We start from the raw sequence: 144,179 nt of genomic DNA, 5'->3' as shown, positions 1-144,179 counted from the left end.
ACTAGAGAAATAAGACAACTAAATGAGATAAAAGGAATAAAAGTTGAAAAGGAAGAAGTCAAAGTATTGCAGTTCACAGATGTTATCATAGTATAAATAAATGACCCCCAAAATTCTACTAGAGAACTCCTACAGCTGTTGAAGACCTTAAGCAAAGTGGCTGGATACAAAATGAACTTAAAATACCAAGCAGTCTTTCTTTTTCATTTTTTTACACTATATTCATTATATATCCTTATTGAAGCTTCCTCCCTCAACTCCTCCTAGTCCCACCATCCCTCTCTCTTTTCTACTATCCCCTTCCCCTAGTCCAATGAAATTGGGAGTTCTCTGCCATCTGTCCACAGCTTATCAAATCTCATCAGGACTGCCTGAAATTGCCAGGGGCAAGTGATCAAAGCAAAGGCAAAACTAAGATCATGCCAGAGACTACCCCTGCTCCTCTTACTTGGGAACACATATAGAGACTGAGCTGCCAACTGGCTATATCCAAGCAGGGGTTCTAGGTTCTCTCCATGCATAGTCCTCGTAGGTGAAAACTGTGGCACATATACACAATGGAATACTACTCAACTATTAAAAACTTGGAGATCAAGAAATTTGCATGCAAATGGATGGAACTAGAAAAGATCATCCTGAGTGAGGTAACCCAGAAACAAAAAGACATACATGGTATACACTCACTTACAAAGGGACATTAGTCATATAATATAGAATAGCCATACTAAAATATACAGACCTAAAGAAGCTAAAGAACAAGGAGGACCCTTGGGAGGATGCTTAAATCTCATCAGAATGGCAAACAGGATAGACACCAGAAGAGGTGGAAGAGAGGGAACAGGATGGAAGCCTACTTCACAGGATTCTTTGAAAGGCTCCACCCAACAGGAGATAGAAACAGATGCTGAGATTCACAGCCACACTTTGAGCAGAGCAGGGAGTCTTTTGGAAGGGGGGAGGGGAGAGAAAGACATGGAGAAGACAGGAAACCAACAAAGCTAAAAAATCTGTTCCCAGGGATCCTGCAGACTCTTGAAGTAGAAAGAAATTAGGAAAGGGAAGCTCTAAGATAATGGCTCCCAGTGTGAACCTTTTCTGAGGGATAGAGGATTTGAAACTCCAAAACTGGTGAGCTGATGGGTGGCTGGAGCCAAAGCATCAACTTTGAGGCTTCCTAGGCTAGAGGGGACAACTTGTAAGGTGGGGCAGATTGGATCCAGGCCCCCTGTGGACATCTCCAGGGTCTGGGAATGGTGAACTGTGGATCCCCTGCACTTTCTAGCGCCCTAGTGGTGAGTGCTTAGTCTCAGGTCCAGGGAACTTCTAGTCTAGCGCTCAAATAGCCTGATCCTACTGGTTACCCTGTGGGCAGTGTCAGATTCCCGGGACACCTAGGGTCAATTAGATCCAGAGTCCTGTCATTTCTGAGAGTCGAAAACTGTGAACTCCCTGCGCTTTCCACATATGTCTGAGAGTTCACATAAAGCTCTCAACCCTAGGAGAGCAGCACTAGCAGCCTCACAAAGGATCCCACCTGCTACCCCCCCCCCCCGTTGTGGAGAGCAAATGGCTATCTGCGACAGCATTCCCAAAATCCAAGCATCAAGAGAAAAAGTAGCAACAAATACTGATGATGATACAGCAAAATAAGAATCATTATATACTGTAGGTAGGAGTATAAAGGATGAAACCATGATCAAAGGCATTCTAAGGATTTCTCAAAAGGTTAACAATGACCTAACAACCACTCTTAGCCATATTTTTAAATGGCTCCAGACCCCTTGTCTTATTCAGTGTCCTATTGCTGCACAGAGATCCCATGATCATAATTACCCTTATAAAAGAAAGAATTTAACTGGGGCTAGCTTACAGTTCCAGAGGTTTAGTCCATTACTTTCCTAATGGACAGCATGGCAGCTCTCAGGCAGACATAGTATTGGAGAAGGCCCTCAGAGTTCTACATCTGGTACCACAAGCAGCAGGAAGAGTAAGCCACTGGGCCTGATGTAGGCTTTTGAAACCTCAAAGCCCACCCCCAATGACATACTTCCTCCAACAAGGCCACACCCACTCCAACAATTTCATACCACCTATTTCTTCTCAAGTAGTGTCACTTCCTAATGGTGAGGCATTCAAATATATGAGCCAATGGTGGCCATTCTTATGAAAACCACATCCATCCACAGAGAAACTTATACAGTCATGTTCATTGCTGTTCTATTCACAACAGCTAGGAAATGCAATCATCCTACATTTCCACCAGCTGATGAGTGGACAATAAAAATGTGGAACATAAACATATGTAATCAAATTTAATTCAGTTTCAGAAGAAAACAAAATCATGAAATGTACAAGTAATAACTAACTTACAATATGAAAGGTGTTTTAGTCACTGTTGTATTGCTGTGAAAAAATAACACCATGACCAAGGAAAAAGAATTTATTTGGGAGCTTGCTTAGAGTTTTAGAGGCTTAGTCCATTATCACCACAGCAGGAAGCACAGAAGCAGGGCAGCATGCAGGCAGGCAAGCAGTAGCTGAGAAATATACCCTGCTACGTGTATGCAGAGAGAAAAGTGGCTAGGCTGAGCATGGGCTTTTGAAACTTCAAAGCCCATCTCTAGTGACATACTTCCTTCAATAAGCCCACACCTCCTAATCCTTCTAACCCTTTTGGAGTTCCTTCTACTGTCTGGTGACTAACTATTCAAATATATGAGCTTATAGGGGCCATTCTTATTCAAACTACAACATTCCACTCCCTGGCTTCCATATACTTAAAACCATATTATAGTTCAAAAATGCATTTAGTCCAATATCAAAAATCCTTGTAGTCTATGATAGTCTCAAGACTTTTTAAAAAGTCCAAAGTTCAAAGTCACTGAGACTCATGGCAATCTCTTAAAATGCAGCCCCCTATAAAATCAAAATGAAAAAGCAGATCACTTATTTCCAAAATACAACAGCACAGAATGTATATTACTATTCCAAAGGGTTGGAAAGCAAACCCAGTGAGGAAATACCAGGCCAAAGCAAGACAAGAATTTAATAGGACAAACTCCAAATTTTACATTTCCCTGTGTGATTTCAAAGTACTGTTCACATCTCCAACTCCTTTCAGCTTTGTTGACTGCAGCACATTTCTCTCTCTTGGGGAGGTTACCCAGTTTTGCAGCTTTCCTTGGCAGGTATCACAGGACTCTGATTCTGGCATCTTGAACATCTTGGAGTTTCCCAAACAATCTAGGCTTCACCTTTACAGATTCACTAAGTACCCTCTCTGGGCCTCCGTGCAGGCACACCCCTGACACAACCCTGGATTTGGTGGCTTTCATTAGCTACAGACAGAGATTACACAACCCTTTCCTTGCTTCCTTGACTCTAAAGCCAGAACCATGTGACCAAGTGACCAAAACTTTTCAAGTTCTGCTGCTTGATGGGGCTGGAACTTGGCCCCTTCTTCAATTGCATTTGCATCAGCTTTCTGTTGTTGATTTCTTTCACTGCTTATGCTTTTCTTTAATTCTTTTTCACAAGTTGGAAGCTTATCTGGGTAGGGTCTTGCCCTGAGATCACTATTCCCTTTATTCCATTTAGCATCTGTGGGCAGCCATGCAAGGGGAACATCAAAACAGCTCTAGAACTCACAGAATGCAGTTCTAGTGGTTAGCACACCCAAGACTGGTTTACCTCAAGAGGAATAACCTCATGAACATTGTGTCCTGAGGATTTTATGCTGTTAGAGCATATCTCTGCTTGTTGCCTTTGTGGTCACCACATCCCTCATAACACATGAGTTGTATGAAAACTCTAAGGGGGCTTTCAGACCCTCACTGGACAGTATCACTGGCACTTACAATTACAATGCTTGATCTCTTTCAGGCATTGCTGCTAGAGCAGATTAAAGATTCAGCCACCACCCTTGAAAAGAACTGGCAGATGTAGATTGTTAACAATGACCACTACCCTTAGAAAGAATTTGGAAAAATAGATTGTTTATCAGTTAGGTAAAGATGTTTTGCTATTGGCTCTGATGCAGAAAATCTTAGGGAACAATTTGAAGTTAAGAAAAAGTATACTCTTAATAATAAAGCTAGGGACTGTTTGAGGTTGTTGAACAAAGACAATAGCCCAGAGTAGCACTGGCTGACATGACGCTCTTAAGTTTGGCAGGTGACTGAGACAACAATTGCTTTCCTTATACTTGTTTTTTCCCTCAAATTCCTGATATGATTTAATAAAGATCGTTAATGATCAGATGTGCACATTGAAGATTTAAAGTAGAAATGGCTCATTATTTTTTATGTAAACGTTTAGGTTTGTGATTCTTTTAAGTTTTTATAAGGTCACCTTTTATTAATTTAATTTAATTTTTTTATTATTAGTTACATTTTATTATTTTATTATTAGTTACATTTTATTATTAATTACATTAACTCTGTATCCCAGCTGTATCCCGCTCACTCATTCCCTCCCAATCCCACCCTCCCTCCCTCATCTCCTCCCTGCTCCTTTCCAAGTCCACTGATTTGGGAGGACCTCCTCCCTTTTCCTCTGACTCTGTTTTATCAGCTATCTTCAGGACTGGCTACAGTGAGGTATCTCAGAAGGAGAAAGACAAACATGGTATATACTTGCTTATACAGACCTATAAGATATGATAAACATAATGAAATCTATACACCTAAAGAAGATAAACAAGAAAGCAGACACGGAGTACGTTGATCAATCCTCACTTAGAAAAACAAATGGGATGTGCATTGGACGTAGGACAGGAGCCTACCGCAGAGGGCCCCTGAAAGACTCTACCTACCAGTGTATCAAAGCAGATACTAAGACTCATAACCAAACCTTTGGCAGAATGCAGGGAATCATATGAAAGAAGGGGAGTTAGTATGATGTGGAAAAGTTAGGAGCTCCAAAGACCAAATATATCCGGCACAGGGGTCTTTTCTGAGACTGACACTCCACCAAGGACCATGTATGGATATAACCTAGAACCTCTGCTCGGATGTAACCCGTGGTAGCTCAGTAACCAATTGGTTTCCCATAGTAAGGGAAACAGGGACTATTTTTGACAGGAACTCAATGGCAGGCTCTTTGACCTCCCCCCCCCCCCAAGGGAGGAGCAGTCCTGCTAGGCCACAGATCACCTTTTAAGATAATTGATTCTTTCTTTGTAAAGATAAATTGCAGCCTGCTGGTAAAGAAAGGCTTTTCCACACTCTGTTAAGTTGCTTAGCTACGAATGTGTATGAGTCTTTGGGAACAACTTGTTTTTCATGTTTATTTCTCTCCCATAATATGTAAAACATTTGATCATGTAAGGGTATTGGGGAATATGTTTTTCTTACATATACTCACTGTAATCATTCACTTAAGGAAAAATAGAATGTAACCATATTGTTATTTTTGTACAGTTTGAAAGATTTTGCTGGGATATATATGCTGTGCAAAAAGAATAACAACACAGGTTGGAGTATACACTTCAGAGTTTGTTCCATCCATCAATTGTATATATGTTTGTGTATATGTGTATGTACATGTGTATGTATGTGTGAATAAATGTATGTGTATGTGTAAAGTAAGAGAAACTTGTAGCCCTAGCCCCTGCTTACCATAATCAGTGTGAGCCCAAGTCAGGAAGCTACCATCACAGGCCCAGCAATTTAATTTTGTCCCCTAAGTTTGCCACTGTCTGTGGAAGCCACAGTCAGTAACTGTCAGTTCTGGCCTGGAAAGTTGACCTCAGAAAAGGTCTGCTAGGTGACCAGCCAGCCATTGGTCTGCACCCTGACTCAGTTTATCCTATGATGTAGAAGCTGGTCTTAGATAAGTATCAAGCCCCCTCCCCATTTTTAAACAACATTCATCTCTTTGAGCATTAGACTTAGCTCTATTATACTCCCTGGTGATCCTTTCCTCCAACAAACTTTTCATTTTTAATTTCTTTATTTTTATTTACCCTGATCTGATTATATTCACAGCATGTGTGTGTTGAATTACCAATATATGCTTCATGAAGATATATTTACATACATGAATGGAAATAAATTTTATAAGAAAATAAAACTGTACTTTTAGAGAGGAAGACAACTATTTGCTAACCAGGAAAGCAAAAGGATGAATTTATGCCATTCAGGAAACCTCCAATCTTAATGTACATGAATAGCTTTAAGAGAAAGTATTCGGAAAAGGGAAAAAATAAAAGTCTCTCATAATATATCCTAAACGTATAAGTTCACAAGGAGCTTGTGATGGCTAATTTTGGTTATTGACCTGACTACATCTAAAATCAACTAAAACCCATGCCACTGGGTATTCCTGTGAGGGATTTTTAAAAATTTTTGAATGCTATTTGAAGTCACACCTTAATCTGGGTAGCAGTTCAAATAAAATTATATGTATGAAGGAAACCTTGCCTTTTGCCTGCTTGGCATTATTCTTGATGGCAACTTTATCTATCTGCTGAATCATTTCTTCATTGATATTAGAACCAGCTTCTTTGGAATAAAAACATAGCCTGAAGCTCACTAGCTTTCCTGGAATTCTCCAGGACTACAGTGCCACATTGAGAATGCTGAGCCATCCATTCTTGTACATAGAACTGGTAATGGATTCCTGGGATTTCCCTCATTAGATGGCCGTTGTTGGACTACCTAGATCACAGCCTGTATGCCAGTCTAGAGAGAAAAAGAAAGAGAGAGAAGTGGTTCGAAGGAGAGAGGGATATTTATTCTTTCTATTAGTTCTGCTTCTTTAGAGAATGCTAATACAGACTCTCTTTTTTTTTTGTTTTGTTTTCTTCCCACAAACCAGATAACTATTTGTAATTATTTCCACACTCAGTTTTCACCTAAAAGGACTCTCCCTATTTTGTTATCTTTGGCTGAGCAGCTAAGTGAATCTGTACCAGTGATCTTTAGTATCATTATAATCTCTTTTCAACTTCAAGTATCTTCTTCAGTTTCTCAGTGTTTAAAAGTTTTCATTATAACAATCATTCACTTTCCTTGACTAGGTTTCCTCCACAGTGCTTTATTATTTTAAAGAAATTTTTGAGTGGGATTGTGTGGTGGTTTGAATGAGAATGGCCTCCATAGGCTCATAGATTTGAATGCTTGATCACCAAGGGACTGGCACTATTTGAAAGGCTTAGGAGATGGGGCCTTCTTGGAAGAAATATGTCACTGGAGATAAGCTTTAAGGTTTCAAAAGCCCATGCCAAGCCCAGGGTCTCTTTTTGCTGCCTCTGTAGGTAGAACTCTCAGAAACTTCAGTATTATGTCCACCTGTGTGCAGCTGTGTTCCCCACCATGATGATAAAGGACTAAACATTTGAAACTGTAAGCAAGCTCCAATTATATGTTTTCTTTTAAAAGAGTTACCCTGGTCAAGGAACCTCTTTACAGCAATTTCTGTGACATGCCTGACTATGCAGCCTGTTGGCTTTTGGATTAGGAAAGCAGTTAAATGCTTTAAGCTGTAATTAATGGGCCATGCCAGTAAAATTATGGAAGACATTGGTGCTGGAGAAATGCAGATTATAATATCCCAGCTCAAGAGGTTTCAGAGGAGTAGAATATAGCCTGGAAACCATTCTAGTGATGCTTTGGTGAAGAATGTGGCTGTTTTCTGCTCTTATCATAAAAATATGCTTGAGGCTAAATTGAAGAGTTTGGGATTAATGATATACACAGGAGATTTCAATACAGTCTAGTACTGAGTATGTCATGTGGTAAAATGGCCCTCATATACTCATGTGGAGTGGCACATTTAGGAGGTGCAGCCTTGTTGTAGTAGGTGTGGCCTTGTTGGTGGAAGCATGTCATTGGAGATAGGCTTTGAGGTTTTATAAATTCAAGCCAAGCTCAGTTGTTCATTCACTGTTCCTGATGCCTGCCAATCAATGTACAACTCTCAACTACCTCTTCAGCACTATGTTTTCCTGCATGCTGCTATTTGTCCTACAATGATGACAGTGGACTAATATCTGAACTGTAAGCGAGCCCCAGTGGAATGTTTTCCTTAAGAGTTGCTGTGGTCCTGGTGTCCCTTCACAGCATTAAAACCCTAAGACAGAATTAGTTATCAGGAATGGGGTATTGCTATGAAAGGCCTGAACGTGTTTTTTTTTTTTTAACTTTTTTATTTATTTGTGAATATGCACTTTAGGACTTTGGATTAGTAAAGTATTTCAATGATTTAAGAGGGGCTTAACATGCCATACTAGTAGGAGCATGTAAGGCACTGGTACTGGTGATTTGCATTATGGGGGTCAAGCTCAAGAGATTTAGGAGAAAAAAGGAATATTAGTTTGTGGCCTAGAGATTATTCTTGTGATCTTTTGACAAATAATGTGCCTAGTTTCCTCTCTTTGCTAAAAAAAAAATCTGTCTGAGGCTAAATTGAAGAGTTACAGATTAATATCTTTGACAGAGGAGTATTGACTGTGATGCTTGGTGTTAGTATTTTGGAACACAAGCTGCTCCTGTGTTACCCAGCAAACTATGATGTCATCATATGACACCAGCCAGGTGGCCACACCTGGAAGGCATGGTTACCTTGCCCCTTAAAGGGCGAATCCCGACACGTGGTCTCTCTCTTACTTCTCTCTCTTACCTTCTTACCCTCTTACTCTTTCTCTCTCTCTATCTCTGTCTCTCTTTCTCTCTCTTGGGGCACCCCTTCCCTTTTCTCTCTCTCTCTCTCCATGTCCTGCTCCCCCTTCCCTCCTAATACTCTCACACAGAATATCAGTTGACTCATGCTTCTTCTTAAATTTTAACATTGGTGCGTTAGTTAACCAGCCTCATATTTTTTTTTCAATGCAGTTTATTCAGGAACCTTGAACAATCATCTGACCCTGGGGAAAGCCTGCCCACAGCTTAAATAGCCTCTGGGTAGCCAACCCCAGCGTGCCACGTGGGCAATGCAGATAGGTCCACATACATGGAAGCAAGCCAGATCCTCAGCCTTAGCCAAATATGGAGTTGTTTGTGACAGAGAGCACTCACTATCGGGAAGGTGGAAGGTGGAAACCAGCTCCATCTTTAAGGCACGGCATTACACAGCTCTTTACAGTTCCCCCTTTTTGTTTTAGACGCATCAGGCAAGAGTAAAGGTCTGATCTCTGATATTATAAATAAATTGGGACTTTGAACTGATGTTCATTTAGGTGTCATCCACCCAAAGAGCATCAGACCTGTCCTATACCTTTTACTCAGAGGCGGGACCTGGGGCATCAACCCGCATGCAATCAGACATGCTCCTCTCTGGGTCGAAAGCGGCTGACCCTGAGTGCAGTGCTTAGCCTTGCATCCTGAGCATAACATTTTAGCTCCTATGCTTGGGGAGACTGTCCTGCTTCAATGGCTGTAAAGGCCTGAATGGTCATGGCTGCATTACACTGTTGTGAGACTCTAATCTTGCATATACACCACAGGCAAACCAAGGAGACCAACACCAGAAGGCCTGCTAGCGCTCCCATGCCCGCCCATTCCTTCAGATGATTCATGGCTGCAGCAATCCATGATGATAATCCTGTGGCTAGTCCTGCTTCCATTCTGGTAGAATTTACTGTGACAATGGCCACTCTCAGCTGCTCCATCGTAGTATCGAATTCTCCAGTCCAATTACCTAAAATATAGCTAGACAATTGTTTAGACAGAATTGCAGCACAGGAAAAATTCTCATATTGTATGCTAGTGACACAAAGTCCAGCATACTTCCATTGACAGCCAAGTTGAGCGATTTGCCATAGGGTATCAATTTGCTCCTGCACGAGATCAATCCTCTGATTGAACACCATCAAGCTTCCTTTTAGTTGAGCATTATTTCCTTTTTGTACATCTAAAGCATGAGCTACATTGGCTAAAAGATTATTCAGGGTCTGAGCAGTCTGCACAGTATGACTCATGGCTAATGCCGCGGTGGTCCTCCAACAGCTGCCAATGAGATGGCAGTAACAATGGCGGCTGTAATTCCAAGATCCCTTTTCTGTCTGAAGAGAGTCATAGCATGAGGGGCATCAACGGGCACATAATAACAATGGTGCATTGGCAGTGGGCAGTCTTATGCAGATATATAATGAAAAGGAGCAACCTGAGCAAGCAAAAATTAAAAAATAAAAAAAAATCAGTTTCAGTAGAAAGGGGTCACCAGGACTAGAATGTGGAAATAGATGAAAAACAAAAGCTTAATGCTAAGTGGAATAAAGGGTGTGGTGACCTCAGAGCAAGACCCCACCCAGCAATACTTCCAATAGGAAGAGGAACTTTTAAAAAGTGAAAAGGATTTAAAGAATATCTTAAGGATGGGCATGGGGAGGTGCATATTATTTAATCCCAGAACTCAAATGGAAGAGCTGATGATCTCTGAGTTCAAGGCCAACCTGGTCTACAGAGAGAGTTCAGAAAAGCCAAGCTTGGGTAATGAAGGAAACCATGGAAAATAAAAAACTGGTGAAATTATATTTCAAGGAGAGGGGTAATTTTCCAGCCCCTGCATACAGCAGAACTTGGTAGCTTCAGCCTCATGGATCTGGATTTAGAAGAGTGAAGGATACAGAATAGAATCAACTAAGGAAAGCTGCTAAGGTCAGGCATATGGCAGGCACGTCCCTGCATGGAGGCCTAAGGAGGTTATTGTGAGAAGCTGTAAAACAGTAGCCTGGAGCACTGGAGACATCAAAATGTTGAACTTGCCAGAGTTGTGGGATTACCTGACAAGGAAAGCTGCTAACAGGAAGTGGAACCAGCCCATGAAAGAGAAGTATAATGGCTGTCAACAAAGATAATGGGAGTTGGAGATCTGAAAAGTGCTTTGACCTGAGATGGAGAGATGCAGAATTTAAAATTTTCCCTGATGAAGTTCAGTTTTGCTTTGGTCCAGTATTGCCTTACTATGTTCCCTTTCTTCTCAATTGGAATTCGGATGTATGTGATCTACTTATCATTTTGATTTTACAGTGGGTTACAGTTACAATGTTGCCATGAATCTCAGAAAAGACTTTGAACTTTAGAGTGTGGAGACTGTAACAGACCACAGAGGGGGACCTTTAAAGTTAAACTGAGGGGAGAGGATACAAGATGGCGGCATCTACCCCGTAGCCAATCTGAATATCAGTTCAGGAGTCAGAGTACAATGATTGGAAGACTGTACTGTGAACCCCAAAACTCCGACATCTGTATTTCTCAGGTAAGAGGAGAACCCACAGCGAAACGTGAGGATCCATCTTCTGGCCACCCAACTAGTACCTAATACTGGGAAAAACTTCCAGGTTCCTGCCTTTCATGGCCAAAGCCTTAGGCCACCCACCCAAGCCCCCCACCTGTGAATACTTTCCTGGTACTGGCAGCTCCAGGGGCTAACCTTGAGTGCCCATTCTTACTGTCCATGCAGTAGGTACCTTCTGGTACTTGGGGGCACAAGGCTCCAAACTAGGGGCCTGCTCTCAACATCCCTCAGACATCTTCTGGTACCTGTAGCTCCAGATTCCAAACTCAGGCACCCACTCTCACCTGCGATTGGAGAAGATACCTTCTAATACCTGGAGCATGAAGCTCCAAAGTTGGGGCCCACTCTCAACATTCCAGAATCACAACTCCAACTGAAGGCCTCCTCATGCTCTGGATCCATGGAAGCAACCACAGCCACTGCCGAAAGGCTCAACTCTCTCCCTAAGGAGACCAACAGGATCTCTGAACTCACAGGTTCTCTAAAAAGGTTGTACCCAGCAAGCACAGTGATCACAGAGCCTGGGCTCACTAACCTCAGAGCAAGAAAACCAGTGGTGGGGCAACTGACTCTAGTACTTGCCTCTGAGAAAGGAGAATCCTTAAGCAAATGAGGAATCCACGTGGTCCCCAGGATCAAACATCTAAGAAGACCCACAGGCAATTCCCTGAGAACCACCTGCCAGTCCAAGATCATTTCTACCAATCCAAGAAGGGCTCCTGCAGGGACATCTAGCTTCCTGCCCAGGAATCTTTCCACACATCTGAGAACTCCTGTAGGCAACAGGATCCAACATGCAACAACAGAAACAACCACATGGATAAAGGTCAGCATAAAAATACAATCAACAAAAGCAAAAGCAACATGGCATACCCAGAACCCAGTTATTTAAAGGCAAGCAACCCAGAAAACCCTCACACAATTGAAAAACAAGAAAATGACCTTAAATCAATGCTTACAAAAATGATAGAGGAAGATACAGTCAAACAGGTTGAGGCCTTTAGAGAGGAAATAATTAAATCACTCAAAGAAAGAAAGGGAAGTTCAAACAAACAGGTGAAGGAATGAGACAAATCATATAATGAAAGGCAGGAAAATACAAACAAAAAGGGGAAGGAAATCAACAACTGGTTCAAGGTCTAAAGATGGAAATAGAAATATTAAAGAAAGCACAAACTGAAGAAATCCTGGAGAGGGGGAACTTAGGGAAGAAAACAGGAACTATACAGATAAGCCTTCCTAACAAAATATGAGATAAAGAAAAGAATGTCAAGCTAGGGTCCGATAAAAGGGGAGGAGGTCTTCTCCTATCAGGGGACTAGGGAAAGAGCGTACAGGGAGAAGGAGGGGGGGTGAGTGGGATTAGGATGAGATGAGAGAGGAGGCTGCAGAGAGGATACAAAGTGAATAAATTTTAATAAATAAATAAAATTATTTTTTAAAATTTTTAAAATAAGAAAGGAAAAGAAAAAGAAGAATCTCAGATGTAGAAGACCCAATGGAAGAAATCAATGCATCCATCAAAGAAAATATTAAATCCAAAAAAATTCCTGACACAAAACATTCAAGGAATCAAGGATATCATGAGAAGAAGAAGCCTAAGAATAACAGGAATAGAAGAAAGAGAAGATTTCTGCCTCCAAGAAACAGAAAATATATTCAACAAAATCATCGAAGAAAATTTCCCCAATTTTCAGAAAGAGATGCCAATAAGCATACAGAACACCAAACATTAGACAAAAAGAGAAAATCTTCTTGCCATACAATAATCAAAACACAAAATATACAAAACAAAAGATATTAAAAACTGCAAGGGAAAACGTCCAAGTAACACATAATGGCAAACCTGTCAGAATCACACCTGACTTCTCAGCAGAGACCACAAAACTAGAAGGGCCTGGGCAGACATCTTGCAAACCCTAAGAGACCACAGATGCCAATACTTTCAATAACCACAGATGGAGAAAACAAATATATTTCAGGACAGAACCAAGTTTAAACAATAGTTATTAGCAAACCCAAACCTATAAAAGATACTAGAAGGAAAACTTCCACTGAAGGAAGTTAACCCCCCCCCCAAAAAAAGGCACAGGATATAAATAAGTTTACTACAGCAAAACCAAAAGTAGACTAGCACATAAACACACTACCCCAACAAAAATAAAAATAAAAGGAACTGACAGTCATTGGTCATTAATACCTCTCAATATCAATGGACTCAGCTCTGTAATAAAAACACAAACTAACAGAGTGGATATGTAAACAGGATCCATCATACTGCTACACAAAGATAGACGTTATTTGAGAGTAAAGGGCTTGAAAAAGATTTTCCAGGGAAATGGACCCAAGAATCAAGCTGGAGTGGCCATTCTATATCTAATAAAATAACTCTCAACCAAAATTGATCAAAAGAGACGAGGAAGGACACCTCATACTCATCAAAGGAATAAAGATGTCTCAATTCTTAATATCACTTTCCAAATACAAGGGCACTCACATTTGTAAAAGAAACAATAAAGCTTAAACCACTGACGAGGTGGCTCAGCAGTTAAGAGCACTGGCTGTTCTTCTAGAGGATCTGGGTTTGAAGTAGAAATTTCTGATTCTTTGAAGAATGAATTTTGTCATTTGATGTTTTGCCCAGGTTGGTTTGTGAGAGGGCACATGATGTTTTACTGTGACCCCTCATGCACAAGAAGCTTGACTTTGGCCAGCTGAGAATATCCTTGTGTGGACTTTGAGGAGAGGCAAAGTGAGACATCACTGTTTGGATTGACATAGCTGTGCTGATCTTTGTGCTTCAACACTTGACTTCACAGAGAGAAACATTCCAGAGAGCTTCTTCAGGCAATACAACTAGGTCTTGTGGCTTTGGGTGACTTTGTGTTGCTGCTTGGTGTTGGTCTTTGGACTGGACTGCTGGTATCTTCAAGACTGAGTCTGATAATCTCCTAATTATCCATAAACCCTAGTCAGCAGGAAGTAGATAAAGAGGACTAAGCCCGTTTTCCTACTAATCTCCTACCAAAGGTTTTGGGGTGAGGGGAAGGAGGTAAAGGTGCTTAAGGACCCTAAATAAAGTAGGTTTGGTGGAGGAGACTCTAAGCCTACATGGTTTCAGCTCCCAGCACCCACATGGCAGCTTACAACAGTCTGTAACTCCAGTTCCAGGGGACCTGATCCCTTACACAGACATACATAGAGGCAAAACACCAAGACACATTAAATAAATTAATTAATCTTAAAAAAAGAAAGCTTAAACCATACATAGATTCTAACACATTAATACTGGGAGGCTTTACCACCCCACTTTCACCAAAGAACAGATTAATGAAACAGAAACTAAACAGAAAAAATAATGACACTAACAGATGTCATGAAGCAAAGGGACCTAACAGACATCTACAGAACTTTTCACCAAAACACAAAAGAATACACCTTCTTTTCAGTACCTCATGGAACCTTCTCCAAAATTGACCATATAGTCAGGTACAAATCAAGACTCAATAGATACAAGACTGAAATAATTCCTTGTATCATATCAGATCATCATGGACTGAAGCTGAACCAAAACTACAACAGAAATAGCAAAAAGCAAGCCAGTATACACATAGAAACTGAACAACACTCTACTCAAAGACAACTAGGTTAGGGAAGAAATAAAGAAAGAAACTGAAGACTTCCTAGAATTCAATGAAAATGAATGCACATAGAAACTGAACAACACTCTACTCAAAGACAACTAGGTTAGGGAAGAAATAAAGAAACTGAAGACTTCCTAGAATTCAATGAAAATGAATGCACAATATACCCAGATTTATGGAACACAATGAAAACACTGCTAAAAAGAAAGTTCATAGCACTAATTGTCATCAGAAAGAAATTTTGAGAAATCTCATACAAGCAACTTAACAGCATAACTGAAAGCTCAAGAAAAAAAGAGAAGCAGACATACCCAAGAGGAGTAGATTGCTAGAAATAATCAAACTCAGGGCTGAATCAATAAATTAGAAACAAAGAAACAATTAAAAGAATAAAGAAACCAAGAGCTGGTTCTTTGAAAACAATCAAAAAGATTGACAAACCATGAAATTAACTAAAAAGCATAGAGACACCATCTGAATCAATAAAATCAGAAATGAAAAGGAGGACATAACAACAAACATCGAGGACATCCAAGGAGTTAAATCTTACATCATTAAGTCTTACATCAAAAGCTACAAAATTTGCAAATCTAAATGAAATGGTCTATTTTCTTGATAGATTTCACTTAACAAAGTTGAATCAAGATCAGAGAAATAAATCAAATGTCACTACATACATCAAAAAATCACCCCTGCAAAAAAGCCCAGAACTAGATGGTTTCGGTGCATAATTCTACCAGTCTTTCAAAGAAGAGCTAACTCCAATACTCTTCAAACTATTTCACAAAATAGAAATAGAAAGAACATTACCAAACACACTCTATGAGTCCACAGTCACCTTGATACCTAAACCACACCAATACCCAACAAAGAAAGAGAATTTAGGACCCAATTTCTCTTATGAACTAAAGTAGAAAATTCTAGTTTCCTTGAATACTCAGTTTTGTCATGTGATATTTTGCTGCAACCTGAGAATATGATGTTTTACTGGAGGTTGGCTGGAGAGAGGGCACATGATGTTCTGCTGTGAGCTTTCTCTTTCCACAGGCGTGAATTTGGCCAGCTGAGAACATCTGTGGGTAGAGTCTGAGGAGTTGAGATATGCAAAGGCCCACAGAGAGTGAGACATCACTTTTTGGAGTGATATCTCTGTGCTGATCTTCTTGCTTCGAAACTTGACTTCGCAGACAGAAATGTTCTAGAAAACTTCTTGGGCAATCCAACTGAGTCATACTGCTTTCACTGATGTTGTGTTGCTGCACGGTATTGGCATTTGGACTGGACTGCTTGTAGCCTGAAGACTGAGTATGGTAATCCCCTAAATAACCATGGACCCTAATCAGCAGTAAGTAAATAAAAGTCTACAGCCCTTTTCCCTACTAATCTCCTACCTAAGTTCAGGGGGTTGGAAGGGAGGTACATGTGTTAAGAACCCTAAATAAAGTAGGTTTGATGAAAAATCTAAGCCTACAATGAGGATTGACCCAAAACCACACAATGAAATACTCACAAATTGAATCCAACAACACATCAAAGATATCATCCACCATGACAAAGTAGGCTTCATCCCAGGCATGCAGGGGTGGTTCAATAGATGGAAATCCATCAGTGTAATCCACCATATAAACAAACTGAAAGAAAAAAAACCAAATACATGAACATCTTAGATGCCAAAAATATTTGACAAAATCCAGCACCCATTCATGTTTAAAGTCTTGGAGAGATCAGGGATACAGGGCACATGCCTAAACATAGTAAATGCAATATCCAGCAAGTTGATAGTCAACATCAAATTAAACAGAGAGAAACTTAAATCAATTCAACTGAACTCAAAGACAAAGCAAGACTCTCCACTCTCTCTGTATCTCAACATAGTACTTGAAGTCCTAGCTAGAGCAGTAAGACAACTAAAAGAAATCAAGAAGATACAAATTAGAAAGGAAATAGACAGTGTCACTATTCACAGATGATGTGTTAGTATACATGAGTGACCCCAAAAATACTACCTGGGAACTCCTATATCTGATAAACACCTTTAGCAAACTGGCTGGATACACAATTAACTTAACAAATCAGTAGCCCTCCTGTATACAACAGACAAATGGGCTGAGAAAGAAATTACCTTCACAGTAGCTACAAATAACATAAAGTAACTTAGTGTAACTCTAACCAAGCAAGTAAAAGAGCTATATAAAAAACAAAACAAAACAATACAAAACCAAAAAACTTCAAGTCTCTGAAGAAAGAAATTGAAGACTGTATCAGAAAATGGAAAAATCTCCCAAGTTCATTGGTTAGTAAGATTAACATAGTAAAAATGGCCATCCTACCAAAAGCAATCTACAGATGCAATGCAGTCCCCATCATGATACCAACACAATTTTTTACAGACCTGGAAAGAACAATTCTCAAGTTCATACAGAAAAACAAACAAACAAACAAAAAAACCAGAATAACTAAAACACTCCTGTACGATAAAAGATCTTCTGGAGGTATATTCACCTCTGATCTCAAGCTATAACATAAAGCAACAGTAATAATAACTGCATGGTACTAGCATAAAAAACAGACTGGTAGGTCAATGAAATCAAACTGATGACTCAGAAGTAAACCCAAACACCTAAGGACATCTGATTTTTAACAAAGAAGCCAAAACCATAAAATGGAAAAAAAGATATCTTCAAAAAATTGTGCTGGTCTAACTGGATGTCTACATGTAGAAAATGTAGATCCATATTTATCACCTTGCCCAAAATTAAAGTCCAAGTGGATTAAAGACCTCAACATAAAACCAGACACACTAAATCTAGTAGAAAAAAAAAAGGGGGGGGGGAAGAACCTTGTACTAAATTGGCACAGGAGACAACTTTCTGAAGAGAACACCAACAGCTCAGGCTCTAAGATCAACAATCAATAAATGAGGCCTCATGAAACTGAAAACTTCTATAAAACAAAGGATGCTGTCAACAGAACAAAATGACAGCCCACAGACTGGGAAAAGATCTTTACCAACCCTACATCTGACAGAGGGCTAATATCCACATTATAAAAGAAATTAAACACCAACAAACCAAATAATCCAATTTAAAAAATGGGGTAGAGCACTAAACAGAGAATTCTCAACAGAGGAATATTGAATGGTAGAGAATCAGTTAATGAAATGCTCAACATCTTGAGTCATCAGGGAAATGCAACTCAAATCAACTCTGAGATTTCATCTTATACTCAGCAGAATGGCAAAGACCAAAACCCAAGTGACAAAACATGCTTGTGAGGCTGTGGAAAAGGGGGAACCCTTCTCCATTGCTGGTGAGAGTGAAAACTTGTACAACCACGTTGGAAATCAATCTGATACTTTCTTAGAAAAATGCTCCAATATACAACAAGGACATTTGCTCAACTATGTTCATAGCAGCTTAATTTGTAATAGTCAGAATCTGAAAACAACGTAGATGTCCCTCAACTGATGAATGGACACAGAAATTGTTGTACATTTACGCATGGAATACTACTCAAAAACTAAAAACAAAGCAGTCATGAAATTTGCAGACAAATGGATGAAACTAGAAAATATCATCCTGAATGAGGTATCCTAGAAGCGAAACAAGAAGCATGGCATATATCCACTTATAAATGGATGTTAGCCATATAATATAGGATGATTATACCAAAATCCACAGACCCAAAGAAGCTAGATAACAAGGAGGACCCTAGGGAGGATGCTTAATTCTCATCATAATGCCAAACAGGATAGACACCAGAAGTGTTGTAAGAGAAGGAACAGGATGGGAGCCTATCATAGATATCCTCTAAAAGACTGTACCTAGCAGGGAATTGAAGCTGATGTGGATACTCACAGCTAACCTTTGGGCAGAGCACAGGGATTATTACAAAAGAAGGGGGGATAGAAGAACACAGAGGGTACAGGAGCTCACCAAGGAGACCAACAAATTCAAAATATCTGGGCCTGCAAAGGCTGATGTACCCACCAAGGTTCATGAATGGAGATGTATCCATAGGCAGCTCAGTCTCTATGTGGGTTTCCTAGTAAGGAGAGCTGGGGCTGTCTCTGGCATGAACTGGGTTGCTTGCTCTTTGATCATTTTCCCCTGGTGAATCGGCCTTGCCAGGCTACAGGGGAAGGGAATCCAGTCAGTCATGAGGAGACTTGATAGGCTAGGGTAGGGAGGAGGAACTTCCCTTTTCAGTGGACTAGGAGAGAGAGATGGAGGCAGAGTGGGATTGGGAGGAGATGATGGAGGGGGCTACAATTGGAATATAAAGTGAATAAATTATAAAAAATAAAGTTAGACTGAATGCAGTCTTGTCTTATGATATAGCTACAGGCTATATCATAAGGGAGTCAGAAAGTTGAATGCGCTGGTTTGAATGAAAATGACCTCCACTGGTTCAAGGGGGAGTAGCACTATTAGAAGATGTGTCCTTGTTGGAGAAAGTGTGTCACTGGAGGCAGGTTTCAGAAGCTCAAGCCAAGGTGCAGCGTTCACTTGCTCTTCCTGCTTCCTGCCAATATAAATGAAGAATTCTCAGCTACCTCTTCAGTACCGTATCTGCCTGTATGCTTTCATGCAACCCACAAAGAAGATGATAGACTAATTTTGAAACTGCAAGCAAGCCCCAGTGAAATGTTTTTCTTATAGGAGATACTGTGGTTATGGTGTCTATTCACAGCAAATAGAAACTCTAACTAAAAACAACAACAACAACAAAAATACATTTGGATATATTAGAGAGGCTTGAACTCTGAAAAGATACTTTGGATGTTTAAAAAGCCTGAACTTTTATAGTGTTGTAAGTTTCTTAAGACTGTGGGACTTAAAAATAAAGTCAACTATGTAATTAAATAGTAATTAAAAATAAATTACTATTTACTTATTTATTTATTTATTTATTTAATCACTTTAAGCCTAATTGCAGCCCCTTCCATCCTTTCCTTCCAGTCCCACTTTATGTCTCCCTCCTCCCACTTCCAACCTCCCCTTATTCTCATCAAAGTGGAGGACCCCACAGTACCATCCCACACTGGCACAACAAGACACAGGTGGACTAAAAATATCCTTTTCCACTAAAGCAAAGCAAGGCAGCCCAGATAGGGGAAAGAGATTCAAAGGCAGACAACAGACCCCTCTCTAATATTGAGGGGGCCCACATGAAGAATAAGCTGTACATTTGCTACATATGTGTAGGGGGCCTAAGACCAACCCATTCATATTCTTTGGTTAGTTGTTCAGACTCTGTAAGCCCTCATGGCCCAGATTAGTTGACTCTGTAGGTTTTCTTGTGGTGCCCTTGACCCCTCTGCCTCCCTCAGTCCTTGGTTCCACTGTTCCACAAAACTCCCAAAGCTCGGCCTATTATTTGGCTGTGAGTCTCTGCATCTGTTTCCCTCAGCTGCTAGATGAAGCCTCTCAGATAACAGTTACACTAGGCTCCTATCCTGGCACACCAAGTCGCAGCAAGGCTAAGCACATCCTCTCCCACTGAGGCCAGACAAGGCAGCCCAGATAGAGGAAAGAGGTCCAAAGGCAGTACTCCCATTGTTAGGGTACCCACACAACGACCAAGCTGCATGTCTGCTACACCCCTGTAGGGGGCCTAGGTCTAATTCATACATTCTCTTGGTTGTGGGTCAGTCTCTGTGAGCCCCCTGGGGCCCAGGCCAGCTCACTCTGTAGGTCTTTCTGTAGTATCCCTAATTCTTCTGGCTTTCTCAGTCTTTCTTCCCATTCTTCTACAAAACTCCCCAAGCTCAGTCTATTGTTTGTTGGTCTCTGCATTTGGTTTTGTTTGTTTTCAGCAGCTAGATGAAGCCTCTCATCTATGCTAGGCTCCTGTCTGCAATCAAAGCAGAGTATCATTAATAGTGTCAGGGCTTGGTTCTCTCCCATGGGGTGGGTCTCAAGTTGGGCCAGTCATTGGTTTGTCATTACCTCAATCTCTACTCTCTTTATCAGTGCACTTCTTGTAGGCAAGACAACTCCTGAGGCTTTATGTGTGTACTGCTTTCCCCCTCCCTCCACTAAGAGTCCTCTTTGGCTACAGAAGGTAACAAATTCAGGCTCCATATCCCTCACTGCTATGAAATCTCAGCTACTGTCGCTCCCGTAGACTTCCCAGAGCCTCCTCTGTCCCAGAGAGGTCTCCCACCAATTCCTGATGTTTTTCCCTGTCAACCCTCTGCTTTCCCAACACCTGATCTCCACCCCTCAGTCCCTCCCCTCCTTCCCCTTTCTCCCATCCAATTCCTCCCTTCATCTACTTCAGATCTGTACTTTTTTTTTCCTTCTCAGATTCAAGTACCCTCCTATAGGCCCTCTATATTATTTAGTTTCTTTGGGTCTTGGGGTTGTAGCATGGTTATACCGTATATTATAGCAAATGTCAACTTATAAGTGAGTACATGCCATGCTTTTCTTTCTGGATCTGGGTTACCTCACTCAGGATAATCTTTTCAAGTTCAATCCATTTGCCTGCAAATTGCATGATGTCTTCGTTTTTAATAGCTGAGTAGTATTCCATTGTTTAAATGTACTGTATTTTCTTTATCCATTCTTAAACTGAGAGCCACTAAGTTCTTTCCAATTTCTGGCTATTATGAATAAAACTGAAAGGGACATAGTTGAGCAAGTCTCTTTGTGGTGTGCTGGAGCATCCTTTGGGTATATGCCCAGAAGTTATTAGTTGGGTCTTGAAGCAAAACTATTTCCATTTTTTTTCTCTGAAAAACCATCAGATAGATTTCCACGGTGACTGTGTAAGTTTGAACTCCCACATACAATGGAGGAGTGCTCTCTGTAAAAGGAACTTTTATTTCCTTGTTTCAATTTTTGTCTCTGAGATTACTGCCTCTGTCTAACGTAGCAGAATACCAACAGAGGTCAATTTATTGTTGCTTTTTAAATTTATTTATGTATGTATTAAAATTTATTCACTTTGTATCCCCTCTGCAGCCCCCTCCCTCATCTCCTCCCAATCCCTCCCACCCTTCCTCTTCTCCCCCTATGTCCTTTCCCTAGTCCCCTGATAGGGAACGACCTCCTCCCCATCTATCTGACCCTAGCTCATCATGTCTCATCAAGGCTAGATGCATTATCTTCCTCTGTGGCCTGGTAAGGCAGCACCCCCTAAAGGGAGGTGATCATAGAGCCAGCCACTGAGTTCAAGTCAGAGACAGTCCCTGTACCCCTTACTAGGGTATCCACTTGGAAAATGAGCAGCTAATGAGCTTCCTTTGAATAGGGTGTCCAGGTCCTCTACATTCATCGTCTTTGGTTGTCCTATCAGTCCCTGCAGGCTCCCCTGGGCCCAGGTATTTTGGATCTGTAGTTTTCCTTGTGGAGATTCTGATTCCTCATGGTCTTTCTCTCTTTTCTTCTATAAGGATTCTGGAACTCTGCCCAAAGTTTGGTTAGGAGTCTCAGTATCTTCTTGGAAACGCTGGTGGGTAGAGTCTTTCAGAGGTCCTCTGGAAGGCTCCTATCCTGTTCCTTGTTTTCTCCTACTTCTGATGTCTATCCTGTTTGCCCTTCTGAATGAGGATTAAGCATCTTCACTAGAGTCATCCTTGTTGTTGAGCTTCTTAGGCTTATAGATTTTAGTATTTTTATCCTATATTATGTGGCTAATATCCACTTATGAATGAGTATATATCATATGTGTCTTTCTGCTTCTGGGTTACCTCACTCAGGATGATCTTTTCTACTTCCCACCATTTGCCTGCAAATTTCATGATTTCCTGTTTTTAATTACTGAGTAGTAATCCATTGTATAAATGTACCAATATTTCTCTATCCATTCCTCAGTTGAGGGACATCTAGGTTGTTGCCAGATTCTGGCTATTACAAATAAAGCTGCTATGAACATAGTTGAGCAAATGTCCGCATTGAATGGTGGGGCATCTTTTGGGTATATGCCTAGGATTGGTATGGCTGGATCTTGACATAGCACTATTCCTAATTTTCTGAGAAAGCATCATGTTGATTTCCAAAGTGGCTGTACATCAATGGAGGAGGGTTCCCCTTTCTCCACATCCTCTCCAGCATACATCATCTCTTGACGTTTTGATCTTAGGCATTCTGATGTGTGTGAGGTGAAATCTCAGGGTTGTTTTGATTTGCATTTCCCTGATGACTAAGGATGTTGAGCATTCCTTTAAGTGTTTCTCTGCCATTAAATATTCCTCTGTTGAGAGTTATCTGTTTAATTCTGTACTCCATTTTTTAATTGGATTACTTGTTTTGTTGGTGTTTAGCTTCTTGAGTTCTGTATAGCTTCTGTACACTAGCCCTCTGTTAAATATAGGGTTGGTGAAGATCTTTTCTCAGTCTGTAGGCTGTTGTTTTTATCTTTTTAAATTAGTTACACTTTATTCACTTTGTATCCCCCCAAAAGCCCCTTCCTCCTCCCCTCCCGATCCCACCCTCCCACCCCCTTCTTCACGCATGCCCCTCCCCAAGTCCACTGATAGGGGAGGTTCTCCTCTCCTTCCTTCTGATCTTAGTCTATCAGATCTCATCAGGAGTGGCAGTATTGCCATCTTCTGTGGCCTGGTAAGGCTGCTACCTGGAGGTGATCAAAGAGCAGGCCAATCAGATTATGTCAGAGGCAGTCCCTCTTCCCATTACTATGTAGCCAACTTGGACACTAAACTGCTATGTGCTACATCTGTGCAGGGGTTCTAGGTTATCTCCAAGCCTGGTACTTGGTTGGAGTATGAGTCTCTGGGAAGATCCCTGTATTCAAATTTCTGGTTCTGTTGCTCTCCTTGTGGAGTTCCTGTCCTCTCCAAATCTTACTATTTCTCACTTCTTGCATAAGATTCCATGCACACTGCCCAACAGTTGGCCCTAAGTCTCAGCATCTGCTTTGATAGTCTGCAGGGCAGAGCCTTTCAGAGGCCCTCCATGGTAGGTTTCTAGGTTGTTTCCTGTTTGGCTCTAAGAGCAACAATCAATAAATGGGAACTTATGAAACTGAAAAGCTTCTGTAAAGCAAAGGACAACGTCATCAAAACAAAACAACTGCCTACAGATTGGGAAAGAATCTTCACCAACCCTTTTTCTGACAGAGGGCTAATATCCAGTATATATAAAAAAAACCAAAGAAGCTGAAAAGCAGCAAACCAAGTAATCTAATTAAAAAATGGGAAACAGAGCTAAACAGAGAGTTCTCTGTAGAGGAATATAGAATGGCAGAAAAACACTTAGAAACGCTCAAAGTCATTAGCCATCAGGGAAATGCATATCAAAACGACCCTGAGATTTCACCTTACACCCATCAGAATAGCCAAGATAAAAAAACTCGAGTGACAACACATGCTGGAGAGGCTGTGGAGAAAGGGGAACCCTCCTCCACTGCTGGTGGGAATGTAAACTTGTACAACCACTCTGGAAATCAATCTGGTGCTTTCTCAGACAACTAGGAATAGCGCTTCCTCAAGATCCAGCCATACCACTCCTAGGCATATATCCAAAAGAGGCTCAAGTACACAATAAGGACGTTTTTATTTTTTTTAAACAGTAGTATTTGGTTTTACCATAGGTCTTTGACACCCAAGCAGTGCCATGTGTGTGTTTTATACATGAAGCTGGCGTTAAGTCAAATTACACTTTGATTGGTTACTCTAGCAAGCTTTGTGTCACCATTACCGTAGCCATTTTCAGGCATGAAAGATTGTAGAGCAAACGTTTGGGGGCTAGTTTGGTATTCATATTTCTCTTTTAATAGTGATGCCTTTAAGCTGGCAATTCTGAGATATATAATAAAAAAGGCTGAGCAAGTCATAGAAAGAAAGCCTGCAAGGAGCACTCTTCCATGGACTCTGTGTCAGATATTGTCTTCAGGTCCTTGCTTTGAGGTCTTGCTCTGACTTCCATGGATGATGGGCTACAAGATGTAAGATGAAATAAATCCTTTCTTCCCCAGGTCATGGTGTTTTATCACAGTAACAGAAAAACATAAATGAGACAAAAATATTTTTAAAATTTTTGACTGTGTGTGTGTGAGCATGCATGCAACCATGTGCACAAGCCTGTGCATGTTTTTGTGGAAGTCATAAGATGATGTTGGATACCCTGGAGCTGAAGAGATAGATAGTTGTGTGCCACCAACCATGGGAACTTGGATCTGAAATTAAATACTCTAGAAGAGTAACATGACATCTTAATCACTGAGCCTCTTTCTAGCCAGTATGTTCCTTCTACTCTGAGTGTCTTTAGGATTTATTGTAAAGGCATATACAGTTTTGTCAAAAGCCTTTTCTGCATCTATAGAAACAATAGTGTGACTTTTGTCCCTAAGTCCATCTGTGTGATGTATACATTCACATGTGTGATCCCCTCTTACATTCCTGGAATAAAGCCTACCTGGTGGTAAGGGAGTAATCCTCTTAGTGTATTCTTAAGTTCAACTAAGAAGTTCTTTGTTGAGAATTTTGCATTTATATTCATCAGAACATGAAAAACATCATGGTATTGGCAGAAAACAGTCATACAAATCAATGGAATTGAAGACTCAGACATAGATCCACACATTCACCTCTTTTTCTTTTTGATCAGATGCAAAAAACAAAAAAACAAAACAAAAAAAAACCCCAGTAGGCAAAAGGCAATATTTTAAACAAATAATGAAGAGCAAACTAAATATCTATGTATAAAGAATTAAATCCTTATCTTTCATCCTGTACAAAACAACTCCAAATGAATCTAAGACATTAACATAACACCTACAAATCTAAAGCTACTGAAAGAAAAATATAGGGGAAATATTTAACAACATAGACATAGGTAAGTATTTTCTGAATAGGACTCCAATTGAGTGGTGAATTAGAATAATTTTCAACTAATAGAATCTCATGAAATTAAAACGCTTTCTGTATACTAAAAGAAACAGTTAACCAAGTCAGGAGACTGACTACAGAATGAGAGGAATTCCTTGATAGATACATATCTGAAGGAGAATTATGATTTAGAATATGCAAAAAAACTCAATCAAAATCTGGATTAGGAAGCTAATAAGAAAGTTTTCAAAAAATATCAAGTATTTGTGTTTGTAATACACACATGCATATATATCTATACATACATACAAACATACATACACACATGTATGCTGACAAACTGCAATGGAATCATTATGTTTCATGCCCAGCTTCAGAAACACAGAACTAGTATAGACAGGAAAATATTTTGATTACACAGTTCTAATGGAAAATCTTGGTACCTTCCTGAAGGCAAAACATGCAGTTTCATGAATCCTGATGTTCTTCTACCCTTTACAGAATTGTAATAAATATAGGAATCATAGTGAAACAAGAGTTCATTACAAAGACTCAGAGAGAAAAAAAATTGGCTCAGTGAACTGCCTGACTTCCTGAACAGACTTGTCAAATCAGGACTTTTCTGACACTGTAGTAAACAAAGAACAGACTGTCTTTTCTTAAGCAAAAAGCTGGACAGTATTTTAAGAATCAAAGGAAAGGATAGTGGTATTATATCAAATATAAAAGAAAAACTGAAGGAGGAAAGGAAGAATTAAACAAGGTACTGAGAGGCTGGGCTTCTGTTGAAAGATAAGCTTTATAGGACAGGAAGTAGGAAATAACTTCTGCGCCAGCTCTGTTCCAGACTTGAACAGGATCAAACTCAAAATGAGCCATCCTGTCTAGCATTCTTGTAACTGCAAGGCTGTAGGACATGGATCAAGGAAAAAGACACTGAGTTAAAAGAAAACTGGTTTTATCATAATGTTACTCTTCAGTTCTCATGAAATTTGCTGCTTGCTCACTTTGTTTCTTTTATTTCATTATACTCAAGAAAGATTTATAGAAAAAAAAGTATCCTAAAAATCAATGATTAAAGTCTCTGAGGAAATGATTTTGTGTATTTTGTGCCTGTAAAGACAGGTTATCAGAGTGGGTCAAGCCATAGTAAGATGTGCTTCCTGTGTGCGCCCTCTAGTAAAACTTAACCAAATGATGTCTTGTCTTTGATTTTTTCCCCCTGCTGCTCTTGCATCCACAGGCTTTAAGCCCAGTCCTCGCCCTGGGCTAGACCCTGACAGGGAGCCAAAGACAAAAGTCAGACAAGAAAGACCCAGGAGGGTGGCTGCCTCTGCTCAGGTGAGAAACAGCACGAGATTTAGCAATCACAGGCATATAGCGTTTCTTGGGTGGGGTTGAGGGCTTTCCAAAGTGGAGATTTCCAGCATGAGGGACTGATGGGATTTCAAGTCCTGAGCTTCAAGCTCAGGATTGGTGTGTGTTCCTGTTCAGGGATTGGTGGGCTTCTGTGGCAAGCTCGGGGATTGGTGGGTTTTCCTGTTTATAGAGATTGATAATTTTTTTTTTTTTTCTTGTAGAGCAGGGTCTTGCCACTCTTCCACTTCAGGTCTGGGAATGATTTTCTAATGTTACAGCCACTAGAAAACTTTAGGGAAGTCTGGGGGGAGGGGCCTGGCGCTGGAGCTCCTGGGGGTGGGGGTGGAGGTAGGGGTAGAGGTTGGGAGGGGGTTGGGAGGGGGCTGGGAGAGGGAGGGGGAGTGGGGGTGGGGACTGGCCACTTTCCTGCCTTGAGGGTTTACAAAGTTTCCAAAGCTTACAAAGAGAGTTCCCTGCAGGCTTGAATAGGGGTGAATAGCCAACAAAGCCTCCTTCATATCTGAGGAAATTAGACACGTTATAAAAGTGAAAGTATTGTTCTTTAATTGGTATCATGCTGGCCTAACCTGAAGGAAGCCCACTACTCCATCCCTGACTAAAACAGAATAGTGGCACGCAAGCCTTTAATGCCAGCATTCCAAAAGTAGATGCGGGAGAACCAGAAGTTCAAAGTCTCTTAGCCAGTTCCTGCCCAACCTGGACTTCATGAGACCCTGTCTCAAAGCAAACTATAGATCTTCAATCATGTTTTGTTCTTCTGTTTTTTAAAGATCTTTAAGGTACATGTGTGGAGAAATAAAAGCTAACGATCACAAAGTACATATATAAGTTAATAATTTACGATCTACTAACAAGATAAATTGTTAGTAATGTCTGTTAGTAAAATATGATCAGCAGATGAGTCTGAAAAAAAGCTACTTTGTATTTGCTCACCTTTTACAACTTAAGTTAAAAAAATATATTACTCTGTTTTACAAAGTTAGATTGTTCTATGATTACATCTCAAAACGGCCCCACTTGGCTGGCTTACAGCAGCCTGAAGCATCACCTCAGATCCAGCTCCAGCACTTGGGCGGGAAGCTTTGGCAGCGGAGACTTCAAGGATAGCTCCGCCTCCAACCTCAACCAGACTTCTACTTATGCGTGTTTCCAGGACAACCGACTTCGGAGGCCGTATCGCGAGAACCGCAGTTTCCGGGCGTGACGTCACGGCCGAGGCTACCGCTGCTGGCTCAGGTGCTAGCTAAGAAACTGTCACTTAGGGACGCAAGCGGTTCTTATATCCGGAGCTCACTCTCCAGAGACCTTTGCATAGCTTGGCTGTCATGGCTGGTGGGACCCGCGCGAGGCGCCGGGCAAACAAGGCGAGGCCGGTGAGTAATGCTTGCACTAAAGGACCAACTCTCTAAAGCAAAAGCAAGCAGCTAAAGCAAGCAGGCGAGGCTCTAGATCTTCATTGGTTAAGAGAACCTTCAGTGGAAAAGCTTGTGTTCTAATCTATTGCCAAGGCTTAAAAAAAAAAAAAAGAAAGAAAGAAAGAAAAGAAAGAAAAAGAAAGAAAGAGAGAAAGAAAGAAAAAGAAAAAAAAGAACAGGACCGATTTGGGAGGTTTATTATAAAGAAACGATAAAAGTCTGAAGTAAAGTTATGCCAATTATTCTGATCAGTGCGCATTGCATAATACATTGAATAATCACACTGCCCCATAAACATATAATTGCTGTGTCAATTGAGATATATTTGCTGTAAAATAGAACGTGGATAACTACATAAAATTTAAATGCCAATTCATAAGTTGACAAAGATGTTAACATTTTTCTTCAGGAATTACATAAATAATAAACATGAAAAATAAACACATCCTTAGTCACAGGAAAATGCAAATACCACTCAGCGAATCTAGTTTATTCACAGATGACTATAATTTAAAATATCACATAGCAGCAACTATCAGTAAGGGAAATTTTTGAACAGTTAACACATTTTAGCTGAGTCATAAATGATATAGGTAGTATTGGAAACAGGTTAGCAGGTTTTCAACAAGTAAATGATAAATTTACTATATGACCCAGCAGTTACAGGGACATGGAAACAAGGTTTTTTTTTTTTTTTTTCTTCTTTTTGTTTTTCTTTTCTTTAGAGCCTATAATACAATTACAACATTTTTACCTTCTCTTTCTTCCCTCCAAACCCTCCCATAAACCCCTCCCTAATCTCCCTCAAGTTCATGGTCCCCCTTTCAACTAATTGTTTTGGCATGCATATATGCTAACTTCTATGTATGTTTTTGAGACAAACTTTTATGGTGCCCAGGCTGGTCTTGAACTTTCTATGTACCTAAAGATGACCTCAAACTGCTGATCTCCCTGTCTCTATGTCCCTGTTCTGCGACTTTAGGCATACATGCCTGGCTGGTTCTCAAACAAAACTTTTCACAAGTCTGTTCATAGAAGCAGCATTTTCAGGGCTCAAAGTGAAACAATCCAAATGTCCATCAACAGATGAAATGCATTGAGAAAGGGTAATATGGAAGAATAAATGATATATTGGTACATGCTACAGCAGGTCCTGAATTCAGAAGAGTAATGCTAAGAAGATTAGGCAGACACAAGACATAAGACATTGGTTTCAGTATATATGCGCTATCTGATATAGCTTTTCCCACTGAAGTAGAATGGAGAAAGTTATCACTAAGAGGTTAGAAGAGGGGTGAAAGGGGATTGCCCATTGGTGAATGTGGTGGATAAATAAAAACGTACGGTCATTAAAAATCTTTCATTGATTTGGTTGCTCTGGGGAACTCTCTTTAATGTAAGCAAGCCAAGGTCATCGATTGAAACCACATTTGTCATTGTAGATATTTACTCTTCTACATTTTCCTTTATGTACTTCTTGAGAGGTATTCTATCACTTTTTAAAGTGCTTGTTTTAGCGACACAGGAAAAATTAAATGGAAAGTGGGAACTTTTCATGTAACCCCTCACATCCAGCACTTTCACTTTATTGTTAGCATCACTCCTGTGCTCTACTTGATACAATTGATAAGCCAATGATGATACATTATTATTCAAAAAGTTTTTTCTTACTGATATATGTTCTGTTTTTCACCAATCAAAAAAAAACATGTGCATTTATAAATATAATGTGTATTTACTATTACAAAATCATACAGAACAGTTCTTTCGTTGCCCTAAGAATCTTCTGTGCTCTACTTACTCATTCTCCCCTTTCCCTTGAGAATGGCAACCACAGTTCTTTAAGGCCTCCGTAATGTTGTCTCTATCGGCATACCATATAGTCGGAATTATGCAGTACAGAGGCTTTCAGATAGCCTCCAGCTAACAGCTTCTATTTGATTCTTTCATGGCTTTTCATAATTGAATGTCTTATTTTAAAACTTCCTTCATGTGGTTATATCATATAACTTTAGTCATTTGCCTATTGGAAAACATTCCTGTTTGCTTGTGAGTTTTTGACATTACAAGTAAAGTTGTTATAAAGGTATATTCAAGTTTTTGTGTGGTATTGTGTAACATTATTCCTGGGAAGACCTGAACAAATATCTACTCACCTCCGATAGGGAACTGATAACAGATCAAAGAATAGATATCACAAAAGTCCCACTTGGTGAAGCAATGAATTTCATTTGACTTACTTAGAGGAGTATGGGTGATAGATTGCTTACAAGAGGAAACTGATTTAAATACAGAAGCATCCACAAAAGCCTACCCCAACATAAGTGACAGCTTATGAGAGTAGTAAAGCTGGAGCACACTGTACAGCATGCAGGTCTCTCAACAGTTTCTAGTTCAGTTGGTCTGAACCTCTTCCAGGCAGCTGGACTGCTCTTTGCAACTTTCAGGCAACTAGGCTGGTCTCTGATACTTCCAGGTAGCTTTGCTGATCTGAATCTTTTCTAAGCAGCTTCATTTGTCTGAGAGTCACTTTTAGCAGTCTTTACTCCCTGTATCTACTTAGGGAAGGAGGCACCTAGTAATTCTGATCAGCTTCAGGGGCTTCCTGAAACTATTTTTGAGTTGTCTACTTTCCAAGCTTAAGAGAGTCCCTGAAGGATAACGGTTTACCTTCCCATAGAATATCTTGTTGTTTAACCTCCTTGTAAACATTCTGTTTTAAAATATCCTATTATTTGTCATGTTGGAGGCTAAGTGCCTCCTTTTGCTAACCATGGCCTAGTACTGGAAGCCCCTAGCCTCCTTACGATCTAATTTAAGCTTAGAATGTTTTCAGCCTTTGAGATTTACTGCTGAGTAGCCATCCCTTCTGGTTCTTTACAAGATTTGGATTGACTGGTTCAATTCAGCTGTTCCAGCTCAGACTCCTCTCACAGCTGACATATTCAATCTGGCTTTTCTCTCCGCTTCTGAATTGTGCTACTTGGCCTCAAACTAACCCCAGCAATCTTTTCTAACCATCTGTCTCCTCTTTCTCTGGCTTGTTCTGCCTTCACCTTTGTCTACCTTGATCCCTCTCTCTCTGCAACCTTTCTATTACTGTTCTTGTAAAACTGCCTCCTGTCTCTCTCATTACCCCTTAAGTAGCCTCCCTTTCCTCTCTTTCCTCCTCAGAGTTGGGTGTATCCTATTATTCCATGTCTTTCTCTGATTTGTCACCTTTTCTGCCACTCAATTAGACATCTCTTTCAAACATGGGTGCTTACTTCTAAAAACTGACGTTACCTTCATTGTTTGAGATTAAAAGTGTGTACCACCACTGGATCTAAGTTTTTCTTTACCTGAAACTTGCTCTGTATCAGGCTAGCCTTGAGTTCACATCTGCTTGCCCTCTGTCTCCTGGACTAAAGAATTGTTTGTATTCCAGCTGCATCACACAGACCTAAAAGGTCTTTGGATGTGATTTCTTGCCATAACAGTCATGTTCTGAATTAACATTCCTCTACAGCTCCCTACTAGAATTTATCCACATTTGCACTATCATTTATATTAGGCTTTTGATTTTGCCATTGTAAAAGGTTTGAAATGGTTTATAATTTTTGCCTTAATTAAGTAATTATCCAGATGCAATGATCTGAATTTTGTATTCCCTCACAATTTATATCTGGAAAACTAAGACCCATTGTGATGCTATTAAGAAATAGAGGCTGAAGAATGTGATGAGATTGTGAGCTCTCTGCCCTCAGAAAAGACTTGCTCTTCCACCACCTCCATGTTTGAGTACAACAACAAAATTCCACTTTAGAGTTAGTTGGCAGCCCTTATCAGGTAGGTAATTTATTTTTAGCCACATTGAAATTCATAGTTTCAGAAATTACAGGAAATTTTAGTCTTCATAAATTATCCAGTCTCAATTCTGACTGATTCAGAAATAGATAAAAGCATAGTCTATATATCTTCTTTAATGATACTTCTGCTCATTATCATTCCATTTTTTACATTAATTTATATTTATGGTCATTCTGGTATCCCTATCCATGTAACTCTTCCTTTGATGTTTTGTCATAAATTTTCCAATTCCATTTCTTCCAAGTATATGACAGTGAAGTTGAATAATTGGATATAATCCACGAATCCTTATATAATTACATATCTTTCCATTTCTACATCTAAACAAAGTGCACAGCCAGGTAGATTGTTCGAAGTTCAACCCATTTACTCCTGTCTTTCAGGAATATCCTATGAAGAGATTATAAAGTTATATCTTATATCTTTATATCTTAAGTGTTGCCTGCAGATCCATTCTCTCTTCTTCTCTCCCTGAGGTTTTAGGTAGCATTTCTGATTGCCACTGAAACTTCAAGCACTATTGTGTGTTAGTTTTTCTGTTTATATACCATAGTTCTACCAGTAGAAAGAAGTTTGCACAGCAACTTGCATCTGCTGAAAATTGCCATGGTACAGATGTTTGTGACCCATCCCTCAATATATTTAAATCCATTGTTAACATTGTTTGAAATGTAATTTGAGGAAGGTGACTAGATAATGAGGGTAGAACATTCATAATTGAGATCTGTGCTTTTCTAGGAGAGATTTCAGAGCCATAGATAATCATCATTTGCTAATTGAGGTTATCATGAAAAAACAAAACAGTAATTATAACAAAGTTTTAACGTCTATTTACGAGGAAGTGCATTTAACTAGACATTAAGACTTTTTCTTAGATTTCCAAGTTTCTAGCACTGTAAGAAATAAATTTCTGTTGTTATATCAACCTGAGTGTACTAAGTCAAAGAACAGTTCTACACACTGCTCAAAGCTAGCAGCTATTTTAGTCTCTTTATAACTGACAGGCCAGAGTAATGTACTAAATGAGAATATGTTGTCTCTCCAATCTAAAAAGGTATATTAAGAGTTATAGTAGCTCTTTCTTGGTTGTGTGGCGGACTATATTAAATGATTTATTTACCAGAGCTCCAGAAATATAGAAATGTTATGGTGTTACCAAGCTTCAGGAATTAAAATGTGGAATTAAAATGTCTCACCAATACATTTAGAGTGGCCATTACTTCTTACCCACTAGATCCAGTCAGGATAATACTATCAATATAACAGACCATTGTGATATCTTGTAGAAGGTAAAGGTTGTTTTTTTTTTTTATCATCTGTCCACCTTTGCCTGGTGAGATGGTTCACATGACTAAGCAGATAAAAGTAGCTGTCACCAAGCAGTAGAACTCTGACGAACAAAAGTTGGCCTCACACCTCCACATATGCACTACTGAAGACATGGAAATATCCCCACTTCTCATGATAGATAGATAGATAGATAGATAGATAGATAGATAGATAGATAGACAGAGAAATAGATAGATAGATCCAAACTAAATTATAACATGGGGCTGAAGGACAGGGAAAGTGTATTGTTGTCCTTGTATCTGAAAGCAAATTTCTTCTGGAAAGTATTATGTATAGAAATTACTTTGAACATCTGTTTTATGCTCTTGGCCAAGAATTATTCTCGTTCATCTATAATAATATTTAAAGATTTATTCTATGATTGTATCTTACAGTTCCTGCATTTGTATTTGTAATATGTAATATTCTTGTTTGTGTGACCCAAATTCTTTAATTCAAATCATGATATTCTGAAATGGAAGATTTGGCTTCTTTGTAAACTCAGTAATGTTATATAAACATGATTTTGTTTTAAACCCAAGTGTGGGCATTTTTCAGAAATATCTTTTCATTTATAGAAAGAGGCTTCTGTAAATGTTTTGAAGTGCAAGGTTAAATACATAGGTGTCTTAACTCTGTTTTGCATCATTGTCACAAAATACTTGAGGTGTATTAACATTGCAAAAAACCCCAAAATTTACTTATTGATCCCAAGTTTCGGAGACTCAAGGTCATTGTGCCAGAATTGCCTTAACATAGTGGTAGAACATGGTTAGAGGGGTGGATAATGTAATCAGACAAAAATCCAGAGAGCAAATGAGTAGTTCTATCATTTTTTTTTTCATCTGAAAAACACTTTATCTCTATCTTTCTCTAACATTCACTAAAGCAGTTGTGGATGTTTAAGAATTCCTACTATATGCTATTTACCAACTGAAGAATCAGAAAAGTCAGTAGTCTGATTCACTGAATCCAAAAGAATGACAAGGCATACTTGTTTGAGGACAAGAAAATTCAGCTGAACTGTGGAAGACAAATTGTCTTTCTTGTACCTTTTTGTCTTATTTGAACCCTAAATGGATTGGGTGATGCTATTCTCTTACGTAAGAATGCTATTCTTTATTGAGTCTTCAAATTTGAATGCTCATCTCTTCCTGAAATAACCTTCCAGACACTCCCAGAAATGTTTTGCCATCTATCTGGAAATCCCTTTACCCAATCAAGCTAGCACCTAAAAGTGGGCAAAAGGGTTATGTCAATATTTCTAACATAATAATTGATTTGCCTCATTATCTTTATAGTTGTGAATGTCTGTTTATAATCAAAATATATTATTAATTTCACATATAAAATTTTAAATTTTTTATATGATTTAGATGTAGTTTGTTGTCCAAAGCCTTATATACAAGAAACCTGACCACTCCAATGTAGTGGTGAGAGGTGATTAATCCTCCAGTGGTGGAGAATTGAGTAGGAAATGAAGAATTATTAACACCTTTCTAAAATTTATAGATTAAAAATACCCAGAAATTTTATGAATCTGCCTGAGTCAGAAACTAAGCATCAGGTACAAGATGCTTAGTTACAAGATTAAAGCAGGTACAAGATTAAAGAGAAAGATGGTGACCTTAAAAAGTACAGGAGCATAAATGTTAAACAGTAAATATTGCAGACCAGAAATATTCATCTGTACATTTACAAGAGAAATAATGAACAATAATATTCAGAGGAAAGCAAAATGATAAATAATGCAAATCTCTCAGAGGAAATTAAAGTTTTGCCACATTGCACAGATACATAATCTGACACTGAAAATGTAATTTAATGTAGAAAATTTGCAATTCGAGCATCAAGAAAACATCAGAGAAAGCACACTATACTGTACCCTTTATATTTCAAAGCTTATTTATGATTTTTCTTAAATGCATTAAGAGAAGTATTATTGTTAATCCTTTCTGCTGAGGGTAGCACAAGCTTTTGCTTTTTTGTATTTCTAACCACTAACGATCCCTCTATTGCTGGAGTGGCTATGCTGAGTATCAGTGTAAGAGTCCATCATATGGACACACACTCAGGGACACAGATCCACCTGGTGGGAGGTACTGGGTTCCCTACATAGTAAAACAGGTGGCACAGGCATTTGGTGTTTGCAGCTTAGCCAAAGTTTCACCCATGTGAGACCAGCTGTGCATGAGTGCAAGTATATGACTAACACAGACTGGAATGGCCAGGGCACATTGGATAATTAACAACCTGTATCTCACCTCAGATTTTCTTGTTTGTTTGCTTTCCACGCTCCTAGAAATGTACAGACCTTTGGTGGAAACAGTTCTTACTTGGACATTCCTTTATATCCATGTACACACTGACAAAGTGCCTCTGACATTAGAGGACAGTTAACTGATGGGGTTTGGGTTTAGCTGTTGGGAGTAGCATGAGGGCATCTTTCAGACTTCCTATACTTATGTCTCTATGTATGAAGAATATTAGGAGTCAGCCCACCAGAAATTATAATAGTTTGTGTGATTCCGCGAGAAAGCCAGGACAGAAAGCAGCCCACACATAGCTCTTTTTACACTAATGTCTTTAACATGTTTCAACTTCACAGAAAAGAGAAAATGACTTACCATTGGACCCACACATAGCTGGAAATAAAAGCCATCTCCATTTTTTTTTTCATCAAAAAAGAAATGCCACTGGTCCTTTTTATAGACAATGGTTCTGCCTTGCTTTGAAATTATTATACTGTTTTTTCCTCTTTAATATTATTTCTCATATTTTCATCTCACTGAGCTTGCCTCTATCTCTTTTCTAAATCTCTTTATACTACTTATTAACATCTTATATTACCTAATTAAAAAATAATTAATGTTATATGTTCCCAAATTCTTTGTTTTAGGTTTTTATTAGATTAATAACTGTTGATCCCTTTTTCTTTATTATATTTAAAATTATATTATATTGTTTATTAAACTTATATTATATTTGTTATATTTAAAACATTTTAATGTTGCCATTTTATGCTTTTTTGCCACTGAGAATTAATAGAGACTGAGACTTCAAGAGAAAACCCCCTATAAAGTGAAGGAGTTATCCATCTCAACACACAAATAAATAATATTGAAACACCAAAAAAAGAAAAGCATTTTGATTCTTCTAAACTTTTCATGGTTCCTCTATAACTGGTTGAAAAGGTATTAATATGTTTGAAATTTTGGACAAAGAATTCAAGAGATCAATTTGAAAATAATCAATGTTCTCAATGGGATTCAAACAGGAAAAATGTCAATATAAAGTTTGCATGAGATATTCATCAGAGATACAGATTGTAAAGCAGAAAAAGACTACTCAAATAGACATCTTGGAAAGGAAGAAGGTGAAGAAATTATTCATTATTAATATGCTAAAGCAGGAAAAAAAGCATCAATTAGAGAAAAAGGCAGTGAATTATTTAATTCTGATAACAACAAAGACAGTAAAATCATGACCACAGAATTTTATACAACTCCAGAAAACATAAAGAGACCAGATACAAGAATCCTTGGTATGGCTAGGTGAGGTGGTGCATGCCTGTTATACCAGTACTCAGAGAGGCAGAGGTAGATGGATCTCTGTGAGTTCAAGGCTAGCCTGGTCTGCAAAGTGAGTCCAGGACAGCCAAGGATACACACACAGAGAGAGAGAGAGAGAGAGAGAGAGAGAGAGAGAGAGAGAGAGACCCTCTCCTGAAAATATTCAAAACGAAAGAAGAAAGAAAAGAAAGAAAGAGAGAAAGAGAAACAGAGAAAGGAAAGAAATGAAACAAAGAAAGAAAAAGAATCCTTCCTGTGGAACAAAGAGCTAAAATAGAAACTGAAGATATAGAGAAATTGTTCTATGAACCTGCAGAAGAAAATGCCTCAAGTCTAGAGAAACAATATGGACACCTTAGTATATAAAGCAATTATAACACCAAGTAGGTATGACTTGAAAAATAACCTGTCCACATCAGACTATAGTTAAAATATATAAGTACAGAGATAAGAAAAAAATATTGAAAGCTCTAAGACAAAGATGTCTAGTTACCAACAAAGGCAAACTCATCAGACGTCTCAGCAGAACCCTCTAAAAATCATGGAAGAAAGTATTTCAGTGCGTTAAGGTAATCAACTGTCATCCAAGATCGCTATTCCCAGAAAAATCATCTTTTAAAACTAAAGGAGGTATAAACACTTTCCAAGCTATAAGCACTAAGACATGACCAATAAACCAACATGGAACAAGATACTTAAAGAAATTCTACAAAGAGATTGGGGCATGGATCTACGCTTAAAAGAGCCCAGTAAAAAAGTAATTTTATGAAATTAATATAAATAATAAGAACTAGGAAATAATCAAACATTTTGAACTCAGCAAACTAGCTGAGCTCTTAAGTGAATAGGGTAAGAAGACTAGAAAGAGTACTTGAATCAACAAGCAGAAAAGACAAAAAAAAAGCAAAATTAAAAAAAGAAACATGAATTAACACATGATTCTTAATAATACTGCTAAGTGTAAATCATCTTTGTCCTCCAGCCAAAATACACAGACTAGCTAGCTAGATTAAAATACAAGGTCCAACTGTTTGCTATCTACAAGAAACCACATGTCACTGGCAAAGACACAGAGCCTAAAAAATCCTGAGGAAAAAATTCTAAATAAATATTTTGACAAATTTTGGAGTAGATACACCTCTGTAGTGGTTAATATTCCTTGTCAGCTTGCCTGGATCCAGAATTATGAAGGATACATTTGTAGACTTGTCTGTGAGAACATTGATAGAATACATTTACTGAGGAGGGAAGACCCAACCTGAATATGAATGCCACCATCCCATGTTCTGGATGCCCAGACTGAAGAAAACAGAAAGAAGAAATCAAGATGAGCACCAGCATTCTTCTATGTCTGCTTTCTTATCTACCAAAATATGAAGAAATAGCCTCAAGCTCAACTTCTACAAACAAGACTTAATCACTGCTACTATGTCTTCTGCACCATAAGAGACTGTAGCCTCAAATAAACTCCTCCACCTCAAAGCTACTGCTTATGAGTCTTTTTGCCTCAAAAATGAGAAAACTAGCATAATTTAATATAAACCAGCAATTAATAAAATGCCCTCACAAGCATGTTTACAAGACAACATGATGGATGCAGTTCTCCAGTTGAGTTCAGTTTGCTCTTCCCATGGTTATTCATGTTTTGGTCACGTTGACAAAACGTAACCAGCATAGTGTAGAGTACAATTTTTTTTCTTTTTTTACCAGCATAAAAAACTTTTACCAAAAAAGATAACATTTTAGCTGACAAAACATGTCTTAACGACTTAAAAAATAAGGTACCATTAACAGTGGGGCAATATCTACCTGTAATGCTATGAAAACAAGTAAGCTATATACTCCTGCAATACAATGTTGGGACATACATACATAGTATAGATGTTCCTATTCTAAAAAGGAGAAACCACGGATTCTCTCATTTCTCAGCTCTTAAAACATAGTATGCATCTTAGGTCACATGCATTAGAAGACTGGTGCACTGATTTCTTTCCCACACTTAAGAATGGATGGGTTTACATCAGCTATAAAAATAGAAATAAAGAAAAATTCTCAAATAATTTGATGCAACTAGGATGTTCAGTAGCTGATATTTAAGGGCAAGATTGTTAACAAGAAAAGGAAAGAATATAAGGAACTGAACATGGATCATTAGACAGAAAGAAAATCCAAATAACAATTTAAAGAAAATGAAAGGCCTCAGGGAATCCAAGATGTCGGTGCCAAGAGCACGATGTGTCTGTCAAGCAGGACAGCAGTGAATGCACAGCTACCAACAGACCAAACTGTGGGCCCTAAAACACCAAGATTGTGTTCCCCAGGTGAGAAGAAACCCCACGGTGTGAGAAGCAATTGGGTTCAATCTCAGGTCACCCTGCTAAATGCTCAAAGAGTTCCAGATCCAGCAGGTGCTTGGTTGCTAGGCCTGAGCCACATGCCTGAATGCTCTGATCACCATCCCAGACTGAACTATGGGGCCCACCACACCAGACTGGGTTTTCCAGTTGAGAGAAAATCTCAAAGTAAAGGAAGCAATAGTGTCTGACCAACCTCAGGTCACCCAGCCATCTCCCTGAAAAGGTCCCAGGCTTCAGTAGGTGCCCAGTCTCCATTCCATAGCCACACACCTGCACGCTACTCACTACTCACCATCCCAGACAGAACTGTGGGCCCCCAAACACCAGAGACTGCCTTTTCTTCTTTGAAGGAAACTCCACAGTAAGGAAACATCAGGTCCAACCTCAGGGCACCCAGCCAACCCTCCCAGAAAAGTTCCCATGTTCCTGCAGGTGCTCAGAGACCAGCATGCAGCCACTCACCTGTGTCTGTGTCCTCTACTCACCTTCCCAGACTGAACTGTGGACGCCAAAACAACACAGACTGGGTCTCCCTTTTGAGAGGAAACCCATGGTGAGGGAAACCTCACGATACCCAGCTAATCCCTGGAAAAGTTCCTGGGTTCACTCAGCTTCTAGGCTATAGCCTCCAGCCACAAAATGTGTGCTGCCCACATCTGTCACTGATTACCACTTAGATCCTGAGCCACAGAGCTCCATTGTCAGACCTATAGATGCCTGGGACCTCTGGGATCAGCCCAGACACTGCTTCAAAGTGCAACATGTCTCTCTAGCTAAACTGACCAAAACTTGGGGCACCCTGGTTCTTAAAGAGGGCTGTGCCCAGCAAACACAGTGTATGAGCAACAGCAGCAGCAGCTCATTAAATTCAGAGCAAGAAAGCCAGTGGCAGGGCAGCTGTCTCTAGGACTTCTCCTGGTGAGAGGAGAGCCCCTGGACTCTCAGCGAGCCCAGTTACCCCTCAGGACCATACACCTGAGGAGAGCTATGGCAATTCCCTGAGAAGCACTGGCCATTTGGTGACCATACCCAAAAAGTCAGGGAGTATTCCTTCAGGAACAACCATCTTCCTGCCAAAGGGATTCCCCCAACTCCAGGATCCCAGCAGTTCGCCAGAAACTAACTGCGAATACCTGACGCTGCCAGATGGGTAGAGGCCACTGTAAAAGAACAATCAATAAGAGCCAAAGCAACGTGGCATCTCCAGAACCTAGTTATCCAGGGTCAAGTAGCCCTGCATACCCTAACATAAGAGAAATTCAAGAAAATGACCTTAAATCTATGCTTATGAAGGGATTAATAGTGGAAATGAATAAAAGGCATAAAAAATAGAGGAAGATAAAGTCAAATGGATTATGGCTATCTGTAAAGAAATAGAGGAAGATACAGACAAACAATCTGTGGCCTTTAGAGAGGAAATAATTAAATCACTGAAAGAAATAAAAGAAAGAGGAAAGTTCAAACAAACAGGTGAAGGAAAAGCAGGAAAACACAATCAGACAGGTGAAAGAAATCAACAAAATGGTTCAAGATATGAAGATAAAAATGGCAAAATTAAACACAAATGGAGGAAATCATTGAGAGGAAGAACATAGGTAACCAAACAGGAACTGCAGAGGTAAGCATTTCCAACAGACTACAAGAGATGGAAGAAAGGATATCAGGCATGGAAGATACAATGGAAGAAATTGCTGTATCTGTCGAAAAAAATGTTGAATCTAATAAAATCCTAACACAAACCATCTAAGAAATCCAAAACAACATGAAAACAAAACCTAAAAATAATAGGAATAGAGGAAAAAGATTTCCTGTCTCTAAGGGCCCAGAAAGTATTTTCAACAAAATAATAGAAGAAAATTTCTCCAATTTAAAAAAGAGGCATATAAGCATACCAAAGGCTTACAGAACACCCAATAGATTAGACCAGAAAATAAAATCCTCCTGCCACATAATAATCAAAACAGAATACAGAACAAAGGAAAAATATAAAAAGCTACAAGTTAAAAAGGCCAAGTAATATATAATGGCAAACCCATCAGAATCACGCCTGAGTTCTCAAAAGAGACTATGAAAGCCAAAAGGGCCTGGGCAGATATCATTCAGACACTAAGAGAGCACAGATGTCAGCCCAGGCTACTATACCCAGCAAAACACTCTATCATCACAGATGGAGAAAACAAGATATCCAATGACAAAAACAAATTTTAACAATACCTACCCACAAATCCAACATTTCAGAAGATACTAGAAGGAAAAATACAACCCAGAAAAGCTAACTGCATCCAGAAAAACACAGTAAATAAATAACCTCACTACAGCAAAACTAAAAGTAACCAAACACACAAACACACTATCATAACCAACATCAAAATAAAGAATCTAACTAACAGCCAATGATCATTAATCTCTCTCAACATCAGTGGACTCAACTCTCCAATAAAAAGACACAGACTAACAGAATGTATGTGTAAACAAAACCCAACAATCTGTTGCATACAATCAACATGCCTAAGTCACAAAGGTAGAAATTACCTGAGAGTAAAGAGCTGGAAGCTTGATTTCCAAGCAAATGGACCCAAGAAGCAAGCAGGAGTAGACATTCTAATATCTAATAAAGTAGATTTTCAACCAAAATTAATCAGAAGAGATGGGGAGGTTCACTTCATTCTCATCAAAGAAAAAATCCACCAGGAGGAAATCTCAGTTCTGAACATCTGTGCCCCAAATACAAGGGCACCCATATTTGTAAAAGAAACATTAACAGAACCACACATAGATCCCCACACATTAATAGTGGGAGACTTCAACACCACACTCTCATCAAAGGACAGGTCAACAAAATAGAAACTAAAGTAAGACCTGGAGAGGACACAAGGACCAAATGTATCTGGGCACGGTTTTTTTTCTGAGACTGTTTCTCCAACCAAGGACCATGCATGGATATAACCTAGAACCCCTGCTCGGATGTAGCCCATGTTAGCTCAGTATCCAAGTGGCTTTCTTAGTAAGGGGAACAGGGACTGTCTCTGACATGAACTCAGTGGCAGGCTCTTTGACCTCCCCAATCCCGAGGGAGGAGCAGCCTTGCTAGGCCACAGAGGAGGACATTGCAGCCAGTCCTGAAGAGACCTGATAAGCTAGCGTCAGATGGAAGAGAAGGAGGACTTCCCCTAACAGTGGTCTTAGAGAGGGCCAGGGAGGAGAAGAAGGAGGGAGGATAGGATTGGGAGGGAATGAGGGAGGGGGCTACAGCTGTGATACAAAGCAAATAAACAGTAATTTACATAAAAATTAAAATTTTATTAAAAAAGAAACAATGGCAGTAACAGATGTCATGAAGCAAATGGGACTGATATCTACAGAACTTTTCATCCAAACACAAAAGAATTTACCTTCTTCTCAGCACCTCATGGAACCTTCTCCAAAATAAACCATATAGTTGGTCACAAAGCAAGCCTCAACAGATACAAAAAGATTGAAATAATCTCTTGTATCCTATCAGACCACCATGGACTAAAGCTGGACCTCAACAACAACACAAATAGCAAAAGCCTACACATACAGGGAAAATGAACAACTCTGTCCTAAATGGCAGATGAGTCAGGGAAGGAATAAAGAAAGCCATTAAACACTTCCTAGAATGCAATGAAGACAAAGACACAACATACCCAAACTTATGGGTTGAAAGCAGTGCTAAGAGTAAAGTTAATAGGACTAAGTACCTTCATAAAGATATTCGAAACATCTCATACAAGCAATCTAACAGCTCACCTGAAAGCCCCAGGCGGGGAAAAAAAAAGTAGACATACCCAAGAGGAGTAGATGCCTGGAAATTTACACTCAGGGCTGAAATCAATTAAATTAGAAGCAAAGAGAACAATTCAAAGATACAGTAAAACCAAGAGCAAGTTCTTTGAGAAAATCAGCAATATAGATAAATCCTTAGCCAAACTAACTAAAGGCAGAAATATCAACAAAATCATTAATTAAAATTGGGACATAACAACATACACTGATGAAATCCAAACAGTTATTAGGTGTTATTTCAAGAGCCTACATGACATAAAATTTGAAAATCTAAATGAGATGGACAATTTTCTTGATCAATTCCACTTACTAAAGTTGAATCAAGATCAGGTACATAAATTAAGTAGTCCTGTAGCACGTAAGAAAATAGAAGTAGTCATTAAAAGTCTCCCATCCAAAAAAAAAAAAAAAAGCCTGGTGGTTTCAGCACAGATTTTTACTAGACCTTCAAAGGAGAGCTAACACCAATACTCTTCAAACTACTCCACAAAACAGAAATAGAAGGAACATTACCAAACTCATTCTATGACGCCACAGCGACCTTCATACCTAAAGCACACAAAGACCCAACAAAAAAAGAGAAGTTCAGACCTATGAACATTGATGCAAAAGTATTCAATTAAATACAAACTCAATCTAAGAACACATAAAAGATATCATAACCAAATAGGCTTCATCCTAGGAATGCAAGGGTGGTTGAATATACAGAAACCCATCAGTGTAATCCACCATATAAAAAAATTGAAGAAGAAAAACAATATGATCATCTTCTTAGGTGCTGTAAAAGAATTTGACAAAATTCAACACCCATTCATGTTTAAAGTTTTTATTTTTATTTTTATTTATTTATTTATTTTGATACCAGGGATCCAGGGCACATACATGAAGCCTATAGCCAAAATCCAACTAAATGGAGAGAGATTTAAATCAATCCTAGTTAAATCAGGGACAAGACAAGACTGCCCACTCTCCTTATCTCTTCAACATGGTCCTTGAAGGCCTAGCAAGAGCAATAAGACAACTAAAGGAGATCAAGGGGATCCAAATCAGAAAAAGGAGGAAGTCAGAGTATCACTCTTCACAGATGATATGATAGTATACATAGGTGACCCTAAAAATTCAACCAGAAAACTACTTCTACAGAGAAATGCCTTCAGCAAAGTGGCTGAATACAAAATTAACTGAAAGAAATCATTAGACCTCCTATATGCAAAAGACAAAAGGGCTGAAAAAGAATTTAGGGAAACAGCGGCCTTCACAATAGTAACAAATAACATAAAGTACCTTGGTGTGACTCTAACCAATCAACTGCAAGAACACTTTGAAAAATATTCAAGTTTCTGAAGAAAGCAATTGAAGAGGATATCAGAAGATGGAAACTCACATGCTCATGGATTGGTGGGATTAACATAGTGTAAATGGCCATCCTGCCAAAAGCAATCTACAGATTCAATGCAATTCCTATCAGAATACCAACATACTCCTTTATAGGCCTTGAAAGAACAATGCTCAATTTCATATGGAAAAAAAAAAAAATTGCTAAAACAATCCTGTACAGTAAAAGGACTTCTGGAGCTATCTCCATCCATGATCTAAAGTTGTACTACAAAGCAATAGCAATTAAATCTGCAATGTGCTGGCATAGAAACAGAATGGTGGATGAGTGAAATAGAATAGAAGACCCAGAAATAAACCCACACACCTACAGGTAATTAATTTTTGACAAAGAAGCCAAAACCATACAATGGAAAAAAGACAACATCTTCAACAAATTGTGCTGGTCTAACTGGATGTCTACATGTAGAAAAATGCAAATAGATTCATATTTATCACCCTGCACAACAATTAAGTCAAAGTGGATCAAAGAACTCAACATAAAACCAGACACACTAAACCTGTTAGAAGAAAGAGTGGGGTGGGAAAGAGATTTGAACTCATTGGCACAGAAGACAACCTCCCGAACAAAATACCAACAGCACAGGCTCTAAGATCAACAATCAATAACTGAGACCTCAGGAAACTGAAAAGCTTCTGTAAAGCAAAAGACACTGTCATCAGAACAAATGACTGCCTACAAATTGGGAATGGATCTTCACCAACCCTATATCTGACAGAGGGCTAATATCCAGAATATATAAAGAACTTAAGAAGTTACACACCAACAAATCAAGTAACCCAATTAAAATACGGGGTACAGAACTAAACAGAGAATTCTCAATACAGAAATATCGAATGGCAGAGAAATGCTCAACATCCTTAGTCCTTAGGGAAATGCAAATCAAAACCACCCTGACATTTCACCTTACACCCATCAGAATGGCTAAGATCAAAAACTCAAGTGACAACACTTGCTGAATAGGATGTGGAGAAAAGGGAACCCTTCTCCATTGCTGATGGGAATGTAAACTTGTACAACCACTTTGGAAATCAATGTGGCACTTTCTCAGATAATTAGGAATAGTGCTTCCTCAAGATCCAGCTATCCCACTCCTAGGCATATATCCAAAATATGCTCACGTACACAACAAGGACATTTACTCAGCCATGTTCATAGCAGCTTTATTTGTAATAGCCATAATCTGGAAACAACCCAGCTGTCCCTCAACTGAAGAATGAATACAAAAATTGTGGTACATTTACAAAATGGAATACTACTAAGCAATCAAAAACAAGGGAATCATGACATTTGCGGGCAAATGGTGGGAACTAGGGAAGATCATCCTGTGTGAAGTATCCCAGAAATGGAACGACAAATATGGTATATATTCACTCATAAGTGAATATTAGTCTTATAATATAGGATAAACATACTAATATTCCTATATGTAAATAAGCTAAGCAAGAATGGAGACGCTAGGTAATATGAGCCATCCTCTCTCAAAAAGGTAAGCAGGATGGAAATCAGAAGAGGGAGAAAACATGCAACAGGACAGGAGCTTACCACAGAGTGCCTCTGAAAGACTCAGTGTATCAAAGCAGATGCTGAGACTTATACCAAATTTGGGCATAGTGCAGGGAATCTTATGAAAGAGGAGTTAGTAAGTCCTAGAGAGGAAAGGAGCTCCACAAGGAGAGCAACAGAACTGAAAAATCTGGGCCTGGAGTGTTTTCTGAGTCCGATACTTCAACCAAGGACCATGCATGCAGAAAACCTAAAACCCTGTTCAGATGAAGCCCATGGCAGCTTAGTGTGTTTCCTACTAAGGAGAACAGGGACTGTCTCTGACATGAACTCAGTCGCTGGCTCTTTGATCACCTCTCCCTGAAGGGGGATCAGCCTTCCCAGGCCACAAAGTAAGACAACGAAGCCAGTCCTGATGAGATCTGATAGGCTAGGGTCAGATGGAAGGAGAGGAGGACCTCCCCTATCAGTGGACTTGGAGAGGGGCATGGGAGGAGATGAGGGAGGGAGGGGGATTGGGAGGGCATGAGGGGGGAGCTACCACTGGGATACAAAGTGAATAAATTTTAATTTATAAAAAAATAAATTTTTAAAAATGACATCACTCACTATGACCAAGTAGGCTTCATCCCAGGTATATAGGGATGAATGTTCAATATAAGGAAATCTATCGGTGCAATCCACCATATAAACAAAGAGAATGAAGAGCCTCATAAATATGTGAAAAATCATTACTTGCACCAAGGTACATGGAGAAATTTTCAGAAGTTAAAGGGTGAAAGCTGCAGAATATAATCATTTTTGCGTGGATATTGTACCACACATGTATCTTTCGCGTTCATGAAGCTAATATAAGAGGACTGTAAGTTCATGGCTGGCCTATGATTCTTGGTTATCAGCGTTAATTCTGGCATTGTGTGTGTGTGTGTGTGTGTGTGTGTGTGTGTGTGTGTGTGTGTTCAAGTAAACTTACTTAGTCATGGCCTTAAAATGCAAGAATGGTGATGCTGGCATTTTCAATATGCCATAGAGAAGCTGCAATGTGCTGCTTAAAAAAAATTGATACTAAAATTAAATATGCTCTCACACATATGTACATATGAAAGCTAAGTTAGAAAAATCCACCCTATGTAATAGAAAGCAGGGATGGAGAGATGGAATATCAAAAATATCCGATGCACACAAAAAAACAAAATGAAAATGGGAGTTATAAAACCAGCTACATCGCTACTAAAATTAAATGTGACTGCTTAGCAAGCTATTTAAAGAAGAAATCCCATGCTAGCAAATGATCCTATATGTGTTTATATTCTAAGGCACAAAAAAGGTTGAAAGTTAAAGAACTGAAAATGACCCCATGCAACTGGCAATTAATAAATTTTTGGCCACAATATCATACAGCACAGACCTGAAACTGTGCCACTGGAGATAAAGAATATTTTCCACTTACAGTCTTTTTTACTGAAATCCAGCAAACTTTCTTTTCTTATTAAAAAAAAAATACTCCTCTTCCACTGTCAGCCTGCAACTGATCCCTCCTTTCTCCACCACAGCTGCACCCAGTCCACCCTTGAAATCTATTGTATTCGCCCTTCTCAGGTGATCCTTGAATCACCCCTCAAGCCCTACTTGTTATTTAGATTCTCTAGTGTGTGATTCTAACATAATTATCCTTTACTTTTCGATTAATACCCACTTATAAGTGAGTACATAGCTTGTCTTTCTATATCTCAGGATATTTTTTTTCCTAGTTCCATCTATTTGACTGTAAATTTCATGATGTCAATGTTTATTTATTTATTTCTATTAATTACCATTTGTTCACTTCGTTTCCCACCTGTAGCTCCTTCCCTCTTGCCCTCCCAATCACACCCTCCTCCCCCTTCTCTACCTTTGCCCCTCCCCCAGTCCACTGATCCTAATCTATGAGGTCTCATCAGGACTGGCTGCATTGTCCTCCACTGCAGCCAGGTAAGGCTGCACCCCCTAGAGGGGATATGATCAATGAGCAGGCCAATCAGTTCATGCTAGAGACAGTCCCTATTCCCATTACTAGGGTACCCACTTGGACACTGAACTGCCATGGGCTACATCTGTTCATGGGTTCTAGGTTATCTCCATGAATGGTCCTTGGTTGGAGTATTAGTCTCAGAAAATACCCTTCTGTCCATATTTTTTTGTTCTATTGCTCTCCTTGTGGAGCTCCTTTCCCCTCCAGGTATTTCTATCTTCCCCTTTCTTTCATAAGATTCCCTGCACTCTGCCCAAAGTTTGGCTATGAATCTCAGCATCTGCTTTGATACCCTGCAGGGTAGAGTCTTTCAGAGGCTCTCACTTGTAGGCTCCTGTCCTGTTCCCTGTTCTTTCCCTCTTCTGATTTCTATCGTCTTTGCCTTTCTGAATGAGGATTGAACATCTTACTCAGATTCCTCCTTCTTGATTAGCTTCTTTAGGTGTACAGATTTTAGTATGTTTGTCCTATATTATATGTCTAATATCCACTTATAAGTGATTATATGACCTATGTGTCTTTCTGCTTCTGGGATACTTCACTCAGGATGATCTTTTCTAGTTCCCACCATTTGCCCACAAATTTCTTGATTTCCTTGTTTTTGGTTGCTTAGTAGTATTCCATTTTGTAAATGTACCACAATTTTTGTATCCATTCTTCAGTTGAGGGACAGCTGGGTTGTTTCCAGATTATGGCTATTACAAATAAAGCTGCTATGAACATGGCTGAGTAAATGTCCTTGTTGTGTACGTGAGCATATTTTGGATATATGCCTAGGAGTGGGATAGCTGGATCTTGAGGAAGCACTATTCCTAATTATCTGAGAAAGTGCCACATTGATTTCCAAAGTGGTTGTACAAGTTTACACTCCCATCAGCAATGGAGAAGGGTTCCCTTTTCTCCACATCCTATTCAGCAAGTGTTGTCACTTGAGTTTTTGATCTTAGCTATTCTGATGGGTGTAAGGTGAAATGTCAGAGTGGTTTTGATTTGTATTTCCCTGAGGACTAAGGTTGGTGAGCATTTCTTTAAGTGTTTCTCTGCCATTCGATATTTCTGTATTGAGAATTCTCTGTTTAGCTCTGTACCCCGTATTTTAATTGGATTACCCAATTTGTTGATGTTTTACTTCTTTAGTTCTTTATATATTCTGGATATTAGCCCTCTGTTAGATATAGGTTTGGTGAAGATCCTTTCCCAGTCTGTAGGCAGTCGTTTTGTTCTGATTACAGTATCCTTTCTTTACAGAAGCTTCTCAGTTTCTTGAGGTCCCATTTATTGACTGTTGATCTTAGAGCCTGTGCTGTTGGTGTTCTATTCTGGAAGTTGTCTTCTGTGCCAATGAGTTCAAATCTCATCCTCAGTTTTTCTTCTATCATGTTTAGTGTGTCTGGATTTTTAACAACTGAATAATATTCAGTTGTGTAAGTGTGCCACATTTTAACCCATTCTCTGCTTGAGGGCCATCTAGGTTTTTTCCAGTTTCTGAGAATTATGAATAAAGCTTCTATGACTATAGTTGAGCAAAGCTAATTCGAGGTAGGATGGAGTGTCCTTTGGGTATATGCCCAGGAGTGGTATAGCTGGGCATTGAGGTAACTTGAGTCACAGGTTTTCTGAGAAACCATCATATTGATTTTCACAGTAGTTGTACAAGTTTTCATTCCCTCCAGCAATGCCATATTGTTCCCTGTATTCCACATCCTCTCTAGCATGTGTTGTCACTTGAATTTTTGATCTTAGCTCTTCTGATGGGTGTCAGGTGAAATTTCAGGATCGCTTTCATTACTATTTCCCTGATGACTAAGGATGTTAAGCATTTCTTTAAGTGCTTCGTGGACATTAGAGAGTACTCTGTTGAGAATTCTCTTATAAGATCTTTACCCCATTTTTAATTATATTATTTGCATTTTTTCATGTGTCGTTTTCTTGAGTTCTTTATATATTTTGGATATGTTGAGTTGGTGAAAATCTTTTCCCATTCTGTATGTTGTCATTTTATCCTTTTGCCTTACAGAATATTTTCAGGTTCATGAAGTCCCATTTATTGACTTTTGATCTTATTTCCCACACTATTCGTGTTCTGTTTAGGAAGGTGACTCCTATACCAATGCCTTCAAGGTTATTCCCCCCTTTCTCTTTATTAGATTTAGGTTATATATTTTTATGTTGAGGTCTTTCATCTACTTGGACTTGAGTCTTGTGCAGGGTGGTAGATATGGATCTACTTACATCCTTCCTTACATACTTACATGCTGACATCTAATTAGACCAGCACCATTTGTTATAGATACTGTGTTTTTTCCTTTTTATATTTCACAATTCCTTATCAAAAATCAGGCATCCGTAGGTGTATGAATTTATTTCTGTGTCTGCAGTTCCCTTCCATTGATCTCTTATGCCAATACCATATGGTTTTTATTACTCTTGCTCTGTAGTACAGTTTGAAATCAGGGATATTGATACCTCCACAAATTTTTATTGTACAGGATAGTTTTAGCTATTTTGGGTTTTTAATTTTTCCATATGAAGTTGAGGATTGCTCTTTCTATGTCTATAAAGAAGTGTGTTGGAATTTTGATGGGTATTGATTTGAATCTGTAGATTGCTTTTAGCAAAATGGCCATTTTTACTATGTTAATCCTACCAATCCATGAGCATGGGAGATCTTTCCATCTTCTGATATCTTTTCAATTTCCTTCCTCAAAGACTCAAATTTATTATTATGTAAGTCTTTCACTTGTTTAGTTAGACTTACCCCCAAGATATTTTATAATATTGTGGCTATTGAAACAGTGTTGCTTCCCTGACTTCTTTTTCAGTCCATTTGTCATTTTTACATTATAAGGCTGCTGAATGTTTTTTTGAGTGAACCTCGTATCCAGCCTCTTTGCTTAAAATCTTTATTAGCTCTAAGAGTTTCCTTATAGAATTTTGGGGATCACTTATGTATATACTATCATATCATCTGTGAATAGCAATATTTTGACATCACACTTTCCAATTTGTATCTCTTTGATCTCCTTTACTTCTCTTATTGCACTAGCTAGCACGTTCAGAACTGTATTGAATAGATATGGAGAGAGTGGATAGGCTTGTCTTGTTCAAGAGTTTAGAAGAATTGCTTTGAGTTTCTCTCAGTTTAATTTAATGTTGACTACCGGCCTCCTGTAAATTGCCTTTATTTTGTTTAGGTATGTCCGTTTTATCCCTGATCTTTCAAAGACTTTTATCATCAAGGGGTGTTTACTTTGCCAAAGGCTTTTTTCAGCAACTAATGGAATAATCATGTTTTTTTTTCTGTCAGTTTATGTATGTGGTGGATTACACTGAATGATTTTTATATGTTGAACTATCCCTGTATCTCTGGGATAAAGACTGCTTGATCACAATGAATGATCTTGATATCTTTGTGAGTCTGTTTTGCAAGTACCTTATCATGTATTTTTTGCATCAATGTTTATGGAAGAAACTGGTCTCTAATTTTCTTTCTTTTTGAATCTCTGTGTGATAATCAGAGTGATTGTAACCTCATAAAAAGAATTTGACAGTGTTCATTCTGTTTCTATTTTGTGGTATAATTTGAGAAGTATTGGCATTATCTCCTTTTGAAAGCTCTGGCAGAACTCTGCATTAAAAGATTCTGGTTCTCTGCTTTTCCTGGTTTGGAGACTTTTGATGACTGCTTCTATTTTTATAGGAGTATAGGTTTATTGAAACTGTTTATTTGGTCTTGATTTAATTTTGATAAGTGATATCTATTGAAAACATTGTCCTTTTTTGAGGTTTTCCAGTTTTGTGGAGTATAAGCTTTTGAAGTAAGACCTAACATTTTTTGGGGATTTCTTCAGTGTCTGTTGTTATGTCACCCTTTTGTTTTTTACTTTGTTAATTTGGATGTTTTCTCTCTGCTTTTTAGCTAGTTTGTTTAAAGGTTTGTCTATCTTGTTGATTTTGTCATAGGATCAACCTGTTTGATTTATTCTTTGTATTGTTCTCTTTGTTTTATAATTTATTGATTTCAGCTCTCAATTTGAGTATTTCCTGATGTCTATCTTCTTAGGTTTACTTCTTTTTGTTCCAGAGCTTTGAGGTTGCTGTCAAGTTTCTGGTATTGGATCTCTCTGGTTTCTTTTTGAAGGACTTAATATTATGAACTTTCCTTTTAGCACCATTTTTGTTGTGTTCTATAAATTTGAGTATGCTATGCAGTAATTTTTATTAATTCTAGGAATTCTTTAATTTCTTTCTTTATTTCTGCCTTGACCTAGTACTTATTTAGTAGAGAGTTGTTTGTTTTCCATGAGTTTGCAGGCTTTCTGTTGTTTTCCATTGTTGAAATGCAGCTTTAGTCCATGGTGGTCTGATAAGATATTGGAGGTTAGTTCAGTTTTATTCCATCTGCTGAGAATTGCATTGTGATTGATTATGTGGTTAGTTTTGGAGAAAGTTATATGAGGTGTTGATAAGACAGTATATTCTTTCATGTTCTATTTGGTTCATAATGTCTGCTAGTTCCATTACTTCTCTATTTAGTTTTTGTCTGGATGATTTGTCCATTGTTGAGAGTGGAGTATTGACATCTTCCACTATTATTGTGTGAGGCTTAATGTGTGATTTAAGCTTCCATAATATTTATTTTACAAATGTGGATGCCCTTGTGTTTTGGGCATGGATGTTAAGTATTAAAATATCATCTTGGTAGATCTTTCATTTTATAAGTATGTAGTGTCCTTTCCCATGTTTTCTGATTAATTTTGGCTTGAAGTCTATTTTGTTAAATATTAGAATAGCTACACCAACTTGCTTTTTTTGTTTGTTTGTTTGTTTTTTGGTCCTTTGGCTTAGAAAATTTTTCCAACCCTCTACTCTGAGGTAATGTCTATCTTTGATGTTTGGATATGTTTCTTCTATGTATCAGAAGAATGGACCCTGTTTTTTACGCCCATTCGATTAGCCTGTGTCTTTTTATTAGGAAATTAAACCCGTTGATATTGAGGGATATTAATGATCAATGGTTGTTGATTCCTCTTATTTTGTTGTTGGTTGTGGCAGTGTGTGTGTGTGTGTGTGAGAGAGATACCTTGGAACTGGAGATAAAGTGGGTAATAGCCACTTGATGTTGGTATTGGAAATTAAACTCGGATCACGTGGAAGATCAGATAACATCTAAGCTATCTTTTCAGCCCTACTTTTATGATTCAAAGTTGTTTTTTTTTTTTTCCTGAAAAAGTTGTTGAATATTGATATCAATGTGTTTGTTCTTAATTTTGCTTTTTGCTATTTGGAGTCATACAGGATGAGAGATACAGGATTGGTTTTAACTTTCTACATGTAGATATCCAGTGTTTGTAGCAGCATTCATTAGAGAGTCCGTCTTTCCTCCAAGGTGTAGGTTTTGCAACTTTGCTACAATTCGTTGATTGTAGTTGTTCATTTTTGCTGAGTCTTGTATTCTACTTCATTGTTTGCATGTCTGTTTTTATGCTGGTTCATGATATTCTTGTTACTATAGCTCCACAGTATATTTTAAAGTAAGTTTTGTGTTAATGCCAGCATTATTCATTTTATCCAGGATTACTTTAGTTGTTCAAAATCTTTTGTGCTTCCATATAATTTTTACATTGCTTTTCTATTGTGATGAAGAATGATATTACTGTTTTGATGAGGTTGAAATGAATTTCACTTCCAGTATCATGCCCTTTTACACAATAATAGTCTGCAGATCAGTGGTTGTTGGCTATTGGAGGGTTCCATAATTTAGTAATTTCAATATATTTTCCAGCCTTTTATAATTTTCATTGTAGGGTTTTTTTCAGCTCTGTAGTTAGGTTTATTCCTTCATATTTAATTTAATTTTCATACTATTACCATTGGAATGTTTTCTTTGATTTCTATTTCATTGGTACATAGAAAACCTAATTTTTTTATTTTAATTTCTTATCCTGTTAATTTTGTTTACCAGCAACAAGATTATTAGTAGACTTCAAAAGGTTTCCAATTATAGTATATCCATTTAAAGGGGGTGATTTAAATTTATTCTATTTATATTTGAATCCTTATTATTTATCTCTTTTGTCTTGTTGATCAAATTTCAAGCATCATGTTGAATAAGAGTGGTATAAGTAGATATATTTGTTTTAGTTGCAAATGTTTCACATTATATATTCTGATCACAGTTTTATGTCCTTCATCTCCTCCCCAAATCTCCCAGCTTCCCCACCCATTTAACTCTATGCCTTGCCTTCTTCTTTCTCTTTCTTCTTAAAAACAAGCAGAAACAAACAAATCAGAAAAAAAAACTGAAGAAAGCAAAGAAAACACACAAGAAACACACACAAACACAAAAATAGAAACCATATATCTAAGCAAAGGATCCGTAAGATTTAAAAAATTCCCTTACCAGTATGAGACCAAAAAAAAAATCTACAAAAATATCATTTTCATTTAGTGTTGCCATCTACTGTTGGGTGAGGGGCTTACTCTTAAGTGTAGTTTCTATACCCAGTGAGACTTCATAAGAGAAAACAATTTTTTTTTTCTTTGCAAGCTGTTGTCAGTTGGAGACAGTGTCCTGGTTAGAGATGGGAGTTCTTTCCTGTTAGCCCTCTCAGTGCTGGGACCTGAAGTTTACATTAATGGTTTCTTTGAAGACTCAGTTTTGACATGTGATGTTTTGACAGGCAGGTCACCTTTGCCTGTCCTGTGAGATGGTATATGATGTTTTGCTGTGAGCTGTCTCCAAGCAAGGGGCATGATTTTTGCCAGCTGAAAATATCCATGGGTGGGCTCTGGGGAGAGGAGATATATAGAAGCCCACAGGCAGTGAGAAAATTCTTTTTGCCTTACTACTCTTTGAAAGGCACACATCACTTTGCTGGTCTTCCTTTTTCTACACTTTACTTCTCAGAGCAATGCTCCAGAGCAGAGAACTTCTCAAGGAAATCTGACTGATATTTGTGGCTTTTGATGACTTGTTCTGATTCAGTGGAGTCTTACTGTTTCAGCTGAATCCTAATGATTCGTGTTTCTTTTTGGTGCTGACATTTGGGCTGGACTGTTGGTATCCGGACAATGAACAGTGGACTCGCCCCAAGGAACTATGTCTAAAAAGGTCCACACCATCCTTTTCTAATAACATTCTTTCTCCTGTACTTCTGATCAATGGATTGGAAGGGGATAGAAGCATTTAAGAACCTCAAATAAAGTAGGTTTGTTGAAAAATTGAAGCCTGCAGGGAACCCATCTCTTGTGCATGTAGGCACTGTAAGACTGTGCATGTTGCAACAGTCTCTGAATTCATATGTCCTGTTGTGTATAGAAGACTATATTCCTAGTGTCACCCGCCCCTTCTAGCTCTTACATTCTTTCTGACTTTTCCTCAGCATAATTCCCTGAGCCATGAAAGGAGGAGTTAGATGAAGACATCCAATTAAATCTGAGTCTCTTACTCTTTTCACATTGTCTTGTTGTGTGTCTTGAGTATAGGAGGAACCTTCTCTGATGATAGCTGATCAAGACACTGATATATGGGTATAAAAGAATATCATTTGGAGCCTGCTCTTTAGTAGAACAGTAGTTTTTTGTTTTTCTCTAGGTGCATAGCTAATCTAGTCTTAGATTCTTGGCTACACAGCTAGTGTCGGACATGAGTTCTAGCTCACAGAGTGGCTGTAAAATCCAATCAGATAATGGTTAATTACTTTCACTACTTTAATGCCACTATTGCACCAATACAGCTTTCAGGTAGGTCACCTTTGTAGATCACAGGGTTTGTAGCTGGGTTGGTAGTGACCTTTCTTTTCTGGTAGCATTCAGAAGACATTCCAGTACTATGAACATTAGTCAGTAGGAGCAAATGCTCTAGTAGACACTAGCTTAACTTGTCTATGTTCACTGTGTTATCTAAATGTTGTTCTTTTGTAATAAAGACTTTCCATCATTTGTCAGTAGCCTGCCTGAGTTGTTTGGGGGCTTGACTTTGAAGCTCCTTTGGCCATAGAACCCACTTTTGGCACTAGTAGTTTCATTTTGTGGTGAAAGCTATAGCTTGCCTCACTGTTGTTGGCCAAAGGAGCCACATGAAAACCCCCAAACAGCTCATGCTATTGCTTTGTGTCCCAGCTATAGCCCCCTTCACCCCCTCCCAATTCCACCCTCCTTCCCTCTTCTTCTTCCATGCCCCTCCCCAAGTTCTCCTCCCCTTCCATCTGACCCTAGCCTATCAGGTCTCATCAGGACTGGCTGCATTGTCTTCCTCTGTGGCCTGGTAAGGCTGCCCCACCTCAGGAAGGTGATTAAAGAGCCAGCCACTGAATTCATGTCAGAGACAGTACCTGTTCCCCTTATTAGGAAACACACTTGGAGAATGAGCTGCCATGGGCTACATCTGTGCAGGTTATCTCCATGCTTGGTCCTTGGTTGAAGTATTAATCTCAGAAAAGACCCCTGTGCCCAGATTTTTTGGTTCTGTGGCTCTCCTTGTGGAGCTCCTGTCCCCTCCAGGTCTTTCTATCTCCCCCTTCTTTCATAAGATTCCCTGCACACTGCCCAAAGCTTGGCTATGACTCTCAGCCACTGCTTTGATACACTACTGGGTAGAGTCTTTTAGAGTCCCTCTTTGGTAGGCTTCTGTCCGGATCCCTGTTTTTTCCCTTTTCGATGTCTATCTTATTTGCATTTCTGAATGAGGATTGAACATTTCTCCAAGGTCCACTTTATTGCTTAACTTCTTAGGTGTACAGTTTTTAGTATGTTTATCTTTTATTATATGTCTAATAAACAATTATGAGTGAGTATATACCATGTGTGTATTTCTGCTTCTGGGATACCTCACTCAGGAAAATCATTCTGAGTGAAGTATCCAGAAGGAGAAAGACAAACATGGAATATACTCGCTTATATAGACCTAAAAAATAGGATAAACATAATGAAATCTATACACCTAAAGAATATAATCAAGAAAGTGGACATGGGGTATGGTGCTCTATCCTCATTTAGAAATACAAATGGGATGTGCATTGAACGTATGACAGGAGTCTACCACAGAAAGCATCTGAAAGACTCTACCTAGCAGTGCTCCAAAGTAGATACTAAGACTCCTAACCAAACCTTCGGCAGAGTGCAGGGAATCATATGAAAGAAGGGGAGTTTGATGTGGAAAGGATAGGAGCTCCACAAGGACCAAACATATCTGGGCACAGGGTCTTTTCTGAGATGGATAAAAAACAAGGGAATCATGAAATTTGCAGGTAAATGGTGGGAACTGGAAAAGATCATCCTGACTGAGGTATCCCAGAAGCAGAGCATATTTTTGATATATAAGAGTGGTATAGCTGAATCTTGACATAGTGCTATTCCTAATTTTCTGAGTAAGTGCCAGATTGCTTTCCAAAGTGGTAATACAAGTTTACATTCTTACCAGCAATGGAGGAGGGTTTCCTTTTGTCCACATCCTCTCCAGCATGTGTTGTCACTTGAGTTTTTTTATCTTAACCAATTTGATTGGTATAAGGTAAAAATCTCAGGGCCGTTTTGATTAGCATTAAGGACATTGAGCATTTCTTTAAGTGTTTCTCTGCCATTCAATATTACTCTATTGAGAATTAATTCTATGTTTAGCTTTTTACCCCATTTTTTTAAGTTGGATTACTTGATTTGTTGATGTTTAGCTTCTTGGGTTCTTTATTTATTCCAGATATTTGCCCTCTGTCAGATGTAGGGTTGGTGAAGATGCTTTCCCAGTCCCTAGGCTTTCAATTTGTTCTGATGACAGTGTCCTTTGCTTTATAGAAGCTGAGTTTTAAGTTTCATGATGTCCTATTTATTGATCTTACAGCCTATGCTGTTAGTTTTTTGTTCAGGAAGTTTTCTCCTGTGCCAAAGAGTTCAAAACTCTTTCCTACATTTTCTTCTAAGAGGATTAGTGTGTCTGGTTTTATCCACTTGTTTTTCATCCATTTGTACTTTAGTTTTGTGCATTTTTTACATGTAGACATCCAGTTAGACCAGCACTATTTGTTGCTATCTTTTTTCCATTGAATGGTTTTGGTGTCTTTGTCAAAAATCAAGTATCCATAGGTGTGTGGGTTTATTTCTGGGTCTTCTATTTGATTCCACTCAAGGTACTTCATGTTATTTATTTTTGGCTATTGTAAAGGGTGTTGTTTCCCTAATTTCTTTCTCAGCCCTTTTGTCTTTTGTATACAGGAGGGCTAATGATTTTTTAAGTTAATTTTGTATCCAGCCACTTTGCTGAGGGTGTTTATCAGCTGAAGCAAGTTTCTGGTAGAAGTTTTAGGGTCACTCATGTATACTATCATATCATCTGTGAATAGTGATACTTTGACTTCTTCCTTTCTGATTTGTTTCCCTTTGATGTCCTTTAGTTGTTTTATTGCTCTAGCTAGGACTCCAAGTACTATGTTTAAGAGATAAGGAGAGGGTGTGCAGCCTTGTCTTGTCCTTAATTTTAGGTTTCTCTCTATATAGATTGATGTTGGCTATTGGCTTGATGTATATCTTTACTATGTTTAGGTATGTGCCTTGTATCCCTGATCTCTCTAAGACTTTAAATAGGATCAGGGGTTGAATTTTGTCAAATGCTTTTTTTGCATCTAAGGAGATGATCATGTAGTTTTTCTCCTTCATTTTTTTTTATATGGTGGATTACATTGATGGATTTTCGTATATTGAACCACTCTTGCATGCCTGGGATGAAGCCTGTTTAGTCATTGTGGATGATATCGTTTATATGTTCTTGGATTCAGTTTGTGAATATTTCATTGAGTATTTTCTCATCAATGTTCATAAGAGAGGTAGGTATGAAATTCTCTTTTTGGTTGTGTCTTTGTGAGATTTAGGTATCAATGTTACTGTGGCCTAATAGTATGAGTTTGGTAATGCTCCTTTTATTTTTATTTTGTGGAGGAGTTTGAAGAGTATTGGAGTTAGTTCTTCTTTGAAGGTCTGGTATAGTTCTGCACTAAAGCTATTTGGCCCTGGGGTTTTGTTCGGAAGGGAGACTTTTGATGATTGCTTTTATATCCTTGTGGGATATAGGACTATTTAATTTATTTATCTGATCTTGATTTAATACTGGTAAGTGGAATCTATCAAGAAAATTGTTGATTTCATTTAGATTTTCAAATTTTGTGGCATATAGGCTTTTATAGTTAGACATAATGATTGGTCAGATTTACTCAGTGTCTGTTGTTATGTCCTCTTTTCCTTTCTGATTGTGCTGATTTGGATAGTTTCTCTCTGCCTTTTAATTAGTTTGGTTTTGGGTTTGTCTTGTTGATTTTCTGAAAGAGACAGCTCTTACTTTTATTGATTCTTTGAATTGTTCTCTTTGTTTCTAATTCATAGATTTTAGCTCTGAATTTGGTTATTTCCAATAGTCTACTCCTCTTGGATGTATCTACTTCTTTTTTTCCTAGGGTTTTAGGTGTGCTGTTAAGTTGTTTGTATGAGATATCTCAAACTTCTTTCTGATGGCACTGAGTGCCATGAACTTTCCTCTTAGCACAGCTAAGCACAGTCCCATAAGTTTTGGTAAGTTGTGCCTTCATTCTCATTGAATTTTAGAAAGTCTTCAATTTCTTTTTTCTTTTTTTATTTCTTCCCTTACCAACCTGTCATTGAGTAGAGAGTTGTTTAGTTTCCGTGTGTATGAAGGATTATTTTTATTTCTGTTGTTTTTGAGGTCTATTTTTAGGCCATGGTGGTCTGATAGGATACAAGGGATTATGTCAATCTTCTTGTATTTGTTGAGTCTTGCTTTGCTTGTTCCACGTGGTGCTGAGAAAAGAAAAAAAAAAAATATATATATATATATATATTTGAGTTTGGGTGAAAAGCTCTGTAGACATCTGTTAGGTCCATTTGATTCAGGACCTCTGTAAGTGTCATTATTTCCTTATTTAGTTTCTGTCTGGATGATCTGTCCCTTGGCGAGAGTGTGGAGTGTTGAATTTTTCCATTATGAAGGTGTTGGAATCAATGTGTGATTTGAGCTTTAATAATGTTTCATTTACCAATGCACGTCCTCTTCTATTTGGGGCCATAGATATTCAGGATTGTGATGTCCTCATAGTGGATTTTTCTTTTAATGAGAAGGAAGTGTCCCTCTTCATCTTTTTGATTAATTTGGTCGAGGTCTATTTTATTAGATATTAAGATGGTTAATCCAGCATGTTTTCTGGATCTGTTTTTGCTTAAAAAGCCTTTTTACAGCCTTTTATTGTATGGTAGCATTTATCTTTGTTGCAGAGGTGTATTTCTTGGATGCAACAGAATTTTGGATCATGGTTCTGCAACCATTCTATTAGTCCGTGTCTTTTTATTGGAGAGCTGAGTCCATTAATGTTGATAGATAATAGTGACAAATGAATGTTAGTTACTTTTACTTTGGAGTTGATGGTGATATTGTGTTTCTGTGCTTGTTTTCTTTTAATTTTTTTGGTTGTGAACTTATCTATATCCAGTGTTTTCATGGGTATAGTTGGTTTAGTTAGATTGGAGTTTTTCTTCTAGTATCTTTTGTAAGGCTGGGTTGCTGTGTAGATATTGTTTAGTTTTGTCATGGAATATGTTGTTTTCTCCATCTATGTTGATTGAAAGCCTTGCTGGGTATAGTAGTCTGTGTTGATATCTGTGTCTCTTAGAATCTGCATGACATCTGCCCAAACCCTCTGGCTTTCATAGTTTCTGTTGAGAAGTCTGATGTAATTATGATAGGTCTACCTTTAGATGTTCCTTGGCCTTTTTCCCTTGCTGCTTTTAATATTTTTTTTTGTTCTGTAAATTTAGTGTTTTGAGTATGATGTGATGTGAGGAGTTTCTTTTCTGGTTTAGTCTTTTTGGTGTTCCGTAGACCTCTTGTATGTTTAGGGACATATCTTTCTTTATGTAGGGAAATTTTCTTCTATGATTTTCTTGAAAATGTTTTCTGGGCCTTGGAGCCTGGAATCTTCTTTTTTGTCTATTCCTGTTATTCTTAGTTTTTGTCTTTTCATGGTGTCCTTGATTTCTTGGATGTTTTGTGTTGGGACCTTTTCTGATTTTATGTCTTTTTTGAGAGACGAATTCATGTCTTCAATTGTGCCATCAGCACCAGAGATTCTCTCCTCCATATCTTGAATTCTGTTGGTGATGCTTACCTCTGTGGTTTCTGATCTCTTCACTAGGTTATCCATCTCCAGGACTTTTCTCTGTGTGTGTTTTCTTTATTGATTCTAATTCTGTTTTCATGTCTTGCACCATTTCCTTCATCCTTTTGTATTTGGATTTCTGTCTGTTCATGATGACCTCTGTTTTTTTTTTTTTGTTGTTGTTGTTGTTTCTTTGTTTTGTTTTGTTTTGTTTTTGGTGTTGTTCATTTCCTTTCTAGATGCCTCTATATGTGCCTCCACTTGTTTGGCTGTATTTGCCTGTATTTCTTTGAGAGGCTTTTCGTTCCCTCTTTATGTGCCTCTCATAACTGGATAAGCATATATTTGAGATCATTTTTTGAATTTCTAATGAATTAAAATATTCATTGACTTTTGGGTTTGCTGGTGGAGCTTGATGTCCTGACTTTTGTTGGGTGTGTTCTTATGCTGGGCTCTAGCCATCTGCCTGTCTGTAACCTTTGCTCTTCATTCCTGGAGCCTATACTCCAGACTGAGTCTGTCTGTCTTTGGAGTCTGGAGTATTCTTTAGGAAGATGAGAGCTGTAGTTAAGGGAGGAATGTCGCAGGTACATGTGTGCAAATGGGGGGTGTGCGTGGAAGTGTGCCTTGAAGGACTGAGTGCTAGAGCATGTAGATTCCTGTAAGGGTGGAGTATAAGTACAGGTGAGAGTGATTGTGCAGTTCACAGGTGCAGGCACAGGCACATTTGCAGGCTCAGATGAATGTACAGGTGCTCTGAATGCCTCAGTGGCCCACAGTCCTATCGTACTGTCCTCTAAGCATTCAGATCTGTCTGGGTTTCACCATCTTGGCTCCAGGGATTGTTTACCAGGACTCCACTAAGAGACTCACAGAACAGGGGCTTCAATGTTTGAAATGCTGTCCCAAGGATCCCTATATTACCCACAGTGAGGGTGTAGTTGGGAGGGATCCTATGTTTGACTGTGAGCATAGAGGTACCCTGGATCTGGGGCTTTGCAAGTACTCACTTGAAGGTGCACTCACTGCTTCCAGGCCTATACAGAAAGCACAGAGGTCCTTCTCCCACCTAGGTTCTCTACACTCAAATTTGGGCCTGCAGGGGCAAATGAAAGCGTAAGGGATATGTCACTGGTGTCCCCTGTTTGGCCACTGGACAGGTAGCCTGTATGTGGGGCCTCAGTCACTGAGCATGGATTGTGGCAACCACTGACACCTCCATCAAGCAGGGAGGCCCATGGTTGGTGCAAGGGAAAATGTAGGGAGCTGAATGTTCATCACTCAGTCCCCAGTGATGTCCACAGGTGAAGTGGATCCAAACTGTCTCAGCTCACAAGTTGTCCCCTCTTACCCAGGAATCCTCATTCTGGCTTCAGCTGCTCTTCCACTCACCAGTTACAGAGTTTCAGATCCTTGGCCCCTCAGAAAAGGTACATGCTGGTTGCCACCATCTTGGACCCCCCCCATGAAATCTTTTATTTTCACTTATAGTTTCATCTTTGTTTTTTTTGGGGGGGGTTGTTAGTTTGCATTAAAGATTTAAGATTTCTCACATTTAAAAAATCACCTCTATTTTCCTTGATCCTTTGTATCTTCATCTTATCTCTATGCTTATGTTTCTGCTTGGTTTTTGTATTCTTCAGACTTAGAATTGCTTTTATTTTCTATTTTACAAGACATTGATATTCATCATTGGGCTATTTGGTGTATCTAGATATATCCATTTTTTTTCTGGTAGCCACTCATTTTTCTAAATACTGCCGCTCCCTGATTACCAAATATTCAAATAGATGAGCCTGTGAGAGCCATTCTTATTTAAACCACCAAAGCCGTTATGACTGAGGTAAAATTAAATCTCAGAGTTGTTATAACTTATTTTTCTCTAATTTCTAAATGTGATATTTTTTGAGATTTTTTTATTTCTTTTTTATGTTTTAAAATTTATTTACATATTTTTATTTTTTCCTTATTAATTACACTTTATTCACTTTGTATCCCCTCTGTGGTTCTCGCCTTCCTCCCATCCCTCTGCATGCCCCTCCCCAAGTCCACTGATAGGGGAGGTCTTCTTTTCCTTCCTTCTGATCCTAGTCAATTAGGTCTCATCAGGAGTGGCTGCGTTATCTTCTTCTGTGGCCTGATAAAACTGCTTCCCCCTCAGGGGAGGTAATTAAAGAGCAGGCCAGTCAGTCAGAGACAGTCCCTGTTCCTATTAGATTTTTTATTTCTTTTTTATGTTTTAAAATTTATTTATATTTTTATAAATTACATTTTATTCACTTTGTATCCTCACTGTAGCCCCCTCCTTCATCTCCTCCAAACCCCACCCTTCCTCTCTCATCTCCTCCCATTCCCCTACCAGAGTCCACTGATAGGGGAGATCCTTCTCCCCTTCCCTCTGACCTTAGCCTATCAAGTTTCATAAGGACTGGCTGCATTGTTTTCCTCTGTGGCCTGGTAAGGCTGCTCCCCCAGCAGAGGGAGGTGTTCAAAGAGCCAACCACTGAGTTCATGTCAGAGTCAGTTCCTGTTCCCATTACTAGGGAACCCACTTGGACACTTGAGCTGCCATGAGCTACATATGTGCAGGGGTTCTAGGGGTTCTAGGGGTTCTAGGTTATCTCCATGCATGGTCCTTGATTGGAGTATCAGTCTCAGAAAAGACCCCTGTGCCCAGAATTTTTGAGCTGTTGCTCTCCTTGTGGAGCTCCTGTCCCATCCATGTCTTACTATCTCACCCTTCTTTCATAATATTTCCTGCACTACGTCCAAAGTTTGGCTATGAGTCTCAGCATCTCCTTCAATGAAGTCTTTCTTTTTTTTTTAATTTTACTTTTTTCTTATCAGTTACATTTTATTAACTCTGTATCCCAGCTATATCCCGCTCCCTCATTCCCTCCCAATCCCTCCCTCCCTCCCTCATCTCCACCCTGCCCCTTTCCAAGTCCACTGATGGGGGGGACCTCCTCCCCATTCATCTGATCCTATTTTATCAGGTATCTTCAGGACTGGCTGCAAAGCCCTCCTCTGTGGCCTAACAGGACTGCTCCTCCCTTGGGGCGGGGGTAGGTCAATGAGCCAGCCATTGAGTTCTTGTTAGAAATAGTCCTTGTTCCCCTTACTATGGGAAACCAGTTGGTTACTGAGCTACCACGGGCTACATCCGAGCAGAGGTTCTAGGTTATATCCATACATGGTCCTTGGTTGAATGTCAGTCTCAGAAAAGACCCTGTGCCCAGATATATTTGGTCCTTGTGGAGCTCCTATCCTTTCTGTATCAGACTAATCCCAATCTTTCTTATGATTTCCTGTACTCTGCCAAAGGTTCGGTCATGAGTCTTTGCTTTGAAAACACTGCGCTCAGATGCGCTCAGTAGACTCCTGTCATACGTTCAATGCACATCCCATCTGTCTTTCTAAATGAGGATTGATCATCTTACCCCATATCTGCTCTCTTGATTATCTTTTTGAGGTGTATAGATTTTATTATGTTTATATCTTATAGGTCTATATAAGCAAGTATATACCGTGTTTGTCTTTCTCCTTCTGGGATATTTCACTCAGAATGATCTTTTCCAGATCCCACCATTTGCCTGCAAATTTCATGATTTCCTCCTTTTTGATTGCTGAGTAATATTCCATTGTGTAGAAATACCACAATTTCTGTACCCATTCTTCTGTTGATGGACATCTGGGTTGTTTCCAGGTTCTGGCTATTACAAATAAAGCTGCTATAAACATGGTTGAGCAAGTATCCCTTTTGTGTACCTGAGCAAACTTTGGGTATATACCTAGCAGTGGTATAGCTGGGTCTTGAGGAAGCACTATTCCTTTTTTTTTTTATTTTTTTAAAGATTTATTTATTTATTATGTAGATGAGTGCTCTATGCAAATGTACACCTGCATGCCATAAGAGGGTATCAGATTCTAGTATAGATGGTTGTGAACCATCATGTGGTTGCTGGGAATTGAACTCAGGACCTCTGGGGGAGGAGACAGTGCTCTTAACCACTGAGCCATCTCTCCAGCCCGGAAGCACTATTCCTAATTGTCTTAGAAAGCACCAGATAACTTTCCAGAGTGGTTGTACCAGTTTACATTCCCACCAGCAGTGGAGGAGGGTTCCCCTTTCTCCACAACCTCTCCAGCATGTGTTGTCACTTGAGTTTTTCATCTTGGCCATTCTGATGGGTGTAAGGTGATATCTCAGGGTCGTTTTGATTTGCATTTCCCTGATGGCTAATGAGGATGAGCATTTCTTTAAGTGTTTCTCTGCCATCCAATATTCCTCTGTCGAGAATTCTCTGTTTAGCTCTGTTCCCCTTGTTTTAATTGCATTACTTGGTTTGCTGCTTTTGAGCTTCTTTAGTTCTTTGTATATACTGGATATGAGTCCTCTGTCAGATAAAGGGTTAGTGAAGATTCTTTCCCAATCTGTAGGCAGTGGTCTTGTTTTGATGACGGTGTCCTTTGCTTTACAGAAGCTTTTCAGTTTCATGAGGTCCCATTTATTGATTATTGCTCTTAGGGCCTGTGCTGTTGGTGTTCTGTTCAGGAAGTTGTCTCCTGTGCCAATGAGTTCTAGGCTGTTCCCCACTTTTTCTTCTAACAGCTTTATAGTATCTGGTTTTATGTTGAGGTCCTTGATCCACTTTGACTTTAGTTTTGTTCAGGGTGATAAATATGGATCTATTTTCATTTTTCTGCATGTAGACATCCAGTTGGTCCAGCACCATTTGTTGAAGATGCTGTCTTTTTTCCATTGAATGGATTTGGCTTCTTTGTCAAATATTGAGTATTCATAGGTGTGTGGGTTTATTTCTGGGTCTTCTGTGTGGTTCCATTGATCCTCCTTTCTGTTTCTATGCCAATAGCATGCAGTTTTTATTACTGTTGCCCTGTAGTACAGCTTGAGATCAGGGATGGAGATACCTCCAGATGATCTGTTGTTATACAGGATCATTTTGGAGATTCTGAGTTTTTTTGTTTCTCCATATGAAGCTGAGAATTTTTTTTTCAAGGTCTGTAAAGAATTGAGTTGGTATTTTGATGGGAATTGCATTGAATCTGTAGATTGCTTTTGGCAGTATGGCCATTTTCACAATGTTAATCCTACCAATCCATGAGCACATGAGGTCTTGCCATCTTCTGATATCTTCTTCGATTTCTTTCTTCAGAGACTTGAAGTTTTTCTCAAAAAGTTCTTTCACTTGCTTGGTTAGAGTCACACCAAGGTACTTTATGTTATTAGTGGCTATTGTGAAGGGTGTTGTTTCCCTAATTTCTTACTCAGCCTTTTTGTCTTTGGTATACAGAAGGGCTTCTGATTTTTTTGAGTTGATTTTGTATCCTGCCACTTTGCTGAAGGTGTTTATCAGCTGAAGGAGTTCTCTGGTTGAATTTTTGGGGTCGCTCATGTATACTATCATATCATCTGCAAATAGGGACACTTTGACCTCTTCCTTCCCGATTTGTATCCCCTTGATCTCCTTTAGTTGTCTTATTGCTCTGGCTAGGACTTCAAGTACTATGTTGAAGAGATATGGAGACAATGGGCAGCCTTGTCTTATCCCTGATTTCAGTGGGATTGATTTAAGTTTCTCTCCACTGAGTTTGATGTTAGCTATAGGCTTGCTGTATATTGCTTTTACTAACTTTAGGTATGTGCCTTGTATCCCTGATCTCTCCAAGACTTTAAACATGAATGGGTGTTGGACTTTGTCAAATGCTTTTTCAGCATCTAAGGAGATGATCATGTGGTTTTTCTCCTTCAGTTTGTTTATGTGGTGGATTACATTGATGGATTTCTGTATGTTGAACCACCCTTGCATGCCTGGGATGAAGCCTACTTGGTCATGGTGGATGATATCTTTGATACGTTCTTGGATTCGGTTTGCAAGTATTTTATTGAGTATTTTTGCGTCAATGTTCATAAGAGAGATAGGTCTGAAATTCTCTTTTTTTGTTGGATCTTTGTGTGGTTTAGGTATCAAGGTGACTGTGGCTTCATAGAATGAGTTTGGTAGTGTTCCTTCTGTTTCTATTTTGTGGAATAGTTTGAGGAGATTTGGAGTTAGCACTTCTTTGAAGGTCTTGTAGAATTCTGCGCTGAAGCCATCTGGCCCAGGGTTTTTTTGGAGGGGAGACTTAATGACTGCTTCAATTTCCTTAGGAGATATAGGGCTATTCAGTCTTTCTACCTGATCTTGACTTAGTTTTGGTAGATGGAATCTGTCAAGAAAATTATCCATTTCATTTAGATTTTCAAATTTTGTGGCATACAGGCTTTTGTAGTATGACCTTATAATTGTTTGGATTTCCTCAGTGTCTGTGGTTATGTCCCCATTTTCATTTCTGATTTTGCTGATTTGGATAGTTTCTCTCTGCTTTTTAGTTAGTTTGGCCAAGGGTTTGTCTATCTTGTTGATTTTCTCAAAGAACCAGCTTTTTGTTTCATTGATTCTTTGAATAGTTTAATTTTTTCTAATTGATTGATTTTAGCCCTTAGTTTGATTATTTCCAGCCGTCTGCTCCTCTTGGGTGTATCTGCTTCTTTTTTTTCTAGCTTTTTCAGTTGGGCCATTAAGTTGTTTGTATGTGATGTTACAAATTTCTTCTTGCAGGCACTTAGTGCTATAAATTTTCCTCTGAGCACTGCTTTCAATGTGTCCCATAAATTCGGGTATGTTGTGCCTTCCTTTTCATTGAATTCTAGGAAGGCTTTAATTTCTTTCTTTATTTCTTCCTTAACCCAGCTGTCATTGAGTAGTAAGTTGTTCAGTTTCCATGTGCGTGTCGGCTTTTTGTTGTTTCTGTTGTTGTTGATGTCTAGCTTTAGTCCATGGTGGTCAGATAGTATACAGGGATTATTTCAATCCTTTTGTATCTGTTGAGGCTTGCTTTGTGACCCACTACATGGTCTATTTTCGAGAAGCTTCCATGAGGTGCTGAAAAGAAAGTGTACTCTTTTGAGTTTGGGTGAAACGATCTGTAGACGTCTGTTAGGTCCATTTGATTTAGGGTCTCTGTGAGTGCTTTTATTTCCCTATTTGGTGTCTGTCTAGTTGATCTGTCCCTTGGTGAGAGTGGAGTGTTGAAGTCTCCCACTATTAAGGTATTAGGATCAATGTATGATTTAAGCTTTAATAATGTTTCATTTATGAATGTCATTGCTCTTGTATTTGGGGCATAGATATTCAAGATTGTGATGTCCTCTTGGTGGATTTTTCCTTTGATGAGAATATAGTGGCCCTCCTTATCTTTTTTGATTAACTTGGGTTGAAAGTCTATTTTATTAGATATTAGGATGGCTACTCCAGCTTTTTTTCTGGAACCATTTGCTTGAAAAACTGTTTTCCAGCCCTTTACTCTGAGGTAGTGTTTATCTTTGTTGCATAGGTGTGTTTCTTGGATGCAACAGAATGTTGGATCCTGTTTCCGTAACCATTCTGTTAGCCTGTGTCTTTTTATTGGTGAGTTGAGTCCATTGATATTAATAGATAATAGTAACCAATGCATGTTAGCTCCTTTTGTAATGGAGTCGGTGATCTAACCTTGTTTCATTGCTTGTTTTCTTTTCACTTTTGTTGGGATATTATCTGTATGCCCTGTTTTCTTGGGTGAATTTGTTTTCGTTGGATTGGAGTTTTCCTTCTAGTATCTTCTGTTGGGTTGGTTTGCTGTGTAGATATTGTGTAAATTTTGTTTTGTAATGGAAAATTTTTTTTCTCCATCTATGTTGATTGAAAGCTTTGCAGGGTATAGTAGTCTGGCTTGACATTTGTGATCTCTTAGAGTCTCTATGATACTTGCCCAGGCCCTTCTGCTTTCATAGTTTCTGATGAGAAGTCCGGTGTGATTTTGATAGGTCTACCTTCATATGTTACTTGGCCTTTTTCCCTTGCTGCTTTTAATATCCTTTCTTTGTTCTGTAGATTTAGTGTTTTGACTATGATGTGACGTGATGTGTTTCTTTTCTGGTCTAGTCTATTTGGAGTGATGTGTTTCTTTTCTGGTCTAATCTATTTGGAGTTATGTAATCATGGATTACAAAACTTTTAAGTCTTCCTTGGTTACATAAATATGTAGAAACAAAAGAAACAAAGCACACAAACAGCAAATTTTATGAGAACCAAAAATTAACATGATAAAATCAATTTTGTTTTTAAACTTTTTATTATTTATCACAATTTATTCACTTTGTATCCTCGCTGTAGCCCCTCCCTCATCTCCTCCCAATCTCAACTACCCTCCCTCTTCTCCTGCTATGTCCCTTCCCTAGTGCACTAATAGGTGAGGTCTTCCTCCCCTTCTATCTGACTCTAACCTATCAGGTCTCATCTGGACTGTTTCCATTGTCTTTCTCTGTGGCCTGGCAAAGCTACACCTCCCAGGGTAGGTGATTAGAGAGCCTGTCACTGAGTACATGCCAGAGAAATCCTCTGCTCTCCTTTTTAAGGAACCCACTTGGAGACTGAGTCTATGAGCTACAGCTGAGCCTGGGTTTTAGGTCCTCTCCATGCACTGTCCTTGGTTTGGGTATCACTCTCTGCAGGGCCCCCATGGCTCAGTTTTATTGGCTCTGTTGCTCCCTTTTGGATCTCCTGTCCCCTCCAGGTCTTTCTATCTCCCCTTTCTTTCATAAGATTACCTGCACTCAGCCTCTGCTTCAAAACTTTGATTAGTAGAGTCTTTCAAAAGCTGATTGTGGTAGGCTTCTATCCTGTTCCCTGTCTTCTCCTGCTTCCAATGTTCATTGCATTTGTCATGATCATGAGAATTGAGCATCTTCCATAGGCTCTTCTCTGTTGTTTAGCTTCTTTAGGAGTATAGATTTTAGTATGTTTATCCTATGTTATATGGCTAACATCCACTTATGAGTATATACCATGTGTGTCTTTCTGCTTCTGGGTTACCTCACTCAAGATGATCTTTTCTAGTTCCCACCATTTGCCTGCAAACTGCATGATTTCTGTATTTTTAAAAGCTGAGTAGTATTCCATTGTTTAAACGTACCACAATTTTTGTATCCATTCCTCCGTTGAGCGGCATCCTGGTTGTTTCCAGCTTCTGGCTATTAGGAAGAAAACTGCTGCAAAACATGGTTGAGCAAATGTCTTTGTTGTATACTTGAGCATATTTTGTATATATGCCTAGGAGTGGTATAGCTGGATCTTGAGGTAGCACTATTCCCAATTTTCTGAGAAAGCACCATTTTGATTTCCAAAGTGGTTGTATAGGTTACATTCCTACCAGCAATGGAGGAGAGTTACCTTTCTCCACATCCTCTCCAGCATGTGTTATCACTTGAGTTTTTCATCTTAGCCATTGTGATGGGTGTAAGGTGAAATCTCAGGGTTACTTTGATTTGCATTTCCTTGATGATTAAGGGTGTCGAACATTTCTTTGTTTCTCAGTATTCCTCTAATGAGAATTCTCTGTTTAGCTCTGTACCCCATTTTAATTGGATTACTTGTTTTGTTGGTGTTTAACTTCTTGAGTTCTTTATATATTCTGGATATTAGCCCTCTGTCAGATACAGGGTTGGTGAAGATCCTTTCACAATCTGTAGGCTGTTGTTTTGTTCTGTTGACAGTGTCCTTTGCTTTACAGATGCTTTATCAGTTTTATGAGGTCCCATTTATTGATTGTTGATCTTAGAGCCTCTGCTTTTGGTGTTCTGTTCAGGAAGTTTTCTCCTGTGCCAAAGCGTTCAATGCTCTTACCTACTTTTTCTTCTGACATATCTAGTGTGTCTGATTTTATATTGAGTTCTTTGATCCACTTGTATTTAGTTGTGTGCAGTATGAGAAATATGGACTGTTTGCATTTTCTACATGTAGACATCCAGTTAGACCAACACCATTTGTTGAAGATGCAATCTTTTTTTTTTCCATTGAATGATTTTGACTTCTTTGTCAAAAATCAATTATCTGTAGCTTTGTGGGTTTATTTCTGGGTCTTCAATTCTATTCCATTGATTCACCATTCTGTTTTTATGCCAGTACAATGCAGTTTTTATTACAGGTGTTCTGTAGTACAGCTTGACATCAGGGATGGAGATACCTCCAGATCTATTCTTGTAAAGGATTGTTTTAGCAATAGTGTTTTTCCATATGAAATTTAGAATTGTTCTTTCAAGGTCTGTAAATAATTGTGTTGGTATTTTGATGGGAATTGCGTTGGATCTGTAAATTGCTTTTGGCAGGAAGGCCATTTTAATTATGTTAATCCTTCTGATCCACATGAAAGACCTGAATGAAAAAAAAAAAAACTTCAAGTCTCTGAAGAACGAAATTGAAGAAGATATCAAAAGATGAAAAGATCTCCCATCCTCATGGTGGATCAGTGGAATCGAAATCGAAATAAACCCACACACCTACGGATACTTGATTTTTTACAAAGAAGCCAATGCAATACAATGTCAAATCAATTTTCTTTTAACTCCATTTTTTTTTCCTCAAGATTAGTGTCATAAAGCCTTGTGGTTACAGAACTGCTAGAAAGAGTGACTATTTAACTTTGAAGTTATCTTTACGTTAAACTTATCTTTCTACAGAAGCTTAATGTTTTTGACCCTAGTTTAACTCTTTTCTGTATCTGTTTTTGTCTTATATTTTCATAAGACCACAGTCCTTCTCTTGATTTTTAAAATATTGTACAGCTTTTTTGCTTAAGCAAAGGTGATTTGTCCTTTCTTCTTTCTATAATATCAGAAAAGTCCTGGTCTGACAAGTCTGTTCAAGAACGCAGACAGTTCACTGAGCCAAAATGTTTGTCTCATGAATCCTTGTTTCAATACAATTCCTGTCTTTATTACAGTCCTATAAAAGATAGGACATCAGGATTTCCAAACTTGCTTATCTTCAGGAAGATACCGTCTGTCAATAGTACCATTATAAAAAATCTCTTCCTGTCCATAATAGTTCCTTATTTCTGACACTGAACATGAAAACTTATTATCAGCTTCTTAATTTTCCCTAAGTTTTCCTTCTTTAATAATTTTATTCAAATCCTCTGTCTCCTATTTACCGGTATAATTTGTTCATAATCTAAATATATAGCTAAATAATAGATTCTATGGAAGATTCAATTTTCTGCATTGCTGTTCTTCCCAGAGAATTTCCATTAGCTTTATTTTTATTAACACCAGCTTTAGTTCTATTATCCCAACTCTAGCTTCCAGAGAGAGAGACCTTTAATAGCAAGAAATGTCAGTCTAGGATGTCCAGGCACTGGAACTTTGTCAGGTGACACATCCAGGGCACTTGCCTATTCATCAAGGCCAATGAAATCACTCACTGTCAGTACGCGAGTGTCAATATGTGATTTTAGCTATAGTGGTGTTTCTTTTAAGGACTCAGCTGCTCTTGTGTTTGGTGCATAATTAATTGTTTAGAATTGCAATATCCTCCTGGTGGACTTTTTTTTTTTTTTTTTTTTTTTTTTTTTTTTAGTATGTAGTATCCGTAGTATCCTTCCCCATCTCTTCTGACTAGGTTAGGTTTATCATCTGTTTTGTCAGGTACTAAAATGGTGACACCAGCTTGCTTTTTGGTTGCTTGGAATATTTTTTTTCCCATCCTTTTATCCTGTATTTAATGTTAAGGTCTATTTCTTGGGTGCAGAAGGATGTGTACTATTTTCAAGTATAATCTGTTATTCTGTTTTATTTCACTGTTTTTCAGTGATTTCTCCTATCTTGACATGACACCAAAACGGAAAATGTAGTAAAACGTGTCTGATTTTGAACATATTTCATTTGAAGGTGATTTGAAAACACTCAGTAAATCTCAACAATGCTGTGAAGATTCAGATACACACAAGTCTGATAAGTAAAATCTGAAGATAGATCTGTGAGTTACATAGAATCTTCAGATAAACAACCTAAATTTGGAACTTAGCTCCACCAATCACCAACTGTTTGACTTCAAGAGAGTTATTTGCCCTGTCTATGGCTAGTTTCTTCATTTCCTTATAAAAATTTATTAGCTTTCAAAACTAAATAGGTGTCTATAAAGCACTTAACCATGCCTGGAATGTGTTATTATGTATATTTAGTAGTGTAATAATAGGTTAGAGGTTAATAATTAAAATCTTGGGCAGGGATATAATCGATATAATCAGACAAAGAGAAACAGTTTAAGAAACTAAGAGAAACAGTGAATGAGAACAGGAGTGGACCTTTAGAGCACACTGTAGATCAAAAGATCAACATACTAAAGTATATTGCCAACGCATCAAGAGAAAAGTAATAGTGTTGATGACTAAAGATTTTAAGTGTGAGATAACAACATTAATTGTAATAAACAGGTGCATAAGTCTTTTAATTAGCACATAGGATTTTGTGATCCAGCCCCCAAAAATCTTTTTAGGTATGGTCATGGTATTATTCTTACACCAATGCCAGTAGACATGGCTCAGCTATCAGCCACTTTCCATTATTAATGTGACTCCAAAATTCTTACACATAGGTATGAAACTCCATTTTTCTTCTGGTTACAATATAGATGTAGTGATTGATTATTATCGAGCATGAAGTCTCATGCCTCCTTTCTTCGTGGGAAAGACTCTGAAGGCTATTGCAGATTTAACCTGTTAATCAGTATGCTCCCAGTTCTCAAATAGTCACTTAACTACAGGATTCTGGATATTTCTGAGAGCTGGTCTCTGAAAATTTAAACAAGCATTTCAGATTTTTTATACAGGAGATTACACGCACAGAGACTCAAGGAATCGAATCTAAGACAATAAGATTCGGCTTTATCTGAAGCATGAGTGTAGGAATGGAGGAGATAGTTAATCGATTAATGTAGAAGCAAAACTTAAAGAAACAAAAGACCCCAAAGACCATAAATTCTAGCCACGGAAAGGAATTATAAAGGTTCTTTTGCAACTGTCATGTCTACTGAAGTAAGAAGCCAATGAAGACATTCTACCATCGGCGTGCAAAAGCACATGCACCACAGTACACGACTGACACCGGAAATATTTTATTTCGCGTAGGCAGCTGGAGAACTTTCTCTTTTGATTCTTCCTTTGATCCGGAAAAAGAGAGCTCAAGCGGCGCTGGTGATTGGACCGCGTCACAAGGGCGGGGCCATGCCGACCCACTCGCCTTGCTAACCGGACGTGATGTGGCAGGACGCCCGGGCAGAGGTTTGCTCATTGGGCGGCTCGCTCTGGTGGGCGGGGTCGCCGGTGCCAGAGTCTTGCTGGGCTCTCCGGGTCTACAGAGTCGGGGGCGGGGCCATGCAGGGCCATGGCTGCCGTGCCTACGCTGATTGGCTACGGTCTGTCACGTGACTCAGACTCGGCCCCCCCCCAGCCCCCTGAGCTTCCGGAACCGGGAAGGCGCGGTCGCGTAACTGCGTCTTTTCGCCTCTACAGCCGCTTCCCTCCGAGGCCAGGGGAGCCGCCCTTGCGCGTGCTTTCTGTCACGGGCCCTCCTCCACCTCCCCCCAGTAGTTGCGGCTCCACACGCCCCTCTGACTCGCGCCAGGCCGGGGACGCCGTCCCCTCAGCACTCACTGCCCCGTCCCCTCCCACCCCTCTAAAATGTCCCGTAGTCTCCAGAACGCCCTTCCGAAAGCCGCAGAGGAAAATTCAGGCTCGCATTGGTAAGTACCAGTTCTCGGCCCTTCACGTCCCCGCCCGTAGCCCCGCGCCTTAGGATGTCAGACGGCCGCGTCAGCTGACGTTCGGCCCCGCCGCCGGGGCTCGCCCGCTGGGCCTCCCGACCGCAGCGCCGCCGTCGCCCTGGGCGCCCCGGGGCCCCCGGCGCGCGCTCCTCCCGAAACGCAAACCATCCCCAGACCGTGACGCATTTAGCCACTGCAGCAGTCGGGCGCGCCAGACACCGTCCGCTCGAATTTCATAGGCTGACCAAGTAGATGCCCACGGAAGAACATGGCGACGCTCCCGGCGTTCAGATGCTCCAGGAAGAGTCTCAAGCACAGCCTAAGCCACCCAAGCCTGGATTGTTAAGTGCAGCCCCGGGGCGCTGGACCTTCAAGTGAAAATAGTCACAGTTTAATACACTTAGGAAGCATGTTCTAGGACAAGGAGCTTGAGTATTTGCAAATTTCAACTGATAACGGAGGAAAGTCAAAACGTTAAATGTAAAAATCGGCTTTTCCAGGCAGAGCGTTTGAAACGGGCCTGAAGGCGGTGAATCTCATTGGTCGCCTCTACAGAGAACAGTTTTTGCTGATAATTTCGAACGCTGTGGTTCTGGCTGGGTAGGAAACTTGCTGTATATAGGTGAAGCCCAGCCCGGGCTGCCTGCGACAGCCTTCTTTGGTTTAAAAAGAATATGTCACCAGTAACTTTTAAAGAATTTTATGTCTGTAGAAATTTAATGAACAGCGTGAAATAGTGTAAGAAAGAAATAAAGGATTATTTATATATTTGCTACAAGTTTGAGAATACAACTTTGTGTTTCCTTTTTAGCCCGCGGTAGCTTTCGTTTAATTACAAGTACATACAAACCTTAATTGGAATGAAAAATAATGGTAATTTTTAAAAATTACTTTTCCCTGAAAAGCCTGGTCTGACAAAAACGAATGTCCTTGGTCAGCCTTCCTAGTAGAGTTGCCACCGTGCAAGTGAAAAAAAAAAAAGTCAACAATTGTAAATACCTGAAATGTTGATGTTGAAAGTGTTATTATATCAATTATTTGGTAGTATGTTTGTGTTTTGTAGAAATTTAAGAGGGAGATTTTGTCTTATAGAGAGAGGCTAATGTAGAAGAACTGCTTTTCAATATGTTTTATATATTACCTGTATGTTTATGGTATATTATGGACTATATAATTTATAGCAGATATTTAAGATAGCGTTCTTTTTCAATCCCAGAAATAAGATTAAGTAATACATAAAAGTTTTTGGTTATGCACTTGGCTCTCTTTTAAACAATTTCTATAATTTTGACAAATTTTGAACTCTGAAAAATATTTTAGATTCAGTTATGTTTTGGTTACTTTCGTAATTCATTACAAAGTCATTGATTCATTGTTTTATGTGTTGGTGCTTTGTTATACTTACATGCTTTTATTTCTTTAAATTATCTGATATTATTATAACATATTTGGTGCATTTACCACCAGATGGTTACCTGAGATGTTTGTCACTTTGATTACTGGTTACATACTTAGATATACTTTCTTTTGACAACATGCCTAATGTTGAAATGTAATGATGTAAATAATTTGAATAATGTCACTTCTGTTTTATTGAAAGTTTTTTTTTTCTTGGAATGGCATTGTCATTTGTTTTGTTTGTAAAATTAATAGGATTTTCTTTCTGTAGATACTTAAACTTTCCTGGAGTTCTTTTAAAGAAAATTCAGTATTGTCATAAAGGATGTTTTTATTTAATTTATCTTATTTAATCAGGCATAAAAATAGGAAACTCAGTTTTATAAGTGCAGTGCCAAATCTGGATGTTTGTACTGTGTTACTCATAACTTACTCAGGTTTGCATTGAGTTCTTATTTACTCATTGTGTATGTCAGATAGGATAATTGCTTCTAAAGACAGGGGTGATTTAGAATGAGGATTATATTTTAAATGACTTCTGAGAAATCCTCAGGAATTGGATTAGGTGATATAGAATACAGATTAGATTTAAAGAAATGGAATGGAAAATGGGCAGACCTGATTAGGAAATTACTGTTTCTTGGGAAGATGTTATGCCAGTTTTCTGGTCAATATTTGTGAATTAGACGGGATAAATTCAGTTGCCCAGTTAAAATCGCTGTTCTCAGCATGTGGTTTGGTTTGCTTGGAAAGAAAATGTTTCGTTGCTGGTTGAAGTCTTTAGCTGTGAAGTTTTATCTTTATAACTTAGTAGAGTGGAACTGGAAAGACATGTAACTGGACTCTGTCACTAATCTTGTTTATGCAATTGAATTGTGGGATCCTGCTATGAAGAGATTTTTTGTTACTCAAAAATCGTATAAAATATGGATAAATCTGTTTAAGGAAAGCATGCAATTCTGTCTTAAGTTATTGAAAAATATTTAAAACCCTGTTTTTTTTTCAGCTATAAATGTTAATGACAATGTAGGGCTATCTTGCTTGGCCTTTAGTATTAGAGCTAACCATAATATTATTACATAAATAATATACAGTATTTATTATTGTATATATTATAACATTAGGTTCTTACATATTTTTATAAATAGTAAGGGAAATGGTCTTCTAATAGCTGAAAATGCATTATTTTCAAGACTATAGGTTTTCATTATTCCATTTCTAATACATGAATGATGCATATCCATATTAGAGTATTAAAAAAAGTCAGAAATTATATAATTTTATTAGTACTTTTAGCAGGACTTTTAATTTTGACATGGGTTGTCACTATATTAATCAGACTGTGTTGAGCACCAAGACTCAAGTGATTTCCCCTACTCCTACTTCAGTCTTCTAAGTAGCTGTAACTACAGATATATGCCACTGTGGTTAAGTAGGTTCTCCAACATTAGTTAGCCAATAAATGTAAGAGACAGAATTAGAAACCTGTAATCTTTCTAATGTACTCCCCTTTTTTCTTTTCAAGTCTTCAGCTTTAGTTTTTTCAGTGTGGTTTCTCAGTTCAAATACCAGATGGTTTAGTGTAGTTAGTACACCAGTAATTCGAAGTGACCAAACTGGACTATGGGATGAAGAATATTGATTCTAGTGTCATCTGTTGATGATATTTAGCCACAAAATATGATTTCTAAGAAAATGGAATATATTTAAGAAAGTGGGATCTTACTAAATCTGAAAAGTTTGTAATTGGTTGAAAGAGCATGTATGAATTTTATTCTGATTTATCACTTTTCTCTTTAGAAGTTTGCATTTTAGTTTAAGGAACTCATTTAATTTTGTTTTGAGTAGATCAAATCATTTTAAATAGCTTGTAGTAATCAATTTAGCTAACATGTTAATTTGTTCTATTAAACACAGAGGAGATATGAATAGGATAAGCTATCAAAAGAATTTATGGTATGTGATAGATTATGTCAATACAGATTGATATTTAGATTTGGAAGAAGCTTCATTTCTATAAAATGTCTTTGGCGGGCAATTGATAGTTATAAAGATAGATAGATAGATAGATAGATAGATATAAATTATACTATATAGTACAAATTTTTATAAAGCTAAAATAAGGAAATCTTTTAACATATACCGTGAGGTATTAAAAAATCTGTAATTTATTCATTTATATGTCATTTGAAATATACTTGCTTTTACACAAATGTAAAAATAGATTACTTCTGTTGAAGCTTATGGTTTGTTAGACAGATTTTTCTAATAAAATAAAATATTTATATCAAAGGTGACTAAGCAAGAATATTGAACTTTTTTTTGAATTGGCAATTGGAAAGATCTGCATTGGTTTTTTATGTAATATTTTTGAGGGTTTACTATTCTTAATATTTGAAAAATAACTGTACAATTATTGAGTTTCTCATCTTAAAAAATTTCAGTGTTACTATGTAAAACTATTGACTTCTTTCTTAAAAAGTAGGTAGAGTAAAGGCATTGTTTTCCAGTATTAGCTGAAGTAACAGCAGTAATGCTTTAATTCCAAAGTTGGCAGGTGTACTATGGAGGAGATAGAATTAGAACTTCATTTTATGTTGGGTAGCAACCTAGGAACCCTTAGAGCACTTAGTTAAACAATGCACATGATATAAAGGAGTTTCTCTGGTAAGAGCAGAAATTTTAATGTAGAGAAGTAGGTTATGGTTGTAGAGCTATTGATTATGGATGGTTTTGTTGTTATGTTTGGGAGTTCAAGCTGGATTGGCAATGATGTATATTAATTTCAAAACTGAGTATGAAGTAACATTATGAAATCAGCATTAGTCTTTCATAGATTCATGCGAGTCAACAGAAATTACGGCCAGAAAAGCTAAACACCAGAGTAATATATGAGTAAGAGATAAAGAGTACCAGACACAAGGAGGTAGGAATAAATCTATATAATGGATAAAGAAAACAAGATAGGGAAGACCTAATTTAAAAATATAAAATAAAACTTGATAGTCTGAATTTTTTATTCATTCAGGATGTAATTATCAGCTGTTTACCTTTTATAAGCTTGTATTCATAGTGCTGTAGATAAATGTAAAAATACTAAGAAGGATGATGAGTCAAAGCTAATTGGATGATTAATCTATGTGAGCTAGAAATCAGTGCTGTTACATGGTTGCAAACTAGAATATAGTTCTAGTTTTAATAGAGATGAATTTTACTTTGTTGAATTTTAAATGAATGGTATTTAAATTAGAATGTTTGATAAAAGACCACAAATATGGAAGTGGGGATTAATAATGAAGAAAAGAGTAAAAAGATGTAACTATAGTGGTCTTTGTTGCAAAGGAGATAATTGAGGGAAAAGTTGAAAAAGCCACGAAAATGAGTTCAGTCTCTAAGGGGAAAATATCTTGATGGAGAAAAACGGTGTTAAAATGAACTGGGCAAGAACTGTATTTGGAAGAATAATCAAAGATGAATACTTACAATGTAGAAAAGTTAATGAGATATTAAGAAAGTCAAGAGAAACTCATTGTACACAATAGAAAGCATGAAAGATCTTTACAAAGAAGGAATAGTAAGAGTTGTTATTTGCAAAAGAACATGTGGAGAAGGGGTAAGAGAATAACAGACCTAAGTGTGAAGACATACTTGGAAATCTTTGAGAATGAAGTTTTAGTGGAATTATAGGAAAGAAATTAAACTACAAAAGAGAATGTCAAGACAACTTTCTAGAATATTCAATTGTAGTTTATTAATACTAGGTACCAATTTCCTCTCATTGGAATTGTATCTACCTCTTATATTTTTTTATATTTCTATGTGACTCCACCCTTTTTAAAAACTTTATTTCCCGAAATAGAAGAGGAAAAAAAAGGAAAAGAAAACCAAGAAAAAAGAAAATTAAGGCACTGATTTAATGGTTCATCTCAGTTTAAGAAAAAGGAAAAATTCCCTCTAACTCCATTTCTTCTCTAGCTACTTTCCACGGTTTTCCTCTTCCAATTAAAGTTCATAGGCGTTGTACATACTTACTGTGTTTATGTTCACAGTTCAGCAATTTTCTCCACAAAAATCACCCTTCCTAAAGTTATTAATAACATTTATTTCCAGTGTAGATATTTAGTCGTCATGTTACTTGATTCCCAGAAACCTTTAATATAACTTTGTTGAAGTGTTTTTTTGTTTTTTTTGTTTTTTGGGTTTTTTTTGGCTTCCATTGTATTAAAAGTAATTATTTTCTCTTTGTTGTTTGAAACAATTGAAATGGGTTAGGTATAGTTAAGAGAAGTGTGCCCATTGAATTGAAAGACAAAGAATATGTATGCCTAAAGTGGAAGATGAGATCAATTAAAGAGTTACTGTAGTCTAAAGCAGAGATAATGTTTCTTTGAACCAGAAAGGTGACAAGCAATTTGGAAAGAATTTTAACAAATAAGGGAAATTTAGGTAATAGCAACAGGATATTTTTAATGTGTTAAGATATCAAGGTGAGAAAGCAGAATTTATGTATTCTGACACAGGCACCTAAGATGAAATGCCAAGGAATTTTAAGAGTGTGGAAGGGAAGACATTCTGGCCATGTTGAGTTTCAGTAGCTCACATGATTCTGAGTAAAGTGTCAGAGGAGAGGTAACATATATATCTTGTACCCCAAAAAAAGCTGCAGAAATACCCTGTTGGTGAAAGAGAATCAGGTAGTGCTTAAACTGTCTGAGGGAAAGTTCAAAATGAAGATTGCTATTCATTTTGCTAGGATGAGTTGTCAAAGATGGCGGAAAGTCTTGGAATGAGAATATTTTAGGAAAGGTGCAGGTGCACGCATTTTCTAAAAATCTCTTTAAATACATCATTTATTTTCATAATAATTACCTATCTGTGTTAATGTCCCTAGTTTTAGTGGGGGATTTAGCAAATGTGTTGTTTATGGGTTCTGATAGCAAATATTTAGACTTTGAGAACCATTCAATCTCTCTTGTAACTATTCAGCTCTGTTGCTGCTGCAGCTACTGTGTAATGATAAAATTATTTTTGAAGTGTTTTTTTTTTATCAACTTAAAGTCTGAAAATTATATATAGCTGTAAGTTAACATAAAAACAGAATGGGTTAGGTTTAACCTACGGGCTATAATTTATTGACATTTTCCCCTAACAAAGCTGTAAAAAAAGTGTTTGAACCACAAAACTCAGTACTTGGCTGGTTTTGAGATTTGGTATTGTGATGTTACTCAGAATCATCTCCAATTGCTTCCACCTTCCAAGTGCTAAAATTACATGCAGATGGTACCATGCTTGATTCATACTAAGTACATTTTTATTTAATGCTGAATAAATTGATGTTGAGTTTTCAGTGTACTTTGTGCAGAGGTAGTCAGGTGGGTCTTCACACCTGAAAGCAAGAATTAAGATTTTTCTAAGAGACTTTTCTTCTCTTTAAATTTACTAAAAGTTAGTATACATTTTCATACATATATGAATAATTCAAAATTTCTGAAGATAATGTTATTCAGGATATGATGAGGATACATACAATTTTGGTGTGATTTTATTTTCATTATAATTAATTTTAAAATTACACCTGTAGGTTGTAAAACAAAACTCTACACTTGAGAATTAATGTTTGTCTTTTAAGTTTTTCTTTTCATTTATTCTTAAAAGTCATTAAAGAACATATTGAGTCAATAGAACATGGAGTCCACAGTTATTTTTAGACTTGAAGGACAGTCTGTAGACACATAAACATAGATATATAATAAGAATATGTGGCATGAAGGAAATTAACTGGTATAATTTTATTATGAAGGAAAGATAGCAATAGTTAAGTAGGCTAAAGAATGCATATTTTAGGAGGTATCATTTTTGTTGAGACTTAAGCTCCAAATAGTGTTATGTAGGAGAGAAACACCCAGATAGAAGGATATGATTGCCCTGTATTCCTTGACAGCACTATACTTTCTAGGTTCTGAAAGGTGGTTTTAGGTATAAATAATTTGATAAATCTGTATAGAGTAACCTATAAAAATAAATTGCACAGAGATTAATGTATTTTGACTTTTGTAAAGTTGTCAATTTTGTATTAAAAATAGCTCATTATAATGGAAATTGCAGTGGACTAGTTTAAAATTATTTACTAAAATTTATTCACTTTGTATCCTGGCTGAAGCCCCTTCCCTCATCTTCTCCCACTCCCACCCTTCCTTCCTATGTCCCTCCCCTAGTCCACTGATAGGGGAGGTCCTCCTCCCCTATTATCCGACCCTAGCCTTTCAGGTCTCATCAGGACTGCCTGGATCCTCTTCCTCTGTAGCCCAGTTAGGCCATCTCACCAGGGGAAGGTGGTCCCCCACCTCCCCTCACTAGGGCAGTCCAAGGGAGACTGAGCTGCCCATGGGCAACATCTAAGCAGGGGCTCTAGGTCCTCTCTGTGCATGGTCCTTGGTTGATGGATTAGTCTCTCTAGGGATGCCTGGACCAAGATTTATTGGCTCCGTTGGTCTCTTATAGAGCTCCTGTCCCCTTCATATCTTTATGCCCCTTCATAAGTTTGGTAGTAAGTTATTAGAAATAATTGCTTTATCAAGGACTTGTGGAACATGAAACCTCACGTACTTGGAAACAACAATCAGAGAAGGAAATTCTTGCTACATGAGCATGTCTTTGAAGTGTACAGTATAAAAACATGACAAATTGAAATATCACCACATGAGAGATCTCAAACGAGAAAAAAGGTGGCAGCAGAAATTGTCATGGGAAGAAGATAGAACAAATTGGAGACAGGGAGAAAAATAGAGTAGCCCAATTAGAGTTAGAATAAAAGAACTGCTCTATATAAATAAAGGAAGTTAATAGAAAGGAATTAAAGGAGAAGAGAATGGGAATAACAGCCAAAATGCCTGGACCCAAAGGGCCCCTGCAGAGATCAATACTCCAACCAATGACCATGCATGGAGAGGACCTAAACTCCCTGTTGAGAGGAAGCTCATAGGCTGCTCAATTTCCAAGTAGATTCCCTAGTAAAGAGTACAGAGGCTGTTTCTGACATGAACGCAGTGGTTGGCTCTTTGATCACCCTCTCCCTGGAGTACAGCCAGCCTTGATGAGACCTGATAGGCTAGGCTCAGATAGAGGAGGAGGAGGTCCTCCCCTATCACAGGACAAGGGAAAGGGAATAGGGGAGAAGAGGGAAGGTGGGTGGGATTGCAAGGAGACATGGGAAAAGGCTGCAGCAAACACATAAAGCGAGTAAATTGTAATAAATGAGTAATTTTTTTTTTTTAAAGAAGAGAATGATAACAATGTATAGAGTCTTTTCTAAAAGCATTATGTTTGAATACAAATTCTGGAATAAATGTTACTTAATTTCATTTTGGAATAAATGTTAAGATGTCATAACCTGGTTGTGAGAGATGAACCGAAGTTGATTATATCTTTATCTTCCCCTGAAAGTCTATTCCATGATGTCTTAACAAACTCAAAATTACATACTGTTAACAAATTTTAGTATCTAAAGTAATTGCAAATACTTGTTTTAAAATAAAATATATACCTTGTAGTATGTTGTATTTATTTACTCAAAATGTTCTTTTAAGTGTTTCAGGCTGCATGTACCAAGTAGTTCCTACGATTGGCGCAGATGGAAAAAATCTTCTGCATTTACTTCCAATTCCTAAATCTTCTGGAAATCTTAACCCGTTAGTCCAATCTCAAGTCATATCTCATGCTTTGAAAGGGAATGCAGGAAAACCAGTCCAAGTTACTTTTCAAACTCAGATTTCCAGCTCTTCCACAAGTGCATCATCAGTTCAATTGCCCGTTTTTCAGCCAGCCAATACTACAAAATATGTTCCTACAGTAGATACATCAGGAAAAGGTAGAGTTACTTCTTTGCCACCAGTTTCTAAAGTTCAGAGTCATGGTGCGAAAATTGATGGACTCACCGTGCATACATTTGCTATTCCTCCCTCAACACAAAATGATTCATCTTATTTTATGGTTAATACCCCAAGTCTCCGGGTGAATGTGAATTCTTCAATTTTGCCTTCTGGGCATCATTCACAAATTCCAGCCCATGCTCAAGTGAAATCTGTACCTGTATCATCCTTGCCTCCTTCAGTTCAACAAAAGATACTTGGGACTGCAACCACAAGTACCTCAGGAACCACAAGTACCTCAACCACAGTTCAAATACCAACAATTACCTATGTTTCTCCTGTAAATTCAGTGAAAAATAGAGTTACCAAGAACTATCAGAACATTTACCCCAAACCAGTGATATTAAATACCTCACAATTTCCACCAAATGTTGCTACAGAGACACAGTTAAAAGGCGGTCAGCAGTCTCAAGCTGCTCCAGTGAAATGGATTTTTCAAAAGAATCTACATCTTCCATCCCTTGTTCCTGTTAAGTCTTCAAATAATGTGTCATCAAAGATTCTAAATACTTTTGTGGGTAGAAAAGATTTGGGATATAATACCATAGATACACCTATGTTGAATACTATCAGTTCTAGCAGGACACCCTCCATTAGTGTGCCTATTAAAGAGAATGCTTTGATAATGTTGAAAAAGAAAGTCTATCTGTTGACTAAAAAGGGGACACGTGGTCTGCCATCACAAAATGACCAAAAGAATTCTGTTTCTTCTGATACTCCACTAAGAAAAGATTCATCACAGGTAGTAGGTTCAAGTCTAGACCCAGAAATAATCAAAGAGGTTGTAAATAGTGTTTCGGGTAAAACTAAATCTTTCCAGTTGGAGACAAAATCACTTTCAAATTCCCAGGCTTCTTCCGTTGCTAATCTAAGAGCAGAGAAGAATGAAAAAGTGGAGAAACCATCTTTTTCTGTGACAAACCTACATACTATGAACCAGTTCACTAACTGCCTTAAACAGATTAATACTGGATTTACAAACCCAGTTTTTCCAGCTGGATTTAGGACAGGACATAATGCCCCCAGAAAAGGAAATGTCTTCCAGAGCATAGAGAAAATGTGTTCCTCTCTTGATGCAGCAACTGTCACTTCTCAACAGTGTGTTTTCAGAGACCAAGAATCACAGGTAATTTTCCCATGTTAGGGTGCTCATTTATAAATCTATTTGGAAAAATATTTTAATTCTCAAAATTTATACCTATCTCCTACACACATATCCCATCACACATGCTTACTTAAAGCTTTCACCTGAATAAATATATGAAGAGTTCAATTGGTAGAGCCTAAGCATGGTCTTTGATTATTTAGCTTGCCAAATCTGTAAGACAAAAATCACAGAACAATGTTCAGAAGAGTTGGAGATGATTGGTTTCAAATATTAGTAATATTGTGTGAATATGCATGAATGTATATATTGCATATACATTTAATTATTTGTATATGAAAAGATAATTTTTTATATATAAGAGACAGTTAAAGACTTAAAACTTTAGGGTGGGGCTTTAAATTTTTTTTTTCATGCTTTGTCTTAGGTGATGGTCTTGAGGGAAAATAATCCTTTTTTTAAATACCATGAAAAGGGTGAACTAGAAGTCTTTAGAACCTTTCGGTCAAATAGGATTTTTATTCATGTTGTTGCCTGTTCAGGCTTTAACCTTACTCGAAAGGTTAATAGGAGTTTTTGGTTTTTTTAAGACAGGTGAGTTTCTTTTCAGCCTTTCTGGCTTCTCTAATTGCATAACATACCTATCAGCCTCAATTCTCTTCTCAAAATACAGGCGTAGCCACTTTTTTCCTTGCTTGCTTAGATGTCTGCTTAATAATGTTAGTCGCTGTCCCCTTCAGCACAGAAAGCATTGAATTTTAAAGACAAGGAGGTAAATTCTAATAAAAGCAAGATGGATTGAAGATACTAGACTTTTCTAGAAGACTAGTCTTTAGATACTGCTTTGTAAATTTCTGTTGTTTTGCTTTGTTTTTTAGTGTCTTAATGTGTAATTTATCTGTCCTTGAATTCACCATCCTCCTGCCTCTGCCCACTGAGTGCCTGGTTTGCAGGGTATCATGCCCAGCCTAGATCATTTTAAAGTTGTCATATATAGTCTCACCTCATTTACTTGGGAATAGACCCTTTGTTCCTTTTCTGTACAATAAATTAAAGAGTAATTGTGTGGCTGTTTTAAGTTTGTATTGATATAAGTTCGATTTTGAATGCATGGTAAAAATAATGTAATACAAATCGTTTAAAGCATGATTTCTTTTGTGGAAGATTAGATAATTGTTTAATTGCTAGTCTGACATCGTAACCCAAGAAATTAGCAATATCGTTTGTGTTTTCTTCTCTTGATTTCAGACCCAGTATGAGATGGCATCAATATTAAAAAAAGGTACTCAAGAAAGAAGTAACAAGAAATATTCTCAAGAAAGCAGCACTAAGGCATCACATCTGAAGAACGATGCTGAATTTAAAAAGATATTTGGTCTCACTAAAGATTTGAGAGTATGTCTTACTCCAATTCCTGACCATCTGGGCTCTAGAAAAGGTTTTGATTCCTTTAGCAGTTTGGAGCAGAGTAGTTCTAACAAAGATGCAAAGTTTCTGATAAAGAAAGAAGAAAAAAAACAGGTAATGGTTTTTTGTAACTGTGTACCTTTTTAGTAGGTATGACAAAGATACATGGTTATATTTATCTTTTACTTGGCATGTGTTAGATTGAGTGGTGACTTTTGCCAAATTTGCAAACATCTCATGAGTCTTACACACAAATAAAAAAAAATACCCTCAGTTAATTTGAGTTGTTCTAAGTATGTTCACTCGCCTTGTTTTTTTTTTTTTTTGTTTTGTTTTTTCTTTTGTAATGTAAGAAAGTAATCAAAAGCATTTCAACTAGTTATCTTAATTTAAAGAATTACCTAAAGGAGATAAGTTTGAGGGGGAAGTGTGAGCATGCTGATAGTCATTAAAGTATTAACAATACATTTTAAGCAGCATATGTAGTCAATATGCACATGAATATAATTATTCTTATGAACATTATAATCTAGTATTCTCAACCCTTTCAGATAAACTTTCTTAAGGAAAAGTTTCTACATGTGCCTACTCTGCAAATCAAATGAAAAACTTAAATCAATTATATATCTAAGTACTTCTCAGGTATTGTTTCGTTTCGGTGATAGTTCATTGCCTCTTAGTACTTGATTTAAGCAAATAATAATAAGTATAAATAAACCAGCCTGTTCTCCAGGACTATGATTAACCTTTCAATTGATAATACTTAACAGGCTTCAGTTTTTACTATAGTTTTCCCCAGTAAGATTTGTGGAATCTAATTTAATTTATATTATTTGTCTGCTAACTTTGTTAGTATGTGGGATAGCAATATTTTTTTTCTTTCTCAACACTGCAACAGAGGTTTTCTAAGAAAAGAAAAGCAGAAGCCATTAAGAAGATGAATTACACAAAAAGGAGAAAAATTGAGAATGCTAGTGCCACAGTCGTGAATGGAACTGATGTTGCTAGTTCCCAAGTTCTTAGTAGTATTTTACCAACATCGGATGTATTGCAACATAACATTGTCACAAGCCATAGTACAACCAGGGAAGACAAGAGAACTGAGGCAGAATACTGCTCCCATGAGAAGCTGGAAAAAGGGACATTAAGTTCAAGTATATCTTTTGAACAAAGTAATTATTTTAATAAAACGTGTACTGAAGATATTTTTCCAATGACACCACCAGAATTAGAAGAAACCATCAGAGATGAAAAAATAAGAAGACTTAAGCAGATTTTAAGAGAGAAAGAAGCAGCTCTTGAAGAAATACGTAAGAAGATGCACCAAAAAAAATAAAATGTCTAGGATTTAAAGACTTTTAATACTACAGTAGTTCTATTTTACCTGCCATGGATAGAGTCAAGATCCCCAGTGGATACCTGAAACTGGAGATGGTACCAAATCTTGTATACAACCACTGTAAAGTCATGAAATTTGTTGACAACTAAACAACATCTACTTAGATGAATTCAACATGCAAGTACTATATACAGTGTGGATACAATGATTCAAAGAGGATAACTGATATCCTCAACAGGACACTATGAAAATTTTGTCATACTACTCAGAATGACATATAATTTAAAAGTTATGAATTTCTTCTTTCTGAAGTTTCTTATTGATTTTTAAACAACAGTTTTTTATGGATAACTGAGAACAGAAAAGGCAACTGAAGGTTATAAGGGATTGCTATGTTTCTTGTAAAGGCACTCTGAACATATCTTTGTCTAAGAAGTTTACAGAGTACCAAAAGGTTAAGTCATAAGACTTGTCAATAATTTACATGAAACCTTTTGACTGACTTGTTTTGGAAGAAAAGTTTTGGTATTTTTCTGTGAAATGAAATTCCTGAAGTTTGAGTATTTTGGACAAGGTTTCTGTTAATGTTATATCTTCAAATAAATTACTCAGGTCTTACTTTTAAGATTATTGTATACTGAAATTCTACAATTCAAGATACTAAGTCAGCTGTAAGCATAACTTTACCATTGAATTTCTATGTGGACTGTCTTGGTATTCTTACCCATAAAAAATTACACAACCTATTTGCTGTTGTTATTTTTATTTCATCAAGAAAATTTATTATGAAAATGTATTCAAATATTTGTCAACGAAGGGCATGTGTTTTTTTGCATGTCCACAATATCAATGTATTCCTAAAAAAAAAAAAAAAAAGGTTTGAAGTTGAGGCTGGTTCATAATATATTTTATATTTGGCCTACAAATTATGTCTATTAAAGATGTGATTTATGGAGAGATGACTCAGCAGTTAAGAGCACTTAACTGTTTTTCCAGAGGACCTAAGTTCATTTTCCAGCTCCCATGTCAGGTGGCTCATAAACACCTGACATGAGTTCCAGAGGAACCAACGCCTTCTTCTGACCTCTAGCACCTACATACATGTGTCATGAACTCACTTAGACACACATACACGTAAGTTAAACTATATTTTTAAATTATATGTTGCTTTAATAGCAGCTTCTTTACTTTTTTGGTATATGTACGTACATGTGTTTCATAGATACCTGAATGGTAGATCTGTATCATAGTTACATGTAAGACTTATCTCAAACTATAGTATTTCTTTAGAAGCATCCATTTCTTCTCATTAACCTTTGATTTGGGATAGTTTGAGAGTGTAGTGAACAAATGGAGAAGAAAAAAGCAAGACTAACAAGTTAAAAATTATTAACAAATTTCTGGAAATAAGATTCAAAAGTAAGGACAACAAGAGAAAACCATAAATAGAAGATTTAAATAGGAGCAAAACAAATACATCAAATTGAGTCTTCTGCTTTTTGTAGTAATAATTTTATTGAAGTATAATCTGCATACCATAAAACTCATCCTGTTATACTCAGAAGAGTAAAAGCATGAATAATTTCAGAATGCTTACCACATCCCCCATATAAGTCCTATAACCATTAGCTGTCACTCCATTCTTTATCTTCACCTATGCTTTCATGGAAATTGCCATTTTTGAGCATTTCCTATACATTGGCATTATAGAGTGTATTTCCTTTTGTAATTGTTTTACACTTGGTCAAATATTTGCAAGATTTATTTATATTATAACATGCATTGCTTTTTATTGCTCAACAATATTCCATTGTATGGAATCTCAGTATCTAGATTTGTTCTCAAATACACCAAAGATATCAAAATTCATATGTGCCTAAATCTTATACATAAAATTATATATATGTAGCTGACCACAACCTCTTCTGTGTCTTTTAAGTATTTCTAGATAAACTTCTTAATATAGGTTGTATTGAATTGTTTTGTTTAGAACATAAGAAAAAGTCTTAATGCAGACATTTCCAACATTTTAACATAGTTGATTGTAGAACTTATAGATTAAAATGAACTAGTTCTTGTTTATCCATCAGATGTCCACATTTGGATTATTTTCATTATGGAATACTAAAACTTACTTTGGATGCATACAAGCTTTTCTGTGAACATAAGTTTTCATTTTCTTGAGTATACTTAGTTGTGTAAGTTCTGAGCCACAGCAGTAACTGTTTGGCATTTTAAGGACCTACCAGTTTCTTCTAGGTGAGTTTTATTCTTCCTACTCAAATCTAAACAGGTCTTTTCAAGGCCACCAATAACATTTTTATCTATTCTGGAGTCAACTGTCAGTCTTTAAAAACAGCAAAATTTAATTTAGTGACTCATTATTGTTCTTTAATTGATATTTTCACATATTTTATTAAAGACGCAATGCATATAGGTTGTGGAAAATACGGCAGTTCACTCCCATTGAGAGTTCACCACCAACCTTAACCTTTTTTGTTCCCCTTCCCATATATGCATGTTTTTACGAGAATAGTGTCTTTGTGTATGTGTGTATGTACTTTTTTTATTTTTGTCCTTTTTTTTTTTTTCTATACAGGGATTCTCTGTGTAGCCTTGGCTGCCCTGGAGCTTGCTCTGTAAGCTAAGCTTGCCTCCAACTCACAAAGATCCACCTGCCTCTGCCTCCCAAGTGCTGGGATTAAAGGCTGCACCACCACTGCTTGGCTATATCATATTTTTAATGTGAAGCTTTGTGGTTTTTGTTGTTGTTGTTGTTTTGAGACAGGATATGAGTAATCCAGGTCTCAAACTTGAGATACTTCTGCCTCAGGGTCCCAAATGCTATGCATCTACCACTGTGCTTGAGAATTTTCAGATTTTCAGTAAATTCTAGTGAATATGCCAAACTCAATTCATTGGCCCTAGCCTATCATTTAAAACTGTTAATTCAAAGTAGTATCAAATCTAGGACTGTGCATTTCATCTTGCTTTTAAACTCTATAGTATTCTTTTAATTCGGTATATATTTTGATTTGGTACAAAGATAGACGAATTCTGGCCTTTTTTCCTTTAATTTATAATACATATTTCACCTCTAGAAGACAACTGCCTCAGTATATGACTGATTCTCTTTTCTCGCAAATTCCTTCTCTTCCTAATCTAATACTGTATGTGTCCCAGGCCTCAGTGTCTTTGCTTCTCTGCTTCTGCGTACTTATTTTCTTGTTGACTTCATTCAAGTTCAAATATCTGTTCACACCAGATAGGGAACTGACCAAAATACGAATACCACTAAAGTCCAACTTGATATAACAATGAATTTTATTGGTGGTATTAGCAAGAATATATATGGGAGATTACTTAGAGGAACAGAAATACCTCAAAGCAGTATCACCAACTCCACCCCATCATTGATGACATCATTAAAACAGGCAAACTTCAGGTAGCCCAATAGGTTATAGATCTTTTCCAGGTAGCTCAGGTAGTCTGTGCTTATTCTATGCATCTGGTCTGGGCTCTGCTTCTTTCAAGCTGTTTAGCTGCTCTTTACTTCTGGGCAGCAGAAGAGCTTTCAGCAGTTCTTAAAACTTACTCATGCTAGAGGAGTTGGGACTAGTGAGTCAGGTCATTTTCAGGGACTTCTGAAATTATTTTGAATTTATGCTTCAAACTGAGCTTGCCCACAGTATAGAACATTCACTTCCCTTTAAAACATCCTTGTCCTAAAGTATTTCCCTCAAAGATAGATTCATACTGAGAATAATGCTACACAACAGCCTGACGCAGTTGTACTATTCTAATTGTGTTAAATAAAGTAAATGCAACAAAAATCATGGTAGACCACAGTTTTTCTTCTGTCTTGGTGCCCTCTGTCCTCCCCCCCCCCCTTCCTAACTCTCCTCGCATCAGGTCACCACTCTCATTTTCCTCAGTTCTCCCTCTCCTATCCTGTTTCCTCTGTCACTATTTACCATTCTCAGGGAGATTCATGCATCCTCCCTTGGGCCCTCGCTACTTAGCTTCTTTGGGTCTGTGAATTGTAGCATGGATATCTTATACTACTAGATGGTTAATATCCACTTATAAGTAAATACATAGCTTGTGTGTCTTTCTGAGTCTGGATTACCGCACTTAGGGTGGTCTTTTTTAATTCATCTATGTGTCTGCAAATTTCATGATTTCCTTGTTTTTAATAGCTGAGTAGTATTCCATTGTATAAATCGGTCACAGATTTTTAAAAATTCATTTAACTATTATAATTTATTTATTTTGTAACCTAATTGTAGCCCCCTCCCTCATCTCCTCCCAGTCCCAACATTCCTCCCTCTTCTCTATGCCCCTCCCCTAGCCCACTGATAGGGGAGGTCCTCCTACCCTTCTGTCTGACCCTAGCCTATCAGGTCTCATCAGGACTGGCTGCATTGTCTTCCTTTGTGGCCTGGCAAGGCTGCACCCCCTGAGGGGAAGCAAGTGCTGTCTCTGAAATGACCATAGATTCTTTATCCATTCTTCGGTTGAGAGACATCTAGGTTTTCCAGATTCTGGCTATGATGAATAAAGCTGCTATGAACATAATTGAGCAAATGTCTTTGTTGTATGGTTGAGTATCTTTTGGGTGTATACCCAGGAGTTGTATAGCTGGATCTTGATGTAGAACTATTCCCAGTTTTCTGAGAAACTTTCAGATTGATTTTTATAGTGATACAAGTTTTCACTTCTACCAGCAATGGAGGAGTGTTCCCTTTTATCCACATCCTCTATAGCATGTGCTGTTACTTGAATTTTTGATCTTAGCCATTCTGACAGGTGTAAGATGAAATCTCTCATGCAGAGAGAAGAGAAACTGGCCTGAGGGCATCTCTGAGACAGGCTGGGGAGTCCAGAATCAGGAAGATTTTTAGGCCAATGGGATCCCATCTCATAGGAATGAAAGCATTTCTGGGGATCATTCCACGGTTATCTTCTGGCCTGCATTCAATGTGTTATACACATTGCCAGCAACCACAAAAATATTCACAGTATTATGTTTCTGGCCTCAAACTACAGCATTCTCAACTGAAATCCTATTAAGATTTTATCATAACACAAAAGCAGTCTAAAGCAGTCCATCTTCAGCACTGATCATATTGCTCAATATGATGGCTATTTAGTCTTCGTCATTTTCTTAACCTATCAGCAATATTTGACACATTCAATCATTTAAAAATTTTAAATTTAAAAAGCATGTTTATTAATCAACAGTGATAGAGTTGTTTTATTTTTATTTATTCACTTTACATCTCAGTAGTAGCCCGGTCCCTCTTCTCCTCACAGTCCCTCCCATCTATTCCTCCCTCATCCCCCTACCTTCCTCCTCTGCCCCTCAGAAAAGGGGAGAACCCTCGTTCCACAAACCCACCCCAGCATGTCCAGTCTCATAAGGACTATGTTCTTTCTCTTTCACAGTATCCTAGCAAGGCAGCCATGCCAGAGTGAAGTGATCAAAAAGCATGCATCAGAGACCATGTCAGAGACAGCCTTGATCCTTTTTCTAAGGAACTCACATGGAGGCTATGATCCACATATGAGAGACAATATGTTTTTGCAAATTTTTTTGTCTTTCTGACACTTGTGTGACCTTGCTTAATATTATACATTCTAAGTTCATCCATTTTCCTGAAATTTTTGTCATTTCAATGATTCATTTATAAATACACACACACACACACACACACACATATGTTGAAAACTAGGTTGGTTTCTTCACTGATTTAGTGATTGGAAATGCAATAAATATGGGCCTGGGGAGATTGCACAGAATTCTTTTTCATTTATTCATGATTATTTTTTATATTAATTACAGTTTATTTACCTTGTATCCCAACTGTAGACCCCCTCACTCATCCCCTCCCAATCCCACCTTTGTTACCTCATCTCCTCCTATGCCCCTCTCCAAGTCCACTGATAGGGGAGGACCTCCTCCCCTTCCATCTGAGCCTAGCTTATCAGGTCTCATCAGGACTGACTGAATTGTCCTGCTCCGTGGCCTGGCAAGGCTGCTCCCCTCTCAGGGGGAGGTGATAAAAGAGCCAGCCACTGAGGTCATGTCAGAGATGGACCCTGTTCCCTTACTAGAGTACCCATTTGGAGACTGAACTGCTATGGGCTACATCTGAGCAGGGGTTCTAGGTTATCATCATGCATGTTCCTTGGTTGGAGTATCAGTCTCAGAAAAGAACCCTGTGCCCAGATTTTTTGGTTCTGTTGCTCTCCTGTGGAGTTCAGGAGAGCTTCTGTCCTCTCCAGGTCTTACTATCTCTCCATTCTTTGCTAAGATTCCCTGCATTCTCTCCAAAGTTTGGTTATGAGTCTCAGCATCTGCTTTGTTACACTGCTAGGTAGAGTTTTTCAGAGGCCCTCTTTGGTAGGCTCCTGTCCTGTTTCCTGTTTTCTACTTCTTTCAATGTCCATCCCATTTGTCTTTCTAAGTGAGGATTGATCATCTTACCCAGGGTTTTCCTTCTTGCTTAGCTTCTTTAGGTGTAAAGATTTTAGTATGTTTATCCTATATTATATGTCTAATATCCACTTACAAGAGATTATATACCATGTGTGTCTTTCTGTTTCTGGGATAACTCACTCAGGATGATCTTTTCTAGATCCCACCATTTGCCTGCAAACTTCATGATTTTCTTGTTTTTAATTGCTGAGTACTATTCCATTGTGTAAATGGACCACATTTTCTGTATCCATTCCTCCATTGAGGGACATCTGGGTTGTTTCTAGTTTCTGGCTATTACGAAAAAAGCTGCTGTGAACATGGTTGAGCAAATGTCCTTGCATTGAAAGGCACTGTCAGCTCAAAACCATTTGTAACTCCAGTCCCAGATGATCTTATACCCTCTTCTGGCCTTCTTGGGCATCAGCCTTGTGTCTGGCACGCAGACATACATGGAGGCAAAAATACCCATACAAATAAAAAATAATTTTTTTAAGTTACAGTTGAAACTGAAACTGATGTTAAAACTGATTTCATAGCCGTAACTACCTTCAGCTATTCATCCTATATTTCCTGTTTCTTCAGCAAGCAGCTCAGGAGATCATATACCCTCAGATTTGCTTTTTTGTTTAAAAGGGAGTAGGAACAATGGATCTTGCTTTTGGTTCTAATGAAATTGCATTGACGTTTTGTTTTCTTTTGTTTTTGTTTTTGTTTTTTCCATTTAGGATAATGTTTAATGTGAGTTTGTCATATATTGCCTTACACTATTTTGTTCCAAGTACTACTTTCTATAAAACTTTTATCATAAAGCATGTTGGATTTTGTCAAAGGCTTTTTCTGCATCTAAGGAGATAATAGCTGAGTTGTATTTCATTGTGTAAATAAACCACATTTTCTTTATTCATTTATTTATTTCTCTAGTCGAGGAACATATAGGTTGTTTCCAGTTTCTTGATACTAGGAATAAAGCTTCTCTGAACATAGCTCAGCATGTGTCCCTGTCGTATGGTGAAAAATATTTTGGATATATGCCCTGGAGTCATACAGCTAAGTTTTGAGGTAGAACTATTCTCAATTTTGTGAAAATACACCAAATTAATTTCCAAAGTGATTGTACAAGTTTGTACTCCCACCAGCAGTGGAGCAGTGTTCCTCCTGCCTCACCAGCATGTGCTATCACTTGAGTTTTTGATCTTAGCCATTCTGACTAGTGTAAGAAAGAATCTCAGAGTCGTTTTGATTTACATTTCGCCGATGACTTAGGATGTAGAGCCTTGAAGTGCTTCTTAGCCATTTGAGATTCCTCTCTTGAGAATTCTTAGTTAACTCTGTACCCCATTTTTTAATTGGATTATTTGGTTTGTGTGTTTAATTTCTTGAGTTCTTTATATATTTTGGATATTAGCCCTCTGTCTGATGTAGGGTTGATGAAGATCTTTTCCCAATCTGTAGACTGCCATTTTATTCTGTTGACAGTGTCCTTTGCTTTACAGAAGCTTTTCAGTTTCACAAGGTCCCATTTATTTATTGTTGCTCTTACATCCTGAGCTGTTGGTGTTCTGTTCAGGAAGTTGTCTTTCCTGTACCTATGAATTCAAAGTTATTCCCCACTTTTTCTTCTGTTAGATTTAGTGTATCCAGTTTTACATTGTGGTCTTTGATCCACTTGGACTTGAGTTTTGTGTAGTGTGATAAATAGACCAGCACTATTTATTGAATATGCTTTACTCTCAGAGATTGAGTAAATGGCCAAACAATGACTGGCCCAACTTGAGGAGCCAACCACTGACACTATTAATGATACTTTGCTATGGTTGCAGACAGGAACCTAACATAACCCAGCAGTGGATTGAAACGGTTGCTGAGACCTATGGCAAAACATTAGATGGAGCTTGGGAAATCTTATGGAAGAGTTGGGGGAAGGATAGAGGAACCTGGAGGAGACAAGAACACTACAGGAAGACCAATAGAGTCACCTAACCTTCGTTCATGGGGGTTCAAAGAGACTGAACCATTAACCAAATAGCATGCATGGACTGGACCTACATCCCCTACACATGTGTAGCTGATGAGCAGCTTGCTCTTTATAAGGGTGACATAGCAATTGAAGTGGGGGCTGTCTCTGACATGGATTGTGTTGCTTGATCTTCTATCACTTTCTCCTAACTGAGCTACCTTGTCCGGCCTCAGTGGAGGAGGATGCAGTTTGTCCTGATAGGACTAGATGTACTGGGCAGGTTGTTATGGAGTATGTGGGGAGAAGAGAGTGGGAGGGTGGTACTGGGAGGAGTGGAGGGAAGGAGTTGTGATCAGGATATAAAGTGAATAAATTAATTAATGGGGGGAAAAAAGAAAGTCTGGTAGAATTCTGCTGTGCATTCATCTAGGCCTGGACTTTTAGAGTTGGAGGCGTTTCATTCTCTTTATATTTTATAGGCCTAAGGTTTTGATCTCTTCTTGGTTTAACTTTGATAATTTAAGTGAACCAAGAAATTCATCCATTTATTTTAACTTTCAGTGTAATGGAGAATGGGTCCTTTAAGTATTCCCTGATAAGATTTGAATTTTTTTATGTCTTTTAATATTTGGTGTTGTTTATTTTTGATTCTGTTCATTTGGACCATCTCTTTCTTTCTTTGGTTGATTAAGTCATGGGTCTGTCAATATTGTTCATCTTTTTCAAGAACCAGCTCTTAGATCTGTTGAATGTTGGCATTGTTTTCTTTGTTCCTCTTTCATTGATTTCTGATCAGATTTTTATTGTTTCTTTCTGTCCATTGGATTTGGTTTGGGTTTGTTCTTCCAAAATCTTGAGTTTTATCATTAGGGCATTTCTTTGTGTTTTTTTTCTGATTTTTTGTTTGTTTTTTTTGCTTTAATGTAGACCCTTGGGGTTATAAAATGTCCCTAATAGGAATACTTTGAGTGTGTTCTAGGTATATTGTTGTATTTGGGTTTGTTTCCATCTAGTTTCTTGAATTTTTTATTTATCTCTTCTTTGATCCATTCACCAGTTAGTAATGGGTTGTTTAATTACCATGAATTTGTGTACTTACTAGAGGTGTGTTTGCCATTGACTTTAATTTTAATTTTTTAAAATTCAATTTTTTTCAAACTTTGTCTTACTCATACAATATATCTCAGCTACAGTTTCCTCTCCCTCCACTTCCTGTCTCCTTCCAGTTCCATTTTTTTTTTCCATTTCCTCTTCAGAAAAGAGCAAGTCTCCAAGAGACAACAGCCAGACAGGACAAAACAAGATACAATATGAAAAAGTAAAAACCATCGAATCAAGGCCAGACAAGGAAATTTAATAGGATGAAAAGTCTTAGGAGTAGGCAAAAGAGTCAGAAATACACTACTCCCACTGGTAGGAGTCTCAAAATGACACTAAGCTAGCAGCTATAAAGAGGACTTGGAGCACACCAATGCAGGCCTATGCTTTCTGCTTCAGTCTATATGAGCCCTGCAGAATACATTGGGCTATGTACTCCTGATGTCTCTTGGCTCTACGTTCTTTTCTTCCCCAGTTCTGCTGAGTTTCCTCATCTCAGAGGGGGAGGGACCCAATGGAAACCTTCAATTTAGACTCTTTCTCCACATAATGTCTACCTATGTGTCTCTGTACCCACTCCCTTATGCCCCATTTTTAATTGAATTATTTGGTTTGTTGGTGTGTAATTCTTTTAGTTCTTCATATATTTTAGACATTAGCCCTTTGTCAGATGTAGAGTTGGTAAAGATCTTTTCCCAATCTGAAGGCTGCTGTTTTGTTCTATTTTTTTTATTTTAATTTTATTTTATTTTTAATTACATTTTATTTACTCTGTATTCCCCCTCTAGTTCCCTCCCTCCTCCCCTCCCAATCTCTCCCTTCCTCCTCCTTCTCCTCCACACATGCCCCTCCCCAAGTCCACTGTTAGGGGAGGGTTTCTTTTTCTTCTTTCTGACCCTAGTCTGTTAGGTCTTATCAGGAGTGGCTCCATTGTCTTCCTCTGTGGCTTGGTAAGGCTGTTCCCCCCTCAGGGGAGGTGATCAAAGAGCAGGCCAATCAGTTCATATCAGAAGCAGTCCCTGTTCCCATTACTATGGAACCCATTTGGACATTGAACTGCCATGGGCTACATCTGTGCAGGGGTTCTAGGTTATCTCCATGTATGGTACTTGGTTGGAATATGAGTCTCAGGAAAGACCCCTGTATTCAAATTTTTTGGTTCTGTTGCTCACTTTGTAGACCTTCTGTCCTGTCCAGATCTTACTATTTCCCATTTCTTTCATAAGAGGGACTGCCTCCGACATAATCTGATGGGCCTACTCTTTATTCACCTCCCTCTGAGGGGGGAGCAGCCTTACCAGGCCACAGAAGATGACAATGCAGCCACTCCTGATGAGATCTGATAGACTAAGATCAGAAGGAAGGAGAGGAGGACCTCTCCTATCAGTGGACTTGGCGAGGGACATGCATGAAGAAGGGGGAGAGAGGATGGGATTGGGAGGAGAGGAGAGAGGGGCTTATGGGGGGATACAAAGTGAATAAAGTGTAATTAATTTAAAAAAAAGAGTATGAATTAGTGAAAAATAAAAGATTTCCTGCATTCTGCCCAAAGTTTGGTGGTAAGTTTCATCATCTGCTTTGATAATCTGTAGGTCAGAGCCTTTCAGAGGCCCTCTGTGGGAGGCTCCTAACTTGTTTGCTAACATGTTTTCTTCTTCAGATGTCCATCCTCTTTGCCTTTCGCAATGGGGATTGAGCATTTTAGCCAGAGTCCTCCCTCTAGATTAGTTTATTTAGGTGTACAGATTGTAGTAGATTTATCCTATATTATATGCCTATATGAGTGAGTATATACCGTGTGTGTCTTTCTGCTTCTGGGATTTTGTTCTATTGACAGTGTCCTTTACCTTACAGACACTTTTCAGTTTCTTTCTTTTTACATAAAGTATTTATTTATTTATTTATTTATTTATTTATTTATTTTTAGTGTATATTGCTGTTTTGTCTACATGTATGTCTGAGTGAAGGTGTTAGATCTCATGGAACTAGAAATACAGATAGGTGTGAGCTGCCAAATTGCTGGGAATTGAAACTAGAGTCTGAAAGCTGGGGATAATTTTTTTTTTAACATGTCACCACCAAATCTTCTCTCATTAACTTTCTCTCCCTTACGTACACTTTTTTCTTCTTTCTCAGTCCAAATATTAATTTGGCAGCAAAAAAACAAAAACTACTTTCTCTTTTATGAGGACTATTTTTTCTCTCAACAATTCCTGATAATGCATTGAATCTGCTCAAATTTTTATAGTTAATTTGTATTTTTATCTCCTTTTGATTTGATCAAGATGATGATAATAAAAACAAAATAAATAATTAAAAATGTGATTATGTGTCATTAATGAGGGCACATTCATGTAATCTTAGCCTTTGGGAGGATAAAGTAGGAGAATCGCTACTGAAGTATAAGGCAGCTTTAGCTACGTACTGAGTTTAAAGGTTAAATAGGCTACATACTGAGTTAGGGCCAACTTTGACAATTTTGAGTTCAAGGCCAGCCTGGACTACAAAATGAGTTCAAGGCCAATCTGGGCTACACAGTAAGAATGTGTCTTTTTAAAAGGTGATAAGATCTACCAAGATAAGACTTAGAGATGTAATAATGACTGAACTTTTTATGAGTATGTTATGTAAGTACATTTCAGAAAAATCTTGTCAAAATTAACATGTCTGCATTCTGATGTGTTCTTATTTTTAAAAAGGATTCATATGTTCAGCTCCCAATTCTAGGAAAGTAGCACAGCTACAGGACATTGAGTCAGCATGAGGAGGCTCTGGTTTTAGTTGTTGTCAGTAAAAACAAAGTTTAGCTCTCACTCAAATAAAACAGATAAGGGTGGTAGCTCATAACTGGAAAGAGTAATCATAAACCTTGAGAGATTAGAGAAATCTTTACATGAAGGGAAGGTTAGAAGTTATTCAAACAAAGGGAACTGTTAAAAATGTAACTGGTATAGAAAAGGTCTAATAAAGTCTAATAAAAGTTAATAAACATCATTGTAACAAAATCAGAATATAAAACTGTCAGGAGGTGAGGCATGAGGTTAAGAATGGCACATTTTTTGTAGGATGTGACAGGTAAAGTATCTGAATTCTATTTTCAAAACAAGTTAATGAAGAGTTTCATTTATAAAAATGTGTGATTAGATTTATGCTTTAGATATATAATTTGAGCTGTGTAGGAAATAGTGAAGATGGGGCCATTTATGGCTACTAAGACTACAAAAAAATGGACTATTGAAAGAATGTGGCAAGGATTAAGATGAGGAGATATATGATGTTGGTAATAGTTGGTAGTTGAATCCTTATAGCTTCATGACGGGTTATTTGGAATGAAGAACAAAATAGAGCTAAGAAGAAAGCTCAAGTACTAGGTAGAAAAACTCGCCAGGTAACAGCACCACTAAGAGTTTGAGCAAAGAAGAATACATGTCTCTTCTTTGTATGCCTCAGAAAATGCAACAGATATTTTCCCTATAGAGCCCCACTAAAATAACCTGTTTTTTTTTAAAGTCAGGTGAGAGATCCTACAGAAAATTTACAAAAGAAAAACCAATTTTTTTCTGTTCTTATGAGTTCTGTACATTAAGTATTATGTATTATATATGTTCTAATTTTCCATTTTATAGTTATACAAACAAGTATACAATCTTCTTTTCTTGACACAACAAACATGAGATGGTTAGCTATCTCTCATATGGCCAACAGATATCTCAGCTTCCTAGTAGTCATAACCTTTTGCAATCTTCTCCTGAATGGAAATTGAACTTTTGAACCAGATCTAAGAATAACTAATGGTAGCACTTCTGGTTGAGTTATACAAGTTCTGTGGCTTCTATTTTTGGATGTTACATCCCATTTTATGTCTTAACTATCTCATTATTCAGGAACTATCCATGTAAACATATGTGGGGCTATGATATGAGGCATGGTACAACCATATGAGAATATGACAGTGGATTCCTTTTCCACTGAGACTTGAGATGACCAAAGACATGGCTGACCACTTAAGCACCATTACACAAGAAACAAAAATCTATAATCAAGCTGCTTCCACATTCCTGATTACATAAGCCCATCAGATAATAAATGTTTGTCCTGAGTAAACATAGTGACATATACTTGTAATTTTAATATTCAGAAGGTAGAAGCAGGATAATCATGAGTTTAGTTCCAATTTGGGCTATTTAGCAAGTACCAAGACTTGGGCTGCATAGCAAATTCCTCTCATTAAATCAATCAATAAGTAAAACAGATGTATATAGGTTCTTAGCTACTACATGTTGAACTAATTTGTTAACACAGAAATAGCTATCTAATATATTGGCTTTCTAACAAATATCAGAAATGAGTCAATGGTTTGATGAATAGTCAAACTATTTTGTTTATTCACAGATTAAAATAGTACATTAAAAGAACCTTATTTGATAGTGAAATAACAACATAAACATGAAAATATCAGAAATGTGTCAAAGGTTTGATGAATAGTCATTATAAACTATTTTGTTTATTCACAAATTAAAATAGTACATTAAAAGAACCTTACTTAATAGTGAAATAAAAAACATGAATATGATTATTAGCTAACACACTGGAGCTATTAGTACTTCTGGGTTCTACAACTATGTTATTCAAAAGTTTTAAGACTGGCTGAATAAGGATAGGAATAATTAATTAGTCTTTGATAGATGTATGGATGGATGGATTGATGAATGGATGTAACAAAGTCATTTTAACAAAAAATTGAAATGTTTCCCTTCGATGAAATATCACTGCATCATTCCTATTACCAAGGCCTATGTTCAAAGGAAAACAGGGTATGTCAATTATCCAATAAGTCTGACTCTTGAATTTTCTTCATCTTGTCTCCTATGTGAAAATAGCATGATTTGAGGCTAAGGATTGATTTGACAATTGCTAACAATATAACATTTAAACTTGTACCTATCTTTTGAGAACTCACAGCTAACCTCAGGGGCTGGGCCAGTACTCTGATCTCAGGTCACTGGTACTGCAGATTCTCTTTGTCCCTCGTGTTAAAACACACACATGCACACACACACACACACACACACACACACAGGTAGGTTTCACGATCTTTAAGGGATATGGTTACTGCTATCAGTTGGTGAATGATTGTCTTCTGCTTTGAGATGGGAAGTGTATGAAAACTATTCTCTTCTCTAGATATGTATAAAACAGAGACCCAATCAAGGAAGACATAAGAGGAAGCCAAAATGCCCGTCAGGCAGGTAATTGTTTAGGGCCTCATGCTATGGGTGCTTTGGATTTTCAGAGTGAAATAAGTCTCTTAAGCAGACAGCAGTTGTAGGTCACAGACCTAAGGCCTGACTGGTTTTGTCAATCTGGCAATTCAGTGTCAATGCAAAGGACATCCCCAGCACCTGAGAAGAGAATTGAGAAAATGTGAAGTCTTCATATGAGAAAACATTTCTCCCACAGTTCCGGAGATTGGTAACACAGAAAAGCAAGATTTCCATCATATTGTGACAGTCTCTAAGCATCATTCCCACCTAAGGAATGTCTCTCTTTAAGCTTAAGGATAGCATTAGAGAGGAAATAGGGACCATAATAATATAATAGAAAATTAGAAGCTCTTAAAAATGTTCTTATGTTAATGTAGTCACGTTGTCCTTATTGAACAGTATAAGAAAAAAAAGTAAACTCTACCCAAGCCTTGTGTTTCCTTTGCTTTCTTCTTCCTTTTATTTCTTGACTAAGTCTTAAGTAATGTGTAATATGCCCAATACTTGGGTAGAAAACAGTGTTATGAATACCACAGCCACATATAAGCACGAAGCAAAAGTAATTATAATTTTCATCATCCTTTCCTTATTAACATAAAAGCTCAATTTTTCAAGTGAACTGTCTTATCATAATTACTTCCAGACCAACTACGTTAGTGACTAAAGTGGGATTCTGTTCATATCTCTAAGGGATGTGTTGATGATATATATTCCTAAAACATTTTCTGGGTGCTTTAAATTGAATTATTAATATAATCCTTTTTTCCTTGGCTAGACGAACAAATGAATAGTATGACATTTATTGCCTCATTCTACTTCCCTGGTACTGTTCTAAGACTGCAAGATTTAACACATTTAATTCTTACAGGGATCCTGGGATCAAGGTCTTACCTGTATCACACATACACAGATGGTAATGATTCCAATATATAAGAAGTTGGTGTGAAACCATGATTTTGCTTTATTATAGCAACCCTAGAGGAAAAAATATAGGCATGAATGACACAATTCATTTTGTAAACTTTATCAATAAGGTTATCTGGGATGGTAATTTGTATTTATTTAAAACAGTGACATATCAGATATTATGTTTTAATTTCCATTGCATGTTTAAAGAAACAGGCATAAAATAGAGAATATTAAATCAGAGACATTTCTACTAATATTATCAGTATACTGGCATGTAAGACAGAAGTCTTATCTCCTGAGTTAAACTAGCTCCCAAGAGGTAAGTCAGAAACACATGTCCTTATGTTCTGTGTTATGTTCAGCAACACTCAGTGCTGATCTAAGATTAACATATGGGACTATAGGTATTGGAATCTTTGGATCAAGTTACATATCAATATCTGCTCCAATAATCACTATTATAACCCTATAAAAATTCCAGAGTTGTTGACTGGTGGTTGCCATGGTTTCTTTTTTTCCCCTGTGGACCTCATATCTCTGTAAACTTCCAAACTTAGGAAAAGGTAACATGGGGTCAAGATCTTAGTGTACTTAGTTTACTTGTTTTACTGGATGATGATTCTTTTCTTCATGAAAAGTGTAGAGTGAGACACAAAATTAAGAGTGAAGGTGGCTTCTAAACACTCTTTTTCTCAAGCTGTCATTCCTCTGCTTATGTTTAACTCATCTCATAAAGGGAACAGATGCGCCATCTCCAAGAAGAGAAGACAAGCAGTTACCTAAAAAAGCCATTCTACCTTAATCCTGTAAATTACACTTTAAATACAAGGACTACCTTTTGTTCAAGATAAATATCTCTCTGAGCTATTTTTACACAAACTACCACACACACACACACACACACACACACACACACACTCACTTAATAGAGTAACAAATGTTCTTCACAATCTCTTAGCTAGATTAGCCTACTTAAAGATTTTGGAAGCTTCTATTGGGGGTTGTTTCCCTGCTCTTTGTTGTTGTTGTTGATGATAGTGTCCAAAGTTTGTTGTTTCTTGGTGGAAGGTTGAAGTTCTTTCTGGCATTGTTTCTGAAATAATTAAAAGTTTGAACAAGAAAGCCAAGCAGGAAAATTGCCAACGAAATTACCTGAATGTCTGCACCTGGTGGACAGGAAGATGGTGGACCACTGATCCAGTCACTTGAGCCATTTACACCACAACAGTGCAGCTGAAAGCCAAGTCCCCACAAGCATAATGATTAGAAATTCAACAGAAAAACGAAATAGAAACTGGACATTATATAAAAGGGTATGCTTATCATTCATATCTAACTCCAGAGAAGAAAAATCAGAATTGGTCTACAGCTACAGACTCTTTGGAATTAAATGTTCACATGAATGTTATACAATTTATTCACAGGAGACTTCTTCAAAGTATAGAGTACATGTTTGATTTATATATTTTACCTATCAAGTACTTCCTGCCCAGAGACCTTGTAACATAGAACTAAGTCTAACCACATTGATTCTTGACATTATTGAAAACAAGATAATTAGATACCTGCCTAGATGAGAAAACAGAAAGTAGCAGCTATTGTTGTTTTAAATATAGAAGAAACTTATCCAGCTAACCCATTCTTGGACATACAGCCAAAGGTCTCTATATCCTATGAAAGAAATAGTTGCTCATCCATATTTTTTTTGCTACACTATTCACAGTAGCCAGAAAATGGAAATAGCAAAAATACCCATCAACTGATGAATGGATATTGAAAATGTAGTATACTTATACAATGGAATATCATTTAGTTCTTAAGAAAAGTTAAATTAAGAAATTTGCAGGTAAATGAATGGAGGTACAAACAATCATCCAGAGTAAAGTAACCTAGACTCATTAAAAACAAACATCACATATTTTCTCTTTATACATGAATGCCATTTTTGAATGTTTATATTATTTGTTTAAATCGGAGTATTGATAGAAGCCAGGAAATTAATAAAAGGGACTAGAGATACTCTCAGGAGATAAATGGAATGGAGATATTTAAGTGGAGTTGGAGATAGGAGAGCAGGATAAGTAACATAATAATGGTAGGGCTAACTAACACTAAAGAGCTTTTAAAAGAGCCATATAGAAACATACTACCATAAAAATTTCCTTATATACACACACAAATGTAAATGGAGTTATCCTCTACCTGGACAATAATGCCCCTACTAGACCCCACAGACTAACAAATAAGCCTTTGTTGGAGTTGTTGGCCACTGAGTTCCTATAGCCACATAAATAGTACAAGCTATTGCTAATGACCTTGGTTACCCTCCAGAACATATGGCAATAACACCCTATTGCTGGAGCCACCACATATGTGAATCATGAAATAATGGAGAGATCAAGCTGTATTGATTTGGAAGCCTGATCCCTACTGGATAGATTTTATAGTGCTGGAAGAGTCTGTGCGAGTTATGGAAAAGAAAAGTAATCATAAATATTACAGAGTTGCGAGCCCTGAGAGCAATAATAATGAACATTCTAGCAAGATACTACTACTAGAGCTATCATGACACAAATGTCAGTGGTATAACCAATAACTTTCTGCATGGATTTAAAGCATATTGTTTAAATGGGACACTTGGCATCATTGGGGGGGGCAATTATCTGTGACTAGGTGGTTATAGGCCTTTGGGGAGAACCTACTAGTATTTTGCTAAATGGACATAATATTGAATCAATTTCTAGTGATTTATTACTGTACCTATAGATGAGTACATCACTGAATCATCATCAAGGAGGCTTCTATTTTTAGTAGATGGTGAGTAATATAGAGACCCACAACTGGTCAATATGCAAAGAATAAGAAAGTATGGGGTAATCAGCCCCAGAGTGGATATGTGTGGAAGAATGAGCAGAAAGAGGCAGAGGTGGTGGATGACTATATGGAAACTCACAGCATTCACAAAACCAGAACAAGTAGGAAGGGTAGATTGGGCAGAAGGTCCCATCCCTAGCTGGGGTTATTGGCAACTGATTGTTGCTGGAAGAAGGAAACCAGTTTTCCCTGAGTGTATAACCACTGGCAGGTAAACTACACCATAGGGCATGCCCCCACCCAAATATCTATAGGCAGCACTAACTGAACTCAGTGGGTTTATAAATAAAATGAGGACACAAATTTGGTTGAGTAGGGAATTGGGGGTATATCTGGGAAGAATTGAGGGATGAATATGACCAGAATACATTGTATGACATTCTTAACGGAATATTACTTTAAAAAAGAGAGGAGAAAGACTTCATCAGCTTTCTAGATTCACAGTACTGGAAAACAGGGTTCTTGACATCAAAATACCTATGGGAATAAACCAGATAGATACAGAAAGTGGTGGAATCTATAGGACAGTAATTTTTATATCACAATAGCAATTATTTTTTATTCATATACATATAACATTAAAAAGTGGGATACCGTTACAGAGTAAAGGAAGTTTTGAGACATCTTTTTCAGGTCTCGGTTTGTTCAAATCAGTTGAAAATGTTTGAGAAAATTAGAATAATTGGAATATAGACCGTTAATGACATTTGATGATTTATTTATTTGTGTGTGTGTATGTATGTATGTGAGAGACTCTATGTTCCCTACATTTATGCAAGAACATGTAGAAGCCATAAAAAGGCTTCAGATCCTTTGGAATTGCAGCTCCAGGAAGTTGTGGGCAGCCATGTATATTCTATAGCAAAACTCAGATCCTCTGGCAAAGCAAAAAATGCTGTTAACCCCTGAGCCAGACTCTGTAGTGATATTTAGTGGGTGAGATGATATAAGGTTCAGTATTTTATTTGCTTTAGAATATTCCAGAAATATGTTTAGGGGATTAAATGAAGTGACAGTGACAAAGATCAATATAAAGTTGATGACTTATATCAAGAGATTTATTTTCCTTTGTTTTGTTTTTCACTTTGTTGTGTGTCTGAAATTAAACAGGATGTCTAATCTAAATTTAAACAAACAAGTAATTTGAAATCTAGAGAGGTTTTGACGTTGCATGAAACAAACAAGTCCTCCCATTCTTGTTTTTATGTTATAATTTCCTATGTTGTTATTAGCTACTCCATATTAATCCATCATGGGTAATGATGATACTTTTTGAGACCTACGTCATGTCTTTGCAAGGTTCTCTAGCCCATATTTGTCCCCTAACCTTTTTTTTTCTTTTTTTTTCCTTTTGTTTTTTTTTCAAGGCAGGGTTTCTCTGTGTAACCTTGGCTGTCCTGGACTAGCTGTCCTGGACTTTGTAAACCAGACTGACCTTGAACGCATGGAGATCCACCTGCCTCAGACTCCCCTAGTGCTGGTGTCCCCTAACTTTCTAAGGCAAGAATGAAGAGTTGATATATGTTCATGGATAGAGAAGAAGAGTAGAGAATGTGACATTAGAGCAGTAGGTAAAAAAAATATATAATTTTTGTGACTTAGGAATTTAAAAGAGGTTTATTTTACTGCTATTTTAATAAAATTTTGAAAAATATGTTGACTACTCCAATATGATTCATTTAGGTCTTCTTTTCATCTTATTAGGCCTAAAGTAATGATATTATATGAGTTGGTAAAGAATGAAATAGAATATAGGAAAATTTGTACCAATTGAATTAACTCTTAAACTCTCCAGCCTGTGAGAGCAAAGACATTACTTTTGACTTCGGAACTGAAGATCTTTGAGTCTGAAGTTTTTAGGAAAGGGACACTGCTTTCTGAGGACTAAGTCTGGGAGTTCAGTCTGACTCATCTGAGCAAGAATTTTTATATACTTACATTTGACTGGATGAAGTCCCATGCCTTCATGGTACTGTTGTCTGTGTGATAATGTTGAATGCTGTCATTCAGTCCCTCAGCTACATGCGTGTTCAGCTGGGAAAATCATATTTCATCAAATAAGGCATAGTAAAAACAAGATGGATTAAAGACATAAGAGATTTCTAGTGGACCATATAGATCTCTCAAGGAGTCAAACCTAGGAAAGTAAGGTAAGGGAGGCTATATAGGAAGACAAGCTGAAGGTTTTATAGTATCAAAGGAAGATATACATAAATGGACTTTTATCCTTCCAGGATTATAGTTTCACAAAGAAAAGAAAAAGTACAACCAAAGCCAAGGTCATATCTTAGTGAGAAGACTGCCAGCTGCACAGAGAAAAGTAGGCAGGAAAAAGACAAACTTCATTTTCTCTCCATTTACCTTTCAAGGCATCATTCAAATACAATATTAATAACTTTCTCTCAACTACAATTAACCTCTCATCCTACCATTTAATTTGCATAACTTAATACTAATTTTGTTTTACTAACTTTTTATCCACTGTGTTCTCCATCTCAACAATAAGAGAACAGGCCATGTTCTTCATAACTTACCTTTTGTTCATACACAAAGAGCAGGATGGCTATGATCACCTCGGCAAGGAGAATAATCAGCAGCAGAACAAAGAACTGTGACAAAGCAGAGAAATGATCAAAACATTGATTCCATTTCTGATCTACCTCTCTCTCTGTCTGTCTGTCTTGGGAGCAAACATGTCTATACATGTGTGCATATGCATGCACGCACATTCTTACACATACTCATGTTCCTGCCTCCTCACAGCTTCCTAAGTCCTCTCTTGTTTTATGAGGGATATGTGTTCTTTTACTACAGCTGGACTCTAACAGGAAAATAAGCTATTCTCTAACTTTGCTCTGCATTGTTGAATCGATGTTTTGGCATCATCCTAGCAAAACATTTGAGCAAAACGAAAACAGAAAACTAATGCATTATTCCAATGAGTTCAGGTCCTGGTCCCATATGTCAGATCAAGTCTAGCTCAAGATAGATGGTAGAATATATCTGGGCACAGGGTCTTTTCTGAGACTGACATTCAACCAAGGACCATGTATGGATATAACCTAGAACCTCTGCTCAGATGTAGCCCGTGGTAGCTCAGTAACCAATTGGTTTCCTATAGTAAGAGGAACAAGGACTATTTCTAACAGGAACTCAATAGCTGGCTCTTTGACCTCTCCACCCACCAAGGGAGGAGCAGTCCTGTTAGGCCACAGAGGAGGACTTTGCAGCCAGTCCTGAAGACACCTGATAAAACAGGATCAGATGAATGGGGAGGAGGTCCCCCATCAGTGGACTTGGAAAGGGGCAGGGTGGAGATGAGGGAGGGAGGGAGGGATTGGGAGGGAATGAGGGAGCGGGATACAGCTGGGATATAGAGTTAATAAAATGTAACTGATAAAAAAATAAAATTAAAAAAAATATAAAAAAGTTATTAAAAATTTGATTGTAGATACTAAAAAAAAAGATAGATGGTAGATAATGAGTGAAGCTTGGGAGAACATCTGTACAGAAGAAGGAAAGAAGGACCCTAATCATAGTTCTAAGTCATTTTTTTCTCCAAATTTGGAATTTTAATCCCTGCATGACATTTATACGCACAAAACTTTCACAATTACATTTGTTCTTCATTTTTTTAATAAGCTTAAACATCAATTTTGACTGCTTAAATCATTTATCCTGTCTCTGATATCTCTTGTTGTTTGCTGTCTACCTGAGAACCATTTGATACTAAAAACATTATTATTATTACTACTACTACTATTATTATTATTATTATTATTATTGATTTTGGCCCTAGCTTAAGTGTTGATCTACAAGAGAAGATTGATTATATGACTTAAGAGAAAACCAGGATGGTTTCACATAAGAATAGAAGCATTGTTATACCCACCTCTGCCCTTAGTACAGGAGGAAAGGTGCATCATTTTTACTCCTATAACAGAGGCAAAATCTAAGCCTGACAGTACTCCTCAGGCTGGTTATTTGACAGAGAACTGCTGCAAATCTCTTCCATTTTTAGTATTCAAAGACTTCAGACAAGGTTCTTACCAAAATTGGGCCACTCCTACTATGAAGGCTACTTTGTGCATGAATTAAGAATGAATTCTATATCATTAGGAAAGGTCACTATGTTTGGAAAAACCTACTGATTTTTTTTATCAGTTAATTACTATGTGTCAGTCAGATCCTGAAGTGTATTCTTACATGAGACTTAGGCAGAAAAATAACTAATTTCAACCAGACATCAAGGAAAAATACATGCTGTGAAAGGACATGGCAATGACAAGGGTCATTACTGATAGTGTAAAATGGATATAACAGATAAATAATGTCTTCTGTGTAACCTTGGGATCCCAGTGAGAAACAAACTAATATCGGTTTATAAAAATCTAGGCTGATAAGAAATGCTATTATGGTTAGCTTTAATTATCAACTTAACAATCTAGAATCAACCAGCAATTTCTCATTAAACTGAGGAACTATCTAGGTTGCTCTGTGTGCATGTCTGTGGGGGACTGTTTTAATTGTAATAAAAGTGAGAAGATTAATCCATTAGCACCATTTCATGACCTGGACCCTGAACTGTGTAAGAGTAAAGAAAACTATGTGAGAACACACAGCAAGTAATCAAGTAGTCATGCATTTGTTCTCTACTCTTAAGTGGAGATGTAATGCTTTTAATTCCTGTTTTAACATTCATGCAATAATGAACTGTACTCCTTGTACTATTGAAGTAAAAAAATACCTTTCTCTTATAAGTATCTTCTTCCAGGTATTTTATCACAGCAACAGAAAGAAAACAAAATCAGAAATTGGTATGAAGGAAATGGGGCTGTTGCTATGATGAACCTGGTGATGTTATTTTTTTTTTTTTTTTTTTTTGAGGAATAAGGAAGATGTTGAAACTTTGATCTGGAAAGTCCCATGGAGTGATATAGGTAGAGCTTAGTGGGCTATTCTTGTGGATTGTTGAAAGGGTACTAAGAGTGGAGTTTCAGATCATGGACTTAGTCATTAACTGGACCAGAGAATATTCATGTGACATTTGGGCTAAGAATCTATGTGTGGTGTTCATGCTGGAGCAGAAAAAAGCTGATTTATTGGAGATTGGCACAATTAAAGTAAGCCTTCCGTGTTTCACTGGGTTAATACATTAAAGATAGGGGCCTTTTTCTTCAATGTGATATTTTGCCATTTGTACTATGTGTACCATTCAATGTGTACGGTTCATTCAGCGACTGAAAGAGCAGCTATGATTGTCAAAGAGATCAGTGCCACTGAAGTGAACTCCTTGTGTTTCATAGGAGTGAATTACACAGAAGCCAATACACTTTGGACCAATGAGAAAAGCTACATCTTGAGCTTGCAGCAGAACCTGGAAATGTAACAGTCATCCCTGTGGCACTAGTTTTGAAAGCAGTTATAAAGAGCAACTGAATATTGGAACTTTATGGTAGGGTCAGATTTTCTACAGAGAGGCCCTAAGAGGCCACTAGTGTACTTGATACCTCAGTTACAATGGAGAACCCAGACACTAGAAATGCAAACATTTACAAAGGAAAAGCTACAGCTTTAGAGTTGAGCTGGCTTGCTTCCAGGAGAAATTCTGTATTGCTACCAGCAACATAACTGGAAGGGTGGAACTATCCAAATTGTTTGGAGCCCAGAATACAAGGCCCAGCCTCTAGACACTGGAGCTTCAAGATTGGGTATATACACTACTGATTTTTTTTTCTGTTGGTTTTTGAGATTGTACTAAAATTACATCATTTCCCCTTCCAGTTTTTTCTCCAAACTCTCCCTCATACCTCTTCTTATTCTTTTTCAAATTCATAGTTTTTTTTAATAATTGTGTTTTTTTCAGTTTCTTTTTATTTATTATTGTTTATATTAATTACAGTTTATTTACTTTGTATCCCAGCTGTAGCCCCCTCCTTGATTCCCTCCCAATCCCACCTCCCTCCCTCATCTCCTTCCTGCCCCTCTCCAAGTCCACTGATGGGGGGGGTCCTCCTCCCCTTTCATCTGATCCTAGCTTATCAGGTCTCTTCAGGGCTGGCTACAATGTCCTCTTCTGTGGCCTAGCAAGGCTACTCCTCCCTCGAAGGGGGGAGATGGTCAAAGAGCCAGCCTTTGAGTTCATATCTGAGACAGTCCCTGTTCCCCTAACTAAGGAACCCACTTGGATACTGAGCTGCGATGGGCTATGTCTGGGTAGGGGTTCTAGGTTATATCCATGCATTATCCTTGGTTGAAGAATCATTCTCAGAAAAGAACCCTGTGCCTAGATATATTTGGTCCTTGTGGAGCTCCTGTCCTCTCCAGGTCATACTACCTCCCCCTTCTTTCATTTGATTCCCTGCACTCTGGCCAAGGTTTGGTTATGAGTTACAGCATCTGTTTTGATACACTGCTAGGTATAATCTTTCAGGGGCCCTCTGTGGTAGGCTCCTGTCCTGTTACTTGTTTTCTCCTACAATTGTTGATATATTCCTAAATAAAACCTGATGGTTGTTTATATTTGTTTATTTGTTTTGGCATGGTTGTTTTTACCCCATGTTTCTTCTCTCTCAGAAGAACAATGTTTATATATGTAACTTTTTATTCTACAAGAACTTACAGTTAAAAGACCTTGAACTTTGAAGTCTTGGAAATTTTGTAATACTGGAATTGGACTATATTTTATAATCTGATATTAACATGAAGCATCTGTGACAAGGGATAGAAAGTTATATCTCAAAGTCATGTGTGTGTGTTAAATGATGGGATGGACTGTATTGGTTAGTTTTTATTATAAACTTAACACAACCTAAAATCAACTGGAAAAAAAATTTACTTGGGAAATTATTTAGGTCACCTTGGCCTGTGGGGATATCTGGGATGGGTTGTATGAGAGGGCCCAACCCATTGTGGGTGCATTATTTTATAGGCTGCCATCTGAGTTGCAAAAAATGGAGAAAAGAATAAGCAAACCAGAAATCTGTGTTTATTGTTCCTTTTATTTTCAAGACAGAGTTTTAACATTGGTTGTCCTATAACTTGCTGTGTAGACCAGGATGGCCTTAGACTCAGAGATCTGCCTGCCTCTGCTTCCTGAATGCTAGGACTAAAGGTGTGTGCCACCACTACCTACCTATCTCTCTATGCTCTTAATTGTGATATGACCCAAAAGTAATCTACCATTAAGCATATTGCTCTGAAACTGAGACAACATTTACCTCAACTCAGAAGATCACAGCTACTGCAAGGACTCACCGACATAAGCAGACACTTATTCTCCTTGATTGAGCCCATGCAGCCCAAGAAGGCAACTACCATGATAATGGAGCCCACGATGACAAGAACATTGCCAAGTGTCAGGAAGGGGAGGTTACGGAACAGAACTCCATAGGTGTTTTGGACCAGGAGGTAAATACCAAATCCCAAAATGCAACAGCCACAGACCTAGAAGGAAGAATTTCAGAGCATTCTAAGGTTAATGTTGTTTCTAAGTATTTCCACATTTATATTCTAACCTTCTTGAGATCAGAATCACCTGTTTTTGTTGACTCAAGACTCACAAGGTCATCTCTTTATTCAGTTCCCCACTATCATAATAGAAAGGAAATACCAGCTTCTTTATATGCAGTCACATACATATATTTTACCACACATTTCCAGATACCAAGGAAAGGTCATCTTTATGAGGGACTTAATACCTTCACTGTACAGAAGCTTAACTTAATACTTCAGATGTTCTCTTTTCTGTTCAGTTGTCTACACATGTCCTTTCCTTTGGAGAATATGACCATGTAGAAGAGTTGCTCTGTTTGAAGAAAGTCATCTTAATCGGAAGACTATGAAACAAACTAAACTCCTAAAAATATTCTTATGAACACAAGTACTGATTCCTCTTATATATGAAAATCAGTTGCTAAAGTCAATACAGTGAAATCTCCTTGGACATCTCTTTTTTTGTTGTTCTTGGTGACAGAGTTTCTCTTTCTCACTTTGTCTGTCCTGGACTCACTTTGTAGACCAGGCTAACCTCAAACTCACAAAGATCCTCATGCCTCTGCCTCCCCAAGTGCTGGGATTACAAGCGTGTGCCACGACACCCACCTGGACATCTCTTTTTTGTGATAAACTACCAAACATGTACATCTGTGTGCCTGTAAACATTACATTTTTATTGATCTGTATTAATTATACAAAATGTTTCACTGTATATTTCTACACATAGAACATGTAATGTACTTTGATACTATTAACTGCTCTACTAATCTTATCTGCTTTTTTCTTTTAATTTTCTGCCTTTTCATTTCTAATAGTCCTTCTTTTAGTTAAACACTTTTCTTATTTTTCTTAGTTTCCACATAATCAGGAGATTTAATAGTTTTCTATGTGGGGCTGACTTATTTCACTCAAAGTAACCTTAACTTTCATATACTTTTTGAGTAATTTCATTCTTTCTGATGGCTAAGAAAAAAAGCTCTGTTCTGTACATATACCACATTCCTTTATACATTCATCTCTGGATGGATATCTAGTCTGCATAAACAATATAGGTGTTGTTAATTGTGTTGTGAAAGCATGGATATGTAACTATTTTGGAGTAAGTTGTATGATTCTTTTGGAAACAAAATGAAAAATAAAATGGCTACATCATATGGAAGTCCAAAAAAAGAAAACCAACAAAGAATAAAAGAACAACAACAACAACAAAAAATCCAATCAACAAATGAACAATGGAAACAAGCAGACTGTTTTAGAAGAATGAAGTGGAATCAATCAAGAAAATTGTCCATTTTATTTAGATTTTCAAATATTATGGCATATAGGCTTTTGAAGTAAGACCTAATGATTGTTTGGATTTCCTCAGTGTCTGTTGTTATGTCCCCCTTTTCATTTCTTATTTTGTTGACCAACTGTTGGATCAATGGAATCGAATAGAAGATCCTGAAATGAACCCACACACTTATAAACACCTGATCTTTGACAAAGATGCCAAAACCATACAATGGAAAAAAAAAGATAGCATCTTCAACAAATGGTGCTGGTACAACTGGATGTCTACATGGAGAAAAATGCAAATAGATACATACTTATCACCCTGCACAAAATTAAAGTCCAAGTGGATCAAAGACTTTGATATAAAACCAAACAGACTAAACCTGTTAGAAGAAAAATTGGGGAAGAGCCTGGAACTCATTGGCATAGGAGACAACTTCCTGAACAGAACACCAACAGCACAGGCTCTAAGATCAACAATCAATAAGTGCGACCTCACTAAACTGAAAAGCTTCCGTAAAGCAAAGGACACTGTTGTCAGAACAAAACAGCAACCTACAGACTGGGAAAGGATGTTCCCCAAACCTACATTTGACAGAGGACTAATATCCAATATATACAAAGAACTGAAGAAGTTAAACAGCAACAAATCAAGTAACCCAATTAAAAAGTGGAGTACAGAGTTAAACAGATAATTCTCAATAGAGGAATATTGAATGGCAGAGAAACACTTAAAGAAATGCTCAACATCCTTAGTCATCAGGGAAATGCAAATCAAAATGACCCTGATGTTTCACCTTACACCCATCAGAATGGCTAAGATCAAAGACTCAAGTGACAACACGTGCTGGAGAGGTTGTGGAGAAAGGGGAACCCTCCACTGCTGGTGGGAAGTAAACTTGTACAAGCACTTTGGAAATCAATTTGGCACTTTCTCAGACAATTAGGAATAGTGCTTCCTCAAGATCCAGCTATCCCACTCCTAGGCATATATGCTCTAGTACACAACAAGGACATTTGCTCAACCATGTTTATAGCAGATTTATTCATAATAGCCAGAAGCTGGAAACAACCTATTTGAGGAATGGATACAGAAATTGTGGTACATTTACACAATGGAATACTACTCAGCAATTTAAATAAGGAAATCATGAAATTTTCATGCAAATGGTGGAAACTGGAAAAGATCATCTTGAGTTTGAGGTATCCCAGAAACAAAAAGACACACAGGGTATGTACTCATTCATAAGTGTCTATTAGACATATAATATAGGATAAACATACTGAAATCTGTACACCTAAAGAAACTAATCAAGAAGGAGGACTCTGGGTAAGATGCTCAATCCTCATCCAGAAAGGCAAAGAAGATGGATATCAGAAGAGGGAGAAAACAGGAAACAGGACAGGAGCTTACCACAGAGGGCCTCTGAAAGTTTCTACCCTGCAGGGTATCAAAGCAGATGTTGAGACTCACAGCCAAACTTTGGGCAGAGTGCAAGGAATCTTGTGAAAGAAGTGGGAAATAGTAAGACCTGGAAAAGAAAGGAACTCCACAAGGATAACCAAAAAAGAACCAAAAAGTCTGGGCACAAGGATCTTTTCTGAGACTGATACCCCAACCAAGGACTGTTCATGGAGATAACCTAGAAGCCCTGCACAGATGTTGCCCATGGCAGTTCGGTGTCCAATTGGGTTTCATAGTAATGGGAATAGGGACTGTCTCTGACATGAACTGATTGGCCTGTTCTTTGGTCACCTCCCCCTCAGGGGGGTGTAGCCTTACCAGGCCACAGAGGAATATAATGCAACAACTCCTGATAAGACCTGATAGACTGGGATCAGAAGAAAGGGGAGGAAGACCTCTCTCTCCTATCAGGCTAGGGGAGGGGTACGGGTGGGTTGGGCAGAAGGAAGGGAGTTGGTTTGGGAGGAGATGAGGGAGGGAGCTACAGGTGGGATACAAAGTAAATAAACTAATTAATAACAAAAAAGAAAAAGAAAAAGAAAAAAGAATGAAGTGAAAATGGCCAATAGATATATGAAAAAAGTATTCAACATCTCTAGCTACATCAAAACTACATGGAGAGTCCATTTAATTTCATCAGAATGACTGTTCAAAAAAAAAAAACAATCAACAACAAATGCTCACTAAGATGACAGAAGAAATGACCCTTTAACATTGTTGGTGAAAGTCTGAATTACCCTAGATACAGCAGAAACCATCAGCATGGAAGTACTTTTAAAAAATAAGAAATTGAACTTCCACATGAATTCTATGGTCAATGTTCTTCAATGCAGTTGGGGACAAGGAGAGCGTAGAATTTAACACCCAAACTGTAGCCCATTCCTGACTAACAGATGCCATCTATTTGGGCTATCCTAAAGCCCCCTAGAGAATTGGTACCATTTACTGTACTGATAGCTAATGATTTTATAGGCTTATAGTATGACAGAATGGCAATAAGGGAAGAAATTATTACTCATTTGTACCTAGGTGAAATGTTCTGGATATTACCTAATCATGCACAGTTCACATTTGAGAAGAAAAAACAACTTAGGTGTAATAGAGGGGTGTTATTTCAGACATGTTCAAAGGAGATACTTACCCAAAAGAGCAAATTAAAGATAAAGAGAACATATTTCAGCAGTTTCAGGCTGCTCATGCCCATTCTGGGATAATATGCCTTTAAAAACAAAAGGAAGAAATAATTTTTTAAAAAGGATTTGACATTGTAAGGTAGCACTACAGACTCTAAAATGCAAGTGTGTAGGGCTGAAAGATCATCATCACCACCTTTTGTTTAAACTACATCTGTTCTCTGGAAATCCCTGCCTTCATTTTTTTTTTTTAACTTAAAGCCAGCGTTGAAAAACCATTATCTGCAACTCTGAATGTTACTCCAACTCAGTAAGCAAAGTTTGGTATTAGAGAAAGCCCCATGACCCAATAATAGAGCCATTCTACAGTGGCATAGACTAGGCCAGTGCTTTTTGGTCCTACGTGACATTAGTGAATAATGTCTGGTTGCTCAACAACCTTTGAGACCAAGATTGGCGACAATATGCAGACTAGAAGGCCTGACTAGTCTTGATCAGCCAATTCTTTAACTGTCTGGAGATTCATTACGTACTAAATTTGTTGTTGTTGTTTGGTTGGTTGGTTGGTTTTGTAACTGTATTTTTTTTTTTTCAATGCAGTTTATTCAGGAACATTGAACAATCCTCGGACCCCGGGGAAAGCCAGCCCACAGCTTAAATAGCCTCTGGGTAGCCAACCCAGGCGTGCCACGGGGGCAATGCAGATAGGTCCACATACATGGAAGCAAGCCAGATCCTCGGCCTTAGCCAAATGTGGAGTTGTTCGTGACAGAGAGCACTCACCATCGGGAAGGTGGAAGGCGGAAACCAGCTCCATCTTTAAGGCATAACATTCCGCAGCTCTCTACAGTTCCCCCTTTTTGTTTTAGATGCATCAGGCAAGAGTAGAGGTCTGATCTCTGATATTAGAAATAAATTGGGACTTTGTACAGATGTTCATTTAGGTGTCATCCACCCAAAGAGCATCGGACCCGTCCGATACCTTTTTCTCAGAGGCGGGACCTGGGGCATCAACCCGCATGCAATCAGACATGCTCTTCTCTGGGTCCAAAGCGGCTGACCCTGAGTGCAGTGCTTAGCCTCGCATCCTGAGCGTATCATTTTAGCTTTTTATGGTATCCAACCATGCTTGGGGAGAATGTTTCTGTCTTTCCTTTCCTTCCTCCAAACCTTCTCATACACTCTTCCCCACTCTCCTTTAAAATCATGACCTCTTTTTTCATCATTTGTTATTGAATTGTCTGGAAGGCCTCTCCATATGAAAGTGGGAGGGAATATACATATGCCTTATTTGTCCTTTACGTACAATCATATATATTTCTATTCTAGATATGACCATGACTAAGTATTAGACATCTTTCAGTCGATGTCAATGTTGTAGCAGAAATGAAGCATACAAATATATAATGAGGAAGTTAAAAAAGACCACAATATGAGCACAGTCTTTTAAATGTTTGGGCTATTCACACCAACTCAAGCAGCAGGGAAGCCTTCCTAGCCTTTGTAAATTTTATAAACTCTCAAGGCAGGAAAGTGGCCAGGCCTCCATCTGAGGAGCTATGGCCAGGCCCTGCCACCAGACTTTCCTAATGGCCATAACCTTCAATGGCTATAATGTCATTCCCAGCCACAAGGCAGGAGAGTGACCAGGCCCCACCCTACAAGAAAAATCTCACCAATACCTGAACAGAGAAACCCACTAATCCCTGAGCTTGCCACAGAAACCCATGAACAGGAAAACCCACCAACCTTTGAACAGGAAAACCTGTCAATACCTAAGCCCATCCCCTTTGCTGTCCCCAGCTCCAGACTTGAAATCCCACCAATCCTCACCCTGGAAATCCTCACCCTGGAAAGTTCTGCCCCCTCCCCAAGAAACCCTATATAATGCCTATGTCTGCTCAGTTCCTTGCTGTTTCTCACCTGAGCAGAAGCAGCTGCCCTCCTCAATTTTTCCCTCCTAATAAATCTCTTCCTTGAGGTTCATTGTGGGGTGTGACTTTGTAGTATTCCTTGGCTTCTGACTGCCAGAATAAATTTCCCTTCAAAGCTACTACACTTACAAAACAAAGATATCATTATTTTAGCAAGGACACCAACTGTGTGATTGTGTATGATATATGTAAGCTGTATATGCATATATGTATGTGTGAAAATCAGAGGAGTATGTTAGTTGTCCAGCTCCATCATACTCTGATTTATGTCCTTAGGATGATCAACACATGGATGGTGAAGAGGGAAAGAAACAGAAAGGAGAGGGATAGAGAGAGAGAAAGAGTGAGTGGGAAAGAGAATGGGAAGGAAGAGAGAAAGGGGGAGGAAAAGGAAAAAGAAAAAGAATTATACCTAGGCAATGTCCATCTAGATAAACTAGGGTAATCTCTCATTTGAAGACAAGAATATGATGGCACATGCCTATAACCCCAGTGCTAGGGATGCTTAGGCAGGAGGATTACAATTATGAGGTCATCCAACGTTTCATAATGAGTTTTTGCATATATGTGCAAACTAGGCTGCTAAAGATAAAACTGCATTGTCAGAAATAAAAATAAATGGGGTTGTATTATTAATGAAAATGTAGATATTACATAGGAAAAATTAATAAATTTAAGGTAGCAAGGAAAATATCCAAAAAGGAGAGACAACAAAAGATTTAAAAATAGAGTATTTCCAAATGAAGGAGCAATGTTGAGTATCATAATTCCTATGTAATGGAGTCCCCAGAGAAGGAAAGAGAGAGAAATACTTGAAGAATTAATATCTGTAATTAATTCTGAACTATATTAAAATAATTTACTTATGTGACAAAGAAGCTCAATTAAATACAAATATAAGAAAATTGTATTTTAACAAAACCAAGAGAAGGGAAGCGCACACACACTACACACAAACACACACTCTATCACCAACAACATTAAAATAAAAGGAATTAACAATCATTGGTCATTAATATCTCTCAACATCAATGGAATCAATTCCCAAATATAAAGACACAGGCTAACAGAATGGATGCAAAAACAGGATCCATCATTCTGTTGAATACAACAAACACGCCTCAGCAACAAGCATAGACATTATCTCTGAGCAAAGTTATAGAAAAGGTTTTCCAAGCAAGTATACCTAAGAAGTAGGCTGAGGTAGCCATTCTAGTATCTAATAAAATAGGCTTTCACCCAAACATGGGGAATGACACCTCAGTCTCATCAAAGAAAAAATCCACCAAGAGGACATCAGAATCCTGAACATCTATGCCCCCCAAAAAAGGGCACCTGCATTCATAAGGGAAACATTATTAAAGCTTAATTCACACATTGATGATAATACATTAGTAGTGGGAGACTTCAACAGCCCACTCTCATGAATGGAAAGATTATCGAGACAGAAGCGAAATGGAGAAATAATGAAACTAACAAACATCATGAGCCAAATGAACGTAACAGATATCTACAGAACATTTTGCCTGAACACAAAAGAATGTATTTTCTCAGAACCTCAGGGAACCTTCTACAAAACTGATCATATGTTCAGTCACAAAGCAAACCTCAACAGATACAAGAAAACTGAAATAACTGCCTGTATCTTATCAGGCCACCAAGGATTAAAACTAGATTTCAACAAAAAAAAGAAAGAAGGAAAGAAAGAAAGAAAGAAAGAAAGAAAGAAAGAAAGAAAGAAAGAAAGAAAGAAAGAAAGAAAGAAAGAGCAAGAAAAGAAACAAGAGAAAAACCTACAAACTCATGGAAACTTAACAATTCCTTACTTAATGACCATTGGGGTAAGGAAGAAATAAACAAAGAAATTAAAGACTTTGTGAAATTCAATGGAAATGAAGGCACAAAATACCCAAACAATAGGAAACATTGAAAGTCGTGCTAAGAAGTTCATAGCACTAAGTGCCTTCATAATAAAATTGAAGCAATTTAAAAGCATGCCTAAAAGCTCTAGAACAAAAAGAAGCAAACATGTTCCAGAGGAGTAGTTGTTGAGAATTCTCTGTTTATCTCTATACCCATTTTTAATTGGATTATTTATTTGTTACTGTTTAACTTCTTGAGATCTTTATATATTCTAGATATTAGCCCTCTGTCAGATATAGGGTTGGAAAAGACCCTTTCCTAGTCTGTAGGCTGTCATTTTGTTCTGATGACAGTGTCCTTTTCTTTACAGAATTTTTTTAGTTTGGGGAGGTCCCATTTATGGATTGCTGAGCTTAGAGCCTGTGCTGTTGGTGTTCTGTTCAGGAAGTTGTCTCCTGTGCCAATAAGTTCAAGGTTCTTCCCCACTTTTTCTTCTAACAGATTTAGTGTGTCTGGTTTTATGTTGAGGTCTTTGATCCACTTGAACTTTACTTTAGTGCAGGGTGATAAATATGAATCTATTTGAATTTTTCTACATAGAGACATTCAGTTAGACCAACCATTTGTTGAAGATACTATTTTTTTTTCCATTGTAAGGTTTTGGCTTCTTTGTCAAAACTCAAGTAGCTGTAGGTGTATGGGTTTATTTCTGGGTCTGGAAGATGTGCCACCATACAACAAGGACATTTGCTCAACTATGTTCAGAGCAGCTTTATTCATAATAGCCAGAATCTGGAAACAACCTAGATGTCTCTCGACCAAGGAATGGATACATAAAGTGTGGTACATTTACATAATGAAATACTACTCAGCAATTAAAAACAAAACAAAAAATCATGAGATTTGCAGGCAAATGGATGGAACTAGAAAAAAATCATCCTGAATGAGGTAACCCAGAAGCTGAAAGACACACATGGTATATATTCGCTTATAAGTGGATATTAGCCATATAACATAGGATAAAAATACAAAAATCTATAGTTGTAAAGAAGCTAAACAAGGAGGACCCTAGGGAAGAGGCTGAAACCTCACTCAGAAAGGCAAACAGAATAGACATCAGAAGGAAAAGAAGATAGGGAACAGGAAAGGAGCCTTCCACAGGGGGTCTCTGAAAGACTCAACCCATCAGGGTATGAAAGGAGATATGGAGATACATAGCTAAACTTTGGGCAGAGGGCAGGGAACCTTATGGAAAAAGGGGATATAGAAAGACCTGGAAGAGACAGGAGTTCCACAAGAAGACCAACAGAGCCAAAAAAAAAAATATCTGTGCCCAGGCAGCCATGAAGAGACCGATACTCCAACCAAGGACCATTCATGGAAAGGACCTAGACCCCTGCTCAGAGGAAACCCATAGAATACTCAGTTTCCAAGTGGGTTCCCTAGAAAGGGGATCAGGAGATGTCTCTGATATGAACTCAGTGGCCTGAACTTAAGCTCCTCTCTTAGGTCCATCCTTCCAGATAGGTACACTTCCACTCACACTCCTGTGCTTGCACATGTGCCTGCGATCTTCCTCCCTTAGCTGCATCTGAAACACTAACACCCACTCTTTCATCTTCCTGAAGAATATGTCAGACTCCAGAGACAGATGGACCCATCCTGCAATACAGATTCCAAGAACAAACAGTGAAGGCTACAGCTCATCAGATGTCTAGAGGCCAGCATAAGAACACATCCAACAAAAATCAGGACATTATGGCTTCACCAGCAACCTCCAAAATCAATGGATATTTTAAATTCATTGGAAATACAGGAAAATGACTTTAAAGCTATGCTTATCCAGTTATTAGAGGCACATAAAGATGAAATGAACAAAGCTCTCAAAGAAATACAGGTAATATAGCCAGACAAATAGAGGCACATAAATAGGAAAACAAAAAAATTAGATGCTGTCATGGAAAGACAAGAATCCACATTCAAACAGATGGAGGAAATGGTGCAAGAAATGAAAGCAGAATTAGAATCAATAAAGAAAACATAAACAGAGAAAACCCTGGAGCTGGAGAACTTAGAGAAAAGATCAGGAACCACAAAGTTAAGCATTACCAACAGAATACAAGAGATAGAGACTCTAAAATCAGAAGGACCTGGGCAGATGTTGTTCTCTTGTTCTGCCTCTCTTAAGAGACTCTTAAGAGACCATAGATACTAACCCAGACTACTATCACCATAGATGGATAAGATATTTCTACAATACAATTTTAAACTACACACAAATGCACATGACAACACACATAATCATGTGCACACACACACACACACACACACACACACACACAAAACCTAGCTTTACAGAAGGTGCTAGTGAAAAACTCAAACCTAAGAAGGTTAACTACATGCATGAAAACACAGGAAATACTCAACATAAAAATATTGCAAAATCAAAAGAAGGAATGTATGTGTATGTGTATGCATGCCATACACATGATTACACACAGAGAATAACAACAAAACAGCAGGAATCAATAATCATTACTCACTGATATCTTTCAGTATCAATGACCTCAGTTACCAAACAAAAAGACACAGACTAACAGAATGGATGCTAAATCAGGATCCATCCTTTTGTTGAATTCAGGAAATACATCTTGACATCAAGGATAGACAACACCTCAGAGTGAAGGGATACCAAGAAATGGACCTAAAGTGCAAGCTGGTGTAGCTATTTTAATATCTAGCAAAATAGACTTTAAACAAAATCTAACCAAAAGAGAAAGAAAAGGAAGCTACCTATTCATCGAAGGAAAACCAAGATGACATTACAATTCTTAACATCTGTGCCCCAAACACAAGGGTACCCAAGTTTGTAAAAGAAACACTATTACCACTTAAGTCACATACTGACCCTCATACATTGATAGTGGGAAACTTCAGGACTCTTTTCTCAACAATGGACAGGACATCCAGACAAAAACTAAACAGAGAAATACTGGAGCTAAAATACATCATGGACCCATCACATAATTACAGAGCATTTCATCTGAACACAAAAGAATATAACTTCTTCTCTGCATCTCATGAAATTTTCTCCAAAATTGACCACATTCAAACACAAAGCAAGTCTCAACATATACAAGAAAATTGAAATAACTTCCTGTATCCTATTAGAAAACCACATTAAAGCTAGATTAAAGCTAGATATCATCAACAACAAAAACAACATAAAGGTCATGGAAACTCATGGAAACTGAACAATATTCTACTGAATAAAAAAACATGTTGAGACAGAAATATCTAAATACACAACATCAGAAATGAAAAGAGAGGCAGAACAAGAGACACCAAGGAAATATCATACAGATATTCTTTAAAAACCTGTACTTCATCCAATTAGAAATCTTCATATTAATAAAAGGATAATTGACTGGGTGTTGGTGGCACATGACTTTAATCCTAGCACTAGAGGCAGAGGCAGACAGATCTTTATGAGTTCGAGACCATCCTGCTCTACAATTGAGTTCTAAGACAACCAGGGCTGTTACACAAGAAAACAAAAATTTAATTAAATGAAAGAGGATAATTTTCTCAATAGATACCACTTACAAAATCAAGACCAGAAATAATTTTAGCAGACCCATAACAACTAATGAAAACAGGAAGCAAGGCTAAAGCCAAAAGACTCTAGTCAACAGGGTATTGAAGCAGATGCTGGGACTCCTATCCAAACTTTGGGCAGAGTGCAGGGAATCTTATGAAAGAAAGGGGAGATGAAAGAGCTGGAGGGGATATGAGCTCCACAAAGAAAACAACAGAACCAAAGGGGAAAAAAAAACTAGGCACAGGGGTGTTTTCTGAGACTGATAGTCCAATCAAGGATCATGCATGGGGATAACCTAGAACTCCTGTCCAGATGTAGCCCGTGGCAGTTCAATCTCCAAGTGGGTTCCATCATTTGGGGCATGGGGGCTGTCTCTGACATGAACTCAATGGCTGGCTCTTTGATCAACTCCACCTGAGGGGGAAGCAGCCTAATCTGCATGTCTCTTAACAGAAGACTAGAAAAAGAAAATGTGGTACACTTATAAAATGGATTGTTGAAAATTATATAATGAAATTGACAGCTGTTTTTTAAAATGATGTCATGAATTTTACAGGCAAATGGATGAAACTAAATAAAAAATATTCTGAATGAGTTAGCCCAGACCCAGAAATATAAATTTGGTATATATTCACATATATGTAAATAATAACCTAACTACAAGTCATAGACCCAGAGAGGTTATATAAAGAGGGGACTTGGGGGAGTAGGGGGTGGTGGTGAATGGATCTCCCTGGGAGGGAAAAATAGAATAGATTTTACTTTCAGACTGGTGGTGAGGAGACAGGATGAAGGAATCAGGTTGCAGGAGAGATAGGGTAGAGGGAAAAAGTAGAAGGGTGGAATTATGGGGTTTTAAGGGGTAGTACAGAAACAGTACAGTGTAAACGTTTTGGAATATATGAAAGTGATCCTAATGAGTACTCCCAGTAATGGAAAATATAATGCCTCAACTGGCCATCTCTTGTTACCAGGCAATGATTCCAGTGGTGAGACTTGGTTACATTCAATTGAGTTATTGGCCAAAGTGGTCCATTGAAATATCCAAACAACCCAGGCAATTGATAATATAGAGTTGCTCTTTGTAAACGTACAGTGTGACCCCATTGCTGAGGTAACACCCTCATAATTTTTTTAGCATAGTCTGGCTGGAGTACACATGGAGTTTTCACGACTACTTTCTAGTCTCTTTAATTAAGAAGGTATTCTTCAGGCTACCAAAAGAGAAATGTGAACACCAGCACAGCCATAAAAACCCTGACTTAAAATCTGTCTTACCTGCAAAATATGCTAGGGCAATGGTGGCACAGAACTTGTGCGAATAACCAACCAACAGTTTTATTTGACTTAAGTCCTACTCCATAAGAGGGAACCCATAATTGTCACTGCTTAGGTAACCAAGAACCAGAGACTGAATAGCCCAGAGACCTATGGTCAAAGCAAACACTACTAGACTAAAAATATATAAATAAAATAACTCCTAATGATTTTATGCTATATTGGTAGATCAGTGCCTTATTCTATCATCATAGATTGGCTACCTCCAGCACTGGATGGGAACAGATGCAGAGACTCACAATTAGACATTATACACAGAAAGAGTCTAAATGGTAAAACTACATCAAATTTATCTCCTCAGAATTTAGGGAATCTCCTGTCCTGTTTCTTGTTTACTCCTACTTCCAATGTCCATCCCATTTGTCTTTTTAAGTGAGGAAAGAATGAGAAGGGGGCTGCAGCTGGGATACAAAGTAAATAAACTGTAATTAATATAAAAATAAAAATTTAGTTTAAAAAAATCCATAATTAAAAAAAAATAATTCAGGGAATCTCATGGAAGAGGAAGCAAAACGATCGTAAAAGCCAGAGGGGATGAAGATACCAGGAGAACAAGTCCCTGTACATATAAGCTCACAGAGACTAAAGCAGCAAGCACAGGGCATCCATTGGTCTAACACCAGGTCCTTTTGATTTTATTTTTCTTTATTAATTACACTTTACTCACTTTGTATTCCCCCCCTTGGTTCTTTCCCTCCTCTTGTCCCAATCCCTCCCTTCCTCCACCTTCTGCATGCATGCCCCTCCCCAAGTCCGCTGATAGGGGAGGACTTCTTTTCCTTCCTTCTGATCCTAGTCAATTAGGTATCATCAGGAGTGGCTGCCTTGTCCTCTTCTGTGGCCTGCTAATGCTACTTCCCCCTCAGGGGGAGGTAATTAAAGAGCAGGCCAATAAGTTCGTGACAGAGACAGTCCCTGTTTCTATCACAATGGAACCCACTTGGATACTGAACTGCCATGGGCTACATCTGTGCAGGGGTCTTAGGTTATCTCCATGCATAGTCCTTGGTTGGAATAGCAGTCTCAGGAAAGACCCCTATGCTCAGATTTTTTGGTTCTGTTGCTCTCCTTATGGAGTTCCTGTCCTCCCCAGATCTTACTGTTTCCCACTTCTTTCCTATGGGACTCCTAAATGTGAGAACAACTGGGTCTCTGTCTCTTGTGCCTGCTCTTAGGACTTTTCTTCCTGTTGGGTTGCCATGTCCAACATCAATGTAATAGTTTTTTGTTTCATATTTTATGTTGTCATGTTTGGTTGTTATCACTTAAAAGCCTGCCTTTTTCTAATGAGAATAAGAGGGGAAGTGGGTAAAGAGGAACTGGAAGCAGTAGAGGGACAGAAATCTATAATCAGAATATATTATATGAGGAAAGAATTTCTTTTTAATAAAAGGGAAAACATGAAACTTGTATTAGTATTTTTATATACAGGCAATGATAAAAAACTTTTGAGGTTATTAGAAATAACAGTATCAACTATAAAAAACATAGGGATAAGGATAGCAAATGTTATGAAATATTTCTATAGTGAAAACAAAAACAATCTGTACTTGAAAAAATAAACGAAAATTTGAAAGGTATACCATGTCCATGGATGTATTTTAATTATTGTTAAAATATTGTTCTTCATATATGTTAAATATAAGTTCCTTATAATTTTAATTCATAATCTCATGGCATATTTATGAGTAGACAATAAAAACAAATTCTAAAAATTCTTTAGGAATTCAAAGTGTTTAAAATAATAAAATGAATTTTATAAAGAACAAAGTTAGAGACCAAATATTGTCTAGCTACTTTGCTTTAAATAAAGCTACAACATTAAAAATGATTTAGTCTTGGTGTTAAACAAAATAATTAAACTAAATAGAATGAATATATTTGTGGCAAACTGATTTACAACCAATGTGTAAAGTCAGTACAGTAGATAATGAAGGATATTCTTTCAACAAACAACACTGGAAAAATTGAATGTCAGTATTATTTTGGCTATAAAAATTCTTTTGAATTTTTTATTTTAATTTTCATTAATTACACTTTATTCACTTTGTATCCCCCTATAAATCCCTCCCTTTTCCTCTCCCAGTCCCACCCTCCCTTCCCCTTCTCCATACATCCACCTCCCCTAGTCTACTAATAAGGGAGGTCTTCCTCTCCTTCCTTCTGATCCTAGTCTATCGGGTCTCATCAGGAGTGGCTGCATTGTCTTCCTCTGTGGCCTGGTAAGGCTACTCCCCCACTCAGGGGGTGGTAGTCAAAGAGCAGGCCAATTAGTTCATGTCAGAGACAGTCCCTGTTCCCATTATTATGGAACCCACTGGACACTGAACTGTCATGGGCTACATCTGTGCAGGGGTTCTAGGTTATCTCCATCGATGGTCCTTGGTTGGAGTATCAGTCTCAAAAAGGACCCCTGTGCCCAGATTTTTTTTTATTCTGTTGCTCTCCTTGTGGAGCTCCTGTCCTCTCCATGACTTACTATTTCCCACTTCTTTCATAAGACTCCCTGCACTCTGAAAAGTTCTTATTTTATCAAAAGTATTTGTAAATTAATACTGTATCTAGATGCAAAAGCCTAAAAGCATAAAACTCCCAAAGCAATGTAAGAGATGATTTTGCCAATGTGGTTAGTCAAATAGTTCTCAGAAAAAAACATCAAATGCACAGTCCAAGTAATTGATAAGTTGGACCTCATCTGAAGACACTGTTGGGAGAAGAAAAAGGCAGATCACAGATGGTGAGAGAACATTTACAAATTACATATGAAATAAATTTTTGTCTAAGGACCCCTATAATTCCTATTATTCAAGAGGTCAGAAGCTGAGGCAAGAATATCTCTTCACTCCAAGAGTTCAGTGTTAGTCTCAAACAGTCGTTCTCAACCTTCCTAATGCTGTGACCCATTAATACACTTCCTTGTGTTGTGTGACCAAACCACAAAATTACTTTTGTTTCTACTTAAAAACTGCAATTTTGCTACCTTATGAATCATAATATAAATACCTATGCTTTCTAATGGTTTTAGGCAAGCCCTGTGAAGTGTTGTTCAACTCCCCAAAGGGGTCACAACTCTTAGGTTGAGAACCACTGTTCTAGATGATACAGTGAAACTTTGTATTGAACAAAGAAGGTAAATGTTTTTACCCATAGTATAGAAAGTGCTTTTAAGACTCAACAGTAAAAATATAAAATCCCAATTTAATAATGGGAAAATATTTAATAGATATTTTACTCTAAAAATGTGTGTGGCAAATGAGATCAATTATTTATTCCGCATGTCAGTAGGGAAATGAAAAATAAATGATAATATTATACTATATACCTCTTAATAAGGCTAATATATACTTTTAGCAAGTAAGCACACCAAGTCTTAATGATAATATAGGACCATAATTCTTATATGCTACTAGTGAGGATGTACAATTGTGTGTTCATATTAAAAAACACAGTGCTGGTTATATAAAATGTTAAACATTTATGATCCAGGAATTCTTCTGCTTCTAAGCATTTTCTCAAGATAAAATGAAAGTATATTCTCATACAAAGAATTATACACTGATACTCCAACCAAGGACTATGCAGGGAGATAACCTAAGGAAATCATGAAATTTGCAGGTAAATGGTGGGATCTGGAAAGGATCATCCTGAGTGAGTTGTCCCAGAAACAAAAAGACACACATGGTATATACTCACTCATATAGACATACAACATAGGACAAACCCACTAAAACCTGTGCATCTAAAGAAACTAAGCAAGAGAGAGAACCCTGACTAAAATGCTCAATCCCCATGCTGAAAGGCAAAGAGGTTGGACATCAGAAGAAGAAGAAAACAGGAAACAACCTAGGAACCTGCCACAGAGGGCCTCTGAAAGACTCTGCCCTGCAGACTATCAAAGCAGACTCTGAGACTTATGGCCAACTGTTGGGCAGAGTGCATGGAATCTGATGTAAGAAGTGGGAAATAGTAAGAGCTGGAGAGGATGGGAACCACACAAGGAGAGCACCAGAAATTTGAACACAGGGAATATCCCAGAGACTCATACTCCAACCAAGGACCATTCATGGAGATAACCTAGAACCCCTGCACAGATGTAGCCCATGGCAGTTCAGTGTCCAAGTGGGTTCCATTGTAATAGGAACAGGGACTGTCTGACATGAACTTATTGGCCTGCTCTTTAATTACCTCCCCCTGAGGGGGAAGCAACATTACCAGGCCACAGAAGAAGACAATGCAGCCACTCCTGATGAAACCTAATTCACTAGGATCAGAAGGAAGGAAAAAAAGACCTCCCCTATCAGTGGACTTGGGGAGGGGCATGCATGCAGAGGGTGGAGGAAGGGAGGGATTGGAACAGGAGGAGGAAGGGAACCACAGGAGGGATACAAAGTGAATAAAGTATAATTAATAAAGAATAAATGAAAAAAATATACAGGAATGTTTCCAGGAGCTTGGTTTGTAATATTCCCAAACTGGAAGCAAATGTCCTTCGACATATTGATGCACAAATGAACTGTACTATGACTAGATACTAGAATACTTCTCAGCAATGAATTAGAATGAACTATCCATGATATGCTACAGAGTTGGAATGGTGATGTATAGTAGAGGAGTACAGAAAGGAATAAGTAACACTAAAGACTTCAAAGACTATGGAAACATATACTATAGATATGTATACTGAGAGAGTAAAAATGATAAGGCAAAAATGCCCTACTAGATACCAAAGACTAATAAAAAGTGAAGTATCATGTGGGAGTTACTTTTTGAGTGTTTGTTAGCCACTGATGTCAAATAGACCCTCCAATACTACAGTCTATTGCTGTTGTTCTTAGTTACCCCCAGAACTTGACAGCAAGACCCTATTGCTGAAAATACCACATGCTTGAGTCATAGAACATAGAGAAATCAAGTGGTTATGAATCTCAAAAAGTCACCTCTACTGGTTAACTTTCATAGTGCTGAAAGGTTCTAGCTACTAGAGGAGAAAAGCAGTTGTTAACCATACACAGCTATAAACTCTGATTGCTAAAGAATGATTGGCTCAAGAAGATGCAACTATAGTGCAATGAACATCATGTGAGTAACCAACCACTTCCTGACTGAAATTAAGTCATGTTCCACAAGATAAAACCCATACCTGACACCATTACCAAGCTAAGAATCTATGTCTAGACAATTCATCCTAGAGAGAAATCTACTGATAAATATTTACATTATTAAACTGACTCCTAACGACTTACCATTATGACCATAAATCAGTGCATCTCTCAAAATGCATCTGAGAAGCTTCTGTTTGCAGTAGGGAGTAATTAATACAGTAACCCACAATTGCCCGAAGTACAAATAATAAGAAATTGAAGAATGTGCATCCCTAAGAGAGAACTGCCTCCATCCCACAGCCCATGGTTCATCTCAGAAGAGAGGACATAAAGAAATAAGAGCGTGAGGTGATGGAAGACTACAAGAGAATATCTTCTAGACACAGCAGGGCTACTGCACATATGAATCCACAGTGGTTTTGACAGCATGTACAAAACCAATACCTATGCAAGTCTAACCCAAACCAAATATCAACAAGGGGGACTGAATTGAGCACACTGTCCTACTCTAACTAGTGGCATTATTGGCAACTGTTAGCTGCTGTGAACAACAGTTTACTCTAAGAGTGTAGGCCCTGTTAAGTCAGCTGCTCTTCAGTGGAAGACTACACATCCGAGAATATTTGGGCAGCACAAATTGGTCTTGAATAATGGAAAGTTAGGTAGGTATAAAGGGAGGTGAATAATGGAAGAGTTGAGGGAAGTATTGACTATATTAACATATGATGTATGAAACTTTCAAAGAAATAATTAAAATATAAAGAATAATAAGAATATTATGGTGGATAATAAAAGATACATATAAAAGAATATACCACATGACTCCAAGTATATAACATTTCAGAAAAAAAATATAGAGAGAAATAGAAATCAAACCAGAGATTACATGAGGTAAGCATGACATAGGGTAAAGAGTTGAGTACAATGAAAGATGTCTGAATGGGATTACAAAAGACAGTGAGGAATTTATAACATTGTGGCATATATTATTCTCTTGACTGAGGTGATGTATTTATGCAGGGATGTATATGTAAAGGCCCATTTTGATTTATTACTGTCCATGACTTCAAACTCATATCTACTTATTTATATAAAAATTAAGCAATCAGCCTTGAGTACTTGTTCCAAAATCTCCTTCCTTTCTTTTGCGCATGTGGTTCCTTGCTAAACACTGTCCTTTTCTGTTCTTCTTAACACACATTCTTATCAGTTACTAACCATTCTTTCACTCAGTTTGTATCATTTTTCTACAAAGGCTTCCTGAAAGAGTACTCATTTTTTATACCCACCCCTCACTTGTGTAAGAAGTGCCTGCACTTTGTGAATCTCTTCCCTTGTACAAAATCTCTTCCTTCACCAGAATATATAATTTTTTGAGTAGGCATACATCATTCATCTTTGAATCACTGGTGCCCAGCATGAAAATACATTAAAATTAAATAAGACTGTTAAACAAATTGTTGGAAATTCGTTATTAATATTTACTATTAATCACATGTCAGTATTACAGCTGTAACCTGCTACCATAGCAATAAAAGACACAGACACCTGTTAGATTTTTTTTTAACATGCCAGTACACTGGAGCTGGGCAGAAACGACTGCCTGAGGCTATCCTTTACCTCCCAGCCCCGCATCCCATGCCACTTGCTCTAATAATTCCTAGCTGGGCTACTTCCCACCCAATAGCACATAAATACTCGCACATATTTCTCATCTGGGCTGCTTCTCTCCCTCACAGATCGTCAAAGCAGGCTCCTCCTGGCCACGTGGTTCTTTTTTACACTAACACATGGTAGTCTCTGCCTCTTCTATTTTGTACCTATCTCTCTCTTTCCCATGAGCCTTTTGTCTTCTAAGCCTAACTTTAGCTCTGCCTACCTCACTTCTGCCTTGTCCAGGTGTCCTGCTCATGCTGTAACAACAAATAATTTGACCACATTTATTAGCTCCAAATATTCTAATAGAATGGAATGGAAAAGATACTACAGAGTCAGGAGTCTTGGTAGTAGTAGTAACAGTTGTTATTTTTAAATGATGATTTAAGCATAGGAAAAATAAGTTCTTCATCAACTAACAGAACGTAATCAAGTGATCTGCTTCTGAGAGTCACATAAGACCTAGCATTCTTGAGTCCTATCAGAGCTTTTCGCACAGAGCATCAACGGCCCAGGTGTCCACAAACTTGGGTGTGTCACCACTAACTCTCAGTGGACTTGGGAAGGGGCATGCATGCAGAAAGGGGGGGAGGGTGGGACTGGGAGGGGAGGGGGGAGGAGCATATGGGGGATACAAAATGAATAAAGTGTAATTAATAAATATATATACATATATATATATATATATATATATATATATATATATATAAAACCACAAGGATATCTATTTCTTCCATTTCTGAATTTCTCTTTGCTCAGACTCATGTCAAATTGAAGGATAAAATCTGCCCAGTTTGTGAATAGGGCCACTACATTTGCAAAATGCTACAATGACCCTATTTTCATATAAACCCAGACAAAATTTCTCCTACCCTTTCTTCACCATTACTGGCCAGTTTCTGAACCCCCTTTCTGTCTAACATTTAGAGGAACTGACACACCTACCTAACAGTTAAAATCTGCCACTTCCTCCCCCATGACTCACAGCATTTTCATCGGGTTCTTTTTATGAAGAAAGATCCTGATGTCAATTTCCAGTAAACCTCAAAGACTATAACCCACAATGATCTGGGGCCACACCCCAGGACCCACTGTGAGAGCCAAAGCTGAACAGTATTTAATTACTCCACGAAAAGAAGTTGGGTAGTGAACTATTGTAGGTTCCTAACTTGATCTCTCTCCCCCACTTCTCCTTCTGTAATTGCAACACCGTCTACTCTTGCCTCGATGAGATCAAGTTTAGAGGTGTTTGTGGTTAGACAGAAACTTCAAAATACCCTGCCAGTTCATTAGCTCTGACTTTATCCAGTTCAGTCTTAGAGAACACTCTGTAACTATTGAAAAGACCTTTGCTTTTACATGAGCATTTATGAGATACTAACAAGTTCTTCTCAAACAAAACCCAAAAAAAAAAAAAAAAAGGCAATAAGGAATGCAAGAATGCATGCCATGGTCAAAACATTTTGAAAGTAAATTATATCAATTTAGGTGCTATGTGAGGGTCCAAAGGATAGAAGCAACCAACATTCCTACACAGATATGATGCCTATGAACCACAACAATGACTAGCATGGCACAATAACCCTAAGAATGCAGTAATAGCATGCATCATAACTTGGAAGTAACCAACAGGTCTCTAATTGTACTCAGTTCTCACTCAGAAAGACAAACAGGATGGACACTGGAAGAAGGAGAAAACAGGAAATAGGACAGAAGCTTACCACAGAGGGCCTTTGAAAGACTACCAGCAGTATACCAAAGCAGATGCTGAGACTCATAACCAATCTTTGGGCAGAGTGCAGGGTATCTTAGGAAAGAAGAGGGAGATAGTAAGACCTGGAGAGGACAGAAACTCCACAAGGAGAGCAACAGAACAAAAAAAAAAAATCTGGGCACAGGGGTCTTTTCTGAGACTGATACTCCAAACAAGAAACATTCATGGATATAACCTAGAACCCCTGTTCAAATGTAGCTCATGGCAGCTCAGTCTCCAAGTGGATTTCCTAGTAAGGGGAACAGGGACTGTCTCTGACATGAACTCAGTAGCGGGTTCTTTGACCACCCCTCCTCTGAGGGGGTAGCAGCCTTGCCAGGACACAAAGGAGGACAATGCAGGAAGTCCTGATGAGACCTGATAAGCTGGGGTCAGATGGAAGGGGAGGAGGTCCTCCCCTATAAGTGGACTTGGAGAGGGGCATGGGAGGAAATGAGGGTTTGGGAGGGAGTGAGGGAGGGGACTATAGCTGGGATACAAAGTGAATAAACTGTAATTAATATAAAAATTAAAATTTAATTTAAAAAGACCCACTCAAGAAGAAATAAATACCAGAAACCTAGTGAACTACCCAATGCTAGTGGTTTTTTGAATCATGGTGTAAAACCAACAACTGCCACTTTATTAAACAAGCACAATTCCTAACTACATTTTAATATTTACCCTTATGCCCACAGATAAGTGTAGTCCTCCCCCAATATTAAGGAAACTTTTATTGGTAATAAACAAAAACCACAATCAATCACAATGAAGAGTTCTTGAACTTAGGCCCAATGAATATATCTATGAAACGACTCACCAACATTACTGCTAAAACATGAGCTGAACAAGGACAACAATAATATAGACACTCTAGTGTGGACTGGCGTAAAGCCCATAAGGCCTCAACCTGATACAAAGACAGGCAACTAAAGAATGATGAGAATAGGAGAAAGCATCTTCCCCAGGGAAGAGCACACCAACTGATTATCCAATACCAAATCATCAGTTCAAAAAAAAAACATACATATATGTAACATTATACAGACTGAACAGGCTATATCTATGAACGGGTATGTGTATGTGTTTCTTTATGTGTGTGTGTAACAACCATTATTGACAAAAGAGTCCATGAATTTGAAAAATAAATGAGGGGTAAAAGGGAAGGATTGGGGAAAGGAAATAGAAAGGGGAAATGGTGTGATTCTAATATGATTTCAAAGGTAAAAAAAAATTTTAAAGCAAAACTGAAGGTTTTCTATACATACCTTTTCATAAACTTGCAAGCTAATGTTCATTGTAGGTTGTAAGAGAAAGGTATACTTTAAAACTACATCACTTTCATTCCTATTCAAATCCTTGTGTCATTGCATTGAGATCTATTTAGTCTGGGATTATGAACAGGCCAGCATGAATCAACACAAGACAGGTGGAACTTGGTGGGAGAGCATACATTTTGTTGATATGCTCCACAGATACATTAAGAGTTGTGCCTTTCTGTCAGCCTAATATCAGCTTCAGTAAAGCATAAAGCTTTGGTGGATTTGCTGCTCTGCAGGTAGGATCAAGTGGAGTCAGATTGCAAGTAATAACTGACATACTGTCTTCCAGGTGTTGAAAAACCAGATGTGAGCAGTGTAACTCCATGAAGATGACCCACTGAGTTCCAAGAGTACAGATTGTGGTTTATTTTAATTTTTATTATTAGTTACATTTTATTAACTCTGTATCCCGCTCCCTCATTCCCTCCCAATCTCACCCTCCTTCCCTCATCTCTTCCCTGCCACTTTCCAAGTCCACTGATTGGGGAGGACCTACTCCCCTTTCATCTGACCCTGTTTTATCAGGTATCTTCAGGACTGGCTGCAATGTCCTCCTCTGTGGCCTAGAAGGACTGCTCCTCCCTTGAGGTGTGGGGAGGTCAAAGAGCCTACCATTGAGTTCCTGTCAAAATTAGTCCCTGTTCCCCTTACTAGGGACAATTGGTTACTGAGCTACCACAGGGTGTGGTGGTGTACACTGGTAGGATTTGCTGAAGGAGGCAGAGGCAGGAAGATCATGAGTTCGAGGCCAGCCTGGGCTACACAGATTGTGTTTTGATAAAAACTTTGGAGTCAGGTTTACTTTAAGTTCCAGCACTACCACTTAAGTACAGCCTTGAAAAACTTCCTTGAGCTGGTAAGCTTCCAGTTTCCTCATCTTTAAACAGGGCTAATAATATAGCCTCTATAGGAAATATGATAGAATTTCCTGAATGGCTCAGCACCAGAGGTTCAGTGAGTGCCAAGTAAGGAGCAAGTCGTTCTTTTTTATTTATTACAATTTATTCACTTTGTATACCAATGTAGGCCCCTCCCTCACCCCTTCACAATTCCTCCCTTCCTCTCCCCTTTTCTCCTTCCGTGCCCCTCCCCTGGTTCACTGATAGAGGACTCCCTCCTCCCCTTCCATCTGACCCTAGTCTATCAGGTCTCATCAGGAGTGGCTGCATTGTCTTTTTCTGTGCTCCCTCAGGGGGAGCAGGCCACTGAGTTCATGTCAGAGACAATCCCTGTTCCCATTACTATGGAACCCACTTGGACACTGAACTGCTATGGGCAACATTTGTGCAGGGGTTCTAGGTTATCTCCATGCATGGTACTTGATTGGATTATAAGTCTCAGGAAAGATCCCTGTCCTCAGATTTTTTTGGTTCTGTTGCTTTCCTTATGGAGTTCCTGTTCTCTCCAGATCTTACTATTTCCCACTTCTTTCATAAGATTCCCTGCACTCTACCCAAAGGTTGGCCATAAGTCTCAGCATCTGCTTTGATAATCTGCAGCGCAGAGCCTTTCAGAGGCCCTCTGTGGCAGGCTCCTGACTTGTTCCCTCTTTTCTCCTTCTTCTGATGTCCATCCTTTTTGCCTTTCTGGATAGTGATTGAGCATTTTAGCAAGAGTTCTCCCTCTTGATTAGTTTACCTACAGATTTTAGTAGGTTTATCCTATATTATGTGTCTATATGAGTGGGTATATACTGTGTGTGTCTTTTTCATATGGAATAACAAGAAACCCAGAATTGCCAAAACAATCTTCTACAATAAAAGATCTTCTGGAGGTATCTCCATCCCTGATCTGAAGCGTTTCTATAGAGCAACAACACTAAAAACGGCATGGTACTGGCATAGAAACTGACTGGTGGATCGATGGAATCTAATAGAAGACCCTGAAATAAACCCACACACTTAGACACCTGATCTTTGACAAAGATGCCAAAACCATACAATGGAGAAAAGATAGCATCTTCAACAAATGGTGCTGGTCTAACTGGATGTCTACATGAAGAAAAATGCAAATAGATCCATACTTACCACCCTGCACAAAACTAGAGTCCAAGTGGATCAAAGACCTCAATATAAAACCAAACACACTAAACCTGTTAGAAGAAAAATTGGGGAAGAGCCTGGAACTCATTGGCACAGGAGACAACTTCCTGAACAGATCACCAACAGCACAGGCTCTAAGATCAACAATCCATAAATGGGACCTCATGAAACTGAAAAGCTTCTATAAAGCAAAGGACACTGTCATCAGAATAAAACTACTATCCACAGATTGGGAAAGGATCTTCACCAACCCTATATCTGACAGAGGCAAAATATCCAGCATATACAAAGAACTAAAGATGATTTGCCCTTTTTAAGGAAGAGAAAAGGAAAATGAAAAAAAGTAGGGAAAGATAACTCCAAATGATAGGGGCTTATTTCCTCCCATGTGGGAGCTCAGCAAGATGTACCCTCAGCTAGCATGAGATAGAAATATTTATAATAAGGTTATTGCATAAAATAGGGGCAGTTATCCAACATGCCCACACAGTCCACCCATGTGACACCATATCCTTTTTGTCATCCCCAAAACCAAGAACTTTGCAGTAAATGGTACTACCTTTCTACTTGGTGAGAATGAACAATCAATTAAGAAGATTGGCCTTTATATTGAAACATAGAGATTAATGGCTTACATTGTGAGCTCATAGGCTTTAGAAGTCTATATTTTCCTCTTTATTAAAACTTTTCCTCCCAACCTGATTAGTCAACCTCCCTCTTGCCCAACAGCCACTACTCTGGATGCCAGATCTGGACAGATATCTGGTTACTATAGATTCTTTTATATCAACATCTACACCAGAAGTGATAGCTAGTCCTGAGACCATCCTGAGAACAAGTACCTAGTCCACAGAACAACCCGCACACAGTGGTGCTTGTTGGGTTATAAAGAAGTGCTGTGGGTTGACTATGAACACAAGCCAAACCACTATAACTAAACCAACATACTGGTTGTTGGATAGAAAATGAATGAAAGAGAATAGCTATAATGTCACAAAAATGTTTTACACTTCCTTCTGATCACGTGAAACACCTGGATTAAAGAGAAAGAATCTTGCCTCTGTGTCCTAACTCAAAGGAACATTCTATCAAAGTTGTTGTGTCTGTCTCAGGCACCATTTGGCACTAAGATAGACCCGGACTTGTCTGTTCAGTAAACTTGCTATGTACTTTCATTTGCCTAGTAGGAGAAAGGGCTTGGTGCTTCCTGTGATCATATGACTAGTCTCTCTTGCTAAATTTTATTTCTATTGTGCCTGTCAAAAAGAGTGGGGAAGTAATACTTCTTTGAGTACATATGCAGTGTCTTGTGACTGGAAATGTTAATATCTCCAGTCTCTATAATAAATTCATAGCAGAGTCCTCTCTCCGGGAGTCTTTAGAAAACTCCTATATTTGGTTCACATTCTCTCTACTTTATACAAAAGAGCAGATTCTATTGTGTTCTGTGTGTCCTTATATCTGTCCTCCATGGTAGTCTTTTGGGGGATTGACAACCATATCAGTTAACTTTGTGTTTTCAGTATCTGAGCACAATGCCTGGCCAATGGGACATCACAGGGTAGGAAGGAACGAGGAAAGAAAGCAGTGGTAGTTTGAGGGCTTTGGGGCAGTCAACATAAGGGAAAAAAACAACAGAGTGTTTCCTTAATGTCTTTGCCTCTTGTTAACAAACAAAACTGAAATCCTTTGAGTGGTAGTAAGTTAGCTGCACTGGCATGGGCTTCAGATCACTTCTTGTGGGCATAAGGGTAAGAAAACATCCTATCTAAAAGCAAAATAATCTTAACTGGCCCACACAGGAAACCACATTTCAGCTCAGCATTTGCTCCTAATGTAATTTCAAAACAGTGAACATTCTGTTCAAGATTTAGAAAGCAAAACTTTGCTCACCCAGCAGATAAGATTCTTTTTTGGCTCAGTCTTCTAATATGTATAATTGCCCAGAAGAGTTCCTCAAGGACAGAACTATTACTGGAAAAATTCTCCCTTCTCCCGAATCCCTCCTCCTTATCAACTAACTGTACCAGCCAAAGCAGTGCCAGATATCAAGGGCTGTGTAACTCCTCATTTTTAACTTAGTTCACTAAAAACTGGTCATTATTTCTAAACATAAGATTTAGTAGCCTCTGATGGAGACTTTTGTTAAGCTACAGCAATCTCCCCTGAATTTTAAGTGAGGAAATGTAGTCACAGGGGACTTTCCTCTCTCCCATTTAGATCTTAATCAAATGAGCTTCTCATAGTTCTTGGACCAATAAAGACATTTTGAATTGACAAGGGACAATCATGTTAGTTTCAAAAAGCCAGGACCAAAGCTTGACTATCATTTTGCTGAATACTTGCAGCCCCAAATTAATTATGGTACAAGAGTTGAAAACTACCATTGTATCAAGTTATGCAAGTTTCTGCTCACCTACACATTTTATATGAGACTTGTAAATGTCCGTGTTTCATATATCACAGATAATTTAATGCAAAAAAGAAGCCCTTCAGATCACAATGTTTGTCTTGCTCTTTGAAAGCCCCAAACTAAATATTCTTAATTGGTATCTAGGAATAAAATCATAAAATTCAGTTACAGGACACATACTGTATTGCAGGGTTTTGTTTGCTTGTTTGTTTTTTGTTTTTTACTCATATTATCCAAAGCATGATAGTCAGAGCACTTTCTTTTTAAACGTTTTCAGATGAAGACAATACATCTCCTGACTGCTGTTCTAAATCACTCTGGCTATGACTTTCCTCTCTACTTTAAAATCAGACCTTAAGTTTTCTAAAGAACAAGTAACATGGAAGATTGTCTCAATTTTAACTTATCTCACACAAAAACTTCAGGCATCAGAAACCACCATATATAGTAAGCAATCCAAATGCTGTACTAATGGATGCTCTGGCCCGAAGAGAAACAAAACCCAATTAAATCAAAGTATTTATCACCTGATTGCCTGATGGAGCTGCTAATCTAAATATTTGTAAAACCAGAAAATTTAAAGCTTACTACAGAGATGTATCGAGACTACTAAAATACTGTGTCCCACATTAGCTGGATTGGAGCTGTTAAAAGTCATAAGTCTTACCTTTTGTAGGCAGTGTTCCTCAGTACTTCAGGTAGAATTTGTTGGTTATCTTTAAGGTGGCCAGGGCAGGCTGGTAACACAGAAGTCTGTGTCTATTTGTGTAAAAGGAGAAGTGAAGAGAGAAAAAAAAAAAAAAAAACATGATCATGCTGTGACGACAGGAAACCCAAGCAAGAAGAGTGAGGAAGTGAGACTGAGTGTTCTCTATTAGGCACAGATAGTCAACTGTTCCCCAGTGAGTTTTTAGAGGTTTCCACCCACAGCCCACTCTAAGCTGGTCCTGAGAACAGAAGAAGACATGACACACAAATCTGAGTCCTGGTGAACTTCACAGGGATTTGGGGGATAGTTTCTGCTTATAGAACGGTATTTCTCAATTAAAATGACACATAGGAATTACCTGTGGATCTGTTTCTGTGTACCTGGCTCAATCATCTGACCACAAACTGTACTAACCCATATTGACAATAACAGCATGGTACTAGAACAAATTCAGACTTGTAGACCAGTAGAATATAATAGAAGACACAGAAATAAACTTGCATAGGTATAGATATGTACCTTTGGACATATAAATAAATAAATAAATAAATAGGAAAAATATAATGTATTGAATAAAAGGTGCTGGCAAAATTAGATAGCTACTAACAGAAGAATTAAGTTAACTCTGTAGTTTTTACCCAGCACACAAAAAAAAAATTAAATGAAGATCAAAGATCTTCATTTAAAACTGAAAATGCTAAAAGTACTAGGGAAAACACTTCAAAAATATCAGTACAAGCAAAATCTTTTGGAATAGAAACCCAATAGCACAGAAAATACTCCCAGGAATTGAAAAATGGGATTATAGAAAATCAAGACACCTTTACACAACAAAGAACCTATTAGAAAGTGAACAGCTAGCCTACAGAATGGAAGAATACCTTTGCCAGCTAGGTGTCAGACAGAAGTTTGATGTTTAGAAATATAAAGGACTGCCCAAATTAAGCATAAAAAAGGAATAACTTTCAAGCCTTCCTATTGAAAAATAGGCCAATGAACTTAACAGACAGTCCTCCAAAGAAGAAATACAAATGTGCAGATGACCAACAAATATTTTTTTAAATTATTTCAAGCTACTTAGCCAGCATAGAAATGCAAATTATAACTACTTTTAAATCCCGGTTCTCTGGCTTTTACCATCTTTCAATCCCATTTTTTTTTTTTTATGTTTTTTGTTCCTTAGGTGTAGAAGATATATCTTCTGAAGATGGGCACCCCATGAGTAGATGTTTTCTCCATTTTGTTGTAGCTTTCTGTAATGGTCTCTGATTGCTGCCAAGAGAAGCCTTTTTAAATGAGGGTTAATAACTATACTTACCTGTGGATATAAGGATAAATATTTAGAATACAATGGAAGTTATGTTGTTATGGTGAAGTGGAAGTGGTAGATTCTCCTCTAACATCCATGACTTCACTAGCACATGATAGTTGGCTAGTTTTTCAGGACCAAGCATGATTGAACAAGCGTTGAGTCCAATTTGATAGTTGCTACTTACCACCAAGATATGATTGTCACTATTGAACCTTAAGGGATATCTTGTCATGCTGGTCATTGTTTTGGTTCATTTGTAACACAACTATGTAGGACTATTGGTTGTGTCCTTCCCTTGACAGATTATATACAATCTTCTGAAACTATGAAAGCTAGTTTTCAAAGAGTTGGCTTTCAGGTCAAACCCTGCTCAAATCCACCAATTCCTGTGTCTTAAGGGCATTATGTCTTCAATAATAGGGTCTTAACCTAAAATTTTGGGAGGCAACTTTTCTGGTTAGTTTTATGTCAACTTGACACAGGATAGAGTGATTGGGGAAAATGGAATATCAACTGAAAAAAAATGTTTGCACAAAATTGGCCCGTGGGCAAGCCTGTGATTGATTATTAATCTGGACCTCAATAACTGTGGGTGGTGCCACTCCTGGTCTGGTGGTCGTGAGAGCTGTAAAGAAGCAAGCTGTAGGGGACTGGAGAGATGGCTCAGTGGTTAAGAGCACTGTCTGCTCTTCCAAGGGACCCAGGTTCGGTTACCAGCACCCACATGGCAGCTCACAGCTGTCTGTGACCTCAGTTCCAAGGGATCTGACACTTTCACACTAATGCACATAAAATAAAATTAAATAAATTATTTAAAAAAAAGAAGCAAGCTGTAGGAGCAACCCAGTAAGCAGTCCTCCACCATGGCCTCTGTATCAGTTCCTGCCTCCAAGTTTCTGCCGTGA

The 144,179-nt window shown here is 38.0% G+C and overlaps 2 protein-coding genes across 5 annotated transcripts; one reads left to right on the top strand and one right to left on the bottom strand.

The window, feature by feature from the left end:
• The first annotated feature begins 28,252 nt into the window (after nt 1-28,252).
• On the top strand, nt 28,253-89,232 carry Lrif1 (ligand dependent nuclear receptor interacting factor 1). Of its 4 annotated transcripts, none has more exons than XM_021627039.2 (4): nt 28,305-28,433; nt 84,081-85,548; nt 86,776-87,048; nt 87,833-89,199. In XM_021627039.2, exons 2-4 carry the CDS (start codon nt 84,094-84,096, stop codon nt 88,268-88,270), a joined length of 2,166 nt encoding a protein of 721 aa, XP_021482714.1. In that variant the 5' UTR covers nt 28,305-28,433; nt 84,081-84,093; the 3' UTR covers nt 88,271-89,199. The 4 variants fall into 4 exon arrangements, with proteins under 4 accessions (XP_021482715.1, XP_021482714.1, XP_021482713.1 ...); XM_021627038.2 differs by lacking the exon at nt 28,305-28,433 and adding an exon at nt 74,471-75,075 and having other exon boundaries at nt 87,833-89,232; XM_021627040.2 differs by lacking the exon at nt 84,081-85,548 and having other exon boundaries at nt 28,253-28,433.
• Nucleotides 89,233-102,168: 12,936 nt separating this feature from the next.
• Cd53 (CD53 molecule) lies at nt 102,169-142,049 on the bottom strand. The gene is made up of 8 exons (XM_060392918.1): nt 141,921-142,049; nt 118,238-118,315; nt 114,117-114,305; nt 109,394-109,468; nt 108,798-108,893; nt 105,138-105,218; nt 103,968-104,051; nt 102,169-103,214 (listed from the first exon to the last, which is right to left on the bottom strand). The coding sequence occupies exons 2-8, from the start codon at nt 118,298-118,300 to the stop codon at nt 103,143-103,145; spliced, it is 660 nt and encodes a 219-aa protein (XP_060248901.1). The 5' UTR covers nt 118,301-118,315; nt 141,921-142,049; the 3' UTR covers nt 102,169-103,142.
• Nucleotides 142,050-144,179: the final 2,130 nt, after the last annotated feature.

Source organism: Meriones unguiculatus, chromosome 10 (genome assembly GCF_030254825.1).
Source record: "Meriones unguiculatus strain TT.TT164.6M chromosome 10, Bangor_MerUng_6.1, whole genome shotgun sequence".
NCBI lineage: Eukaryota > Metazoa > Chordata > Mammalia > Rodentia > Muridae > Meriones > Meriones unguiculatus.
Note: the sequence above shows the minus strand (reverse complement) of the source record. Positions and strands in the feature narration are given on the sequence as shown.

Excerpts from the sequence above, each read along its gene's own strand:
- Cd53 (XM_060392918.1), bottom strand. The coding sequence starts at position 118,300 with ATGGGCATGAGCAGCCTGAAACTGCTGAAATATGTTCTCTTTATCTTT. Across the intron at positions 104,052-105,137 it reads CACCAGGTGCAGACATTCAG|GGTTGCTATAATAAAGCAAA; the intron begins GTAATTTCGTTG and ends TTTTTCCTCTAG. Across the intron at positions 103,215-103,967 it reads TCTGTGTATGTGTGATACAG|GTGCTGGGGATGTCCTTTGC; the intron begins GTAAGACCTTGA and ends TTCTCTTCTCAG.
- Lrif1 (XM_021627038.2), top strand. The coding sequence starts at position 75,014 with ATGTCCCGTAGTCTCCAGAACGCCCTTCCGAAAGCCGCAGAGGAAAAT. Across the intron at positions 85,549-86,775 it reads TCAGAGACCAAGAATCACAG|ACCCAGTATGAGATGGCATC; the intron begins GTAATTTTCCCA and ends TCTTGATTTCAG. Across the intron at positions 87,049-87,832 it reads AGAAAGAAGAAAAAAAACAG|AGGTTTTCTAAGAAAAGAAA; the intron begins GTAATGGTTTTT and ends ACACTGCAACAG.